The sequence below is a fragment of the Elephas maximus genome, chromosome 7 (assembly GCF_024166365.1).
Source record: "Elephas maximus indicus isolate mEleMax1 chromosome 7, mEleMax1 primary haplotype, whole genome shotgun sequence".
Lineage (NCBI taxonomy): Eukaryota > Metazoa > Chordata > Mammalia > Proboscidea > Elephantidae > Elephas > Elephas maximus.
The window spans coordinates 122,609,485-122,753,663 of NC_064825.1; the positions used below are offsets into that span (position 1 = coordinate 122,609,485).

At 40.0% G+C, this 144,179-nt stretch overlaps 3 protein-coding genes across 3 annotated transcripts; 1 reads left to right on the forward strand and 2 right to left on the reverse strand.

The window, feature by feature from the left end:
* Positions 1–9,059: 9,059 nt before the first annotated feature.
* On the reverse strand, positions 9,060–26,497 carry CBLIF (cobalamin binding intrinsic factor). The gene is made up of 9 exons (XM_049892070.1): positions 26,351–26,497; positions 25,475–25,651; positions 24,654–24,767; positions 24,053–24,193; positions 21,887–22,068; positions 14,361–14,538; positions 12,358–12,559; positions 10,072–10,190; positions 9,060–9,137 (listed from the first exon to the last, which is right to left on the reverse strand). Exons 1-9 carry the CDS (start codon positions 26,427–26,429, stop codon positions 9,076–9,078), a joined length of 1,254 nt encoding a protein of 417 aa, XP_049748027.1. The 5' UTR covers positions 26,430–26,497; the 3' UTR covers positions 9,060–9,075.
* A 7,633-nt stretch (positions 26,498–34,130) lies between these two features.
* On the reverse strand, positions 34,131–50,784 carry TCN1 (transcobalamin 1). Its single transcript, XM_049892069.1, has 9 exons — positions 50,666–50,784; positions 47,990–48,169; positions 47,675–47,815; positions 46,370–46,525; positions 44,851–45,041; positions 37,765–37,954; positions 36,595–36,775; positions 34,513–34,631; positions 34,131–34,333 (listed from the first exon to the last, which is right to left on the reverse strand). The coding sequence occupies exons 1-9, from the start codon at positions 50,742–50,744 to the stop codon at positions 34,272–34,274; spliced, it is 1,299 nt and encodes a 432-aa protein (XP_049748026.1). The 5' UTR covers positions 50,745–50,784; the 3' UTR covers positions 34,131–34,271.
* Positions 50,785–117,390: 66,606 nt separating this feature from the next.
* Positions 117,391–133,047, forward strand: OOSP1 (oocyte secreted protein 1). Its single transcript, XM_049891833.1, has 5 exons — positions 117,391–117,466; positions 121,720–121,901; positions 124,432–124,529; positions 125,899–126,039; positions 133,005–133,047. The coding sequence occupies exons 1-5, from the start codon at positions 117,391–117,393 to the stop codon at positions 133,045–133,047; spliced, it is 540 nt and encodes a 179-aa protein (XP_049747790.1).
* Positions 133,048–144,179: the final 11,132 nt, after the last annotated feature.

The window sequence follows — 144,179 nt, forward strand, 5'->3', positions numbered from 1 at the left end:
AAATCCGTGAGATAAGTAAGCCATTATACCCATTTTGCAGAAGATGATCCCGGAACTCCTAGGATTTAACTTTCTCAGGGTCACACAGCAGGAAAAAAGCACAGTCAGAAGTTGAACACAGGCCTGTGACTCCAGAGACTCCAAACCCGTCGCCGTCGAGTCGATTGCGACTCATAGCGACCCTGTAGAACAGAATAGAACTGCCCTAAAGAGTTTCCAAGGAGCACCTGGTGGACTCGAACTGCTGACCTTTTGGTTAGCAGCCTAGCTCTTAACGATTACACCACCAGGATTTCTGTTCTAGGAGTGGTTTCAAAAAACGGTCAAAACTCCCCCTTTTTGAGTTTTGAGTCCTCCAAAGGTAGGAGATATAAATGTCCTCAGGCGTTTAAAAATCTCAAGCTGAACATTGTGCGAAATTGCTTTCAGCGAAGGATACAGGGGCAATAGAATGAGTCTTTGATTCATCTCAAAGTCTTTCGGTGCCTTCGAACTTTCACCGCACCGTTTATTTTGAAAGAACTGAAAAGTGAACTCACAGTTCTACACTTAACAGTAACTATGATAGTGTCTATTGTCCTTTGCAATGAGTTGTATTAGGGACGATGGAGAATACAATGATGAACAAAACAGTGACTGTATTCTTTAGGAACTTACGTTTATGTAGGGACACTATAATGAGAATCCAAAGAGCTGCTAGTGAAATATCAGAAGAGAAGGGTAACTAAAGGGCTATGAAAAATGGAAGGCAGGACCTATAAAGGCTTCCCTGACCAATCCCATATTGAAAATAATTTTTCCCCTCCATCAGTTTCTCACAGCTGTTTATTTACACTTCTCATCTGCTATTTCAGTGGTAGTTATTTGTAGGAAGCTGAAGCTCAGAGATTAAATGATTTGCTCCACGGTAGTATGATGCAAAGTAAGGAACCTATTGTGGTCCGACTCGCTCATAGCGACCCTATAGGCAGAGCAGAACTGCCCTATAGGGTTTCCAAGGCTGTAAATCTTTACAGAAGTAGACTGCCACATCTTTATCCCTGGGAGTAGCTAGTGGGTTCAGACTGCTGACCTTTCAGTTAGCAGCTGAGTGCTTAACCACTGTACCACCCAGGCTCCTTAAAGTAGGGATAGAAACTTTAATATCCTTACTTTTGCTCTGAGGGGCTTTGCTCAACTTTCCCAGAAGCTGATCTTCAGACCACCTGCTTCAGACTCTCCTGAGTCCCTTGTTAAAAATGTTAAGTATCTCAGTTAACCCCTACCTAATGGGTCAGAATCTCTGGTGGTGGGGTTCAGGAATTTCAGTTGTTGTAACAGCGCCATAGGTGAGCCTAATGCCTAATATATAAAGTTTGAGAATCAGTGCTCTGTGAGTACTTTGAAAATGGAAAAAGTAGAATATAGGTACAAAGCATCATTTCTGCATTATCAAAGGCAGATATCCAAAGACCTATGTCCACTACAACTTATCATTTTTTCCATCTGTATCGACATTATCTAGCCACCTCAATTTTCATCTTTATTTAACAATCAAGAGATAACAGAAACCTGTGGCCTTTTCCTAGGTCTGTTTGTTGACCTAAAGGCATCTATGTAAAACCTTAAGGAGTCCCTGGGAGGCACAAATGGTTAAGCGCCCAACTGCTAGCTCTAGGGTTGGCAGTTCAAACCCACCCAGAGGTTCCTTGGAAGATCTGGGGGCCTGGCGGTCTGCTTACTCTGCACACATGGGTCACCATGAGTAGGAATGCCAGTTAACAACAACAAAAACGTGTAAAACCTTGCTCATCTCATAGTGTATCCAGTAAGTTAATGACATTAAATTTAGTGGAAGAAAGCCAGGAAGAATGGGATATTCAGTGGCATACCCCTTTAAGGGGGCTGAGGAAGGTATAAGTGGAAATAAGGTAATATAAATGGATATGAACTGGGCATTGAAGTAATGTGTGTGTGTGTGTGTATTGTCATTAGGTGCTGTCGAGTCAATTCTGACTCATGGCCACTCTATATGACAGAGTAGAACTGTCCCATGGGGTTTCCTAGGCTGTAATCTTTATGGGAAGGAGCCCTGGTGCCACAGCGGTTAAACACTTGGCTGCTAACTGAAAGGTCAGCAGTTTGAACCTACTGGCCGCTCTGAGGGAGAAACATGTGACAGTCTGCTTCTGTGAAGATTTACAAAGCAATGGGTGAGTGAGGGAATCTTTACAGGAGCAGATTGCTGGGCCTTTTCCCCAGTGGAGCTGCTGGTGTGTTCAAACCGTTGACTTCGGTTAGCATCCACACATTTAACCTCAATATAGAGTCATGTGTCGAGTATGGCCCATTCAGGCAGCATCAGACCACACATAGGTCCATGGTCCCATAACAGAGTAAACAGAAGTAGTCAAATATGTAAAAGTCTGAGAAGCCAGAATGATAGGTGGAGATTCATATTTTTTTTTTTTGGATACGCATTTTCAAATGCTGCTGAAAGGTAAAGCAATATGAAAAAATATATCTGTTACATTTACTGACATAGTGTTCCATGCATTGCTTGGCATCTGCTATTTTCTGGTCTCTCCTTTATAGTGTAAATTACCACTGAGAAGATGAGAGAAGTTGGGGTTTAGAGCGTAGGTGAAGAAACTGGTTTAAGGCGGGAGGAATTGCATCTCTTTCATTGTAACTAGAGGAAATTTATGCAATTGTTGGTTTCATGGTTTCTGAAAAGTGGAAGAGAGTTGAAAATGGAACATTTGAGGGGAGGTTTGAAATTTCCATTGAGAAATTTACAGCAGCAAGAGACAAGGGAGAAGTACCGATTTGGAAGTGAAACAAAAGGTTATTAAAGAACATGAAGGTGGAAAATCAGTGAATGCTATTGCTGGCAATTTGGGCATGTTCTCACTATGTCCTAGTTGCATCCCATCCTGTTTCACAGAACATGTGGACGTTAAGCGATTCATGATTGTATGTATGTATGGGTGTGTGCATGTGCATGTGTGTGCACTGGCTATCTATTTTAATGAACAGGTTGGGTTCTTCCTTGTCAGATCCTGATGATAGTGTCATAAATCACCATGGAATGTCTTTTATATTCATCCAAGAGAACCCCTTTGAGGAGGTGTAATGATGGATGCTCAGAGTCTGAGGGAAGACCAGTGTGTAACCAGCCAACCCTTCAAAAAAAAAAAAAAGCTGAATTCGTCTGTACCAAGGGAACTGGGATGAGAGATTGCCAGCAGTTAGGGTGGAGTGTGTGTGTGGGGGGGGGGGGGCGGGATGGGGGCTCTCCGAAGAATTCACAAAGCACGCATGAGTGAAACTATACCTGGGTTGAGGAATACTTGTATTGTTGGGTGCAAGTCAGTCATTCCCAAGGGGTCAGAAATGGAGGTGAAAGTTCAGGGGCAGGAAAGATCTTACTCATCTGGTAAAAGTGAAAAGTGAGGAAATAGAGACAATCCCCTCCCTACTGTTTTGTTAGCATCCGTCTACCTGAAGTGGGACTGAGCTGGGGAGGGAAGCAGCTTTCCCTTTAAATGGAATGCAGAGTTTTGACTATTACCTAGTACTGGACTCTCTCAGTTACCTAGTGCTGCTATAACAGAAATACTATAAGTTGGTGGCTTTAACAAACAAATTTATTTTCTCACAGTTTAGAAGCCTGAAAGTCCAAATTCAAGGCGCTAGCTCTAGGGGAAGCCTTTTTCTCTCTGTCAGCCCTGGGGGGGAGGGTCCTTATTCCTTGGCTCCTTGGTGATCTTCATGTGGCATGGTGTTTATTGTCTCCTGTTTCTGCTTGTTCCTCTGTCCTAATCTACTCCTTTTATATCTCAAAGGTGATTGGTGTAAAACACACCCTACACTGATATGGGTTCTTTAACATAACAAAGAAAACTCATTCCCAAATGGAATTACAGCCACAGGTATACTGTTGTTGTTAGGTGCCATCCAGTCAGTTCCAACTCATAATGACCCTGTGTACAGCAGAACTAAACACTGACTGGTCCTGTGCCATCCTCACAATCATTGCTATGTTTGAGCCCATTGTTGAAACCACTGTGTCAATCCATCTTGCTGATGACCTTCTCCTTTACCAAGCATGCTGTCTGTCTTAGTCATCTAGTGCTGTTATAACAGAAATACCACAAGTGGATGGCTTCAACAAAGAGAATTTTATTCTCTCACAGTCTAGTAAGCTGCAAGTCTGAATTCAGGGCACCAGCTCCAGGGGAAGACTTTCCATCTTTGTCGGCTCTGGAGGAAGGTCCTTGTGATGCATCAGTCTCCCCCTAGTCTGGGAGCATCTCCGCACAGGAACCTCAGGTCCAAAGGACATGCTCTGTTCCTGGCAGTGCTTTCTTGATGGTATGAGGTTCCCGACTCTCTGCTTGCTTCTCTTTCCTTTTATCTTAAGAGATAAAAGGTGGTGCAGGCCACACCCCAGGGAAACTCCCTTTACATTGGATCAGGGAGATGACCTGAGCAAAAGTGTTACATCCCACCCTAATCCTCTTTAATGTAAAATTATAATCACAAAATGGAGGATAACCACAGAATACTGGGAATCATGGCCTAACCAAATTGATACACACAGTTTTGGGGGGACATAATTCAATCCATGACAACGTCCTTTTCCAGGGACTGGTTCTTCCTGATAACATGTCCAAAGTACGTGAGACGAACGAAGTCTTGCCATCCTTGCTTCTAAGGAGTATTCTGGCTATACTTCTTCCAAGACAGATTTGTTCTTCTGACAGTCCATGGTATATTCAGTATTCTTTGCCAACACCATAATTCCAAGGCATCAATTCTTCTTGTCTTCCTTATTCGTTGTCCGGTTTTCCCATGCATATGAGGCAATTGAAAATACTACGGCTTGTGTCAGGTGCACCTTGGTCCTCAAAGGTGTAGGAATTAGGATTTACAACACATATTTTTGGGGGACACAATTCAATCCATAACATGGACATTTTATTGAAACGAGAATGTTTTCAATGACTAGAAGTGACCATACAACTTTTATTTTTTTTTAAATCTGAGAGTGATGAGAAAACTGAAAAAGCCAGCCTTAGAGAGTTGGTTTGGATAAACAGTAGCATGGGTAAACTAAAGGTGATTTCCGATAGCATCCTCCGAATCCTAGTTAATGTAACTTAAAAAAAAAAATTCGCAATGGTTATAGGTTAATTTTCATTTCTTTTATGACGAGTGATGTTGAACTTCCCTCATATCTTTACTTCCATATATTTTTTGTCTGTGTGCTTGTGATTTGGTTGTTTGTGTACTTTTTCAGTTATACTGTTTGTTTTTTTTCTCATTGATTCAAAACTGCTTGTTGTGTTGATGTCGCGTGCCATTGAGTTGATTTCAACTCATAACGACCCTGTAGGACAGAGTAGAACTGCTTCACAGGGTTTCCTATAACCTCTATGGGGGCAGATTGCTAGGCTTTTCTCCTGTGGAGCCATTGAGTGGGTTCAAACCACCGACCTTTTGGTTAGCAGCTGAGCATTTAACCACTGCACCAGCAGGGCTCCTCTGCTTGTTATATATTCAGTATATTAACTTCTCTTTGGTTATATATGTTTCAAATATTTGCTTTTTTTCAGTTTGTAATATGTCTTTTTTTGAGGTATGACCATTTAAATTTTATATGTAGTAAAATCTGCCAGTAGTTTTCTTAAGAGTTTTGGACTCTGGTAAATGTACTTATAAGGGCCACAAGTAGGGATCTAGCATAATTTTTTTTTCCGAATTGAAAATTCTTATTTAATGTGTGACATCATCATGTACCATATTCTCACATAATTTTTTGGTCAGTGGCTGCAACGTTGGGCACAAGCATAACAACGATTGTGAGGATGGCGCAGGACTGGGGCAGTTCTTTGTTCTGTTGTGCATAGGGCTGTTATGAGTAGCAATCCACTCAGTGGCACCTAACAACAACAATATTTGAGTTTTTATTATGTTCCGGTGTTCCCTCTGATCTGAGACCAGTGCTACATACTTTTAATTATTGTCACGTTATTACTCATTTTTATATTTGTTTGGTCAGGTTCTTCCTTTTTGTGCTCTTTTCAAAAAACCTTCTGGCTATGTTTTTGCATGTTTGTTCTTCAAGATAAAATTTAGAACTGTTTTGTTAAGTTTCATATTCTGTTCCTATTTTTACTTTCTTGGCCAGGTTTCTGGTTTCTTTCTTTTTTCTCTTTCCTCATTTTAATCTCAGAGTCGTTTGTACTTCTGAATGAGACTCATGGCTTTTGCTGTCTCAGAGTTTGTAGGAAAGGGACTAGCGGTGTCATCTGTTTAGTTCCACTTCTTTACCAGTGTGTTATCTTCAGTCAGGTACTTGCTGTAGGTTATTAATGTATCCAGTTAAAGGCAAGTACAGTTGCATACAATTTTCAAATGGGCAAAAGGATTTGCTAGCAGTCTTCCCTCCCCTTTACCCTGCATCTTTACAAAAATATTGTTGTTGTTAGGTGCCATCGAGTAGCTTCTGACTTACAGCGACCCTATGTACAGCAGAATGAAACACTGCCTGGTCCTACACCATTCTCTGATAGTTGTTATGCTTGAGCCCATTGTTGTAGCCAGTGTGTCAATCCATCTCGTTGAGGATCTTCCATTTTTTTACTGACCCTCTACTTTACCAAGCATGATGTCCTTCTCCAGGGACTGGCCCCTCCTGATAATATGTGAGACAAAGTCTCACTCTCCTTGCTTCTAAGGAAAAATAAATAAGTTTTGTATAATTGACCACTCTGCTAAAGAAAGTTTGGGCTTTACCAGCCATGACCAGTAGAGGTCACAAAAGCACTATCTTAGTTATCTAGTGCTGCTGTAACAGAAATATCACAAGGGGATGGCTTTAACAAACTGAAATTTATTCTCTCACACTCACAGTCTAGGTGGCTAAAAGCCCAAATTCAGGGTGCCAGCTCCTGGGGAAGGCTTTGTCTCTCTGTCAGCTCTGGGGGAAGGTACTTGTCATTAGTCTTCCCCTGGTCTAGAAGCTTCTCAGCAAGGGACCCTGTGTCCTCTCCTGGCTCTTCATTGTACATGGTATGAGGTCCCTTTCCTCTCTGCTGGATTCTCTCTTTTATATTGAAAAGACATTGATTCAGGACACAACCTAATGCTGTAGATTGAGTCCTGCCTCATTAACATAACTGCCTCTAATCCTGCCTCATTAACATCATAGAAGTTAGGATTTACAACACATAGGATAATCACATCAGATCCTGCTGAAAGCAGAGAATACCAGAAAGATGTTTACCTGTGTTTTATTGACTGTGCAAAGGCATTTGACTGTGTGGATCATAACAAATTATGAATAATATTGAGAAGAATGGGAATTCCAGAATACTTCATTGTGCTCACGAGGAATCTGTACATAGACCAAGAGGGAGTCCTTTGAACAGAACAAGGGATACCACGTGGTTTAAAGTCAGGAAAGGTGTGCGTCAGGGTTGCATCCTTTCACTGTACTTATTCAGTCTATGCTGAGGAAGTAATCCAAGAAGCTGGACTATATGAAGAAGAACGCGGCATTGTGATTGGAGGAAGACTCATGAACAACGTGTGATATGCAGACGACACAACCTTGTTTGCTGAAAGTGAAGAGGACTTGAAGCACTTACTGATGAAGATCAAAGACTACAGCCTTCAGTATGGATTGCATCTTAACATAAAGAAAACAAAAATCCTAACAACTGGACCAATAAACAACATCATGATAAACAGAGGAAATATTGAAGTTGTCAAGGGTTTCATTTTACTTGGGTTAACAATCAACGTACAAGGAAACAGCAGTCAAGAAATCAAATGATGTATTACATTGGGCAAATCTGCAAAAGGTCTTTTTAAAGTGTTAAAAAGCAAAGATGTCACCTTGAGGACTAAGGTGCACCTGACCCAAGCTGTCGTGTTTTCAGTTGCCTTACATGCATGTGGAAGCTGGACAATGAATAAGGAAGACCGAAGAATTGATGCCTTTGAATTGTGGTGTTGGCGAAGAATATTGACTATACCATGGACTGCCAGAAGAATGAACAAATTTGTCATGGAAGAAGCACAACCAGAATGCTCCATAGAAGCCAGGGTGGCGAGACTTTGTCTCACATACTTTGGACATGTTATCAGGAGGGGCCATTCCCTGGAGAAGGACATCATGCTTGGTAAAGCAGAAGGTCTGAGAAAAAGAGGAAGACCCTTAATGAGATAGATTGACACAGCGGTTGCAACAGTGGGCTCAAATATAGCAAGGATTGTGAGGATGGTGCAGCACTGGGCAGTGTTCTGTTGTATATAAGGTCATGATGAGTCAGAACCAACTCGATGGCACCTAACAAGAACAACATGTGTGCTGTTATGATTCTCTCTTTTGTATAAATTCCAGAATTGGGATTTTTTTTTGGTTAAAGCTAACTATATTTTAGGGCTTTTGATTAAAATTTTCAAATGTTCATATTATACTCTAAAAAGGTTATGCCAGTGTTGACTCCTTCTGGCAGAGATTAGAGTTACAACTGTCTTTGAAAGCTTAAATTTTTCTTTCAAAGATCTGTACCCCTCTTTGTCTATGTCTGTCTCTATATGTATCTCTATATCTGTTTAACTTGATTTCACCCAGCACAAACATTAGAAGGGGATAAAAAAATACTGTATGTATCTATGTCTGTTTACAGTAGGTGATTTGAAAAGGAGCGCTTGGAATAAAAAACAAAAATGAGAGATTTTTTATACATTATTTCAGTTGTAGAAATAAGGGAATATGTTGGCTTATCAGTCAAGAAGATCAGAATGATCTCCAAAAACATGAACTTGCTTTCCCCCTTTCTTCTCACCGTAGGTTTCAACGATGACTGAAGCTGAACATGTTTTTCCACGGGTCATAAATGTTGAGACTCCAGGGAAGTTTGCATCTTTTATTCAGTGTAGTGGTTTCCACTTTTTTTTTTTTAACCAGAGATATAACAGCATCGTAAATATTTTATTTTTCATAAATTTGAAATGAAGTGAAAAAAAAATCCACCCATCAGCTGGAGAGATTGGGTGGAGCCTGAGTCTACCTTCTCCCTAGTATTGTGTGAAGTTGGCTGTGATGTGCTCCTGGTTGAAGGGTACATAGTCAGCAACACCTGGATCAAACAGAAAATAACATGAGGTGATTGTGGGACACCCTTATCCCCCAAAGGATCAACACCTTCAATTTTCTGGAGGTTTAAAATTATCCAAGAGTGAAATGCGCAGCTTGATGAGTGTGGAAAGAATATGAAATTGATTCAGGTGTCCTTGTTTCTAGTGTCTAGATTACCATTTTGTGGAGTGTGTCTTTGAGTAAGCCATTTAAGTTGTGTGAGCCACACAAAACAAACCACAAAACAAAACCACAGTGAATTCATACCTGGTTGGAAACAAATATGAGGGGTAAGAATAATAGCTACTATTTATAGAGTGATGTTATCTTATCTCATACTCACCTTTCTTAGAGCACATACAACTTTTATATCTTACCTTTTTTTGCCTCTCTCACATTATCTCCTTTTTCCTCCTTCAGCCCTTAATTGCTTTCAGAAGATCAGTCCGCTTCACTTGTTCACTAAATCTTTCCCCACTGGTTCGGAATAGAGTCAGAAGTCTCGATTTCTTTCTTTCTTTTTTTAGCTACTTTTGGATAGCTATGTCTGTCTGTCTATCTACGGTTAAGTGCTTGACTATCAGCTGAAAGGGTGGGGGTTCGAACCCATCCAGAGGTGCCTCGGAAGATAGCCTGGCAGTCTTCTGAAAGATCACAGCCTTAAAAACCCTAGGGAGCAGTTCTCTTTTCTGTACACCTGGGGTCGCCACCAGCCAGAACTGACTTGTTGGCTAACAACAATCTGTCCGTCCATCTATCCATCCAGCTGTACGTACATATATAATACTGTATATCTAATCACTGTATGTACATATATAATCCTGCAATTTTAATTAATTAAATGAATGAATGAACTAAATAAAGGAATGAAAGAATTTGAAGAAAGCATTCTTCCAACTATGAAAGAAATACCCAGATTCCTTTTGTTTTCTGACCTTCATTCAAAGGTGTTTTGCCACTAAGGAACTGCCAGTATGTGTTGTGATTAACATTTTCAGCAATATTGTTGATAGAAGTGACAAGAAGGCCCCAGGATGTCATTGTGGTTTCAAATCTGTAAGAACAAAACCAGAGATGGCTAACACCTCACCTTAGATCAGGCAACAAGGGGTTCAAGGTAAAGGAACAGAGACATTCTAAATGCTTTAAAGATCAGATGAAATCATGCCCAAAAGAAGAAATGCGTATGACTAATGAATATGAAATTACTTGGAATTGAATATAATTAAAATGAATTGATAAACAGATTTTAAAACATGTAAATGCCCAATGATGGATGAATGATTAAGTAAATGATGGAATGAATATTCAGGATTGAATATTTTGCAGTTATGAAAATTACATTTCCAAATAATTTTCAGTGACCTGGGAAATACTTAGGCAATAATGTTAAATAAAAGGCAGCATACAAATCTTATATGAAATATTTATACCATGTATATGATGCATTACAACTGTGTGTAATATACATAGCAAAAACTACACAATCCTAAAAATTAACAGTGGTTGTATTAGCATGGATTGTGGATTATTTGTTTTCTTCTTTATGCCTTTTCCGCTTCAAGATTCTTATTATATACATTTATGACATTTACAATGGGAAAAAGAAAAATCAGGCAAAATGAGAGCTAACTTAGAGAAGAAATAAAGTACATTCAGAAGGGTGCTTTGAAAATTAAGTATTCTTGACATGCAATTTTAACTGAGTCAGTCTACGGAAGTTACGTAGATTATAGAGCCGGGCAGTGGGCAGCAGTCATAGAGCGCTCAACGTAGCCCCGTGGAGTAGATCCCCACGTATCACTCAATTGCCAGTTCCTTGGCTTTTGTCAGTCTTCCTCCTTGACATCTCTCTTTAGACTTTGACGCTGTGGATCACATCATCTTTCCTTTGAAAGTATCTTCTTTTTTCCCTTCCGTGACCTGGCACTTTCCCTTTACTCTTCCTAAGCTTAGACTGATCCATGTTTCTCCATGGCTTCCTGTTTTTGCAAACTATAGACATTTCACAAAGTTAAATGTTTTTCCTCTGTGATTCTGTGTTTTGCCCTTTTCTTTATAGAGAAGTGGAAAGAACGTGAGCTTCAGAGTTAGTTAAATCTGGACTTAGATCTCAGCACTATTAGTTCCATGTTGTGTGATTTTAGGAGTTTTATTTAATCTCTTTGAGCTTCAGTGGCTCTACCTGTAAAATGGGAACAATTAGACCTGTCTCACAGTTTTGTTGAGTATTGGATCTGTCACCCACTGTACAGTTTCAAAACTTCTGTCATCACCTCTATCAGATGACTATCCAATCTCTTTCTCCTTTCCTGACCTCTTTCTCTAAGTTCCGCTATCTCCAAAAGCCTTTTAATTTTTCTGTTTTCATCGCCCACAATTAAACATGCCTAGAAGGAATTAAGCCTCTTTCTCTAAAAATCCTTTCTTCCTGACACTCCTACCAATAGTTTTGAAGCTTCTTTCTCTTGACCCCCACATCCAGTGGCTCACAATCCTGTGGAGCCTTCTTTGATATGAGTCCATTTATCTTAGATGAGGTTCTCATTTATGTAGATGAGATCTTGTCACCTCACAGCTTTATTATCAAGTCATCCCCCAGCTTTTCTTCTTGTCTTCCATTCTTACAATCCACTTAACATTTTACAACATGGCTTTTCATACTCAAAAACTTGCAACGCTTCCCTCAAATATGAAGTCTGGGCTCCTTAGTCTGGCATTTAAGGTTTTTTTTTTTACAATATTACCCAGCCTACCCTTCCAGATATTACTTAATTCAGCCCTACATTTTCTCTTCTGGTCGAGGTAGTCTACTGACTGACCACAAATTCATTGCTCATTCCCGACTCAAATGCCTTGTTCTAGCCATATCTTCTTACTAGGGCCTCCCTTCCCATGTGTATTGTACCTTCCTAAATAGCATCTATTCTTTTAATGAGATCCAAAGCCATGGAGCTTCCCTTGCCTGTTCTAATCCACACGGGACTCTCTCTCCTCTGAATTCCTATTTTTATAAACTTCATCCTATATTGACTTATATGATTTAATTTTTTTCATGAAAGCTTTGCCTATTTACTAGATTGTGAGCACTTTAAGAGGCTATTAAATAAAAATCTGTTAAATTATCAGAAGGAAGGAAAATCAAATATGGAGGGAGGGAAAGAGAATGGGTATTCAGGTTAGGCCCAGGGAGAATGGCGAATGTTGCTTGGTATACTCACTTGAACATTGGGTTTTTGCGTTGTGCTTCTTCTAGGACAATAAGTAGCACTGATCCCTTCTTCACACTAACATCGATGGTCACATTGAAGAGCAGTTCCACCCCTCTCAGCTGGTTATTTATGGTGTATATGACAGTGATGTTGTATGGTGAGGTGGGGACAGTGCTAGGCTCATTGGGTAGAGTTGGTTGCACCTCATGATCTGTTAAAAGCAAAGACACCAAATTTGTCAAAGATTGTTGTTGTTAGTTGCCATTGAGTCAACTCTGACTCGTGGTAGCCCCATGCACAACAGAAGGAAATGTTGCCCAGTCCTGTACCATCTCAATGATCGTTGGCTTGCTCGAGTCCATTGTTGTGGCCAGTGTGTATTTTGAGTGCCTTCCAGCCTAGGGGGTTCATTTACCAGCACTGTATCAGACAATACTCTGTTGTGATCCATCAGGTTTTCATTGGCTAATTTTTGGAAATAGATTTCCAAGCCTTTCTTCCTAATGTGTCTTAGTCTGGAAAGTCATGGGGGTGACCCTGGTGGTATTTGAAGTATGGGTGGCATGGCTTCCAGCATCATATCAACACACAAGCCACCACAGAATGACAAACTGGCTGACAGGTGGTGGTGTCAAAGATTACAGGACTTGCATCATGGGTACAAAATCTCTGTTATTGCCAACTCATCCTGGAAAACATTTCAAGAAATGGCAGTGACTTTGTGGCCTTTCTGGATTTTTATGAAGGACTAGTGTGACCTTTGAAGCTCTTATTTACATTCTAGAGTCACTGAAGAACTCACAGCTAGCTTTACAATGGTCATTATTTTCTTAAAAGAATTTGCAGCCTAAAGGGAGGCTTGAAAGCCCCAAGGCTTGTATTATACATGATTCACCTGCTGTTCAGTTGTTGAACAAGTATCATGCATCTGGCAGTAAAGTAGTATGTTTTTAGACCACTTAAGAAAGTACTTGGACAACTAGTGTAGAAGCCTAGCAAGAACTCCATGGCCACTTTGTTAAAGCTGGAAAATCATTTGGAAGCAGCTTAAGGAGCTAGCAGAATGTAGCAGTGTTTGGTATGATTGGGGTCAGTTTGCTTAATTTTGGTCTCTGTGAATTCTGCATTGAGTTACACAAGGAGCTTATTAATTTCTGCCTGTCTTACGAGGTCCCTTTTTTTTTTTTTTTACGAAGTCCATGCAACATAAGATAAACAGTACTTCATACTAGTATTTTATTAGAGTGAAGAGTTGCAGGAATTAATAGCAAACACTAGCTATGTCTGTGGTGATAACATTTTTATGCTGGACTCTACTTTCTAAATGTGTTATTTCTGCAGTGTTTGAGTTTTGTGTATCTCTGTATTATATTTGTAATTGAATAAAATAAAGATATTTGAAGCAAAAAGGTAGCATGCCAGGTTCCTACTGCATCCCTCTGCTATGCTATGAGCACTAAGGCTTGATATTTAGATCTTTAAGGCTTGGCTGAAATGTCAGTGCTGACCTTCTCCTAAGCCTCCCAGACAGAATCAATCCTTTACCTTTGTACTGTATATGACTTCCATTTCTATTTAATAATTATTTAATTGTTCTAAGGACTGTATTGTAGTTTTTATCTGCATATCTGTCTCCTGACTTTGTAAAGAGCAGACATGATATGATACTGCACAATGTTTGGTACATTTGTCAAGTGAATGAAGTGATGTGTTATTTGATTGCTGGGACCATGGACCTCCTCCAACCCAGCATCCTACAAAATGCTTTGCCCATAGTAGGTGCTCAATAAATGCATGCTGGATGAAGTAGACATTGGGGGGGGGGATGAATTCTGAGGGCACAATGGCTAGCATACAAACTTTGAAAATTGGAAGTCAGATGCAGCTCTGCCAACATAAGTGTAATGGAGATAACAAGCTTATATGCCACTTAAAATTGATCCACGTCACATTCTTGGCACAAGTTGCCACTTTATGACATAAGGAAAGGCAGATATTTAAAAAGTGCTTACCAGGGCTACAGTTCACATGGGGCACATCTAGGTATGTCTTGCCTTTCAGAGAAGGGAGGATTTGGGCGATGGACATGGGGTTGTGGAATTTCCCCTGCTGAATCTCATTCAGTATTGTATCCATGGTCTTTTTGCAGTCCCACTCCTTGTTAGGTTGCACAGGTGTGACGGAGAGAGCCTGGGGGGATGGGAGAAAGAGAAGAGGAGGGAAAGCGAAGGGAAGGGAGTCTGATTAGGCATAGCTGAAAGTTGACCCTTATAAGCCTTTTGAGGGACAGATTTGATCGATAATCATTGTGATCACCTAGAGCCCCAAACCAAAGTTGCATGAGGTTTAGAACTACATCTGTCTTGTTCAATGCGAGTCCCCAGCACTTAGCCCAGTATTTGTCACATACTATTCACATAACAAATATCTGTGGAATGACCAGATTCAGGGAACACTTAGAGATGGTGTATTCACTAACAATTTTTGGACATAGTATGAGGGTGACTGCTGGACAAAGCAAGCTCCAGAGGGAGCTTTAGTCTCAGAGGATCTGGCCACAAGAAGGTAGTAGTCCTCTTTGCTTTGCATTATCCTGCACATCCATTGGTGAGCTTTTCCCACACTTTGTGATTGTGTCAGGAGTCACTCCAAATGAAAAACCGAACCCACTTCCATCGGATTGATTCCGACTCATACTGAGCTTACAGGATAGAGTAGAACTGCCCCATAGGATTTCCAAGGCTGTAGTCTTTATGAAGCTACAATCTTTCTCCTGTGGTGCGGCTGGTGGGTTCAAACCTCCGACATTTTGCTTAGTAGCACTTAACCACTGTGCCATCAGGGACTGTCACTCAGAGGCTCCGTAACCCTGTCCACAGGGATGGACCTATGGCCTAGGCCGGGCTGATCATAGTCCCCCATTCTCTTGGCAACAGTGGTTGGTGGGCATGTGTGCTGATCAGAGTCCTTCCCTTGTATGTGGACATTAGGAGAGAGAAGCATTTTTTTTTTTCCCTGCTGTCGTTATTCAGCCAGAACCATGTAAGTAAGCACTGAGCTGCTAGTGATCATCTTCCTCAGCCACTTTGAAGAAACCATGCAGCAAGAGAAAATGAGGGAAACAGAGCTGAGAGATGAAGAAAGAGTTTTCCCTGATAGCATGATTTGAGTTCTTTATTTTGGTGTCAATTAGTATACTAAGCAAGTCATTTAACCTTGCTCAGTCTTATATCTCACTGGTGAAGTAGAAACCATAATTCCTGCCCACCTTTGGAGGGTTCTTTGAGGTTTAGATGGGATAATGTGTAGAAGCATTTTGTAATGTGTGAAATGTAAGCCATAGTTACCACCTCCCTTCCTTTAGAATGGTACTGAGCATGGCCACCAAAACATGTTAAGGGGCTGGATTGCTTATGACTGATTCACCTGAAGTTTAGGACAGGAAGTGTGAGAAGGGGGAGGGGAGTCAGAAATGCCTCTCTCAGCTAGAGGCAGAAGTATGAGCAACCTGGCTGTTGTGACAGGCATGACCATCGCTGTTAGCCTTGGCAACCATGAACTTCGGTTCTTGCCAGAGGCTAACTTATAAGTCAGTTTGGGTTAAGGGGTATCTGGTAGGTATTCCTCAGCAGTAATATTTTGTCCACTTGCCATATTACCTCCTAAATTCCACCAAGAGAAATATATCTTGGTAACACATTGAGCTGTTAGAAGTCTTTAATAACTTTGCATGAAGAAGTGGATCAGATCCCTTTTCCCAAGTTTCTATTAGGGGAACGATGAAGGCATTGAATGTTGATGGAAGACAGAAGAAAAATTCTGGAACAGAGGAAACACCTCATGAATGCCTTAGGAAAGGGACGAGGGTGGTCTGGGCCACTTGAAGTGCACTGGCATCCAGGAAGAGGGTGAGAGAAGACTGAAAATGAAGGTTAATAGCACCACTGTTCTGCTGGGAAAGACCACGAGCAATTACTGAGCACCACATTGCATCTATGATTTTTTTTATACCACATTTCTTCTAACTTGGTTGCAACCCTGTTATCATGTGGAAATCAAATTCAGAGAAATTCAGTATTGGCCCAGGATCTAGTATTCAAACCCAAGTCATTCAAAGCCATTTGCTTTTCTATACCAGAACATTTTAGATTTGAACAAGGCTTTATATTAGACACTTGGTGATTTCAGACTTCCCACTGCCTGGGTAAACTTCAGATAACGGGCAGCGAGGGAGGTGGGGAGAGGTTATATATCCTCACTGACCTGAAATCCACATGACATATGGTATCCGGGTATGAATAATGTCTTGCCTTTTCATAGGAAAGGCTTTATTTGCAGGTACAGCTTATCAGAGTGTACCCTGCAAGTGATAAAATAACAAACAGTATTCACAAACTAAACTAGTAAAAACAAAGGCTTCTCTGTCTAGCACTAAATTAAAGATTGGTTATTTTATTTAAGACACAAACAATCCCTTCCAGATGGGCTTTGATCCTCAACAAAGCTTTCTAGAGCTGGCCCTGGGAATGCTCCTATGGGAGTGACTAAGGAGAGCAAAGTAAGTCAGCTTCTCTGTCGTCATCAATGGGATATTGCCATAAACAAAAACTATGTTTGTTTTCATGGCTGAGCATACACAGAGCATTCCCAGGGCCAGGTCTAGAAAGCCTCATGGAGGACTAAAGGCCGTTTGGAAGAGAGTGTGTTTGTGTCTCACTTAAAATAACCAACCTTGGATTTAGTGCCAGACAGAGAAGTGTTTGTTTTTGCTAGTTTGGTTTGTGAATTCTGTTTGTTTTTTTTTTTATCACTTGCTGGGTACACTCTGATAAGCTGTACCTGTGAATAAAGCTTTTCTTGTAAAAAAGGCAAGATGTCATCCATACCAAGATACCATATGTCATGTGAATTTCAGGTCAGTTGGGGTATGTTACCTCTCCCTACAGAGGATATGCGTCTGTCAGTTTGTCGAACTGTGGTGGCTTTTGTGTTGGTGTGATTCTCAAGCTATGCCACTGGTATTTCAAATACCAGCAGGGCCACCCATGGCAGACAGGTTTCAGCTGAGCCTCAAGACTAAGACAGACTAGGAAGAAGAACCTGGCAGTCTACTTCTGAAAACAAATTAGGTAGTGTAAACCTTATGAATAGCAGTGGAACGTTGTCTGATATAGTGCCACAAGCTGAGCCCCCCAGGTTGGAAGGCACTCAAAAGACAACTGGGGAAGAACTGCCTTCCCAAAGGAGAGTAGACCTTAATGATGTGGCTGGAGTCAAGCTTTCAGAACCTTCATTTGCTTATGTGGCAAGACTCGAAATGAGAATAAACAGCTGCAAACAGCCATTAATAATCAGAACATGGAACGTAGAAAGTATGAATCTAGGAAAATTGGAAATTTTCCAAAAATGCAGTGGAATGCATAAACATCGATATCTTAGGCATTAGTGTGCTGAAATGGACTGGTATTGCCATTTTGAATCAGATAATCATATGGTCTACTATGCTGGGAATGACAAATTGAAGAGGAATGGTGTTGCATTCATTGTCAAAAAGAACATTTCAAGACTTATCCTAAAGTACAACACTGTCCATGATAGGATAATATCCATACAAATACAAGGAAGACTAGTTAGTATGACTGTTATTCAAATTTACATGCCAACTACTAATGCCAAAGGTGAAGAAACTGAAGATTTTTACCAACTTCTGCAGTCTGAAATTGATCAAACATTCAATCAAGATGCATGGATAATTACTGATGATCTGGAATGTGAAAACCGGAAACAAAGAAGAGGGAACAGTGGTGGAAAATACGGCCTTGGTGGTAGAAACAATGCCGGAGTTTGCATGATAGAATTTTGCAAGACCAACGACTTCATTGCAAATACCTTTTTTCACCAACATAAACAGCAACTATACTTATGAACCTCACCAGATGGAAAACATAGGAATCAAATTGACCACATCTGTGGAGAGAGATAATGGAAAAGCTCAATATCATCAGTCAGAATAAGGCCAGGGGCTAACTGTGGAGCAGACCCTCAATTGCTCATATGCAAGTTCAAGTTAAAGCTGAAGAAAATTAGAACAAGTCAACAAGAGCCAAAGTATGACCTTGAGTATAGTCTACCTGAATTTAGAGACTACCTCAAGAATAGATTTGATGCATAGTATGCTAATGACCAAAGACCACAGGAGTTGAATGACGTCGAGGACATCATAACATGAAGAAAGCAAGAGGTCATTGAAAAGACGGGAAAGAAAGAAAAGACCAAAATAGATGTCAGAAGAGACTCTGAAGATTACTCTTGAACGCAGAATAGCTAAAGTGAAAGGAAGAAATAATGAAGTAAAAGAGCTGAACAGAAGATTTCAAAGGATGGCTTGAGAAGACAAAGTATTATAATGACATGTGGAAAGACCTAGTGATAGAAAACCAAAAGGGAAGACCATGCTCAGCATTTTTCAAGCTAAAAGAACTGAAGAAAAAATTCAAAGCCTCGAGCTGAAATATTGAAGGATTCTTTGGGGAAGATATTAAAAGATCCAGGAAGCATCAAAAGAAAATGGAAGGAAAACACAAAGTCACTATACCAAAAAGAATTGGTTGATGTTCAACCATTTCAGGAGGTACTACCAATAAGAACTGATGGTACTGAAGGAAGAAGTTCAAGCTGCACTGAAGTAGTTGGTGAAAAACAAGCCTCCAAGAATTGTCAGAATACCAACTGAGATGTTTCAACAAACGGATACAGCGATGAAAGTGCTCACATTTCTATGCAAAGAAATTTGGAAGACAGCTACTAGGCCAACCAACTGGAAGAGATCCATATTTGTGCCCATTTCGAAGAAAGGTCACTCTACAGAATGCTGAAATTATTGAGCAATGTCATTAATATCACACAAAAGTAAAATTTTGCTGAAGATCATTCAAAAGTGGCTGCAGCAGTATATTGACAGGGAACTGCCAGAAATTCAGGACAGGTTCAGAAGAGGACGTGAACCAAGGGATATCATTGCTGATGCCAGATGGATCTTGACTGAAAGCAGAGAATACCAGAAAGACATTTACATGTGTTTTATTGACTATGCTAAGGCATTAAACTATGTGGATCATGACAAATTATGGACAATATTGTGAAGAATGGGAATTCCAGAACACTTAATTTTGCTCGGGCGGAACCTGTGCTTAGACCGAGAGGCAGTCGTCCGAACAGAACAAAGGGATACTGAGTGCTTTAAAATCAGGAAAGGTGTGCATCAGGGTTGTATCTTTTTACCATACTTATTCAGTAAGTATGCTGAGAGAATAATCCGAGAAGCTGGAGTACATAAAGAAGAACATGGCATCAGAATTGGAAGACTTATTAACAACCTGTGATATGCAAATGACACAATCTTGCTTGCTGAAAGTGAAGAAGACTTGAAACACTTACTGAAGATCAAAGACCACAGCCTTCAGTATGAATTAGACCTGAACATAAAGAAAAGAAAAATCCTCACAAATGGACCAATAAGCAACATCATGGTAAATGGAGAAAATATTGAAGTTAACATTTTACTTAGATCCGTAATGAACACCCATGGAAGCAGCAGGCAAGAAATCAAATGACACATCCATCGGGCAAAGCTGCTGCAAAAGACCTCTTTAAAGTGTTAAAAAGCAAAGATGTCACTTTAAGGACTAAGGTGTGCCTGCCCCAAGCCATGGTGTTTTTAATTGCCTCATATGCATGCGAAAGCTGGACAATGAATAAGGAAGACTGAAGAAGAATTGATGCTTTTAAATTATAGTGTTGGTGAAGAATTTTGAATATACTGTGGACTGCTATAGGGTCACTATGAGTCGGAATCGACTCCACGGCACTGGATTTGGTTTTTTTTTGGTTTGCCAGAAGAGTGAATAAGTCTGTCTTGGAGGAAGTACAGTCAGAATGTTCCTTAGAAGCAAGGATGGCTAGACTTCATCTCACATACTTTGGACATGTTATCAAGAGGGAGCAGTCCCTGGAGAAGGACTTCATGCTTGGTAAGTTAGATGGTCAGGGAAAAAGAGGAAGACCTTCAACAAGATGTATTGACACAGTGCTGCAACAGTGGGCTCGAGCATATCCATGATTGTGGGTGACGCAGGACCAGGCACTATTTCATTCCATTGTACATAGGGTCACTCTTATTTGGAACCGACTTGATGGCACCTAATTTTTTTTTTTATGACACCAACACAACATACAGAGGATATTGGTGTAGGAATTTTGTATTTCCTTCTATATTTAACATGAGCTAAGTTCTAAGCTATTTATGCTTATCTCACTTTTATCCTTTAATTACACGTATGTCTTCATTCTTCTTTCTCCCCCTAAAAAAAAAAAAAAAAATTCCCCTAGGAACTGATTTATTTCAAATATTACCTGTTGCCATCAAGTTGATCCACACTATTGTGACCCTATTGGACAGAGTAGAACTGCTCCATGGGGTTTCCAAGGCTGTAATCTTTGCAGAAACAGACTGCCACATCTTTCTCTCATGGAGCATCTAGTGGGTTTGACCTGCCGACCTTTTGGTAAGTAGGTGAGCTCTTAACCATTGTGCCACCAGAGAGTTATTTAGGTTTATAGCTGGCTTCATAGCTCTGCAATTTTCTCTTTCCTGTACTTTCTGAGTTGTGGAGGTCCCATAGTGTACCCTAGTTCCATAGGATATGTTGAGGCTTTGGAGTACAACATTCTTAGTTTGGAGTAGAAGATTTGGCCACAGATGGCTCTTTAATTTCTGATTGCAGTTGGTTATCTTTGCCCACTGTCATTGGTGCATATGCCTTCCGTGGAAGGATGCTGCCCTAATGAATGAGAGTTTCTATTTAGAGCTATACCAGTCAGCATTTTAGAGAGTCCAAGCCTGGGAATCTTTGCTGGGGAAGCAGAGGGTGGAGTATGGAGTTGGCTACCAGATAGACCTCACTGGGTCACTAGGTCTATTTGTGAGGTTGAAATGAGATTGAGATTGTGAATAGGCCTGATAAATATTAAGTATCCAGTCAGATTTAGGTTATTTTCATTAATTAGTTTGAATTCAAGGCTGCCTTTTTTGGATCAAGATAAAGGTCTGGGAAAAACAACATCAACAGTACTTGGCTGACACTGAATAATGAATTGGAAAATCCAATATTTTTTTGAGGACTCACTTTATCCTTATTATTTATACATCAGACTTTGAATAGTTTGTAATTACTATTAACAAATTGACCATTATTAATAATAAACCAAAAGCGTCCTTGGATTTGTTTCTTTTCTTCCAGTGAACCAAAACTAGTTCATATAGATTTGTTTTCACACTTCACCTATGAGGTAGGGCAAAATTAACACTCACCTGTATTTTACCCATAGAGAAACTGAGGCAGAGATACCACAAGGAATCTATGTCAAGTCACACTGTAACTGGTCTTTCCCAGAGATACTAGCAGAAGCCTGGTCTTTTGATCCCATGGTCCAGGCTCACTGGTATGGACCCAACAAAGAGCATCAATGATGTGTTTACCTGCATGGCGAGGCCAGTACTGTAGATGTTTCCGATGATGCCATTGTCTTCGATCCTTGTGCTGATATCGTCCACAATATACTTTAGTACCTGACCAAACAGGTTTCTGTAACCTTCCTCTGAACCTGCGGGGATCTTGTTGTACACACAGGTCAGAGCCAAGGTTGCTATTGCTCCCGTGTCTGTGAATCACAGGGAGGGGAGATAAGACAACCACCACCACAACAAAATGAGCAGCTAACATAGATCGTGTGCTTATTGTGTGCCAAGTGTATTATCTCATTTACTCTTTGGGACAACCTGTGAAGTAAGGCCTATAGTTATCTCCGTTTAAGAGATGAGGAAACTGAGGCACAGAGAGGCTAGATAAATGGCCAAGGTTACATAGCTAATAAGTCACAGTGTCAGGACTTGAACCCAGATCTGTATGACTTTGCAGCTCATGCTTTTAATTAATATAGACTGGCAGTCATATTCAGTCTCCTTTCTCTTGTCCCAATCTCTGTCTTTTAAAATGCCACCAGTTCTCGATGGCCCAGGCATTACCACTTCTCCGTGAGGCCTTCTCTGCTCATCCCAGCACAACAGGTGCGGCCTCTCTTCTGGACTCCTTTAGCATTTGTGGTTCGTACCTGTTTCACTGTCTCGGCACTCTCTGGTGTGTCTTGCCATTATCATGCTGTGTGAGCTCTTAGTTGCCAGGAACTTTGCATCCCTTATAGTATCCAGTACAGGGCTTTTCTCATTGTTTACACATAAGAAACATGTGTGTACTCTGGCATGATGAGACCAGAACAAATGGAAGACTTGGCAGATGACATCCCTCCTTTCATAGTTTTTCCCCTGCCCAGTCTAATCTCCACCTGAAAGTTGCTTTACTTAGTTAAGGGGACAATGTTGTTGAAACACAAAAGTGAGGACATCCAAACTCTGAACTGACAGAGACGACTCTGGGAATGCTTGAGGTTCCAGATGGGAAAGAGAGGCCACTCTGTTCTCGACCTACAGGGAGAGTGCTGAATGTCTACCTGCTTGTTTGTTTGATTAAAAAAAACAAACACTGCCATGGAGTCGATTCTGACTCATAGCAACCCTATAGGACTGAGTAGAACTGCCCCACAGAGTTTCCAAGGAGCGCCTGGCGGATTCAAACAGCTGACGTTTTGGTTCACAGCCATAGCACTTAACCACTACGCCACCAGGGTTTCCGTTTGTTTGATAGGCCCTTAAATAATAGCGGTCACTGATTAGGCATATGTAAACCAAAAAACCCACTGTCATCAAGTTGATTCAAACTCACAGGAATTCTATAGGGTAGAGCAGAACTGCTCCATAGGGTTTCTGAGGCTGTAATATTTATGGAAGCAGACTGCCACATTTTTCTCCCATGGAGCAGCTGGTGGGTTTGAACCGCCAACTTTTTGGTTAGTAGCCATGAGCTTAACCGCTGCATCACCAGGGCTCCTTGAGGCATATATAAGGGAGTGAAAAGCTAAGATAATGCTATTACTTAGAGAGGGTAGAGGAGAAGAGGTGGCCAAGAATGAGGGGGGTAATGGAGGCCCTCAGAGAGGGCGTTCTACAGGGAAGGGAGCATTTGGGGTAGACAGAAGAAGGACGTGGTGTGGTAGAGGAAAGATCTTCCAGTCCCAAACGACTGCAGAGTGGAGAGATGAGATAGTCTTAATGTTTCCTTGAAGGGGGACATCATGGATTTAGGGTTCAGAGAGTAGTTGTTTACCAGAAAGAGGATACTTTCATGTTTTAAGGAGAAACATTGAGAATAGAGTGTGGAAGCATCAGTAACGAGGTGTTTTTCCGAGTGTAAAGTAGGATAGGGCCGAATCAAGACATTTAGTATTTAATTTGCCTGGGAACAATTCCTGCCTTCTGTGGAGTGTTTCTTGTTCCCAGTGAAGTTCCGTGGCTGCCAGGCATTTCAAGTGTTGTCCTGGTTTCTATGTTTTATCATCTCCCCCCCTGCATTTGTTTATTCCTTAATTCACATGTCCAACAAATATCTCTTAATTAACTCCCGTGTTCATGGTCCTCAGCCCCAATTCTGTGTAAAAATCCTCACTCCCATTTTCTCCTCCAGCAATTCAGGGCATGGTGTCCTTGGATTTCCCCAGCTCAGGGCAGCGTTTGAAGCTGTGACCTACTCACCCATATTGAAGGGAGAGAGATTGGCCATCAGGGACTTGGCAAAACGGGCTGCTATTGGTAAAGTAGCCGCTGGGTTCTTCTGGCACAGTGCCAAGATTGCCAGACCTGGTCCGTAGAAGGACAAAACTCCAGCATTGGAGCCTTGGAGTTGGAGGGGGAGAGAGACTTCATTAGACTAACATTCAACATTATGAGGTCATTTGTGAAAGAGGAAAAGCCTAATTGTTTAAATGGAAATTGCAAGAAAACCTATCTGAAAAGAAAGCCACAGTATTGGCAAAGGATAATTTCACTGTTTCTTGGGACATGCAAGATAGAGTGTCATCTGGAATTCGAATAGAATGAAAGGGATGATGTCTTCAGGCAGGTACTGAGCATGACAAGTTTGTGACCCCGGGTAGTGATCTATCAGCTTCACAACTTTGGCTTGCAAGTGAATCTCTCTCACTTGTGGGCTTGGCAGAGGGAACTGGATTGGAGGGTACATTGTTTTTCCTTGCTCACTTTCCACTTCCCGCCCCTGATTCTCTCCTTCCTGGGTTTAAAACTCTCAGGGAGGTCCATTTGCCTCACTTTCCCTTCCCTTCCAATGAGATCTTACTTGAAGGCGCCCAGTTCTCCATTTGTTTTTGTAGAAGCGATACATCATTCTCAGGGTCTCGGCAGGAGGAGTTGAGGGCCATAATGGTGAGGGCGAGCTGACCGGCAGTTAGATCTACACGGAGAGAACCAAACACTAAAACAAAGGCATGCTCAGGGGAGAGGGCACCAGGGGCCAAGGCCAAGGTCTCTGGTTCTCATCCAGATCATATGATTTTTTTATAAGGTGGTTAAAGTGTTTTTTTTTTTTTGGATGTCTTTCCTAAGGAAAAAAATATGAAAAAACATTTAAGGAATATCTTAAACTCTGTGACTTGAAGACTGTATCTGATTAAAAAAGCAATGAGAACACCCATACAAATTTGTATATGAAAGGTTTATAGTTGCAAAATAATTTTGACTTTATTATGTAACTTGCGTCTCAAGGCAACTCCTGCAAGGTAGGTGGAACAGATAATTTATTATTGTTGTTGCTATTGTTATTAGAATCAGCTGTCTTTTGTAAATGAGGAAAGTGAGGTTGGGAGGGCTCAAGGGCATGTTCATGGTCACAGAGTTAATAAGTGGCAGAGCCAGAACTGGAAGTCTGCTCTTTTTGCATCTAGTTGAGAGCTCTTTCTACTTCGTTGCCCTCCTCTGTGAATGCTCTTTCACATCTATTTGTTTCCAGGCATTTTGCAGGTATGTAGGGAAATGTGTTTGTATGATTAGGGTGTGGTCAGAGGCAGCATTGGGGCGGTGGGACAAGCCTGATTTGGCATCCAAGGGTGATGAGCAGTGTGTAGAGATTCAGGGAGCATGAGGAAGGACTCTGGGTCTCACCGTTGGTGTCACTGGCCATGAGCTCGTCAGTGAGGAGCTTCTGGGCCTCCAGGTTGTAGGCTCCAGCCAGGTTCATGGCAATGAGGATACTGGGGTTTGGGAAGTCTGATGAAGTCACTGAGCTCTCCATGAGCACTTGAATGCTGTTAACCAAGGGCTGCTGGGCAGAGGGAACAGCTGAGAAGAGAAACGGAATCTACTAAACCTCTAGTCTTCATTCCCCCTTTGCAGAAACATGTTTGCCACTTCTCCTATGCCTTTAGGAAAAGATAGTATTAGCATTGGTATGCTCAGGGATGCCTCTTTGGGGTGGTTATGAAGAGAAATAGACAAAACATTGAGATTTTCTCTTGAACCAATCAGTTCCTATAGCTTCTCAAATGCCCGTATCTTCAAGAGATATTTTTCATTTAGTAACTCCGAGGACTATGGCTCTTGGCTCATAGATATTTCACATCATTTTCATCGCGTTTCTAGAAATCACTGATTTCCTTTCATCCCATTTTTTTCCTCCTTCTTTCATGAAGGATATTAAAGACTTGGGATGTGACTTGACTTCAGCAACTACTAAAGCCAGTACCTGTAACATCGGCCATCATTCCTGCAACAGTATTTCCAACCTTTCTTAGTACAAGATGCGTAGACTCACCCTTCAAACAACTTATACTATTAAGTCAGTGAAGATGGTCTACTCACACTCACACCCTGACTTACCAATTTTGGAACTCCTATAGTGATTGAAAAAAAAAAAATTTTTTTTTTAAACTGATTGTTATTTTCAACCGTTTTCTCATCAGCAGACCTTAGTGTCTGAGGTCTCTGCCTCTCCCCAGGGAACTGCTTCCCTGACTTGCTTGGAAATAACACCATACTCACAGCATGAGCTTTGGATCTGGATACTGGTCCCAGCCATAGCCCAGAGAATGCTCAGGACATGGAGGGCAAACCAGGCCATCTTCTCCTCTCCTTTCCTGTCCACGTCTCCCCAGTTCACAGATCCCAGAGTTTGAAGTGTAGGATTTCTCTACCTTCTCCTATATATGCTTCTTTTTGTAAAACAGTTTGTCCTCCACCTCCCCCAAGCCACTCCTAACCACCTGTGCACCTCTCCCTTTCTGATATAACTATTTTCCATTTGCTTATCTAAGTTTACCAACTGTAGACCCTCCAAGGTGTCTGAAGGTGACTTCTAGGTAGCACAGTCATGTGAGGAGCTTGGGGCTGGGTATGCAGTGAAGGCAATGATAAGAAAGTGTCTTTCTCCAAAACCCTGGGCCAATGCATCTGGAGGTGTGGCTAATATGCGAGCAAAAACAAGTCTTCCTCCTTGGCCTTTTTACATCCAGACAGCCTCCTGTCTGCTTAGAGCAACCACTTCACTTAGGTTTGGGCCAGTTCCAAGGTTCCACCTTGTTTATGGTTTGAGGAACTTACTTTACAATATTCCCTTTCATGCTCTCAACAGGGATCTGCCAATTGAAGCCTGGCTGTATGTAATTAATCAAGTTGTCTTGACCTGGGTTAAGTTAACACGACTTGGGCTCTCGCCTAGGCTCTTTGAAGTTGTTTGGCTTTAGGCAAGAAATGGACCCTAGTTCCCAGAAATTGTTCTGTGTGGTTTCCTTTTCCTTATCTGGGCATGAAAGCAGTGGAACATACCCAGGACTCTCAGACCCATGTTTTTTAAAGTAAGTGATTAGAAAATATGGAATCAATTAAATATATATATATATATCCCCCAATATAGTTATATTTTGACATATAGCTGTTATAAAGCAAAGTATACCTCCCTATTACAGGGATAATATCTTGAAATTATGGAGCAGAGGGCTAATTTGTTTTTTTTCTAACTATTACATTTTAAGTTGCTACTTTTAGTGGAAAACCCCCAGTAGCTCCCCTCTCAGAATAAAAGTCAAAGTCATTTTAATGACCTATAAGGACTTATAAGATCTAACTTTTGGTTTCTTTCTGACCTCACCTCCATTTGCTTTCTGCCTTGCTCACTGTGCCTCAACCACATAGGATGTCTTCTTGTTTCTTGAACACATCAGCTGCCTTTGTACTTGCTGTCTCCTCTGCCGAGGACACTCTTCTTCCAAATATCCTTATGGCTGGCTCTACCACTTCTTTCATGTGCCCCAAGGGGAAATGGACATTGTCTGTTTTGCTCACTACTCTATCCTCAACACTTGCAGCATTGCCTGCCACACAGTAGGAATTAAATAGTTTTTGAATGAGTAAATTCATGAACGAATATAAGACATGGGCTATTGTGATGGTTAATTTTATGTGTCAACTTGGGTAGACTATGATGCCCAATTATTTGGTCAAACACTAGGCTAGATGTTGCTGTGAAGGTGTTTAGTAAATGTGATTAATATTTATAATTGATTATCTTTAAGTAAAGGAGATCATCCTCCATAATGTGGCTGAAATAAAAAACCAAACCAGTTGCCGTCGATTTCAACTCATGGGGACCCCATATGTTTCAGAGTAGAGGTGAGCCTTATACAGTTTTCAGTGGCTGTGACCTTTCGGTGACTGCAGGCCTGGATGACACCTTGATTACAGCCTCCTTGAAGACCCTGAACCAGAGAAGCCAGTTAAGCCATTTCTGGATTCCTGACCCATAGCAACTGTGAGATAATAAAGGTTGTTGGTTTAAGTCACTACGTTTTACTTTCCTTAAAGCAATAGATAACTAATATAAAGTATATGGTGGGAGATGAGACCAGAAAAGAGAGTTTTATTCTACATGAGAAGGAGGAGTCACTCTCTCCCTCATCTCACCTCTGGTCTCCGCTGTACTCCCATATGTTTTGCCTGTTGTACAGTGGTTAGGGCTTAAGGAGATTGTCTTAGGCTGGGTTCTGTAGAGAAGCAAAACCAGTAAAGTATGTATCTATATAGAGAGATTTATATCAAGGAAATGGCTCACATGATTGTAGAGGCTGGAATGTCCCAAGTCTGTGAGTCAGGCTAGAGGTTTCTCCTGATTCAAGTAGCCACAGAAGCTGGTGAACAGAAGATCAGCAAGTCAGACAGCAGGGCTCTTATTCACAGGCTATGAAGACAGATGAATTCCAAGATTGGCAGGCAAGATGGTAGGTAAGCCGCTAGCTCAAGTCTCAAGAACCGGAGATCAGATGAACAGGAGCCAGCTGTAGGATCTAGAGGGAGCAAAAGCCCGTGAGCCTTACCTGTATTAGATGCAGGCCACACCTCAAGGAAAATCCCTTTTGACAGATTGGCTGCTCACCGCAGATCCCATCATGGAGATGATCACATTATATCAAATCTCATCATGGAAGTGATAACATCATCATACAACTGCCAGACTACATCATTACTGCCAAACCACTGAGAATCACAGCCCAGTCAAGTTGACACACAACCTTAATGATCACAGAGACCCTTCTATACCTGCTATTGGGCACTAATATGACTTTAGGAAAAAAAAAAAACACGTCCATCTGGCTGTAGGGTAGATCCTAAACCTGATCACTTAATAAGTGTTTTATCTAAAGAGCACCTATTTGAGGTATTTTTGTTACTCAGTACTAGGAAACTAAGAGGCATTGTCAAACAATGATGACACTCAATTATCTCATATATGACACTGATGAAATATTATAGGAAAACAAAGACAAGCAGCATGACTTCTAAACAAAGGAAGATTTTTAATAAGATTTTTAGTAATTATGTATTTTTCTCCCTTGTTCACAATAGCCAATCTCTGAAAAGGATCAGGTGATCTTAGCGAAGGTTGCAGAAGCACAAAGGACAATTGTAAAGTCTACAGATCCTATCTGTTCCTAAGGAAAGGAAAAATCATTGTATGGATGTGGCTGGAAGTTGGGCTTTTCCTAAGGGTCTTCCGTAATGTGGGCTGTCTCTCAACTCTGTGAAAACCATTGATAAACTAAATGATATTATTAAACAAGAACATGCACATTGAATTCTCCTGGTTCAACATTACATCTTGGAAGGAACATTAAAAAATCATTTGTTTCCTAGCCACATGTGGCTATTTAAATTAAACAAAATTTAAAATTCAGTTTCTCAGTCACACTTGCCACATTTCAAGTGCTTAATAGCCACTTGTGATGAGTGGCTACTGGATTGTCTAGTACAGATATAAAAATTTCTGTCATTTGGAGAACATTCAGTTGGGCAGTGTTGGAAAGATTCGTGATTTCAAACTTGGCTGTACGTGGGAATCTCCGGGGAAGTTTTATAAGGACACAGATTCCCAGGTCTCTTACCAGACCTGCTGAAACTATTTTTGGGAAGCTAGGGCCCAGGAATATGAATATTTACAAAGCTCCTCAGGAGATTTGGGCTTTCAGGCCTGCTTAAAAATCCTGCTCTACAGGATCTCAGCCAAATGGCTGTCCATTCCATGTCTAGCACCAGCTTGAATATCTCGATTGTGGGCAATCTGTAAAGCCTTTCTTGGATTCTGTTTTGTTTTTCAGTCCTCACTTTCAGGAAAGACAGAAATAAAGGTGTGGTAGGCAGAATAATGGCTGCCTAAAGATGCCCACATTCTAATCCCCAGGGCCTGTGGTTAGGGTAGGTTACTGGCAAGGGGGAATTAAGGTTGCAGATGGAATTAGGGTTGATAGTGCGCTAAACTTAGAGTACCTAGGCTTGTCCAGGTGGGACCAATATAATTAGAAGCTCCTTTATAAGTGAAAGAGGCAGGAGAGTTCAAGTCAGAGTACAAGATGTGATGACAATGGAAGCAGAGGTTGGAGTGATGAGATTGCTGGCTGTAAAGATGGTAAGAGGCCAAGAGCTAAGGAATGCCAGAAGCTGGAAAAGGCAAGGAAACAGATTCTCCTTCAGAGCCTTCTCAAGGAATGAAGCCCTGCTGACACCTTCATTTCAACCCAGTGAGACCTGTTTTGAACATCCATCCTCCAGAACTATGAAATAATAAATTTGTGTCACTTTTTTGCCATTAATTTTCTGGTTTGGTTGTTATAGCAGCAGTAGGAAACTAATACAAGATGCTTTAGGAACACAGCTTGGTGCTAAAATTCAGTTCCAGATCCTGCTCTTGACCATCCTGAACTCATGCACACCTCCCTGGTGTGCCAGCTTTTTAAACATGTACTTCCTCATAAGCTACCATTTACACCTATGGTTGCTGCAAGACTGATTATGACACAATTGTTTTGGTTAGCCAAGAACTTCCAGAACAGGAAACACACAGGCTTAATTTCTTGACTAATATGTTTCAACAGTCCTTAGTTAAATTTTATTTACTTAGTCCTTCTTGAGAATATACACAGCAAAACATACACCAATTCAGCAGTTTCTATGTGTACAATTCAGTGACATTGATTACATTCTTCAAGTTGTACAAGCTTTCTCACCCTCCTTTTCTGAGTTGTTCTTCTCCCATCAACATAAGCTCTTAGTTGATCTTTGACTGGGCCTGTTTATTTATTATTAGTTTTTCTTGTGCCTAAGTTTTTAAAAAAAAAAGTTTTTGGTATCAAAGCACTGGTACTCTCTCTGCACATCTGTGAGGTTTATTTATGGTGATTTTTCCTGGCCGGGGTAGCAGATATATGTTTCTCCCCTCGGACTCAGCCTGGGCCTATAATATTTTTAATACTTAGGAGCCAATCATAAGGCTAGTGAGGTCAGAGCTCAGTATCCCTGGCCAATAAAAGTGTTGTGGTTGTTGTTAGGTGCCGTCGAGTCAGTTCCAATTTGTAGCCACTCTATGTACAAGAGAAGGAAATACTGCCCGGTCCTGTGCCATCCTCACAATCGTTGTTACGCTTCAGCCGGTTGTTGCAGCCCTGTGTCAGTCTATCTCGTTGAATGTCTTCCACTTTTTTGATGATGCTCTACCAAGCATGATGTCCTTCTCCAGGGACCAATCCTTCCCGGTAACATGTCCAAAGTATGTGAGACGTAGTCTTGACATCCTTGCTTCTAAGGAGAATTCTGGTTATACTTCTTCCAAGACAGATTTGTTCATTCTTTTGGCAGTCCATGGTATATTCAATATTCTTCACCAATATCACAGTTCAAAGGCATCAATTCTTCTTCGGCCTTGCTTATTCATTGTCTAGCTTTTGCATGTATATGAGGCAATTGAAAATGCCATGGCTTGGGTCAGGCACACCTTAGTCTTCAAGGTGACATCCTTGCTTTTTAGCACTTTGAAAAGGTCTTTTGCAGCAGATTAGCCCAGTGTAATGTGTCTTTTGATTTCTTCACTGTTGCTTCCATGAATGTTGATTGTGGATCCAAGTGAAATGAAATCTTTGACAACTTCAATCTTTTTCCATTTATGGTGATATTGCTGATTTGTCCAGTTGTAAGGATTTTTGTTTTATGTTGAGGTGTAATCCATACTGAAGGCTGTGGTCTTTGATCTTCATTAGTAAGTGCTTCAAGTCCTCTTCACTTTCAGCAAGCAGGGTTGTATCATCTGCATAATGCAGGTTGTTAATGAGTCTTCCTCCAATCCTGATGCCTGTTCTTCTTCATATAGTCCAGCTTCTCAGATTATTTGCTTAGCGTAGAGACTGAATTAAAAAAAAAAAAAAAATGGGTGTGGTTGAGTCGATTCCTACTTATAGTGACCCTATAGGACAGAGTAGAGCTGCTGCACAGGGTTTCTAAGGAGGGGCTGGTAGACTCAAACTGACAAAATGGTATTCCATTAACCTACATTTACGTCTCTGAGATTAAAGGCATTTCTATCAGAAAATAATGTCACTGCATTCTAGCTGGAGACCACTGGCAGCTAGAAACTTGGCTCTCTCTGTTAAAATGAGAGGTTACTAATGCTAGAGGGAGGCCTTAGAAAACATAGTGGCTCAGAGTGAGACTTGGTACATGATCCCATCAGAAGAATGAAATGAGAAATGAAAAGGGAATAATTTTTTAATCCTGTGGTTCCATATTATTTAATCAAAATAATCTCTCATACTATACTTTGGGAAAATAGATCTAGTACAAATTGGGTGCTTCACTGGTGTTGACAGAATTTTATTGAATATGAGTTAGGATCATTGAGAGAGAGAGAGTTTGGGATCTTAAAGGGACCTATTCCAACATTGTTATTGTTATTAGTTGCCACTGACCCTGTGTGTGCTCCATAGAGTTTTCAAGGCTGTGACCTTTGGGAAACATCCCAGGCCTGTCTTCTGAGGTGCCTCTGGGTGGGTTTGAATCACCAGCCTTTCAGCTAGTAGTTGAGTGCTTAATCGTTTGCACCACCCAGGGACTCATAGCATTGTTGTGATGACACTCAATTTCATTGGTCAGCTGCAGGGTCAATGTTTTCTGTCATTTTGACGTATTTGTATTTATATCTTTTGCTGACCACATGTATCAGTTTGCCCAGGATGTCTCAGTTTTTATCTGTTTTTCAAATGTGTTTATTAACAGTGTTTCCTGTCATTCTTAACAGTGTCCTGATTTGGATGGTAAATTATATGATCACACTATTTATGATGAACAGTAATGATATTTCTAATGGTTTGTGTATTTGTCACCTTAAACAAACCATTATCCTTCAATTTCACATTGATTGTGTAGTCTACAAACAGATCTGACAACTGCTGCCCCGAGCTAACAGTACCATGGAGGCCTGAAAGAGTTAACATGCCTCCCTACATCTCTAACTTAGCTTTCAAGGGGAGTCACAGACCCAAGAGGACAGATCCCTTGCTGTCTTGTCATGAGGGCTTCTAGCACACTCAGTTAATCAAGTCCAGGACAGTTGAACCGAAGGATCAGTACCAGAAAGCAGTGTGTAGATAAAGGGTTCAATCCCTGACTATGAAACACGGTCACTGGGAAAGGGAAGGAAACTCAGATTATCATGAAGAAAACAGAAGCAGTAAGGAAGGAGACTTTGCTAGAATATGTCAACTAATTCTGCTTGAAGGCATCTTTCTTTTAGAGGACATTTTAAATGGATTGCTTATGTCTTATATCAAACATCTTCTGCCCTTTGCCACCTTATAGGCACTTCTGGTTTCTGACTATCTGCAGGTAGCTCAGGTACATCATATAAAGTGCAGCCCAGCTCATGCTGCTTAGACAAGGTTCACTTTTTTAAAAATGTGAATTCTGGTGAAATGATACCAAAGGTGATTTTTTAAATATGCATTTTCATGATATAAACATCAGGGTGATTTTACAGGGAAGAAAAAGGAAGAGTAATGTTGGAGAACAACAGTTAGGACCCAAGGGAGACAGGTGAGGAAGGATGGTATTGTTTCCCAAACTTTATGGTCTGACTTTTTTGTGTATAAACTTCACATTTTCCCCTTTCTCCAGAGCAACAATTTTATCTGTCTACTCACTGCCTGTATGAGGTTAATATAAACACTTGGTTTCTCTCTTGCATCCAGGCCTTAGAGTGCTGAATCTTGCTACAGACTTTCTGCTTGGTCTTATTGGTTGCTGCTGCAGCACTAGACTTAGAACCTTATTTCCATTTTCCAAGTTGTCCAGGGTTACCTAGCTAGTTAGTGTAGGAAACCTTAAGTAAAACCCAGTTTATTAGACATGTGGTTCAGTCTCTTTTCCTTTACTTCTCTTCAAGTGACCTTCCTGCTTATAATAATCACTTTTTCAGATGAACAGATTAGAACATGCTCTTTTTGTACAGTTATTGGTTTTTTTTATTGAAGAGGCAGAGGGGGAGAAGCGGAGGTTATCGACTGTTCTATTGGGATTGAGATGAAGAGGAAGGCATGAGCTAATTTCCACTGCAAATGGATTATATCCATCCGAGAAAGGTTTGGATTTATTAGTATTTGCTCCAACGAATCATCAAATATTCTCCATCATGGACAACATAACTACCAACTCCTAAAAAGGAAGAAGAAAGATAAATGGGTCAAATCATCTGACAATCACCAAGTGATAGACCAAGGGTACTCACTGTCTCTTTCAACCCCTTGACACATTCCCCACAAAAGCTCCCACTCCCACAAGTGAATGCTTTAGGCATTTCCACCTTGTGGGACTTGTCTGCATCTCTCTCTTACCTTGGCTCAGTGGTTTGAGTCCACTCAGAATTTCCCAGTAGGTTCTGTCATTATTGTTGGCCCTTAGGCCCTGAACGGAGGTGACGTATGGGCCCCATGAAGTCTCCTCTACTGTGAAGCTGTGGGGACCAGTGGACAGGTTACAGGAAGTCAGAATTTCCAAAAGAAACCCTACCCAGGTATTTCTCAAACTTTAATGTGCCTAAGAGTTATTTGAAATGATTAGGAAAAAAAAAAAAAAATGCAGATTTTCTGGTCTTATCCCAGATATTTTAATTCTGTAGGTCTGGGTTGGGGACCAGGAATCTGTGCTTTTCATAAGCATTCCAGATTATTCTGATTCACTGTACACTCTGTGCTACATTAGACAAGCGATGCCCATGGTTTCTGCCCACCCCATCCCCCCACCATAGTAGACACTCCGCAGTCAACAGCTTCTGGCATTCTACTCCAAAACAGCAACTGTTGAAGATACTAAAACAGTAGCAGAAAGTGGCACCCACATGTCCTACAGGTACCATTTTTAGTAGCTTTTCTCTTAGGAAAGGAGAACAGAGTAATACTTCCTGTTGTGTTTATTTAAAAAGAGAATGACAGAGTCAATGCCTGCTTCATATTCCTTAGTCATATTTTTCTACCCTTCCTGGAAGCCCTTGAAAGCAGCCTTTATAATAATTTCATAAATATATTTATAAGTTTGATTTTTCCCTGTAACGTCTGATACCATGTTGTTAGGTGCACAATAGATAATTGTCAATTAGATTTAAGGAGCCAAAGTCAATATCTTAATTTCAATATTTGACCTCTCTAGACCAGGGAACTTTAACCTAGGGGTTTATGAATCTCCTGAAATTGGGGACATGGGTGAGCTTCAGGGGGCTTGTGAAACGTCAATTTAAATACCAAATTTTATGTGTATGTTCTTTTTTGGGGATGAACATCCATTGTATTTATTGAATTATCAAAAGGTCAGCAACTCAGAAATAGTTAAGAACCACTCTTCTAGACGCAGCATGTCTAGAATAGACATGTTGTCTACTAAGAGGTTCTATCTATAGAGGAAATTTTGCTGAAAGCAGATCTCTGGGATTCATTTGTCCATTCGGCAAATGTTAATTTAATTTTTTTTTGTATACTAGAGGAGTCCTGGTGGCAGTGGTTAAGAGCTTGGCTGCTAACCAAAAGGTCAAATCCACCAGCTGCTCCTTGGGGTAGTTCTACCTTGTTCTATAGGGTTGCTGTGAGTTGGAATCGACTCAATGGCAAGTATATACATATACATATATATATATATCCCCCAGTGCCTACATACACACATATATGCCAGAAGATCACTATGAGTCAGAATTGACAGCAATGGGTTTGGTTTTGGTTTTAGGTTTTAGATACTAGAAGAGGTCCCTAGGTGGCACCAATAGTTTTTGCTCAGGTGGTGTAGTGATTAAGAGCTTTGGCTGCTAACCGAAAGGTTGGCAGTTTGAATCTACTAGGCACTCCTTGGAAACCCTATGAGTTGCTATGAGTTGGAATCAACACGACAGCAATGTTTTTTTTTTTTTTATTGTTACTAACCTAAAGGTTGGTGGTTTGAACCCACCCAGCAGTGCTGCAGAAGAAAGGCCCAGTGACCTGCTTCTGTGAAGATTATAGCCGAGAAAACCCTATGGAGCAGTTCTATTCTGTAACACATGGAGTCGCCATGAGTCGGAATGACGGCAACAGTTATATGCTAGAAGATGAAAGAGCTTACCTCCTTTTTAAAATGCCTTGAGATGTAGATGAACAGCATATGTACCAGTTAAGATGTGCTTTAAATATACTTTGTATTCAGGTAATACTTGCAGATGTATTCTCACTGAGCGTTTAGAAATTCACACTAAATATCTTAAGTTATACACAACTAAACCAAAAACCCTTTGCCATCGAGTTGATTCTGACTCATAGCGACCCTATAGGACAGACTAGAACTGCCCCATAGGGTTTCCAAGGAGTGCATGGTGGATTCGAACTGCCAGCTTTTTGGTTAGCAGCTGAGCTCTTAACCACTGAGTCACCAGGACTCCAAGTTGTATACAGACTTACTCAAATACAGTCTTGTTTTGTTTCTGAGCTTCCTTCATCACATCTAGGAAGACAGATCCATTTGGCACGGTGACATTGGTGGAATATGTTTCATTGATTTGCACAGAGTAATGGACTGTGATAGCTGAGGGTGAGTTCTCAGGTGTTACAGATCCAGGCACAGGAGCAGAGACATTGAAATCTGGCAGGCAGAAAGCAGAGAGCACTATTCATAACAATAAAAGTGGTAGAGCTTGCTCACCCATCAAGCCCTACTCTTTACCCCTTTCCTTTGTGCCCAGGGTTTGATACAAGGAACAAGTGTCGTCAGTGGAGGGGCAGATCTGTCATATGGCTAAAGCAAGAATTAAAACTAGAGACTCACAGGCTTGTGAAATGCTGGTGTTCAGCTCAACTCCCAGCTGTTTGAGCAACTCAGTTGCTCTAGCTCCGATTTCTCATATAGGCTCCTGACTTTTTTTGCTTTGGTACGGTATGCAATAATGCTTGCCATTTTTTCTTCTTTATATTTTTTACGTTTATTGAAAACATATTAAGTTCCAGGCACTGTACTAGTTATTTTACATGAATTATCTCATTCAAACATTATAAAAACCTCTTAGATTCTATTATCTTTCCTGTTTTTTAACATTAGAAAACTGAGGCTTAGAGGTTAAATATTTTGGAATGAACAGAGATAGAAGAAAAGGTCTCTGTCTTGTCTGCCTTTTTGCAAAACTAGTTGCCTAAAACTAGTTCTACAATTTTCTGAGAATGCTACCATATTCCTTCCACAAAGATGTCCTATTTCCCTGAGGGCTCACTCACTGAAGATAATGGAAAGCTAGAGACAAAATATAGACCCTGTATACTTTTTTTTGGATGGGAATGATGCTCAGAACATCTTGCTGGATCCAGCAATCAAAAAGCATCCCTTTGGAGATAAATGTCATTTAAGCAAGCCTACATTGTTGATCAGTGTTTAAACCAAGAACCACGTTTACTATCCTGGTAAGCACAAATAATCAAGTTGCTATAATACCTGATGCCATATTGAGGACTGAGATCTATTTTGAAATTATTATGTTTTAGAAGTTTGTCTGGTCACTCTTGGTCTCTGAGGACATCCAGATCTTGTGTGCTTTCAGCGTTATGCCAAAAGCAAAACAGTTTGTACTTTAGTGCTTATACCTGAACCAGAGACACAAGGAGAGTCTTTGTTAACATTCAGATAGGTCTTTCCCATCAGGGCAGGTAAGATCTGGGCTGCCGCAGTTGGAGTACTGAATGCTCCCTGAGAAATTTCCTTGAGCACTGTGTCCAGAGTCTGTTTGCAATTCCATTCACTTTGTTCGTAATTATTTTTTGAGACAAAGAGGGCCTAATGAGAGAGAAAAAGAGAGACAGAGGGAGTGAGAGAGAACATGAATGAGAGAAACTTCAATTAAGTGAGAAGCCTACATCTAACTTATTATATTTTTACATAAATAACACATGTGTTATGCTAGAACGGAAACCCTGGTGGCGTAGTGGTTAAGTGCTATGGCTGCTAACCAAAGGTTCGGCAGTTCCAATCCGCCAGGCACTCCTTGGAAACCCTATGGGGCAGTTCTACTCTGTCCTATAGGGTCGCTATGAGTCGGAATTGACAGGACGGCACTGGGTTTGGTTTTGGGTTTGGTTATGCTAGAACTGTTTACTGAATTTCATCATTTCTGCGCATTATATGTGTCGGTGCATTGTTTACACGAGTGCATTTTTTATGAAAAATATGGTAGCTCAGTAAGTATTTATTGAGCACTGACTATACAGGAGGCATCTTAGGAGCCACAAAGATAACAAAGATACCTTTCCTGCCCTCAGTAAGCTTATCAACTAATTTGAGTGGGGAGAGATGGGGAATGGTTTAATAACCCAAAATGTAATAGCCCCAGTGAGAACAGATGTTTTCTGCCATGTTCACTTCTGTGTCCCCAATGTCGGAATAGTACTATGTCATTTAGGGGCCACTCACTAAGTATTTGTCGATGGACAAACGATTGTAAAAGAAGCTGTAAGATGAATGCCCTAAGGGAAACATCTAGTGATGTGGCATTTAAAAGGGGGAAGAGCTCATAGGCATGTAGTGAGGCTGAGAAAATGCTTTGTGGAGGACCCAGTACTGACTGTGTTGAACATCTTGATCTTCCTAAAGTATCTGATGTTCTTTCATGCCTTCAGTTCTTTGTCCTTGCTGCCCTCTGTCCCTGAAGGTCCTTTCACCCTGAGTTGGCCTGGCAAACACCTATTAATACTAAAGACTCAGAGAAGATATATTTTTTTTTTCTATAAACTTTATTGATCTCTTTTCATTTATACCCCTTTGAGTTGAATTGTCATTCGTGGCATATACTGGAATGACAAATTGAAGAGGAAGGGCATTGAATTCATCATCAAAAAGAACATTTCAAGATCTGTCCTAAAGTACAACACCAACAGTGATAGGATAATATCTGTACACTTGCAAGGAAGACCAGTAAAAATGACTACTATTCAAATTTATGCGCCAACCACTAAGGCAAAGATGATGAAATTGGAGATTTTTAGCAACTTCTGCAGTCTGAAATTGATTGAATATGTAATCAGGATGCATTGATAATTACTGGTGATTGGAATGCAAAAGTTGAAAACTAAAAAGAAGAATCGGTAGTTGGAAAATATGGCCTTAGTGATAGAAACAGTGCAGGAGATCGCATGATAGAATTTGCGAGACCAAGCCTTCTTCATTGCAAATACCTTTTTTCAACAACATAAATGTCAGCTATACATGTGGACCCCAGCACACGGAATACACAGGAATCAAATTGACTATATCTATGGAAAGAGATGATAGAAAAGCTCAATATCATCAGTTGGAACAAGGCCAGGGGCTGACTGTGAACACACCATCAATTGCTCATATGCAAGTTCAAGTTGAAGCTGAAGAAAATTAAAACAAGTCCATTAGAGCCAAGATACGACCTTGAATATGTCTCACCTGAATTTAGAGAGCATTTCAAGAATAGATTGGACACATTGAACACCAATGACTGAAGACCAGTATGAGTTGTAGAATGACATCAAGGACATCATACATGAAGAAAGCAAAATGTCATTAAAAAGACAGGAAAGAAAGAAAGAAAAAAAAGACCAAAATAGATGTCAGAAGAGACTCTGAAGCTTGCTCTTGAATGTAGAGTAGCTAAAGCTAACGGAAAAAATGATGAAGTAAAAGCTGAACAGAAGATTTCAAAGAGTTGCTTGAGAAAACAAAGTATTATAATCACATGTGCAAAGACCTGGAGATAGAAAACCAAACAGGAAGAACACTCTCAGCATTTCTCAAGCTGAAAGAACTGAAGAAAAAATTCAAGCCTCAAGTTGCAATAGTAAAGGATTCTATGGACAAAATACTGAACACAGGAAGCATCAAAAAAAGATGTAAGGAATACAGAGTCACTGTACCAAATATAATTGGTTAACGTTGAGTCATTTCAGAGGGTAGCATGTGACCAAGAACCCATGGTACTGAAAGGAGAAGTCCAAGCTGCACTGAAGTCATTTGCGAAAAACAAGTCTCCTAGAACTGACGGACTACCAATTGAGATGTTTCAACAAATGGATGGAGTGCTGGGGGTGCTCACTCATCTGTGCCAAGAAATTTTGGAAGACAGCTACGTGGTCAATTGACTGGAAGAGATCAATATTTATGCCTGTTCCAAAGAAAGGAGCCAACCAAATGTGGAAATTATTGAACAATATCATTAATACCACACACAAGTAAAATTTTGCTGAAGATCATTCAGAAGTGGGTGTAGCAGTACATTGACAGGGAACTGCCAGAAATTCAAGCTGGATTCAGAAGAGGACGTGGAATGAGGAATATCATTGCTGATGTCAGATGGATGTTGGTTGAAAGCAGAGAATACCAGAAAGATGTTTACCTTTGTTTTATTGACTGTGCAAAGGCATTTGACTGTGTGGATGATAACAAATTACAGATAATATTGCAAAGAATGGGAATTTCAGAGCTGTGCTCATGAGGAACCTGTACGTAGACCAAGAAGCAGTTGTTCGAACAGACCAAGGGTATGCAGTGTGGATTAAAGTCAGGAAAGGTGTGCGTCAGGGTTGTATCCTTTCACCATACTTATGCAGATGACACAGTCTTGCTTGCTGAAAGTGAAGAGGACTTGAAGCACTCACTGATGGAGGTCAAAGACTACAGCCTTCAGTATGGATTACGCTTCAATGTAAAGAAAACAAAAATCCTTGCAAATGGACCAATCAGCAACATCATAATAAATGGAGAAAAGATCGAAGTTGTCAAGGATTTCACTTTACTTAGATCCACAGTCAACACCCATGGAAGCAGCAGTCAAGAAATCAAATGGTGCATTGCATTGGGCAAATCTGCAAAGATGTCACTCAGAGGACTAAGGTGCACCTGATCCCGGCTGTGGTGTTTTCAGTCTCCTCATATGCATGTGCAAGCTGGACAATGAATAAGGAAGACCAAAGAATTGATGCTTTTGCATTACAGTGTTGGTGACAAATATTGAATATACCACGGACAGAACAAATTTGTCTTGGAAGATGTACAGCCAAATGTTCCTTAGAAACAAGGATGGTGAGATTATGCCTCACATGCTTTGGACATGTTATCAGGAGTGATCAGTCCCTGGAGAAGGACATCATGCTTGGTAAAGTGGAGGGTCAACAAAAAAGAGGAAAACCCTTAATGAGATAGATTGACACATTGGTTGCAACAGTGAACTCAGGCATAACAATGATCATGCGGATGGCGAAAGGACCGGGCAGTGTTTCATTCTGTTGTATGTAGGGTTGTTATGAGTCAGAAAGGACTCAACAGCACCTACAACAACAACAGTAGCAGCAGCAGCAGCAACAACAACAAGAGTTACATAAATCAATGCATAAAGTCCCAGACCTCAGGAAATGTATGCAGGACAGCGTAAGTACTAAGAGTGTGAATTTCAAAACCAACTGTCTGTGTCCCATCCCACCTCTGTCTGCACCACTCACTGGCTGTGTAATCTTAGGTAAGTTATTGATACTCCCATGACTCATGCTCTTATTCTAGGAAATGAAAGTAGTAATTCCTTCATCATTGGGTTGTTGTGTTCATTAATGTGTTAATAGAGTAAAATACTTAGACCCGTGCTGTTATTAAAAAAAAAAAAAACTGCTATTATTTCCACTACAATTTATTATTTCTATAACAACAATCCCCCCATGTGTCTGTCAGTTTGTCGTACTGTGGGGGCTTGTGTGTTGCTGTGATGCTGGAAGCTATGCCACTGGTATTCAGATACCAGCAGGGTCACGCATGGAGGACAGGTTTAGGTTTCAGCTGAGCTTCCACACTAAAACAGACTAGGAAGAAGGACCCGGCAGTCTACTTCTGAAAAGCATTAGCCAGTGAAAACCTTATGAATAGCAGTGGAACACTGTCTGATATAGTGCTGGAAGATGAGCCCCCCAGGTTGGAAGGCACTCAAAAGATGACTGGGGAAGAGCTGCCTCCTCAAAGTAGAGTCAGCCTTAATGACATGGATGATGTAAAGCTTTCGGGACCTTCATTTGCTGATGTAGCACCACTCAAAATGAGAAGAAACAGCTGCAAAAATCCATTAATAATCGAAACCTGGAATGTACAAACTATGAATCCAGGAAAATTGGAGATCGTCAAAAATGAAATGGAATGTATAAACATCAATAGGCATTAGTAGCTGAAATGGACTGGTATTGGCCATTTTGAATCAGACAATCATATAGTCTACTATGATGGGAATGAGTCCATGAGAGCCAAAATATGACCTTGAGTATATCTCACCTGAATTTAGAGACCATCTGAAGAATAGATTTGACACATTGAACACTAGTGACCGAAGACCAGACAAGTTGTGGAAAGACATCAAGGACATCATCCATGAAGAAAGCAAGAGGTCATTGAAAAGACAGGAAAGAAAGAAAAGACCAAGGTGGATGTCAGAGGAGACTCTGAAACTTGCTCTCAAACATCAAGCAGCTAAAGAAAAAGGAAGAATTGATGAAGTAAAAGAACTGAACAGAAGATTTCAAAGGGCCCCTCGAGAAGAAAAAGTATTATAATGACATGTGCAAAGAGCTGGAGATGGAAAACTAAAAGGGAAGAACATGCTCAGTGTTTCTTAAGCTGAAAGAACTGAAGAAAAAATTCAAGCCTTGAGTTGCAATAGTGAAGGATTCTATGGGGAAAATATTAAACAATGCAGGAAGCATCAAAAGAAGATGGAAGGAATACACAGAGTCATTATACCAAAAAGAATTAGCCGATGTTCAACCATTTCAAGAGGTGGTATAGGAGCAGGAACCAATGGTACCGAAGGAAGAAGTCCAAGCTACTCTGAAGGCATTGGGGAAAAATAAGGCTCCAGGAATTGATGGAATATCAATTGAGGTGTTTCAACAAACAGACGCAGTGCTGGAGGAGCTCACTCGTCTATGCCAAGAAATATGGAAGACAGCTTCCTGGCCAACTGACTGGAAGAGATCCATATTTATGCCTATTCCCAAGAAAGGTGATCAAACAGAATGTGGAAGTTATAGAACAATATCATTAATATCACATGAAAGCAAAATTTTGCTGAAGATCATTCAAAAGCAGCTGCAGCAGTATATCGACAGGGAACTGCCAGAAATTCAGGCCAGTTTCAAAAGAGGGCGTGGAACCAGGGATATCATTGCTGATGTCAGATGGATCTTGGCTGAAAGCAGAGAATACCAGAAGGATGTTTACCTGTGTTTTATTGACTATGCAAAGGCATTCGACTGTGTGGATCATAACAAATTATGGATAACACTGCGAAGAATGGGAATTCCAGAACACTTAATTGTGCTCATGAGAAACCTTTACATAGATCAAGAGGCAGTTGTTCGGAAAGAACAAGGGGATACTGATTGGTTTAAAGTCAGGAAAGGTGTGCATCAGGGTTGTATTCTTTCACTATACCTATTCAATCTGTATGCTGAACAAATAATACGAGAAGCTGGACTATATGAAGAAGAACGGGGCCTCAGGATTGGGGGAAGACTCATTAACAACCTGCGTTATGCAGATTACACAACCTTGCTTGCTGAAAGTGAAGAGGACTTGAAGCACTTACTATTGAAAATCAAAGACTACAGCCTTCAGTATGGACTGTACCTCAACATAAAGAAAACAAAAACCCTCACAACTGGACCAATGAGCAACATCATGATAAACGGAGAAAAGATTGAAGTTGTCAAAGATTTCATTTTACTTGGATCCAAAATCAACACCCATGGAAGCAGCAGTCAATAATCAAAAGACACATTGCATTGGGTAAATCTTCTGCGAAAGACCTGTTTAAAGTGTTGAAAAGCAAAGATATCACCTTGAAGACTAAGGTGTGCCTCACCCAAGCCATGGTATTTTCAATCGCATCATATGGATATGAAAGCTGGATAATGAATAAGGAAGACTGAAGAAGAATTGATGTCTCTGAATTGTGGTGTTGGCGAAGAATATTGAATATACCATGGACTGCCAAAAGAATGAACAAATCTGTCTTAGAAGAAGTACAGCCAGAGTGCTCCTTAGGGACAAGGATGGCGAGACTGTGTCTTACATACTTTGGACATGTTGTCAGGAGGGATCAGTCCCTGGAGAAGGACATCATGCTTGGCAGAGTACAGGGTCAGTGGAAAAGAGGTAGACCCTCAATGAGGTGGCTTGACACAGTGGCTGCAACAATGAGCTCAAGCATAACGATTGTAAGGATGGCTCAGGACCGGGCAGTGTTTCGTTCTGTTGTACGTAGGGTAGCTATGAGTCGGAACTGACTAGACAGCACCTATCAACAACAACAACAACAACGACTACAACAACATAACAACAATCTAATTTGGGAGTTAAAATAAAAGCACAAAACAATGGTATATCATCAAGTGTGAAATTGTATGTGATAAAAAATGTGATAGAACAAGATAATTTGTAGTGACTTTAAAATTGAATATCTAAAGAAGTTGTAGTTGGGAAAATGTCATATAAACATTGGATATGAAGAGGTAAAGATTGAAGGTGAGAAGGGTACATTTTAGGCAAGGGAGTGGAATCATATGAGCAAAAACACAGATGAAGCAATGAAAGTTAGTGTATGAAAGGCAGATGGATAATAACAACTAGGGAGGCCAATAAAAAACTTTGCTTTCTTCTTTTTCCCTTGGACTTACTTGCATAGCTTCTCCTGTACTATATATGTTTCCGATGAGACCGTTTTCTTTTTTTTCAGACAGAATTTTTTTTATCAGTGACTTTATATGATTATCAATAGTCACTGAAATCTTTGTATCTGCTTCAATCTTTTGTTTTTCTATACTCCTCTTCACACAGGTCAGAGCTACAACAGCCATTGCACCAGTATCTGTCAAGAAAAAAAAAGTTGGTGATAGATGACCAACCATACCAATTTTCCCTGGGCCGAAGTGCTTCCAGGACATGAGACTTCCAGTGCTAAAATGGGGATAGACCCGAATAATCTGGGATGGTTGGTCATGCTGGTTGGTCATAGGAGGGAAGGATTTCAAGATACAGCAATCATCTCTTCAGTACCAACCACCCAAATCCTTCAAGATTTGTTCCCTATGTTGAGTTGCCACATCTCCCTGACACCCTGTACTTAAATACCTCACACTTTGGTCACAGACACACATATGGATTTGTAGATGCATGCATGTAGATAGTCCTCCATTTTTACATCTTGGTTGCTCCCATTTTTTCCTCCTTGCAGCCATATTGTCAAGGAAATTAAGAAAACCCAGGGTGATACACCAAACCAAACATGTGTTTGTAAGGGTCCCAAAAGTTTGATTAGACTGATTAGAAAATAGTATTTAACAGAATTCTCCAATTAATCTCCTTAAAAGGGAGGATAAGGCAAGAATTTGGGAGAAAGGAGGATACGGGTCCTTTTTCTGGCTTGCTGCTTGGTTTCCCTGTGTCTTTTAGTCTGGCTCCTTGCCTCTACGATAGAAAAAAAGGAGTACGAGAAACCTCACACTCTTTTTACTATCTATAAATACTGAATGCTAATTTGCTTTGTGCTTCTTGGAGAAACGTAAGCTTATAAGCTTATGTATCTAGATTCATAGGGGCTGTGCACCCATACTGCCTGTCTAGAACGAACGTTTCCATTTTGGATGTGTAATCTCACTCAGTGGAAAATTTCTGGTCCCTATCCTTTGTGAATATATAATCTATTGATCAAAATATTGGACCTTGTCACTGGAGAGGTTGTTCTGTTCAAGTTAACCCACATATCCAAATAAAAAAAATTTTTTTTTGTTTTTTTTTAAAAAATTAGAGAAAGAGGCAGGGTTTAGATAAATGAATTCTACTGCATTTCTTTTCTGTAACACTTATACTTCCTGAAATGTTTTGTATGAAGAGTGTCATTATCTATTATCATTTTACAGGTGGGAAAATTAAATTTAAGGATTAACATACATTGGTTATATAATTCAAAGAAGAGCAAGAGTAGGAACTAAGTCTTTCTGTTATACCACACATCCAGAAACAGGCTTAAATCCCACCCAACACTCATTCTTCTAAAATGAAAGTTGTCTTCTGAGGGGACTAAGGGTAAAGAGAATGGAAAAAAAATTCAATTATTTAATGGCAGAAAAGCTCAAAGGCCAAGACCTACTGGTGACTGTGTCATCTCTACCAAGAAAATTGAATCCAGTGACTCACCTACTGAGAACTGGCCACTAAAATAATAGTTTTCATTTTCAGGAGTGAAGAGTTCAGCAATTTCAGTGACCGAGTAGTTTCCACTGAACAGACACAAGGCCAAAAGGCCCTGGCTGAGCTGGTAGTAGTTAGTTAGTGGATTGCCATTGTGTGCTCCTGGCAGAGAGAAAAGAAGAAATGCCTTACTCAAGGAAGTGGTATTGGAATAATACATTTTCAATTAATTTATATTTACTTTATTTGAATGTGCCTACTTTTAAGTCGAGGTGAGTAATAGAGGGGGAAAATCACCTACAGAATCAGCAAATCTGAGAAATTTAAAGGCTTTTAAGGATCACCCAATGCTCAGTGGTAAAGAGCTTGGCAGCTAACCAAAAGGTTGGCAGTTTGAATCCACCAGCCGCTCCTTGGAGACCCTATGGGGCAGTTCTGCTCTGTCCTATCGGGTTGCTATGAGTCAGAATCAACTCAGCAGCAATGGGTTATAGAATTCAACTCAACCTCTTTGTTTTATAACTGAGAATAGTAAACACTAAGAGATTAAAATACTATCCCAATGCTCAGGTGGTTACAGATCTAGGACTATAGCACAGATTTCCTACCTCCAAGCATATTGTACTTTCAAGAGGAATATGTTGAAACTGTAAGTAGAAGCATGGCTTGGAGGCCATCTCAAAAGAAGATGAGATTGAAGGAGGAAATTAATGAATCGGAAGATAAATATTTGAGTGGAAATTAAAATAAAAACAATGCAACTCACTCTAGCCAATGTAGTCAACTTATTTTTTCCAGAAATAAAGAACTTTATCTCTCTTTAGTTCTTATGACTGGCATCAGATTCTTTGGTTCTTAGAACACAGTATCTTGTATTCTTCAGCTATTTTTGGTATAATTCATTGTTTGTCTCAAAGCCATGTTTCTGGAGTACTAGAGAACTGGGCAGTATTTGGTTCTGTTGTAGATAAGGTCGCTGTGAGTTGAAACCTACTGGACAGCATCTTACAAACAACAGAGAACTGTGATACATACCCATATACCTATATGTGTATATATGTCCGTAGTGTGTATGTGTGTGTCCCTTACACCATGTATAGAATAGTGCTGGGCACAGGGTCAGTTGGACAAATTTGAGAGGAAAGTTCAAGAAGCGTGTTGAAAGAGGAAAGAAGGCAAAGTGATCTGCAATGATATAGTGGAATGAATGGAATGAAGAGGAGAAGGAAAGTGTCAAGGGAAACTATATAGTTGTAGATCAGTGGGGGAGGAGAAAAATGTGTCTAGCATATCTCAAGATTTGATTCTCACCCATATTTTTAATTTCTTCTTGGAATTTCTTTTCTAGAAGGTGGACCAGTTGAAAATCATTAGAAAAGTTTTCATTAGGGTTATGGCATGCTCCCAAAGCCATTATAGTCCAGGCAAGCTGTCCAGAACTTAAATCTGACCCTGAAAAGAAAAGTATTTGAGTTTAACAAGGTATATGTTTATGATTTTCTTGGTCCCTTGACTTCCTGTCCTTTTTTTGTGTGATTTGAGCACACAATTTTTAGAATTCGACAGAGATAATGTTTTAGATAGATGGGTCTTTTCCTAAAGCTTTCAGGGAATATTGACACTCACCTTTCCTTGACGTAGTGTTTTTGACTATTTCCATCAGTCTTTGCTCTAGGTTTTGGTTCTTGATCCTAACAAGTCTCAGAGACAGCAGAACATGGGCAGCTTGGACTTCATTGGTATATTTTGAATTGTTCATTGTGCTCAACAGAGGGTTTAGACAGGATTCGTCTTTTTTATCTACCACTGTGATGGGGGAAATAAGAAACATACACACAGAAGATATTAAAGCCAGGAGCAGGGGGGTGATATTAAAATATTTAGCAACAGGTATAGCATAGACATAGACCAATCAGTGGCTATATTGCTGGAACAATACTGACTATATTGGTGGAACAATACAGGGGTGGGATCTGGAGCTCCAGCAATGCCAGGCATTGCTCCTTTACCACCTAGCATGGAAGTATTGCAGTAGTTTAACAACTGGTACAGCTTTAACACTGTATATTGGCAGAATATCAGGCCTGCTCGGAGACCTAGAGTCATTCCCTAATTTTGAAAATGAGGCCTAAAGAGGGTGTCCCTAAAGAACTCTTGGTAATTGGAGGCTTAGTTGATATTAGAATACATGTTTTCTGAATCTTATTGTGTAGCCCTTTCTACTTTCTGGGTTCAGTTCTTTCTTTCTTCACCTCCTAACTCAATTGAGTTAATATTGAGGAGATGCAGGAAAAGCCACTATATGGCATTGGTGGTTGACCCCAAAATCACATTGTCTGCTTGCCCAACTAGCCAGGCATCAGGACATTATTTAGCAGTACACGCCCTTGAGAAAACCCTCTGGTTTTAGCTCACAACATGTCCAAATCCCAGGAGTGTGGATGGAGGGAAGTCACATTATTCTGTAGAAGTGAAAAGGGAACTCAGCGGCCCAAAGAACTGGAGGAGAATAAGAAGAGTTAGTTATCGCTAAAAACATAGAACAGTTTGTAAATACACTTTGTCCATAATTTTGAGAAGTAGCCACAAATCCTACCCTTCTCCAGATTATCTCATAGGTTAGTGGAATAGTGAGAAGAACACGAGCCCTGGAGTTAGTCAGACCTTGGCTAGATTCTGTGCTCCTCAATTTATGACAGTGGGTAAGTTATGTAACTTCCCTGATCCTCAGTTTCCTCATTTAAAATTATGGATGTTAACACCTATCTCATGGGTATTAGACAAGAAACCACTTAATAAACTGAAAAATATTGACGTTATTACCTCCAGCCCAAAATAGAGTTTGTATCACTAAGAAAATTCAGCGAATGTGGTTTCTCTTGCCTACCTTTCTTCACTTTAGAAGAAAGAGCCAATAAAATCTGAATAGGGTGATTATAGAAAGGTCGTATTTTTGCTGCAGGTACAATGGGACTACTGTGAGTCAGCTGTCTGGGGTTTTGTGGAAGCATCTAGTTCAGTAGCTTTTCTGGCACTGAAACAGACTTTTTATTTCCTGGTCAGCAATTCAAATCAGCTTCCTTGACCACTAAACCAGTCAAAAACCCATTGCCATAGAGCTGATTCCGACTCATAGCTACCCTTTAGACCACTAAAGACAAAGTTAATTATTTTATAAAATAAATTGAACTTCAGAGTCTCCATAGGGATTCCCTATTCTCAGGATACAACAGGGGAAAGGACAGGAAGAAAAATTAAAGTTGGAAGCTTCTGTGCTTTAGCCTGTATGAATACAAGTCTGTCTTTTGTAGTGTTGAAGTCTTCTTGCTGGCTATGAGTACCAGGAGGATACAGTCACAAATGGTACCACCAGTCATCTTTGGGATGGTTTATAATTTCAGGAAGAAGACTCACAGAAGAAAATTCATGGGCCTGAGAGCTACACCAGACTTCAGGAGATCATCTTCTTTAACCCCCTGCCCTTATCATCCTCAGTTTATGGATGAAGCTAAAGAAGCTCAGAAACACTGGGTCATACCATACAGCTACTAAGAGTTCAAACAAGATCTAAATCTAGTTTTCTTCTCTCCTAGTTTAGTATTCTTTAATAAGCCCAAAACCAAACCCGTTGTTGTCGAGTTGATTTCAGAGTAGAACGGCCCCATAGTTTCCAAGGATTGATGAGTGGATTCGAACTGCTGATCTTTTGGTTAGCAGCAGTAGCACTTAAGCACTGAACCACCAGGGATCGTGTAATATCTGGAGCCAACACCCAGAGGAGAGATCATGGAGATTTTACCCAGGCACCATGGGGAAGAGAGGTATGCAATTTGAGACATCTAAACTCAGTCATGACAAGAGAGCAGCTTTCAATGTTTGAAAGGAATTATTATCCTTTTTTTTTCCTGTATCGTCACAGGGATTAACCCAAAACCCATAAATTGAACTTCAGAAAACTAGATTGCAAATCGAAATCAAAAGATAACTTTCCATGATTTTGGAAAGTTTCTGGAATCATCAATTTTCTGTCATGGAAAATGAGCAAGAATAGACAGTTGCTACGAGTGCTGTGGTAGAGAGGAGCTGAGCATAGGAAGAACAGTCAGGCAAGTTAATGTCGAGTCTTTGATCCCTCTTAACACATGCATCATTGGTCTTTCCTCACCATCTTCGCATCACTCATAGCATCCAACCATAGAGCTGGATTAGGGTCTTTTTAAAAGTAATTCTAAACTGAGTCCCCTGTCAGTAGCCATCAGGAGACTGTGACACTAGAGTAATTTTAGTGCAGAGTGTACTCACCACAGATCTTGGATTGTTGGCTTGGAGTAAGGAAAAATAATAGAAGCCCCACTAGGGGCAGCTGTAATAATTGTCTCATCTCCCCAACAGTGTGCTGGAATGGTGATGACTTGCCTGGCTATTTATTGGGCAGAGAGTAATGTAAGCTCCGTCAGGTTGCCTCAGCCTCTTCACTCATGCAAATATTGGGAAATATCAGGAGGTGTGGTCAAGTGTGCTTGTCCAAGTAATATGAAAAAACCAGGAAGAACACATGAAAGGTATGGTCAGAGAGGATGAGGAAATAATTTTTGCTTTGTTTCCTCTCTCAAACCTTCAGTCCCAAGAACATAAATTAGGTAAATGACTAATGGCTACCCTATGTGTTTCACGGTAGAATTGCACTCCACAGGGTTTTCAGTGGCTATGATCTTTGGAAGTAGATCATCAGGCCTTTCTTCCAAGCTGCCTCTGGGTGGACTCAAACCACCAACTTTTTGGTTACTAGCCGAGCACTTAAAAATTTTTACCATGCAGGAACTCATCATCTAGCCTTAGGCAACTGCTGATCTACTTTCTGTCTCTATGGATTTGCGTTTTTTGACTTTTCATATAAATAGAAAAATACAATATATGGCCTTTTGTGGATGGCTTCTTCCATTCACCATAATGTTTTTGAGGTTCATCCATGTTTATAGCATGTATCGATACGATACTTCATTTCCTTTGTGTGGCTGAATAATATTCCATTGTATGGATATGCTGTTAGGTGCCATTGAGTTGGTTCCAACTCGTAGAGACCCTATGTACAACAGAACGAAACGTTGCCTGGCTCTGCGCCATCCTCACAATTGTTGCTATTTTTAAACCCATTGTAGTCACTATGTCAGTCCATCTCGTTGAAGGTCTTCCGCTTTTTCGTTGACCCTCTACTTTACCAAGCATTATCTCCTTCTCCAGGAACTGACCCCACCACATTTTACTTGTCTATGTATCAGTTGATGGATATTTAGGTTGTTTCTACTTTTTGGCTATTATCAATAATGCTGCTGTGAACATTTGCCTACAAGTTTTTTTTTTTTTTTAATTTTTATTGTGCTTTAAGTGAAAGTTTACAAATCAAGTCAGTCTCTCACACAAAAACTTATATACACCTTGCTACATACTCCCAATTGCTCTCCCCCTAATAAGACAGCCTGCTCTCTTCCTCTACTCTCTCTTTTCATGTCCATTTTGCCAGCTTCTAACCTCCTCTACCCTCTCATCTGCCCTCCAGGGAGGAGATGCCAGCATAGTCTCAAGTGTCCACCTGATCCATGAAGCTCATTCCTCACCAGCATCCCTCTCCAACCCATTGTCCAGTCCACTCCCTGTCTGAAGAGTTGGCTTTAGGAATGGTTCCTGTTCTGGGCCAACAGAAGGTCTGGGGACCATGACCACCAAGGTCGTTCTAGTCTCACTTATACCATTAAGTCTGGTCCTTTTATGAGAATTCAGGGTCTGCATCCCACTGCTCTCCTGCTCCCTCAGGGGTTCTCTGTTGTGTTCCCTGTCAGGGCAGTCATTGTTTGTAGCCGGGCACCATCTAGCTCTTCTGGTCTCAGGCTGAGGTAGTCTCTGGTTTACGTGACCCTTTCTGTCTCTTGGGCTCATAATTACTTTGTGTCCTTGGTGTTCTTCATGCTCCTTTGATCCAGGTGGGCTGAGACCAATTGATGCATCTTAGATGGCTGCTTGCTAGCGTTTAAGACCCCAGACGCCACTCTCCAAAGTGGGAAGCAGAGTGTTTTCTTAATAGATTTTATTACGCCAATTGACTTAGATGTCCCCTGAAACCATGGTCCCCAAACTCCTGCCCTTGCTGTGCTGGCCTTCGAAGCATTCAGTTTATTCAGGAAACTTCTTTGCTTTTGGTTTAGTCCAGTTGTGCTGACCTCGCCTGTATTGTGCATTGTCTTTCCTGTAACCTAAAGTAGTTCTTATCTACTATCTAATTAGTGAATGCCCCTCTCCCACCCTCCCTCCCCGCCCCCATAACCATCAGAGAGTAGTTTCTTCTCTGTTTAAGCTATTTCTCGAGTTCTTATAATAGTGGTCTTATACAATATTTGTCCTTTTGCAACTGACTAATTTCACTCAGCATGATGCCTTCCAGATTCCTCCATGTTATGAAATGTTTCACAGATTCATCACATTCTTTATCGATGCATAGTATTCCATTGTGTGAATATTCCATAATTTATTTATCCATTCATCCGTTGATGGGCATCTTGGTTGCTTCCATCTTTTTGCTATTGTAAACAGTGCCACAATGAACATGGGTGTGTATATATCTGTTCGTGTAAAGGCTCTTATTTCTCTAGGATATATTCCAAGGAGTGGGATTGCTAGATGGTATGGTAGTTCTATTTCTAGCTTTTTAAGGAAGCGCCAAATCAATTTCCAAAGTGGTTGTACCATTTTACATTCCCACCAACAATGTGTAAGTGTTCTAGTCTCTCCACAGCCTTTCCAACATTTATTGTTTTGTGTTTTTTGGATTAATGCCAGCCGTGTTGGAGTGAGATGAAATCTCATTGTAGTTTTGATCTGCATTTCTCTAATGGCTAATGATTGTGAGCATTTCCTTATGTATCTGTTAGCTACGTGAATGTCTTCTTTAGTGAAGTGTCTGTTCATATCTTTTGCCCATTTTTTAATTGGGATGTCTTTTTGTAGTTGAGTTTTTGCAGTATCATGTAGATTTTAGAGGTCAGGTGCTGATCGGTAATGTCATAGCTAAAAAATTGTCCCAGTCTGTAGGTTATCTTTTTACTCTTTTGATGAAGTCTTTAGATGAGCATAGGTGTTTCATTTTTAGGAGCTCCCAGTTATCTAGTTTTTCTTCTGCATTGTTAGTAATGTTTTGTATACTGTTTATGCCATGTATTAGGGCTCCTAACATTGTTCCTATTTTTTCTTCCATGGTCTTTATCGTTTTAGATTTTATATTTAGGTCTTTGATCCAGTTTGAGCTCATTTTTGTGCATGAAGTGAGGTATGGGTCTCATTTCATTTTTTTTTTTTTTGCAGATGGATATCCAGTTATGCCAGCACCATTTGTTCAAAAGACTGTCTTTTCCTCATTTAACTGTTTTGGGGCCTTTGCCAAATATCAACTGCTCATTGTGGTTGCATTTATGTCTAGATTCTCAATTCTGTTTCATTGGTCCATGTATCTGTTGTTGTGCCAGCACCAGGCTGTTTTGACTACTGTGGCGGATTAATAGGTTCTCAAATCAGGTAGAGTAAGGCCTCCCACTTTGTACTTCTTTTTCAGTTATGCTTTATTTATCTGGGGCCTCTTTCCCTTCCATATGAAGTTGGTGATTTGTTTCTCCATCTCACTAAAGAATGTTGTTGGAATTTGGATTGGAACTGCATTAAATCTATAGATTGCTTTTGGTAGAAAGGACATTTTCATAATGTTAGGCCTTCCTATCCATGAGCGAGGTATGTTTTTCCACTTATGTAGGTCTCTTTTGGTTTCTTGCAGAAGTGTTTTGTAGTTTTCTTTGTTTAGGTCTTTTACATCTCTGGTAGGATTTATTCCTAAGTATTTTATCTTTTGAGGGGCTACTGTAAACGGTATTGGTTTGGTGATTTCCTCTTTGATGTTCTTGTTGGTGTAGAGGAATCCAACTGATTTTGGTATGTTTATCTTGTATCCTGAAACTCTGCTGAACTCTTCTATTAGATTCAGCAGTTTTCTTGAGGATTTCTTAGGGTTTTCAGTGTATCAGATCATGTCATCTGCAAATAGAGATAATTTTACTTCTTCCTTGCCAATCTGGATGCCCTTTATTTCTTTATCTAGCCTAATTGCTCTGGCTAGGACCTCCAGCACAATGTTGAATAAGAGTGGTGATAAAGGGCATCCTTCTCTGGCTCCCATTCTCAAGGGGAGTGCTTTCAGACTCTCTCCATTTAGGTTGATGTTGGCTATTGGCTTTGTATAATGCCCTTTATTATGTTGAGGAATTTTCCTTCTATTCCTGTTTTGCTAAGAGTTTTTTTTATCATGAATGGGTGTTGGACTTTGTCAAATGCCTTTTCTGCATCAATTGATAAGATCATGTGGTTCTTGTCTTTTGTTTTATTTGTATGATGGATTACGTTGATTGGCTTTCTAGTGTTCAACCATCCCTGAATACCTGGTATGAATCCCACTTGGTCATGGTGAATTGATTTTGATATGTTGTTGAATTCCGTTGGCTAGAGTTTGTTGAGGATTTTTGCTTCTAAGTTCATGAGGGTCTGTAATTTTCTTTTTTTGTGGTCTCTTGACCTGGTTTTGGTATCAGGGATATGCTGGCTTCATAGATTGAGTTTGGGAGTATTCCATCCTTTCCTATGCTCTGACATACCTTTAGTAGTAGTGTTAACTCTTCTCTGAATGTTTGGTCGAATTTTCTAGTGAAGGCATCTGGGCCAGGGCTTTTTTTTGTTGGGCGTTTTTAAATTACCTTTTCAATCTCTTCTTTTGTTGTGGGTTTATTTAGTTGTTCTACCTCTGTGTTAGTTTAGGTGGGTACTGTGTTTCTAGAAATTCACCCATTTCTTCTAGGTTTTCAAATTTGTTAGAGTAGTTTTTCATAGTAATGTGATATGATTCCTTTAATTTCAGTTTGGTCTGTTGTGATATTGCCCATTGCATTTCTTATTCACGTTTTTGCTTCCTCTCCGGTTTTTCTTTTGTCAGTTTGGCCAATGGTTTTTCAATTTTGTTAATTTTTTCAAAGAACCAGCTTTTGGTCTTGTTAACTCTTTCAATTGTTTTTCTGTTCTCCATTTCATTTCATTTGCTCTAATTTTTATTATTTGCTTTCTTCTGGTGCCTGAGGGTTTCTTTTGTTGCTCTCTTTCTGTTTGTTCAAGTTGTAGGTATAATTCTTTGATTTTGGCCCCTTCTTCTTTTTGTATGTGTACATTTCATGATATAAATTGATCTATGTGCACTGCTTTAGCTGTGTCCCAAAGGTTCTGATAGGAAGTATTTTCATTCTCACTGGATTCTATGGGTTTCTTTATTCCATCCTTAATGTCTTTTATAACCCAGTCGTTTTTGAGCAGGGTATTGTTCAGTTTTCAAGTGTTTGATTTCTTTTCCCTGCTTTTTCTGTTATTGATTTCTACTTTTATGGCTTTATGGTCAGAGAAGATGCTTTGAATATTTTGATGTTTTGGCTTCTGTTATGGCTTGCTTTACTACCTAAGGTGTATGTGTTCTATTCTAGAGAATGTTCCATATGCATTGGAAAAGAATGTATACCTGGTTGCTGTTGGGTGGCGTGTTCTATAAATGTCTATGAGTCAAGTTGGTTGATTGTGGCATTTAGGTTTTCTGCATCTTTATTGACCTTCTTTCTTTATGTTCTGTCCTTCACTGAAAGTGGTGTGTTCAAGTCTCCTACTATTATTATGGAGCTGTCTATCTCACTTTTCAATGCTGTTAGAGTTTGTTTCATGTATCTTGAAGCACTGCCTTTGGGTGCCTAAATATTTAATATGGTAATATCCTGCTGTGATATTGTCCCTTTAATCATTGCATAATGTTCTTCCTTATCCTTTGTGGTGGATTTTACTTTAGTCTATTTTGTCAGAAAGTGATATTGCCATTCCTGTTTTTTTTTTTTTTATTGTTTTTTGATATTTTTTTCCATCTCATGGGTTTTAGTTTGTTTGTATCTTTAAGTGCAAGACATGTCTCTTGTAGCAGCACATGGACGGATCGTGTTTTTTTATCCATTCTGCCACTCTATCTCTTTATTGGTGCATTTAGTCCATTTACATTCAGCCTTAATTATGGATAGGAATCAGTTTTGTGCTATCATTTTGGTGTCTTTGTTGTGTGGTGTTGACAGTTTCTTTTTTCCACTCAATTTTTTGTGCTGAGTAGTTTTCCTTTATATATTGTCTTTTCCTTTTTCATTGTTGTTGATGTTGTTTTTGCTGAGTCTTTATGTTTTTCTTGCATTTTATTTTGATGTGTATGATTGGTAGTCTCCTTTGTGGTTACCTTTAATATTTACCCCTTTTTTCTACGTTTAAACCAAACTTTTATTTCTTTATGTAATCTTGACTTCCTCTCCATATGAAAGATATATGACATTTTTTTGTCCCTCTTTATTGACTTAATGTTGTCATCTTTTCCATTATGACTTCGCTGTTTCCCTATTTTGAGAGTTTTTTTTATCTTGATTTGTTTTTGTGATTTCCATGTATGGGTGGATATCTGGTTGCTCTGTCCTGTGTTCTAGCCTTAATTTGATATCTGATGTTATTGATTTTCTAACCAGAGAATTCCATTTAGTATTTCTTGTAGTTTTGGTTTGGGTTTTGCAAATTCCCTAAACTTCTGTTTATTTGGAAATCTCCTAATTTCGCCTTCATATTTGAGAGACAGTTTTGCTGGATATATGATTCTTGGCTGGCAGTGTTTTTCCTTCAATGTTTTGTTTATGTCATCCCATTGCCTTCTTGCCTGCATGGTTTCTGCTGAGCAGTCCAAGCTTATTCTTACTGACTCTCCTTTGTAGGTGACTTTTTGTTTATGCCTAGCCACTCTTTATCTTTAGTTTTGGCAAGTTTGATTATAATACACCTTGTTGACTTTCTTTGGGGATCTACCTTATGTGGGGTTAGATGAGCATCTTCGATAGATATCTTCTCATCCTTCACAATATCAGGGAAGTTTTTTGCCAAAATCTTCCAACAATTCTCTCTGTATTTTCTGTTCCCTGTTCCTGTTTTGTTACCTCAGTCACTTATAGGTTATTTCTCTTGATAGAGTCCCACATGATTCTTAGGGTTTCTTCATTTTTTAAAATTCTTTTATGTGATTTTCTTCTAATATTTTGGTGCCAACTGTTCTATCTTCAGTCTCACTAATTCTGACTTCCATTTCCTCAATTCCGCTCATCTGACTTTCTATTGAGTTGTCTAATTCTGAAATTTTATTGTTAATCTTCTGAACTTCTGATTGTTGCCTCTCTGTGGATTCTTGCGGCCTATTAAATTTGTCATTATGCTCTTGAATAACCTTCTTAATTTCCTCCACTGCTTTATCTGTGTGTTCCATTTGCTTGTTCTGCTTTTTGCCTGATCTCTTGAAGAGTTTTGTACATTAATCTTTTGTATTCTGCCTCTGGTAATTCCAGGAAGACCTATTCAAGTGGAAGACTCCTTGATTCTTTGTTTTAAGAGCTTATTGAAGCGATCATGGTCTGTTTCTTTATGTGATTTGCTATTGACTGTTGCCTTTGTGCCATTTATAAGTTATTGTATGAATTTATTTCATGTTTGCTCACTGTATCCTAGCTTCTTGCTTAGTTTTGTTTTGATATGCCCAAATAGGCTGTTTGAGAGAGCTATCTTGATTATTTGTGCCTTTGAAGCTCTGCTGTTCTGTCATTGGATGGCTACAGCTGTTACCAAGTATATGAGCCTAGGACTGGATTCGCTTTTCTTGTATGGATTCAGCACAGGTGTCCAGGTAGCAGGTCACAAAGTGTATGGTGCAGGCTCTGTTCTTCAGTCTTAGCGGGGTAGGGATGATTGGTGTAGGCACAGGTATCTGGTTGCAACAGGAGTAATGGTCTGAGCAAGGCTGGTGGCTGACAACCATCCCTCAAATGTGTGTGAGGAAGGATGTTCCTGTTTCCTAGAGCGCACAGGTGGGTGGCTTATGCAGCCAGACCACGGGCACCCAATGCTTTTGGTTGTAAGGGCTGGGAGGTGCCAGTTATCCTTGGACCCCTGTTGCGGGTTGTTAGGTGGCATGGGTGGAGCCAGCAGTCCTCAGCCCCCTGAGATGGGTAGGTGAGGACTGTTTTTAATAGGCAGACCAGTATCAGACATCAAAAACCCACTTCTTCACTGCACAGCTGAAAAAGTTGAAGTCAGGCCTCAGGGACATACACTGTTGCAGTCTGCCAACAAGGGCCTATTTTCCTGAAATGGGCCAACACAGATCCATGCAGGGGTGAAAGACATTCAGAGTCCACGGACCATTTGTGCTTGGACAGAAGCTGCTTCTACCCTGAGTTCATAGTTTAGGGGAGATTGCAGATTATCCTTTCCTCCAGTTGCTAATTTAATCCTTCTCCAAGGCTGGGAGAATGGCTCAGGATGCGCAGCAGAACCTATCTCAGGCCCAGGAAAACTGACAGCCACTGACGCCGGCTTGGGGCCTGGGGGCATGCTAAATTAGATGCATGTACTTAGCTTTTGCTGAGAGCACTGTTCTTTGATTTCAGAGGCGTGAGTAGACTGTGTGGCTTGATGTCTCTCTCTGAGGAAGCCACATCCTCAACACTGCCAGCCCTGCTGCAGTCGTGCCAGGGGATCATGCATGAGGGGCCCTGGTTCCTGCTGAGTCAGGTTCAGGCAATTCCTTGCTGCTTCTGAACTGTTTCTCCCTTCACCTGCCACTCAGTCTGATTTCCTAACTTTGCTTTTGTTGTTCAGGGCTCCTAACTTGTCATATATAATTGCTTCACTTGTTTTTTCAGGTGTTTGTTTTAAGAGGGATCAGTGGAAGTGTCTGACTATTCTGCCATCTTGGCTCCGCCTCTTTGTTTTATTTCTTGATTGCTCCTTTCATGGCTGTTGATTGTGGATCCAAGTAAAATGAAATCCTTGAAAACTTCAGTCTTTTCCTTGTATATCATGATGTTGCTTTTTGGTTCAGTTGTGAGGATTTTTGTTTTCTTTATGTTGAGGTATAATCCGCACTGAAGACTATGGTCTTTGATATTTATCAGTAATTGCTTCAAGTCCTCTTCACTTGCAGCAAGCAAGGTTGTGCCATCTGCATAATACAGGTTGTTAATGAATCTTCTGAAATCCTGATGCCCCATTCTTCTTCAGATAGTCCAGCTTCTTTGATTATTTGCTCAATTACAGATTGAATAAGTATGGTAAAAGAATTCAGCCCTGACGCACACCTTTCCTGACTTTAAACTACACAGTGTCCCCTTGTTCTGTTCAAATGACTGCCTCTTAATCTATGTTCAGGTTACTCATGAGCACAATTAAGTGTTCTGGAATTCCCATTCTTCACAATGTTATCCATAATTTGTTGTGATTCACATCGTTGACTGCCTTTGCATAGTCAATAAAACATAGATAAACATCTTTCTGGTATTCTTGGCTTTCACCCAGGATCATCTGACATCAGCAATAATATCCTTTGTTCCATGTCCTCTTCTGAATCCAGCTTGAATTTCTGTCAGTTCCCTGTCAGTGTACTGCTGGCAATCGCTTCTGAATGATCTTCAGCAAAATTTTACTTGTGTGTAATATTAATGATATTGTTCAATAATTTGCACATTCTTTTGGATCAGCTTTCTTTGGAATGTGTACAAATATGGATCTCTTCTAGTCAGTTGGCCAGGTAGCTGTCTGCCAAATTTATTGGCACAGATGAGTGAACACTTCCAGTGCTACATCAGTTTGTTGAAACATCCCAATTGGTATTCTGTCAATTCCTGGAGACTTTTTTTTTTTTTTGGGGGGGGGGTGTGTGTGTCTTATTTATTTGTTTATATATTATTATTGTACTGTAAATGAAGGTTTACAGAACAAACTAGCTTCTCATTAAACAATTTGTACACATACCGTTTTGTGACATTGGTTACCAACCCCATGACATGTCAACACTCTCCCTTCTCGACCTTGGGTTCCCAATCACCATCTTTTCTGTCCCCTTTTTGCCCCTGGGCTGATGTGCCTCTGTAGTCTTGTTTTGTTTTATGGGCCTATCTAATCGTTGGGTGAAGGGTAAACCTCAGAAGTAACTTCATTACTGAGCTAAAAGTGTATCTGGGGGTCGTACTCTCAGGGTTTCTCCAGTCTCTGTCAGGCCAGTAAGTCTGGCCTTTTTTTGCGAGTTAGGATTTTTTCTATATTTTTCTCCAGCTCTGTCTAGGACCCTTTGTTGTGATCCCTGTCAGAGCAGTCAGTCAGAGCCGGTATCCGAGCTCCATCTAGTTGTGCTGGACTCTGTCTGGTGGAGGCTGTGGTAGTTGTGGTCCATTAGTCCTTTGGACTAATCTTTCCCTTGTGTCTGTATGTGTTCCATTTCATTTTGGATGATTTTCAATAAAAATAATAATATAATTTTTATTATTAATGGATGTTTGCAGCAGTTTCTTCTCATTTTGAGTCATGCCACATGAGCAAATGAAGGTCCCAAAAGCTTGACTCCATCTGCATCATTAAGGTCAACTCTTCTTTGAGGAGGCAGCTCTTCCCCACTCTTTTGAGTGCCTTCCAACCTGAGGGGCTCATCCTCTGGCACTATATCAGACAGTATTCCGCTGTTATTCATAAGGTTTTCACTGGCTAATTTTTTTCAGAAGTAGACTGCCAGGTTCTTCTTAGTTTGTCTTAGTCTGGAAGCTCCACTGAAACCTGTCCACCATTGGTGACCCTTTTGATATTTGAATATCGATGACACAGCTACTAGCATCATAGCAATGCACAAGCCCCTATGGTACAACAAACTGACAGACACATTGGGGAGGAAAAGCTTAAACCTCAGTTAATAAGGATTTTTTTCCCCCTGGTTTAAATAGTGTCTGGCTATGTGATGACTCTTCAAGTTACAATCATGCTTAGAAAGAAATGCTAATTCTTTGTGTCTATATATATTCTGGAAACCATGGTTGCATAGTGGTTAAGAGCTACGACTGCTAACAAAAAAGTCGGCAGTTCGAATCCACCGGGCACTCCTTGGAAACTCTGTGGGGCAGTTCTATGCTGTCCTATAGGGTCACTGTGATATGATATATTCTGGTTTTGTTGTTAATTTACCGTCACCCTAGTTATCATGACAGATTCACTAAATCTCCAGTCTGGTGTAAACATGACCTGAGTTGATAATCAAACCATCCATTTTAAATAGTGTTTAGTCACTTGGATAAAAATTGCCAAGTGAATTACTTCCTCAACCTTTCCTTTCAATCCTTGGCAAATAGTAGATGTTGAGTATTCATTGTTAAAGTGTTAGTTAATGTTTTCTGTGTCCAGTTTGTTAGTAGCTACGTGAGCAGCTGTTCATTAACAGCTTCCTTTTTTCTCTGCAGGTAAAGTTATCCCATTGGTCACTTCTACTTAATATGCCTCAACCTTTAGTCCTTGAGAGTATAGATGTGGCTACTTTCTAGGTTACTATGTGGCAATTTTGAGAACTCTGTTGCTATAGGTTTCTTTAAATTTAAATTTTAAACAAATAACTATGTTTTTTTTAAAACTCTGAGAGGTCATATAAAAGTTAGGATTTAGATAATATCTGGTACTTCATATGCTTTTAAAAAGTGTTTGTTTTTTTAAAAAAGTGGCCATGTAGCCCTTGTATATTCTTTTATGGTAACAAGCTACCTGTATATAATTTTTATGTTGAGTTGATTTTACAAATAAAATTTTCTGTGTCTTTGTGGCTACACTCCTTGATGACTAAGAACCTTAAATAGTGCCTAAGCTGGGAGTTAGGTGTGGAAAGGTCACTGTCACCCACCCTACTGTCAATTTTGGGAAAAATAGGGATGGGGACATTTTCTTTGAGATATGAAATTGTTATAAAATTCCAGTACTTACATACTTTGAAGGTGATGCAGGAATAGACACTCAGAGTAAAGGAGCAAAAGTGAGACTTCAGCAACAGACTTAAGTATGTAATTAATTATTAGTCAATTAAAATCAGTGGGACAAAGAGGAATTATTTATGTTAAAATGGCTTGTCATTTGGAGAGAAAAAATTAGATCCTACATGACTTACTATTTAAAAAAGAAGCTTACAGATGGATCAGAGATTAAAATGTCAAGAATTAATACATAAAAATACTAGAAAACATTGTTGAGTACTTTTAGGATCTTGGGTTGGGGAAGCATTACATGAAAGGCAAAGACTAAAGGAAAAGACTAATAAATGAGATTATATAAAATTACAGTTCTACTATAAAAACCCTCTAAATTGAGTTAAAATATTAAGGACAAAATATAATTTGCAACACATTTGACTAGATTAATTAGCTCTTGGATGGATTTGAAAATAGTATAGACAAACAAAATTGAATAAAGGATTTAAACAGACAATTTTAGGAGTATAAGTGACCAATAGCCTATGAGAAAATGTTCAACTTCATCAATAATTACATAAATGAAAGATAAAAAATCCTAAGCTATCACTTTGGGTCTTTTGTATTGTCAGATCAAAAGTTTTAAAATAACTGGTTTTGTTGATGGTCCAGGAAGACAAGCAACATCACTCATGTTAGTGTTAAATGATACCACACTCGACAATACCCATTTTAAAAAGGTATATATATATAGCCATTGCCTCAGAAACTTCATATTTGCCTTTATACTATAGAAATACTTAAACTTATATGCAGCAATATACATTTAAGGATATTAATTATTGTCAGCAATAATGAAAGTTTGGAAATAGCTCAGATATTCACTAGAAGGTCACTTGTTAATAATATAATATCTATACAATGTATTGTTATGCAACTATTGAAAAGAATGGGGCAGATACTTCTTTACTGTTTCAGATTAATGGCAGTGATACATTAATTGCAAATGACAGAATAGTATGTATTGTATTTTTGTGGAGACAGCTATGTATATAAAAGAGCACATCAAACTGATAGTATGATTATTTCTGGGGGCAAATGGGATTACAGAACTGCTAGTTTGAAATTTCTTATTAATGGCCCACAAGGCCTTATGCAGTCTGCCTTTATTCTGTCTCAGGGAAGAGAGCTAGAGAATGCCTGCCAGCCCTCCTCTCCCATTCTACCCCACCCTCCTCACTCTATTTGAACTACCCGGCTTCCTTGCTATTCACTGAACAGCCCAGGTGTGCTCCTGTCTTAGGGCCTTTGCACCTTGGTGTTCCTTCCCCCTAAAGTTCTCCCACCCTGCCCCCCCCGCCCCAGTGCCTCCATGGCCAACTCCCTTAGGTCTCTGCTTAAATGTTACTTTCTCAGTGGGGTCTTCCCTGAGAAAGAGATTTAAAATTCTGTCCCTGGTACTACATTAAACCTTTCAGAGTATTTTTTTTAATGTGATAAATATTTTGCTTATTCATTTTATATAATCTGTATCCCTTCGTTACAATATCAGCCCCATGAGATATTCCCACCCCCCATACTAGCATTTCCAGTACCTAGAACAGAACCTAACATATTCCACATAATATATCCCATCCATTCTAACATGTTCATTTTTTCACATCATATGACTCGTGTGAATTTTAGAGGATTTATAATCAATGATGGATTATGATGGCCGATGCCCAGTGGTAGGTATGTTGTAGGTGTCATCGCTTGTACATCGAGAACTTGGTCTGAAACTTTCTGTTGACACCTCCTCATAAGTTCTGGGAGGACCCCCAGAAAAACATGAGAAGGGGGGTCACCAATTGGTGAGCAATTCTGGAGATCAGAGTGGAGCATTTTTTTAAGGTGATATTAAATCAGCATTGCTTGTGATGCACAAAGAATGATAAATACTTAGGAAAACAGGGACATCGACGATCTGAGTTAAGAAGTGATTTAGAAAAGTCTGACTCACTGTGAAAAAGTTTTAAGATTACTTTAACCAATTAATTTTGCAGATGGTTTCTTTTTTATGTAGCACAAGAATGATGTGATTAAAAATGTCTACAAGAGCTCTCTCTGTATAAAATGATTCTAAGACAGTGTGGTAACATGTTTCAGACTAATTAGTAGCTTCTTTAATCTTAGTGGAAACCTTGGTGCTGTAGTGGTTAAAAGCTGTGGCTGTTAACCAAAAGGTCAGCAGTTCAAATCCACCAGGTGCTCTTTGGAAACTGAATGGGGCAATTCTACTCTGTCCTATAGGTTGCTATTATGGCAGTGGGGTTTTTTTTTTTTTTTTGGTTTTAGTCTTGGTGATCAATAAAAAAGTGTCTCTGTAGATGGCATCTTAGATTCAATGAAAAAGGGGAGCAGGTGCTCAATAAATATTTGAAAGTTTACCAAGACTTTTTTTTTTTTTATTAAAAGAAGGAACTTTTGCGCCTTTTAAACCCAATCAACAGTGCCACCTGCAGGAAAGGCAGCTCGTGAAATCCGATTTGGTTGTAGATAAAATTCCCCAGACAAACCAATAATTTGTTCTTAGTGTATGTAGGTGGTATGTGTGTGTGGGAGGGGTGTGTGTGTGTGCACGTATGGGGGAATGGCTAGTCTATGCTATAAGGAGAATGAAGACGTATGAGTGTGAAGCAATGGCTCCAGCCTTGAGTGATTTTTGGTTTAGTTCAACAGACTTTCTTCCCTTCCAGCAGAGCTCTTTACCCCTAAAAACCTACTCACTAACCAAGAAAATCTTATTTTTCCTGAAATTGAAATTGTGTATCTTTTATTTCTCTTCTCTGAGTACAGGAAAAGGATATTGGCAATGGTTTTTCCTTTCTTGCCAATCTTTCCCTTCCCCAAATATTAATAAACAATATTTGAACACGTGCTCTGTGTCTGATCTAAATCCTAGGGATACACTTAGTGAACAGCACAGAGAAGCTCCTACCTTGATGGAGCTGACTTTATGGTGTAGAAGACAGATAAGAACCACATAAGCAATCAACTGATAGTTTTGCCTTGTGGCAAGTGCTATAATGTGATTGAGGGTGGTGGGCAGGAGAGGAGGATGGGTGGGGAAGCTCAGGGCTTAGAGGTAACAAGCTCTGAAATGGTCTTTCAGGGGTAATGATGTCCCAACTGAGACCTGAAGGATGAGAGTGTGCCAGTCACAGGAAGTCAGGGAAAGAGCCCTCCAGGCTAAGGTAGTACAAAATGCAAAAGACCAGATGTGGAAGAGCTTGACACCATTCAAGGAACAGAAAGGGGGTCAGTGTAGCCAGTGAAAAGTAAAGACTTGAGATCTATTTTAAAGGCACAATGGACAGTTGTTGCTGATGGACTAGATGTTGGAGTAGGAAGTAAGGAATGGCAGGATCAAAGATGTCGGAGAATTGGGTCTGGGTAGTAGGTGGATTATGATGCCATTTATCAAGAAACAGCTTTCAGGGAAAGATAAATTTTGGACAAATGATGTCAAGTAGGCAATTGAGTACACTAGTGTGGATGTTGGTTCAGAGGTCAGAACTGGAAGCAGATGAGGGCTCTCAGGTTTCTCAAGAGTGTCAGCTGAAGAGAGGAGCACTAGATCAAGCCAACAGTCCTGGCTTTCATTCCCAGTTTTGTTGCTAGGCTATGTTACCTTGGGTATCATTTCATCACTTCAACAAATATTTAATGAGCATTTAATGTATGGACCTTTCAGCTATGGATACAAATCCAAGGAAAGATTTCTTCCAGGGTGAAATTATTTCACGGAAGCAGAGTACTTGATGGATGAAAAGGAACGAGAGTATGAAGAGCTTAGTCTTTGGACCCTTCTACTTAACAGCTTCCTCCCAGGAAAAGAGGTTCACCAGAGGACCTTCTTTTTTCCCATTCTCCCTTGAAACTTCTCCAATTAGGTTTCACCTCTACCCTGCACCAAAACATCTCTTTGTTAAAGTCACCAATTACCCTTCACATTGCCAAAACTATTGGTTGCTATTTGGGCTTGTTTTTTTTTTACCTGACTAATCAGCAGCATTTTACTATTTTTACTCTTAGAATTTTAAAAACACTTCATTGACTTCTAGGCTACCACACTCTCTTCTTTCCCCCAGTATAACCTCATTGACTTCTTCTTTGCCCCTATCGTTAGTTCCTCTTCATCTTCCAGACCCTTAACATTGGGAGGCTTCTGAGCTTAGTCGTTGGACACTTCGTCCAACTTTAATTGAATTATCAATAATAATAATAGGCATCTAATAAGATAAAATAAGCTTTATTCACAGTAATTACCACATAAAAAATTAAAAATAAAGAGTGCCTTCTAAAAAGAGGTTATAAGAAGGTAACTGGCCATTTCATTAAAAAAAAATTTTTAAGTGGAAGATAGCATATTGCATAATTAGTCCCTATAGCAGGTTCCTGAAAACTTCTAAGAAGGACATCTGATATACAATCCTTAAGCAGCTGTAGAGTGAATGCTGAGTTCCTGAGTATGCAAGCGGATGGCCGAATTTTCTCTCTCATGGAAGAGAGGACACATCAATTGATGAGCATGGGAATGATCCAATGAAATATATGTATACTCCTGAAATGAGAAAAAGATGGTCAGGAAGGAGATACCGATGTGTCATTTGCTTAGGTATTTTCTCAGGGTTCCGTTGTTTTTAAGAAAAGTTGTGTGTGTATAAGTAGATCTTGAGAGAGATAATGTTCTACCCTCCAAATTCTGTCTTTAAAACAACAAATGATTCAGGTATATGTATGTATGGGATTATGGATAGTATGTAATAGAGAATTTGGCCTCAGCCCAAAGAGGTCTAGCCTTTGTCTCTAGTTCCTGGAAGGTAACTTCCAAACCATTGGAAATTTCCAAATGATGGGAGTGTCTTTGTTATTCATACCATGCTACTGAGACCACACCTGATAATTTATGCAAAGAGATGACTCAGGATGGGAGCTGGCACTGCCAGAAAAACCAACCATGTGATTAGAGGGTTAGGGCTTTGAATCATATGCTATCAGCCCAACATCAAGGCAGTGGAGACGAATGAAGATTGAGTTTAACCACATGGGCAGTGATTCCATAAATCACACCTAAGGAATGATGCACAGATAAAATCTCTGGACACTAGAGGCTTAGGGGAGCTTCCTGAGTTTGCAATAGTCCATGGACATATTGATAAACATCAATACTGAGAAGGCAATACATCCTTGAGAACCCAAACACTTTGTGTTTGGGACTCTCCTAGTCCCAGAATTTGCTCTATGCATCTTTTCCTTTGGCTGGTTCTAATTTGTATTCTTTTGCTATAATAAAACTATAATCATTAAGTATAGTGCTTCCTACAATCTGTGAGTTGATTTTAATGAATTTTCAAACCTAAGAATGGTTGTGGGAATCCCAAAATTTATAGACACCTGTCAGAAGTGAGGGTGGTCCTCGGGGCCCTCAAACTTGTGGCTGGTGTCTGAAGTGAGGGCAGTTTTTATGGAGACTGTTCCCTTAAACTTTACAGTTTAATAAACTCTGGGTAGATGGTTACGGATGTTTGGAAATTTCAAGCTATGAAGACTGTCCTAGCTATTCAAGGACCACCCTAATTTTACAGAAGGTCTGAATAGGTTTCAAATTAATATTTAAAAGAACTCAGTTTTGTCCATTCAATGAGAACAACATTTAATGATTATGCTCAATGTAGATTTTTATAATTTCTCTTCAGAATTGACTCAGTACATACACACAACAATAACAACCCAAACATTTGAATTCCAACACATATTGCTGTGCAGGCATTTAGTTCTTCCAGGGAGAGTTCTGATCATAATTTTAGGCTTCTTCTTAGTTACCCTTTACCACAGGTAACCTATATACTCAAAACCGTAATTGTAATAACTTTTTAATTTTAGGATTTAGATATCTACTGATATTAGAATTGGAAGATAATTTACCTTGTATTGATTAGTAGCGATTATAAAATTTTACACAGTTTAATGGGATAAACTCTATTTTTTAAAGTTCTTATTTAAAATGATACCAGTTGGTACTCCAGTTAATAACAACCAATTCAAACAGTAAAAATAAAAATTACCCTTTAGGAACTTGAACTTGGTAACCAAATAGGGATTTTACAAACTTGAGCAATATTAAGAAATTCCAGCTCTAACCTTTTTTTTTTTTTTTTTTTTTTTTTACCTCAGCCACGTTGTAGAATTGATCTCTTCGCCCTTTCTTTGGCCTAAGCCTGTAAAATTTTCCTTCCCTTTGGGTACCAAAGGGGTATTTCAGAAATTCTTCTTTTCTTTGGACTACTTCAGAGAGGCCTGGCTAAAATGAGAGAGAGAAAAAAAAAAAAAACCAGAGAAGCAGATGCCTTTAAGGTTCATTCAGGTTTGTACATTTTTAGACTGAACTTGGGGCTAAACCAATTTACCATTTGTAGTGTTCACGGATGTGCTGCTCAGATCCCTTGAGCAAGACTGTGTTTTGGGCTCAGTTTTCTTATCTAGAAGATAAAACTAAAGTCTGCACTTACATGGAGGAAAGACGGCTCACAGGTATATCAATTTGGTTCTCTGAGGTGGTTGAAATATATTTGATTTTAGTTTTATGTTGTAGAACATTCCCTGGGAGAATCTGAAGAGGCAAAGAGGACTTTAAAGCCATTTGTTTGTCTCAAGTCCTAACAAGGAGTCTTAAAAGTATCTATTAGGGATCAGGGGATCAGTCAAGATACCTAAAATGGACACATCGACTCTACAGTAAAAGAGATGGGACTTCTGCTTCCAAGGAACATGGGGCCAGTTTTTAGGTAGAAAGATGGATTGAAATCTGACATAGTGCTTAGAATTTGTTATCAGAATCTGAAACTATCACTGTTTCCTTTCCAACAAAATATATCTTTTTGAAAAAGTATTGCTTTAAATAGAGTTTTGAATAGTAGTAGTAGAATATGAACCATGGAATGAATCTGGGTTGGAATCCTGGGACTGACCCTACTCCCTGTGTAATCCTAGAAAAATTGCCTGACTTGCCTGAGCTTTAGTTTCTTCAACTCTGAAAAGTAATAAGCCAATATCATAGCATTGTGGAAATGAATACTAACACATTTTATCAATGCACTGTAAACACTCATTATGTGGAGTAGTTGTTATTAGAGGGGAGAGATTTAGAGAGGACAGTTTAACTATAAGGATAGTGAATGCTTTCCTAAACACATTTATCATAATACTGTCCTTATGAAGTTCTTGATCCCTGACTCCTTGAGAGGATTAGATGTGTCTAACTATGAACAATGATGTTCTAAATCAGAAGTGGGGAAACTATGGCTTGTGGGCAAATCTGGCCCACTGCCTGTTTTTGTAAATAAAGTTTTATTGGAACACAGCCGTGTTCATTCATTCATGTATTATAATGGTTGCTTTCAAGCCACAGCTATAGAGCTGAATCATTTTAAGGGAGACTCTGTGGCCCACAAAACCAAAAACATTTACTATCAGGCCTATTATAGAAAAAGGTTGCCAACACCTATTTTATTTTTTTAAATAATTTTTATTGTGCTTTAAGTGAAAGTTTATGAATCAAGTCAGTCTGTCACATATAAGCTTATATACACCTTACTACATACTCCCGTTTACTCTCTCCGTAATGAGTCAGCCCGTTCCCTTCTTCCAGTCTCTCCTTTCATGACTGTTTTGCCAGTTTCTAACCCTCTCTACCCTCCCATCTCCCCTCCAGACAGGAGATGCCAATACAGTCTCAAGTGTCCACCTGATACAAGTAGCTCACTCTTCGTCAGCATCTCTCTCCAGCCCATTGTCCAGTCCCTTCCATGTCTGATGAGTTGTCTTCAGGAATGGTTCCTGTCCTGGGCCAACAGAAGGTTTGGGGACCACGACCACAGGGATTCTTCTAGTCTCAGTCAGACCATTAAGTCTGGTCTTTTTATGAGAATTTAGGGTGTGCATCCCACTGTTCTCCTGCCCCCTCAGGAGTTCTGTGTTGTGCTCCCTGTCAGGGCAGTCATCAGTTGTGGCTGGGCACCACCAACACCTGTTTTAAATGATGCTTCTCTCTTGGAGATTTTTAGAGCTTTTAAGAAGTTTGGAAACTGGACATGAAGGATATAGAACTGTCCTGATTTTCTTCTCAGAAACTGCTGCAGTTAATCTATGGATAGATCCTCTTTGTCTTCTTTATTTTTTAAAAATATAATCTTTAACATAGTTGAAAATACCCTAATACCTGGACGTGAAAAAATCTCATTTCTTTTAACATTATATTCAGAACAGTGAAAAAATATTGTTTTATTTTAACAAAGTCAGACTTTTGGTGGTCAGTTTTTACCTGATAAAACAGAATAGAACCTGCTTTTGTGGTTCTCAACTGTAAGGGCTTGTGTGGAAAATCCTATCAAAGTCATCAGTGAAGTCCTACCATATCCACTAGAACACAAGACAAAGCATGGTGGTGCTGGTGAGGAGAGAAATGTGTTTGCTCTGCAAAGTTTCCAGGTTTAGTAGTGTACATACTGGTTCTCTACTTATGTCTGACTGAGAAGCTGACTCAATTCAACACCATGAACTGTAGTCATTAGATGGCCTATGGAATAACTTAGTTAGCCTAAAAGCTAACTGCTCTGTAGTAAAAAAGACTTTCTTTTCTACAAACTCTCAACTATTAGATTCATTCCTTCACTAGTTCAGTTTTGTATCATACATGAAACTGTACTGTCCAATATGGTAATCACTAGCCACCTGTGGCTATTTAAAGTTTAAAAATAAAATAAAAACTCAGTTTCTTAGTCACACTAGCCACATTGCAAGTGTCCAATAGCCACACGTGACTAGTGGCTACCGTATTGGAGAGTGTAGATGTAGAACACATCCATTACTGCAGGAAGTTGGGTTGGATGGTGCTGCCCTAAAGACTGGTGCATGTTAGAAGCTTCAGCTACTGACTAGCAAGTGAGAGACTTCAGCATCTCCTTATTTGTATGCTCTGTTACCTGGCAAGGAAATCATCTTAGTTTTATTACAAGGAGAAGTTCAGTGGCATCTGGTTTGTGCGGCTGATGATGAACACAAAATGGGCAGGTGATTAGATAAAGTGGCCATTTCTCTTACTGTAGTTTCAATGTCACATTGAGGAAGAATGTAGAAAAACTCATATGAATCTCCTAGCTCCTTTGTGACAGGGCATTCCTCTCCCAGAAACAGTTCATCAGGGTGTGCAAACAGTTTGTCAAATATAATTGCGTTAATCCTGACCTGGATCCACCAGGGGCCACATTGTACATGCACTATTGAGAGACAGAAAAGAGAAAGTATCAGCACCGCTGTTCCAAGGAAGGGCTCAGAGTTTCAGCATTTCTGATTAACATAATGAAGATAGTACTTCTCTTTGATAAAGCAAACTAAATATTTGAGACAGATACAAGTATGCAAAAGGTGGCCCTTCTGTGACAACCCCATCTCCTGAGGATACTCGTGAGCACATCTGTTCCCTGGAAGTGTCCAGTTTGGCCTAAAAATAGATGGCAGTCAACAAGTTCTTAGGTAATATTTGTACAAGATGACCAGAACCATATTATAGCATTCCTGCTAATAACTATAGGGTATAAAGTCTGATACATCTGTTCAAAATGAAGTCCCTCTGAAAAATTGGACATCTTCATCTTCACATCGAAAACCGCATGGAGCCTACCAAAGTATACATCAGTGTTGTGGACCTATAGAAAGCTTCCCATAGTCTCAGAACCCAGGAATCAAGCTAGGACAGAGTGTAATGACTATGGCACTCTTTGTCTATCCTCTCCTCACTTGGTAGAATTGGACACTTTTTAGTTTGGGAATGAGAAGCATTTGTAGATACAACTGGACTGGGTTCCAGTAGAAGAGAAATAGAAAGAACTAGACATGACCATTGGGCACAGGGTTGTGGGGAGCGGGAAAGAATATGACTCATTCTTTACTGAAGTTATATCGTCTCATTTGTAAAGTACCTACTGAAAATACAGAGCTTAATAGGTGCAGGATAGACCTCCCTCCTTTAACCACTTGGGAAAGGTTAACAGCAGGCCTGTGGCACACTTTCTCTCTATTGGGGATGTCCGAGGGAATGATTGACCTTGATCAGACATCAGCATCAACACTAACAATATTTACTAGTGGAATCCCTATCTAGATAGAAGAGGAGGGAGAGAGAGGGAGGGGAAGGGGAGGGAGGAGAGAAAAGTTTTAGCAGGATGAACCTGGCCTGTGCAGATTGCTTATTGTAAACAAACCTGAATTTATGGATTTATAGGGTAGTATTTTAGTTAAAGACTATTAGGCTGGGAAGCCCCCAAACCAAACCAGCTTCCAATGAGAACAGTGTTTCTGCATACATTTTTCAGAACTCATCTGTTAATCCAAAACAAAAAAAATCTCCCTTTTGTGGGAGCAAAAGCAAAACAAAAGCAGTTTTGGTAGCTGTGTTGGATGGACTGGGGGCATCTCCAGAAAGGTTACTGTATGTGTGCCACATGGTGTCATTCTCATATTCTTGGAATAAGTAGTACTGTTTGGTGTAGGGTAAGATCTATGACTTCTGTGAATCTGCTTTGAAATTTAACTCTTTGTGATGACACTAAGGAATCCTAATGGTTCAGTGGTTAAGTGCTCAGCTGCTAACAGAAAATTTGGCAGTTCGAACCCACCAGCTGCTCCTCAGGAGAAAGTGGCAGTCTGCTCCCATAAAGATTACAGCCTTGGAAACCCATGAGGCAGTTCTGCTGTGTCCTATAGGATTGCTATGAGTCAGAATCAACTTGACAGCAATGGGTGCGGGTACAGTAATGACACTGCCCTCTCTCCACACACCCCACAGGGAAAAAAGAATGTCAGGAGTCAAGATTTTGGTCCAGGGAAACACAGGGCCTAACAAGGTTCCTGTGGTTAAAGTCCAGGCGCCACACAGTAGACTGATCCAGCAGCTCTTAGAAGAAAGGCCAGCCTGTAGCTACTGGAAGGAGCAACAGCAGAGCTGGGTTTGCCCAGCCTTCCTGGAAAAATCACTGATGGCCCCACAGGCTCTCTGCTCACTGGGCATTTTCAGCCCCTGGAGAATCACAGTATGGCCACCTTCAAAGTGACATTTAAAAAGCGCTTGCACATCCACTCTCTGCCTCTGGCCTTGCAATGGCCACTTCATCCATTCAGGTAGTTATCAAGTCATTACAACATGCTATACTCTGCTCCAGGCATTAGGGATATATCAGTGAACAAAACAGATCATAGTTTCATTTATAGTCTGTTCCAGTGGGGAGACACACAATGCATAAACAACATTATAGTCTCATATCAGGCAATGACAAGGGCAGTGAAGGACAATGAAGCAAGGTGGGGCATGGAGTTTGGGGAGGTCTTCTCTAATAGAGTGTGTACTCAGAGAAGGTCCCACTCCTTAGTGACATCACATTAGCAGATCACAAGAAAAAAGCCATATAATTGCACAGATAAAGACAACTAAATGACTAATTCTTTAGCAAATATTCTAAGAAAAAGAATCAATAAACCTAATTCACTAGCAAAATAAGAATAGAAAGACATTTGGTAAAAGTCGTCTATCAAAAACTGAGCGCAAACATACTTATTAAGAGTTTATGACCATTCTATTTCAAGTCAGGAACAGGACAAAAAATGACCACTCTCACAACTTTTACTAACAATTTAATAGAGGGTCTATCCCATGGTATAAGAGGAGGAAAGAGGATAAGGATTGAAAAGCGAGAGAGAAAATTATCATTTGCAGATGACATCATGTCTACAGACCTCTACAAGTGCCTCAGACTATTAGAACTAATTTGCAACTTTGCTGAACACCACCCATTGCCATCGAGTTGATTTCGACTCATAGTGACCCTACTGGGCAGAGTAAAACTGCCCGTTAGGGTTTCCAAGACCGTGAATCTTTACCGAAGCACACTGCCACATGTTTCTGCCATGGAGTGGTTGGTGGGTTTGAACTGCCACCCTTTTGGTTAACAGCTGAGTGCTTTAACCACTGTGCCACCAGGGCATAAACATAGTAACATAGTCAATAGCCAAGTTATATATTAGTGATAAACACTTAAAAAATACAAGCCAAATCCATTGCCATCGTTAATTCTGACTCATAGCAACCCTTATGACAGGGTAGAGCTGTGCTATAGGGTTTCCAAGGAATGGGTAGTGGATTTGAACTGGTAACCTTTTGGTTAGTACCTAAGCTCTTAACCACTGCACCACCAGGGCTCCTATGAGTTGGAATTGACTCATGGCACATAACAACAGCAACAACAATTAGAAAATATGATAAAGATTCCAGTCTTAACGGCAAGGAATAAAATGGATAATTGTAGGAATAAACCTAAAAATCTGTGCCTGTTCTCTATGGAGGAAGACAAAAAATATTATTAAGGGACATAAAATAAGACCTTAATTAAAAAAAAAAAAAAGACCTTAATAGATGGAGAGAAAATAACCTTGTTCATAGATTGGAAGTTATCAATATTGTAAAGATGTCAATCCTTGCCAAATTAATCTATCAATTGAAATAGCAACAAAACCCTAAGATTTCAACATGAATATGGAAGGGCAAAAGGCAAAGTTAATCAAGATAATTTTGAAGAAAAAGATGAGAGAATTTATCCTACCAGAATATTTATAAAGCTAATAAATGTTTATAAAGCTTAAAACAATATGGTGTTCACACAGAGCTTAAACACACAAATGGAACAGGACGACAACCCAGAAAAAGACCCTTGTGTATGTGGTGACTTGTTATGATGACCGGGGTATTCAAGTCAGTGTAGAGATACAGACTTCCTAATGTATGGTACTGGAATTAGATTCCTAAGTCACATCAACCATACACAAAATACATTCTATATGGATTTAAAGATGGAATTGACAAGCAAAACCTTAAGATTTTTAGAAGAGGATATAAAAATATACAGTTTAAGTCCCTGGGTTATGAATGTCCTGTCTATGGACAACTTGTACTTGCCCTTTAATATTATATAAACTCACGCTCACCTTGAAATGATTGAACCAACCCCAACTCACAACAAAGTCTTCATCACAATCACCTTGACTTGCGGCACGTGCAGCTTTTAAATCATTGAACAGGCTTGGAGCCTTTTCTTGCACTGAAGTAAGGCTATATAAGAACTATATGCACCTGTTCCAACTTACCTACAAAGTCAACTTAAAGACACACTTAGGAATGGCTCTCGTTTATAACCTGGGGACTGCCTATATCTCTATCCTCAGGGTAGGGAAGGATTCCTTCAGCTCCCAAACAGACATTGAAATGAAAAAGATTGATACATTAAAATGAAAAATTTCTGCCCTAAAAGTTCATCATAAACACTCTTCAGAAACATGTTAACACTTCAGAAACCTACAAGGATTAGCATTCAGAATATGTAAAGAATGTTATGCAAATAAGTCAAATTCTGCTAGAAAAATGGACAAAGGCTATACACAGGCAATTTACAAAAGAGAAAATTATGATAAACTGATTAGTCATCATGAAACAGTTAATTGAAATTCAGTGACAGCTTTTTCACTTAACAGACTGGCAAAAATGAGTGTCCTGAAGCCAAGTGTTGGTGAGAATGTAGAGAAAAGGGACTCTAGAAGAAGGGTAGGCAAGTATAATAAGTTTAGAGAGTAATTTCTAAGTACCTACACAACACTTGTGTACCTAGCATACAGAAAATAGCAGATGTGTATACCCTGTATGCATATGCGCACACGTACTGGTGTGCCCCAACAATTCCCCTTCTGGGTGTATACGCTAGGGACATGCATACATACGCAGAATCATGTACAAGAATGCAAATTGCAACATTATGAAAATTAATAACTGGTACCATCTTAAATAAAGTGCTCTAAGCCTGTGGTAGTTATGGGTCAGAGTACAATGGCACAATATTGAAGTGCTCAGCTGCTAAGAGAACAGCTGGTGGTTTGAAACCACCAGAGACTTCGTGGACAAAAAGACCAGGCAATCTGCTTCCGTAAAGACTTACAGCCTAGGAATCCTATGGGGCAGTTCTACTCTGTCCTACAGGGTTGCTGTGAGTAGGAATCAACTCCAAAGCACACAACAACAATAGCCAATTTAAATGATCATTGATAAAAGGCTAGATATATAATTTGTGGTATAGTCATACATCAAAATATTAAAACCAATTATGAACAAAGATGTACAAAACAATAAAAACCCCTTGCCGTTGAGTCAATTCTGACTCATAGCGACCCTATAGAACAGGGGGAACTGCCCCATAGGGTTTCCAAGGAGCAGCTGGTGGATTCAAACCGCCAACCTTTCGGTTAGCAGCCAAGCTTTTAACAACTGTGCCGCCAGGGCTCCATACAAAAGCAATAGTATATAAAATTTATATGTGATACAATATCTGTGATACAATATGTGATACATGTGAATCTAGAAATATGTAGTAAAACTATAAAACTTAGAGAGGAATGATACACATAAAATTGAAGGCACAAATTACCTCTGGGAATGCGGGAGGGAGAAGAGAATGGGATATTCTGGTGAGCCACTTTGCTATACCTTTCTGGCCTACAGATCTAGTCCACATGGCAGAAACAACGAAAAACAGCAAGCCTGATGGGAGAGAGCCCCTCATTTTGTCAGATCCTAAGTAAAGGTCCACTCTAAAACCCAGAAGCTGCAAGAGGGGTGGGGGGATGGGCTGCCTCTTGTGTTATAATAGCTGAAGTACACTCAGATGTTGGTAATTAACCACATTTTGGATGGTATTAGAGAGTGTCCTGTTAGCTCAACTTCCAAAGACTTTGCATTTTGTGGTCGAATATTTCAGATCTGTGGGACATGTAAAATGTGTTATTTGAGGGTTTCCTAGAATGGTCTTTTCTAGGTCTGCTAAATGCCAAAACCAAACCTGTTGCTGTCTAGTCGATTTGGACTTATAGTGACCCTATAAGGCAAAGTAGAACTGTCCCATAGGGTTTCCAAGGAGCATCTGGCTGATTCGAACTGCCAACCTTCTGGTTTGCAGCCCAACGCTCAACCACTATGCCACCAGAGTTTCAAAAGTGCCTGTTAAATTGTCAGGCACAGCTCTTGATCCGGTCTTAGTGAGTTATGGAAACCGGGCTTTATTGGGTGGTTTCAGGACCACTGAGACCCAACATCACTTACTGAGCAGTGTTAATCCTCCAATTAAGGCATTGCTTTTGATTGTCTTAAGCTGTTGTGTTCCTGTCACTGTCTTCCTGTCTTCAGGTGTGGGGTGATAAGGAAAAGAACTTGGGTAAATAGGGCACCGCTGCAAAAAATTTCATTGTCTTGTGCACCTGAGAAGGCAAATCCTGAGAGCATTTAGAATTTGGAAGACTGATTTTACCTATTTACACATACCCCAACCTATCTCTATATCCTCCCCTCTCCCAATTGCCTAAGAGTCTGATTCTTCTCCTGAGAACTTGATAGAAATGCAAATTCTCAGGTCCTGCCCCCCAAGGGACTGAATTGGAAACCCTGGGGCCCTCCAGGTAAATCTGACGCTTGCCTGTAGAGCTGGGAGCAGAGAAAAAAAGAGGGTAGTAGGTATGTTGTTTTCTCTGACCCTGGCATACTGAGAAGAGACTAGCTTTCTTTAAGTACTGGAAGTATTTCAAAAACACTCTTGGACCAATTGTACCTAATCTACTTGTACTTGGATTTGACTTAGAGCTGTCATGAGAGTCATTGTTGCCCAAGTGGGAGCTGTGCTCTTAGCCTGTGGTAGTTACAGGTCAGAGTACAAAAAACAAGCCAAAAAACTGTTGCCATCCAGCTGGTTCAGACTCATGGTGACTCCAAGCGTAGGAAACCATTAATAGAGCTTTTTTCACATCAAAATTTCTAAAACAACCCTTGTCTGAGATGTAGGCAGTACCCTGGTGTTACCACAAATTGAGGGTTTGAGCCGCCTGCCACAAAGCCTAAAAATCTGTGCCTCACAACTGGACCAGTGAGACAGGAGGAGGTAAGTAGTAAGAAGGCTGTATTCAAAAGACAGAGGGGGTTAAATTTCTCCCAAATTCTGTCTGCCCTAAAGGGTTGATGAGAGGATTTTATATGGGAAAGATCAGGGTTACCTAATGTTTTGAGCACGTAGTCCACAGACGGTCTTATACATCACAAAACAACTACAAAAACTCTTTATTAAGCTGAAGATAAACATGTCAGGCACCTTGGACTCTAATCAGTGTATTTATAACAGGCTGAAAAACTCTCATAAGAATCTCTTGGCTCGTGGGGCTGTTTTGTCAAGTTTACTGTGGCTGAGATAGGAGCAAGAAAGAAAACTTTCTTGTTGGTTTGCAGGCTGAAGGCCATTTCTCAAGAGAACAGAGAAAGGAGAAGAGAGACCAAGGCCACAGGAGCTGAGATAGCTCTGCACCCCTTTGGAAGAGACCGGTGCAGCTGGTGCAATTAAAAAATGTTTAGAGATTACTTAGAGCATCATTATGGAGTTAATCATGTCAAGCTCTCAATCGCCTATTTTGAACAGGGGAAAATATGTTGTAAGGTATTAGGGTGTTTGTTATGTTTAAGAGCAGAACAGGCTGCTCAGCTATATTTTGAACAGAGCCTGCACCATTTACAGCTTATTTTATACAGCTATATTAAAACAAATGAGAAAATATATTCTCCCTAACATTAAAACACTAAAGGAAAACCATTTTCACTACTTCACTGGCACAGCATGTTGAATTCAATTTTTGTAGAAGGGGAAATTAAAGACAAATGAACTGTAGGTCTTTTGGTTGATGGAGAATAACTGTTTATTTTTTACATCAAATAGATTTTCATCATTTTCTATGAGGCAGGCAGTAGTCTAACTGCTGGGACACAGTGGTGAATAAACCCACTTGTCATTGCCCTCATGGCACTTACATTCTATTATGGGATAAAAACAATAAATAACTATACAAGTATGACATGTAGTGATAACCCATAATCCTTTGCCATCGAGTCTATTCTGACTCGTGGTGACCCCACGTGTGTTAAAGAGTAGTACTGAGCTCCGTAGAGTTTATCTGGCTGTAATCTTTATGGAAGCAGATCATGAGGGATTTCTTCCACGGAGCCACTGGGTAGGTATGAACCACCAACCTTTCAGTTAGAAGCCAAGCACAAACCGTTTGCCCCACCCAGGGACCATATGTAGTAATACCAGTTATTTAAAAAAGACAGGTGGAAATTATAGAACAATATCATTAATACCACACACAAGCAAAATTTTGATGAAGATCATTCAAAAGTGGCTGCAGCAGTATATCAACAGGGAACTGCCAGAAATTCAGGCTGGTTTCAGAAGAGGACCTAGAACCAGGGATATCATTGCTGATGTCTGATGGATCCTGGCTGAAAGCAGAGAATACCAGAAGGATGTTTACCTGTGTTTTATTGACTATGCAAAGATATTTGACTGTGTGGATCATAACAAATTATGGACAACATTGCAAAGAAAGGGAATTCCAGAACACTTAACTGTGCTCATGAGGAACCTTTACATAGATCAAGAAGCAGTTTTTGGGACAGAAACTGATTGGTTTAAAGTCAGGAAAGGTGTGCATCAGGGTTGTATTCTTTCACCATACCTATTCAATCTGTATGGTGAACAAATAATCCGAGAAGCTGGACTATATGAAGAAGAATGGATCATCAGGATTGGGGGAAGACTCATTAACAACCTGTGTTATGCAGATAATACAACCTTGCTTACTGAAAAGAACTTGAAGCACTTACTACTGAAGATCAAAGACCATAGCCTTCAGTATGGATTGCACCTACCTCAACATAAAGAAACAAAAATCCTCACAACTGGACCAATGAGCAATATCATGATAAACGGAGAAAAGATTGAAGTTCTCAAGGATTTCATCCTACTTGGATCCACAATCAACAGTCACAGAAGCAGCAGTCAAGAAATCAAACGATGCATTGCATTGGGTAAATCTGCTGCAAAGGACCTCTTTAAAGTGTTGAAGAGCAAAGATGTCACCTTGAAGACTAAGGTGCATCTGACCCAAGTCATGGTATTTTCAATTGTATCAAATGCATGTGAAAGCTGGACAATGAATAAGGAAGACTGAAGAAGTATTGACCCCTTGAATTGTGGTGTTGGTAAAGAATATTGACAATACTGTGGGCTGCCAAAAGAACGAACAAATCTGCCTTGGAAGAGGTACAACCAGGGTGCTTCTTAGAAGCAAGGATGGTGAGACTGTGCCTTACATACTTTGGACGTGTTGTCAGGTGGGATCAGTCCCTGGAGAAGGACATCATGCTTAGCAAAGTACAGGGTCAGCCGAAAAGAGGAAGACCCTCAATGAGGTGGATTGACAGTGGTTGCAACAACGAGCTCAAGCATAAGAACGATTGTAAGGATGGCTCAGGACTGGGCAGTGTTTTGTTCTGTTGTACATAGGGTCGCTATGAGTCGGAACTGACTCGATGGCACCTAACAACAGCGACAACAATGCATGTCTTAGGAGCATTAGCAGCCGGGTAGTAAAACCCTTCTCCCTTGGAAATGGCATCTGGGATGGAGAGGGGGACAGACACATGCTGTTGCTACAGTCAAATAGCTAGTAAGCGGCAGCTAGGAACCTTGGTCTTAGCCTACAGCTCCCAGTCTTTATCTTCTCTACAATACCATCAGGAAAAATTGGAGAACACTTTTAATTTTTTTCAGAGGGATAGTAGGTATGAAACCAATATTTGTTCTGCTCTGGGATATTTGACTCCATGGTGATGTAAGTGTTTAACGTGCTTGGCTGCTAACCAAAAGGTTGAAGGTTTGAGTCCACCAAGAGGTGCCTCAGAAGAAAGAAAGGTCTCGTGATTTACTTCAGAAAGATCAGCCATCGAGAACCTTGTGGAACATGGTTCTGCTCTCACACATAGTGTTGCCATGAGTAGGAGTCAACTCAATGGCAACTGGTATGGATGTTATGTTCCCTGCTCAAAAAACATTTTTTTCTCTTCTGTTCCAAAGTATTTAGATAAAAGAAAGGTAGCAAATGTATTTGCAGGACCCTGGGGTAGGACTGAGTTATTTATATCACAGTTGACAGTCCATTTCTGGAAACAGTTACCAATATTACCTAAGAAGAGGCATGCCCCCAAATTCAAGACCGTTTTTGCTTGGAGAACATTGAGAAGATTTTAGTTTAATTTTGGATTTGTTGGTGGTGTTGAACTGGTAGTCCAAAGCACCCTCATTTTGACCTAGCTATTACCACCTGCTGTGATAGTTCAGGGCAAAACTCCTCTCCACATTGGACATCAGGGACCTCATCTGTAAAGTGAGAACATTTTCCAGGTGGCTTCCATCTCTGTTCTCTCTTTGAAGCTCTATGGTATGGGCTGATATAGGCCACTTTTCACTTACAACACTAACATCGTTTATTTCCAGCAGTGCTTTAATTTATTCTGTTGCTGTTGTGGGGTGCCACTGAGTTGATTCTGACTCATAGCAACGATATGTGACAGAGGAGAACTGCCCCATAGGGTTTTCTGGTCTGTAATATTTATGGGAACAGATTGCCAGGACTTTCTCCTACTGAGCTGTTGGGCGGGTTTGAGCCTCCAACCTTTCAGATAGTACGCAAGCACTTTAACTGTTGCAATGCCAATTCATTCTAACCAGTCCCAACTAAAACCCACTGCCATGAAGTTGATCCTGACTCATGGCGACCCTTTAGGACAGTGTAGAACTGCCCCATAAGGTTTACAAGGCTGAAATCTTTATGGAAGCAGACTGCCACATCTTTCTCCCATGGAGCTGCTGGCAGGTCCAAACTGTTGACCTTTCAGTTGGCAGCTGAGCACTTTAACCACTGTGCCACCAGGACTCCTGGTAGCTGGATTTCTAGACTGTTCTATAGGGTGACTGTGAGTCAAAATCAATAGACTCGACAACAATGGGTTTGGTTTTTTTGGTTTATTCAGCATCACTATGATTAACCTTTGACAGGCGGGCACTAAAGAACTAAAGAAAACAGTGCATATGACAATTTCACAAAGTACTATGGCATTATGAAGGATTCTTGGTGGTACAGTGATTAAGGACTTGGCTGCTAACTGAAAGGTTGGCGGTTAGAACCCACCATCTGCTCCATGGGAGAAAGATGTAGCAGTCTACTTCCATAAATATTTACAGCCTTGGAAACTCTATGGGGACAATTCTAGAGTCACTATGAGTTGGAAATCGACTGGACAGCAACAGGTTTATGGCACCATGCATTATGAAATATAGACAATTGTTTAAGAAAAAACATGTTTTATTAGAATTCCTTATGAAGTTAAAAGCAGAAGTGAACTCTTCTTAAACAGGGATCATAAAACAACAAAGGGCCATTCCAATAAAAACCACAATGCATTAAATAATGTAAACAGTAAGAGAACAAGTGGGCTCCTTGGGCTTTAGGCCAGCTTCCAGTAGCACATCTATGGTACAGTCATCCTACTGTCACAGCTACAGGTCAGAAAGAGGAGCTATGTGATTTATGAAGGAATGAAACTACATAAAGCTTGTTGCTCTGCAAAGAGAAAAAAGAATCAGAAACTGTTTCAGTCAAGTTTCCTCCCTTTTGCCTCAGAGAGTCGAGTGATCCTAAATCATGGGGAGGGACATGAAAGTGACAACGTTCGAGATCATGTCATACAAAATTATATATAGGAATTGTGTATGTTTTTTTTTTTTAGGGATGTAAATATTTTGTATCTTTATCTATTAAATGCATCAGAAATATATAACCTGATTTAATATAACATCTGTAGCATCTCAAATTTTAGAAAATGCTTACACTTTTTCTAGTACACAGTTCCTTTTTGTTGTTAGGTGCAGTTGAGTCAGTTCTGACTCACAGCTACTCTCTGTACAACAGGGTGAAACACTGCCTGGTCCTGTGCCATCCTCACAATTGTTGCTGCCACTGTGTCAATCCATCTCATTGAGGATCTTCCTCTTTTTCACTGACCCTCTACTTTACCAAGCATGATGTCCTTCTACTAGACTAGTCCTTCCTGATCAAAGATGTCCAAAGTCCATGAGGCAATATCTCACCATCTTTGTTTCTAAGGAGCATTCTGGCTGTACTTCTTCCAAGACAGATGAGCCCTTTAGGGATATCTAAATCCACAATGTATAATGTATGTGTGTCTTAGTTATCTAGTGCTGCTATAACAGAAATACCACCAGTGGATGGCTTTAACGTACAAAAGTTTATTCTCTCACAGTCTATTAGGCTATAAGTCTGAATTCAGGAAAGGCAGAAGCCAGCTAGAAGCCAGCTCCAGGAAAGGCTCTCTCTCTCTGTAGGCTCTTGTCAGTCTTCCCTGCTCTAGGAGCTTCTCAGTGCAGGGATCCTAGGTCCAAAGGATGAGCTCTGCTCCTGGCACTACATTCTTGGTGGTATGAGGCCCTCCTATATCTGCTTTCTTCTGTTTTATATCTCAAAACATACCGACTCAGTACAACCTAATCTCATAGACTGAGTCCTGCCTCATTAACATAATTGCCTCTAACCCTGACTTATTAACATCATAGAGGTAGAATTTACAAAACAGGAAAATTACATCAGATGTCAAGATGGTGGACAATCACATAATACTGGAAATCATGGCCTAGCCAAACTGACATTTTAGGAGAACACAATTCAATCCATAACATAGCCACCCCAAAATTCATATCCTTGCCACATGTAAACCACATTCGCCCTGTCTTACAATAGCAAAAGTCTTAAATCAACTCCAAGTCCCAAATACCAAAATTCCTTTTCATCTGTGAAATCTAGAATACAAGTTATCTGGTGCCAAAGAATAATGATGGAAGAGGCGAAAGTGAGACATTTCCATTACAAAAGGGAGAAATTGGAGGGAAAGGAGGGATAACAGGCACCAAGCAAGTCAGCAGAACATATTTCATTAGCTTTCAAGTCTTAAAAAAAAAATCTCCAATTCTCTGAGACCATTTATGCAATGGTCCTGCTCTCTAAACTCTGGGTATTCAATACACTCTCCAGATTCTGGGTGGAGGTCCCTCAGCCTTGGGCTTCAACTCCACCTTCCTGGCCCACTGGGATGGCAATTCTGCTCCCTTGCAATTGGGTGGCTCCATTTTCCTAGTCATGGCTGCAACAATGGGTTTAAGCATAACAACAATTGTGAGGATGGTGCAGGACCAGGCAATGTTTTGTTCTGTTGTACATAGGGTCACTATGAACCAGAACCAACTCAACAGCACCTAACAACATTATCCTAGTCCATCTGAGTGGCGACTCCATCCTTTGAGACCCCAGAGGTCGTGGCCCTATCCTTTGAGACTGATGCAGCTCTGCTTCCTGTGTTCCTTGTCCCCTCAGATTCTGCTTCCAGTTCCTTGACCTCTCAGCCCTTCGGGCCTCACTGCCCATGTCTGCCCTGCTGAGGCAAGTGTTCCAGAGCTCTTTAGCTTCACTGGTAAGTGCCTGGAGGCACCCCACTCCACCAGTAAACTTTGGTTAGAAGGCACTCAGCTGCTTTGCTCTGTGGGTTGGCAAGCCTAGCTCCACCAGTAAGTGCCTGGAGGCACCCCACTCCTCCAGGAAGCCTTCTGTCAAAGGCACTCAACTCTTTTGAGTAACACATTGGAAAACTACATCAGATGACAAAATGGTGGACAATCACACAATACTGGGAATCATGGCCTAGCACACATTTTGAGAGGATAAAATTCAATCCATAACAACGTGTATATGTATATATTCAGACTTTTCCTTCGCAGTTGTCTCAGAAGGAAAAGCCACATAAATTAGGAAGTGTACTCCCTGGCAGACGGGTAGATAGGCACTTAATTCTTTTAGGGTAGGATCTGAGTTTAAGACATTTTTGAGTGCACTTTCTCATGAATTACCTACCCAACCAAAGTCCACATTCTGTGGTCCAGTATTAACTTTAAAGCATTTCTATTTAATATTCTGTGGATGTTGATTTTGGTAAAAATATTCCACTTTAGTGCCTGATCCTTCATGGTACCTGAGAGGGACAGTGTGATTCACACGGCTCCTCTGCCAGTGTCAGGCAGACAAGTAGCTGTCGTAAAGATCAACACCTGAAAAGGGAGGCGGGGCCAAGACAGTGGAATAGTCAGGTGCTTCCGGTGATCCCTCTTACAAGAAGACTGGAAAAAAAAAGTGAAGTGATTATGTATATGATGAGTTAGGAGCCCTGAATATTAAAGGCAAATTTAGGAAATTGGACTGAGCAGCAGGGGGAGGGAGAACTGGTTCAGAAACGGTAAGGAGTTGCCGGACCTGAATTGGCAGGAACCAGAGCCCCTCAGGCATGATCCCCTAGCACGACCGCAGCTGAGCTGGTGTTATTCAGGACACAGGTTCCTCAGGGAGAGACAGCAAGTTGCACAGTCTACTCACACCTCCAGAATCAGAGAAGAACAGTGTTCTTGGCAAAAGCTAAGTACGTGCATCTAATTTACCCCAGCCCCCCAAGCCGGCTTCAGTGGCTGTCAATTTCCCTGGGCCTGAGATAGGTCCTGCTGCATGCTCTGAGCCATTCTCCCTGCCTTGGAGAAGGAATAAATAATTGGGGGAAAAGATAATCTGCTGGTTCCCCCAAGCTAGGAACTCAGGGCAGAAGTGGCTTCTGTCCAGGCACAAATGGTCCATGAACTTTGAATGCCTGCATGGACCTGTGTGGGCCCATTTCAGGAGCTTTGGCCCTTGTTGGCAGACTGCAATGGTGTATGTACCTGACATCTGACTTCAACTGTTTCAGCTATGAGGAGAAGGGGTGAGTTTTTGATGTTTGACACTGCTCTGCCCATTAAACAGTGTCCTCACCTACCCACATCAGGGGCCTGAGGACTGGTAGCTCCATCCATGCCACCTATCCACCTGTGACAGGGGTCAAAGGATAAGCGGTGCCTCCCAGTCCCTGCAACCAAAAGCATTGGGTGCCCATGGTCTGACTGCAGAACCCACTCATCTATGCACTCTAGGGAACAGGGATGTGCTTTCCTCACAATTGGAGGATGTTTTTCACCCCCTGTCTTGCTCAGAGTATGACCCCCTGCTGCAACCAGATACCTGTGCCTGCACCAATCACTTCTGCCCCTCTGAGACTGTAGGACAGAGCCTGCAGCAAACGCTTGGTGGCCGAATACCTGGACACCTGTGCTAAATCCATACAAGAAAAGTGAATGGACTCCTAGGCTCATATACCTGGTAACAGCTCTAGCCATCTGGTGACAGGACATAAGACCTTCAAAGGTGCAAATAATCAAGTTAGCTCTCCCAAGCAGCCTATTTAGGTATATCAAAACAAAACAAAGCAAGAAGCTAGGATACAGTAAGCAAACATAAAATAAATACAATACGTTATAGATGGCTTGGAGACAACAGTCAATATCAAATCACATAAAAGCAGCAGACTGTGATCGCTTCAACAAGGTCTCAAAACAAAGAATCCAGGAATCTTCCAGGTGAAGATATTTTCCTGGAATTACCATAGGCAGAATACAAAAGATTAATATACAGAACTCTTCCAGAGATGAGGAATGTGATCGGGCAAAATGCAGAACAAGCCAAGGAACACAAAGACAAAGCAGTGGAGGAAATTAAGAAGGTTATTCAAGAGCATAATGAAAAATTTAATAAACTGCAATAATGCATAAGAGATAACAATCAGAAATTCAGAAGATTAACAATAAAATCTGAGTTAGACAACTCAATAGAAAGTCAGAGGAGCAGAATTGAGGAACTGAGAATTAGTGAGATTGAAGATAAAACATTTGGCATCAATATATTTGAAGATAAATCAGATAAAGGAATTAAAAAAAATGAAGAAACCCTAAGAATCATGTGAGATTCTATCAAGAGAAATAACCTACGAGAGACTGGAGTACCAGAACAGGAAGGGAGAATGGAAAATACAGAGAGAATTGTTGAAGATTTGTTGGCAGAAAACTTCCCTGGTATTGTGAAAGATGAGAAAATATCTATCCAAGATGCTTATTGAACCCCACATAAGGTAGATCCCCAAAGAAAGTCACCAAGACATGTTATAATCAAACTTGCCAAAACCAAAGGTAAAAGAATTTTAAGAGTGGCTAGGGATAAACGAAAAGTCACCTACAAAGGAGAGTCAGTAAGAATAAGCTTGGACTACTCAGCAGAAACCATGCAGGCAAGAAGGCAATGGGATGACTTATATAAAGCATTGAAGGAAAAAAAAATTGCCAGCCAAGAATCATATATCCAGCAAAACCGTTTCTCAAATATGAAGGTGAAATTAGGAGATTTCCAGATAAACAGAAGTTTAGGGAATTTGCAAAACCCAAGCCAAAACCACAAGAAATTCTAAAAGGAGTCCTCTTGTTAGAAAATCAATAATATCAGATGTCAACCTAAGACTACTACAGAGGACAGAGCAACCAGATATCAACCCATACAAGGAAATCACAAAAATAAATCAAGATAAAAAAATGCTCAAAACAGGGAAACAGCAATGTCATTATGTAAAAGATGACAACATTAAATCAACATAGAGGGACTAAGAAATGTAGTCATAGATCTTTCATATGGAGAGGAAGTCAAGGTGACATAAGAAATAAAAGTTTGGTTTAAACTTAGAAAAACAGGGGTAAATATTAATGGTAACCACAAAGGAGACTAACAATCCTACACATCAAAATAAAATACAAGAAAAACATAAAGACTCAGCAAAAACAAAATCGACAATGGTGAAAAAGACGATATATAAAGGAAAACTACTCAGCACAAAAAATTAAGTGGAAAAAAGAAATTGTCAAGAACACACAAAAAAAGACATCAAAATGACAGCACCAAACTCATACCTATCCATAATTATGCTGAATGTCAATGGACTAAATGCACCAGTAAAGAGACAGACAGTGGCAGAATGGATAAAATAGCATGATCTGCCTATATGCTGCTTACAAGAGACACACCTTAAAGACACAAACTAAATGTCAAAGAATGGAAGAAAATATGTCAAGGAAACAACAATCAAAAAAGAGCAGGAGTGGCAATATTAATTTCTGACAGAATAGACTCTAAAATAAAATCTACCACAAAGGATAAAGAAGGACTCTATACAATGATTAAAGAGACAATATACCAGGAGGATATAACCATATTAAATATTTACCCACCCAACGACAGGGCTTCAAGATACATATAACAAACTCTAACAGCATTGAAAAGTGAGATAGACAGCTCCACAATAATAGTAGGTGACTTCAACATACCACTTTCGGTGAAGGACAGAACACACAGAAAGAAGCTCAATAAAGACACAGAAGATCTAAATGCCACAACCAACCAACTTGACCTCATAAGCATGTATAGAACACTCCACCCAACAGCAGTCAAGTATACTTTCTTTTCCAGTGCCTATGGAACATTCTCTAGGATAGACCACATACTAGACCATACAGCAAGCCTTAACAGAATCCAAAACATTGGAATATTGCAAAGCATCTTCTCTGATCATAAAGGCATAAAAGTAGAAATCAATAACAGAAAAAGCAGGGAAAAGAAATCAAACACTTGGAAACTGAACAACACTTGGCTGAAAAACAAATGGGTTATAGAAGAAATTAAGGATGGAATAGAGAAATTCATAGACTTCAATGAGAATGAAAACACTTCCTATCAGAACCTTTGGGATACAGCTAAAGCAGCACTCAGAGGTCATTTTATAGCAATAAATGCACACATCCAAAAAGAAGAAAGGGCCAAAATCAAAGAATTATCCCTACAACTTGAACAAATAGAAAGAGCAACAGAAGAAACCCTCAGGTACCAGAAGAAGGCAAATACTAAAAATCAGAACAGAATTAAATGAAATAGAGAACAGAAAAACAATTGAAAGAGTTAACAAGACCAAAAGCTGGTTCTTTGAAAAAATTAACATTGATAAACCACTGGACAAACTAACAAAAAAAAAAAAGAGAGGAAGCAAACAACCTGAATAAGAAATGAGATGGGTGATATCACAACAGACTCGAATGAAATTAAAAGAATCATATTGCTTTGAAAAATTGTACTCTTAACAAATTTGAAAACCTAGAAGAAATGGACAGATTTCTAGAAACATACTACCTACCTAAACTAACACAGAGATAGAATAACTAAATAAATCCATAACCAAAGAAAAGATTGAAAAGATAACTAAAAACCTCCCAACAACAACAACAACAAAAGTCCTGGCCCTGAGGGCTTCACTGGAGAATTCTACCAAACTTTCAGAGAAGAGTTACCACCACTACTACTAAAGGTATTTCAGAGCATAGAAAATGATGGAGTACTCCCAAACTCATTCTCTGAAGCTAGCATATCCCTGATGTCAAAACTAGGGAAATACACCACACACAAAAAAATTACCGACCTATATCCCTCATGAACTTAGATGCAAAAATCCTTAACAACGATAGAATTCAACAACATATCAAAAAAGTAATTCCCCATGACCAAGCGGGATTCGTACAAGGTATGCAGGGATGGTTCAACATTAGAGAAACAATCTATGTAATCCATCATGTAAGTAAAACAAAAGACAAGAACCACATGACCTTATCAATTGATGCAGAAAAGGCATTTGACAAAGTCCAGCATCCATTCATGATAAAAACACTCAGAAATAGGACTAGAAGGGAAATTCTTCAACATAATAAAGGGTGTTTAAAACCCTGGTGGTGTAGTGGTTAAGTGCTACGGCTGCTAACCAAAGGGTCGGCAGTTCAAATCTGCCAGGCGCTCCTTGGAAACTCTGTGGGGCAGTTCTACTCTGTCCTATAGTGTTGCTATGAGTCGGAATTGACTCAACGGCACTGGGTTTTATACAAAGCCAACAGCCAACATCAACCTAAATGGAGAGTGTTTGAAAGCATTCCCCCTGAGAATGGGAACCAGACAAGGATACCCTTTATCACCACTCTTATTCAACTTTATCACCACTCTTATTCAACTTTATCACCACTCTTATTCAACTTTATCACCACTCTTATTCAACATCGTGCTGGAGATCCTAGCCAGAGCAATTAGGATAGATAGAGAAAGAAAGGGCATCCATATTGGTAAGGAAGAAGTAAAAGGATCCTTAAGAAAACTACTGAAACTAATAGAAGAGTTCAGCAGAGTATCAGGATATAAGAGAAAGATACAAAAAATCAGTAGGATTCCTCTGTACCAACAAAGAGAATATCAAAGAGGAAATCACCAAATCAATACCATTTACAGTTGCCCCCAAGAAGATAAAATACTTAGGAATAAATCTAACTAGAGTAGTAAAAGACCTATACAAAGAAAACTACAATACACTACGGCAAGAAACCAAAAAAACACCTACATAAGTGGAAAAACATACCTTGCTCATGGATAGGAATACTCAACATTGTAAAAATGGCTATCCTACCAAAAGTGATCTATAGATACAATGCAATTCTGATCCAAATTCCAATGACATTTTTTAATGAGATGGTGAAACAGATCACCAATTTCATATGCAAGGAAAGAGGCCCTGGATAAGTAAAGCATTACTGAAAAAAAAGAACAAAGTGGGAAGCCTTACACTACCTGATCTGAGAACCTATTATACTGCCACAGTAGTCAAAACAGCCTAGTACTATTACTACAACAGATACATAGACCAATGGAACAGAATTGAGAAGCCAGACGTAAATCTATCCACATATGAGCAACTTATATTTGACAAAGGTCCAAAGTCAGTTAAATGGAGAAAAGACAGTCTTTTTAACAAATGGTGCTGGCATAACTGGATATCCATCTGTGAAAAAATGAAACAAGACCCATACCTCACACCATGTGCAAAAACTAACTCAAAATGGATCAAAGACCTAAATATAAAATCTAAAATGATAAAGATCATGGAAGAAAAAATAGGGACAGCGCTAGGAGCCCTAATACTTGGCATAAACGGTATACAAAACATTACTAACAATGCACAGACACCAGAAGAAAAACTAGATAACTGGGAGCTGCTAAAAATCAAGGACTTATGCTCATCCGAAATCTTTACCAAAAGAGTGAAAGAATTACCTACAGATTGGGAAAAAATTTTGAACTATGAGAATTCCGATCAGCATCTGATCTCTAAAGTCTACACAATACTGCAAAAATTCAACAACAAAAAGACAAATAATGCGATGAAAAAATGGGCGTAGGATATGAACAGACACTTCAGTGAAGAAAACATTCAGGCAGCTAACAGATACATGAGGAAATGCTCACAATTATTAGCCATTAGAAAAATGCAAATCAAAACTACAATGGGATACCATCTCACCCCAGCAAGGCTGCCATTAATCCAAAAAACACAATATAATAAATGTTGGAGAGGCTGTGGAAAGACTGGATAGTTAAACACTGCTGGTGGGAATGTAAAATGGTGCAACCACTTTGGAAATCAATTTGGCGCATCCTTAAAAAGCTAGAAAAAGAACTACCAAATGATCCAGTGATCCCACTCCTTGGAATATATACTAGAGAAATAAAAGCCTTCACATGAGCAGATATATGCAAATCCATGTTCATTGCAGCACTGTTTAGAATAACAAAAATATGGAAGCAACCAAGGCGCCCAACAAAGGATGAATGGATAAATAAATTATGGTATATTCACACAGTGGAATACTACGCAACGATAAAGAACAATGATGAATCCGTGAAACATTTCATAACATGGAGGAATCTGGAAGGCATTATGCTGAGTGAAATTAGTTAGTTGCAAAAGGAGAAATATTGTATGAGACCTCTATTATAAGAACTCAAGAAATAGTTTAAACACAGAAGAAAATATTCTTTGATGGTTACAGGGTGTGGATGGAGGGAGAGAGGTATTCACTAATTAGATAGTAGTCAAGAACTATTTTAGGGAAGGGAAAGACAACAGACAATACGGCAGAGGTCATCACAACTGGATTAAACCAAAAGCAAAGAAGTTTCCTGACTACAATGGAACACTTTGAAGGCCAGAGTAGCAAGAGTAGGGGTCTAGGAACCATGGTTTAAGGCTCCATCTAGCTTAATTGGCATAACAAAATATATTAAGAAAACATTCTGCATCCCACTTTGGTGAGTGACATCTGGGGTCTTAAACACTAGCAAGGAATCATCTAAGATGCATCAATGGGTCTCAACCCAGAGCAAAGGAGAATGAAGAACACCAAAGACACAAGGTAATTATGAACCCAAGAGATAGAAAGGGCCACATAATCTAGAGACTACATCAGCCTGAGACCAGAAGAACTAGTTGGTGCCTGGCTAGGGAACAAAACAGAGAATCCCTAATGGGAGCAGGAGAACAGTGAAATTCAGACCTCAAATTCTCATAAAAAGACCAGACTTAATGGTCTGACTGAATCTCAGAAATCATGGTCCCTGGACTTTCTGTTAGCCCAAGACTGGAACCATTCCCAAAGCCAACTGTTCAGAGGGATTGGACTGGGGTATAAGACAGAAAATTATACTGGTGAGGAGTAAGTTTCTTGGCTCAAGCGGACACATGAGACTATGTGGGCAGCTCCTGTCTGGAGGTGAGATGAGGAGGCAGAGGGGGACAGGAGATGGCTGAATGGACATGGGGAATACAGGGTGGAGAGGAACTAGGAATACTTAGCAAGGTGTATATATGTTTCTGTATTAGAGACTGACTTGATTTGTAAACTTTCACTTAAAGCATTAAAAAAAAAAAAAAAAAAAAAAAAAGCAATGCCTGTAGTAAACAAGGGCTGCATTTACCAACCTTTCCTGAATTGGAAACATAGGGTTTTATTCAATTTCTCATAGAACTATTCTTGATTTCTGTTATAAAACATCTCTGGGACAGCATTAATCTATGTACCTTAAGTAACCTCACCTTAAGTGTCCTGTTGATTGTTTCTCCAATGTGTAAATTTGCTATTCCTGATCTTCTGTTTTGGGAGCCACTTTGCATATTTGCATCATTTACTTGGATTATTTTTATAGGGGCAGGATAGCTACAGGAAAAGGAAAAGCAGACAAGGAAAGAGGAATGGGATTAATCTATTTAGGTCCTGGTGTTTGAGATTTAGAACCTGAAGCAAAGCCCTTGATTTTTGCTTCCCTTGCCAACATCCTTTTCTGTTTGTTGTGGGAGGAGCGATATGAAGTATTACCGTCCTGTCCTCACTTTGGAAAATGAGTTATTAGTTTAATAACTAAACCTGTTGTTGTTAGGTGGCATTGAGTCGGTTTCAACTCATAGTGACCCTGTGTACAACAAAATGAAACACTGCCTGCTCCTGTGCCATCCTCCAGTCGTTGCTGTTGGCGCCCACTCTTGAACGTATAAGTTTCGAACCTCATGATTGAGCCTATAAGCTTTATGTTAAAGAAGGTTCTCTCAGATATACCACCAGATTTACTCTTAGCTGCTCAGAAGTTGTTGATTTAAAAGTTTGATGATCTTAGAGACCATCTGTAAAGAAGAGAGGCTAAATCAGCCCCAAAAATCCTCTCTCATGGATTTTGAAGACTATTAAAGGCAGTATTCTCTTTTCCTAGCACATAGGTTCACAATGATCAAATTGTCTATGCTTATCCTTTGCCAATTTAATCAACATTTTTAATATTCCCAGTTGGTCTTTCTAAGAGATAAGAAATAGAACATGTAATAAAACAAACTGCTTTCTCAGCCTAAGAGCTATTAGGTGTCCAATGAAATTAGACCTAGTAGTTTGTGGCATAGTGGTTAAGAGCTGTGGCTGCTAACCAAAGGTGGACAGTTCAAATCTACCAGGTGCTCCTTGGAAACTGTTTGAGGCACTTCTACTCTGTCCTGTAGGGTCACTATGAGTTGGAATAGACTTGATAGCAACGGGTTTTAGTTTTAAGCACAGTGTGACTGCGTTGAAGAGAATTAATTGACGTAGAATAATAATGGCACTGGCCACCATGTATGACATGCATTTTACTTGCCAGGCACTGTTCTAATCTTTTAAATTTTCCCACTTAATCCTCACCACAAATATGTGGAATAGGTACGATTATCTATACTTTACAGATGAGCAAACTGACTCACGTAGTGATTAAGTAACTTCCCCAAAGTCACACTCATACATAGCAGAGCTGGGAAATCAAGAACACAGAGTCCTCCATCACGGAGAGAGTAAGATTCTTATGAGGACTTGGTCAACCCTGTCATAAAAACAGTCTTTCAGCTTCTGCTCGCCTCTCTTCTCCTGGCCAGTTAAAGACAATATGAAACTGATTTGGCATGTTGGACTCACCGGGGGACCATACAGGCAACAGGTATTGAAGCTTCAAGATTTGAGAACAGTGACATAAAGATGATTTCAGATACAAAAAGAAGATATTCCCCTGGGAGAACCTGAAGAAACAAAGGGAATGTTTGAATTGACTTAAAGATTTTGTTAGAAATTAGTGGATCAGTCAACATCTCTAAAAACCAATCCCAATAACAACCAGTGCCGTTGAATCTATTCCGACTCATGGCAACCCCTTGTGCGTCAGAGTAGAACTTGTGCTCCATAGGGTTTTCAGTGGCTGATGTTTTGGAAGTAGATAACCAGGCCTTTCTTCTGAGGTGCCTCTGGGTAGACTTGAACCTCCAACCTTTTGCTTAGCAGCCCTCAAATGTGTCTCCACTGGGAATGGGAGGGACATTTTCTCAGTGACCAGAAGATACATCTGGTATAGGACATGGTCATAGGAGGCAGTAGTACTTGTCAGCTGAGCCTGAATAAAATTACCTGAAAACTAATATTCATTATTGTCAAGAAAGTGTTCACGACCTCTTCTTTTGAGAATCTTTTCTCTATATGCAATGAGGTCCTGAGGTATTTAGTATGGCCTTTGAAGATTAGATGAGTAGGGGATATGCCTAATTATAAAGGATATTTTGAATGGGTTTACATGTTCTTCAGAAATATATTCCTTTTAGGAAATGGAACATGTAGTATAGAGAATATCAAGTTTTGAGGAAGCACCATACTGTTTTCCATAGCAGTTGTACCATTTTACAGCCCCACCAGTAGTGGATCAGGGTTCCAATATCCCTATAACCTTGTCAGCATTTGTTGTTTTTTTTTTTTTGATCAGTGCCATTTTTACAGAAGTAAGATTGTATTTCATTGTGAAAGTATGAAGTTTTGCTAATTTCATCATCTGGAATGGCCAAAATTAATATTGGTAGATGTTCTTTAAGTTTATTTTCAATATTCATTCAGTAAGATTGAAACTCACCTATTAGGTTATCTGGCCCTGTCACAACTCTCATCAACATCCTAATATTTTATATAGGAATGTGTATACAATATTAAAATCTGTTTTAAAAAGACTCAAAGCTTTTGTTTCTGCTTTTAAATGGAACCAAAGTTAAAGGAAATTATACTTCCCTCAAGGTTTCTAACAGGAGGTTGGTTGGAATGAGATTGGTAACGTGTGAAGGTAACACCTCTAAGCTATCAATAAGGTTTTCAAATGATCCATATCCCTTTTCCAGGTTGATGTCCTCATTCTACCCATCTGGACCCCCAAACCAGGAAGAGGCACCAGCGTTTCTGGTGGGAGCTGAGAGGTAGGGAGGTGAGTCAAACAGTAAGCTCCTGTCCTTTGAAAATGCCTGGTGAGTCACCCACTCAGACTAATCTTCCATTTGACTGCTGCCAGGAATAGCTGACTGCCTTTTAAGACTATAAAGATTTAATAGGATATGAAGCTGCTTGATCAGTGTTTCAAGAACAGAACAGAGATGGGCAAAGTTCTGTTGAGGGTCAGATAGTAAATATTTTTGACTTTGTGGGCCATGCCATCTTTATCACAGATATTCAACTTTGCCCTTATATTGTAAAAGCAGCCAAAGGCAATTGATAAATGAATGGGCCTGGCTGTGTACCAATAAAACTTTGTTTATGGACATGAAACTTTGAATTTCACAATTTTTACATATCAATTAAAATGTGAAAACTATTCTTAAATCATGGGCTGTACAAAAATAGGTAGTGGGCCAGATTGGGCCTGCAGCCCATAATTTACTGACCGCTGATATATAGAGAAGGAAAAAACAAAACAAAAACCTGTACTCCCCTAAAAGTAGGGCAAGTTCCATGTCATATAGTTTTGTATTCTGTAGAGGGTGGTGCTTCTGACTGACAAGTGGAAACTTCTTTTTCATCTCCCTTCACTGCCCATGGCCTGTTTGGCAAAATCAAGTAGCTTATTACTAGGAAAAAAAATTAAAAACCATGGCGTGCAGTTTGTGAGCCTTAAGATGTCAAAGTAGATTTACTTAATTAGGAAAATACCAAATTACCTGAATCCTGATGTCGCAATCACTGGGATGGTATCTAAACTCATAAAATCCTTGCTGCACTGAGGTTACAGGACAGTGTCCTCCAAGAAACACTTCATTAGGGGCCACAGGTATATCATTATCAAATGCAGTTGGCTTAACCCTGGCCAGGAACCAAGAGGGGCTGCATCGTACGTATACTATCGAGAGACGGGAAAGAGAAAGTGTTAAATAGTACTGTGTTACCATGAATGTTTAGGGATACGGCAGATCAGTTAACAATAAAAGGTACCCTTTCCCTGCTAGAGGAAAACACATTTTAGGCAGGGATGGTTACCCAATAAGCAAGGTACGTGTGGGCTTACTCGTGCTTACTGACTCATCTGTATCACACAATGTCACGTTTTTCACTATGTCAAAAATGTGGTGGGACCCATGTGAAATTGTGCACTACAGATTAGTAAGAAAACACAATTAAGTCCGTGCATACCTTACTGGTTACTCTGCCCCTGATTTTAGAGGTGGTCTTCATATTCTTACCTTCTCCCCTAAGGCACTTATGTGTACTCCCATCCCTCAGAAGAATTCAGGTGACTCTATACATGGATGATATCTTAGGTTGGGTTCTCTAGAGAAGCAAAACCAGTGCAGAGTATAAATATATATAGAGAGAGATTTATATAAAGTAAATGGCTCACACGGCTATCGAGGTTGGAAAGTCCTAAGTTTGTGGGTCAGGCTGGAGGCTTCTCCTGATTCTCGTAGCCACAGGTGCTGGTGAATCCAAGATTAGAAGGTCAGCTAGGAGGCCTCTGGCTCACAGGCTGTGGAGGCTGATGAATCCCAAGACTGGCAGGTAAGACGGCAGGTAAGCTGCTAGCTCATCACAAGAAGTGGAGGTCAGGTGAACAGGAGCCAGTTGCAGGATCCAGAGTGAGCAAAAGCCAGTGAGCTTTGCAGGAAAGTTCACCTATGTTGGATGCAGGCCACACCCCAAGAGAACTCCCTTTCAACTGATTGGCTACTCGCAACAGATCTCATGGAGGTGACCACATTATGTCAGATCTTATTTTGGAGATGATTACATCATTAAAAAGCTGCCAAACTACATCATAACTGCAAACTGCTGAGAATCATGGCCTAGGCAAGGTGACACACAACTTTAACCATCACAAATGACAGTCAACCCAAATAAGATTTTGGATGTCTATTTTACAGTTCCAAATGGAAGATCATCACTGTTGCTGTTAGGTGCTGTTGAGCCGGTTCTGACTCATAGTGACCCTATGTACAACAGAATGGCATGCTGCCCAGTCCTGCGCCATCCTCACAATCATTGTTATGTTTGAGCCCATTGTTGCAGCCATTGTGTCATCCATCTTGTTGAGGGTCTTCTTCTTTTTTGCTGACCTCTACTTTACCAACCATGTTGTCCTTCTCCAGGGATAGTCCCTCCTGATAACATGTCCAAGGTACAAGAGATGAAATGTCACCATCCCTGCTTCTAAGCAGCATTCTGGTTGTACTTCTTCTGACAGATTTGTTCATCCTTCTAGCAGTCCATGGTGTATTCAGTATTCTTTGTCAACATCATAATTCAAAAGCATCAGTTCTTCTTCAGTCTTCCTTATTCATTGTCCAGCTTTCACATTTATATGAGGTGAATGAGAATACCATGGCTTCGGTCATTCTTATTAGTAATTATGGGCAATAGTCTGCCTACCCTCATTCCCAATTTACACTCCCTGAAAGCAAAGCCTATGTTTTAATCTTAGTAAAACCAAAAATTCCATTGGCATCAAGTTGCTTCAGACTCATAGTGACCTTCTATATTTAATCTTGGTATTTCCTGAAGCAGTACAGTTACTTGATCAAAGAAACTAAAATGAGTAACAAAGCATAATGAGCCAGGGGAAGGCAAATTCTGATTTATAATTTAAAAAGCTCATTCTGGTGGCTAGTGGTAACAGTTAACCCAGGGTTTTTTTTCCATACTTAGTTTTCTAACTACTAGTTGAGATCTAGTAATTGTGTTCTTAAGGAGACCTGGGGGTATAGTGGTTAAACACTTGGCTGCTAACCAAAAGGTTGACAGTTTGAACTCACCAGCTGCTCTGTAAAGATTATAGCCTTGGAAACCCTGTGGCCAGTCTACTGTGTCCTATAGGGTTGCTGGGAGTTGGAATTGACTGGACAGCAATGGCTTTTTTCTTTAATTTTTTTTCCTCTTTTTGCTTTGCAAGTTCAGTGAGAATGGAGACGTGTTCTTTTGTTCAGATATAGGTAAGCTGTACTACTTAGAGCCAAGAACAGTGTGTGGCCCACCATAAATGCTCAATAAACATTTGCTGACTAAATAAATGAACCATACCGTCTTTTGCTGGGGAAGAGAGAAGCATGTATGTATCCTCCCTGATCACTGGGTTATCTTTTAGGAGAACCAAGATAGAAGTACAACTTGGATTTATGATGGAGAAGGGGTCCAGGGATGGACTATCCTAGATGCTGCTGATATGGGATTAGAAAGAGCCAGTGACTTTAAGAAACAGTCAACCCCGGCAGCCTATAATCTTTTAAATTGAGGCATTAAAAGTTGCTTGAGGTCGAGAAGCAGGATGACAAAATGCAGGATCTGGCAGTTAAACCCCAGAGGCTTCTCAGACTATCAGTAACCTGGAAGTGAAGTTGGCAAGCCTGAGAAAAGTTATGTGCTCTTTTAACAAGGCAGACATATAATCACTGGCACATTAACCCATGGGGACAATGATTACCTTTTTTATGGGTGAATTGCTCACAATCTTAAAACCTTCTTTATCAGTTGCCAATGACTTGTGTCCACCTCATGGAGACTCCGATTTATGTGTGTCAGAGTAGAGCTGAATTCCATAGGGTTTTTCAGTGGCCGATTTTTCAGAAGTTGCTTGCCAGGTCTTTCTTCCAAGGTGCTTTTGGGTGGACTCGAATTACCAATCTTTTGGTTAGCAGCTGAGCACATTAACCATTTGCACCACACAGGGACTCCTAAAGTCTTTTAGCTGCTGGCAATTTTCAACCACTGGAGAATTCTGGTACTACAATCATTAAGTGACGTCACATAAGATCATTGGCCTGCCTGGTCTCCTTTTTCAGCTCATGTATGATGGATAGACTAGATATTCTCCGAATTACACAGATAGGAAAGGGGTGTCTTTGAGTCCTTAGGTTGCTTGGCATTCTAGGCAATGGGATTAGGAAATACAAAGACCTGCATTTCACCGTCCTGCTTCCTGACCTCCAGCAAACTTTAATGCCTCGATTAAAGAGATTATAGGTTGCCAGGGTTGACTATCTCTTAAGGCCACTGGCTCTTTCCAATCCTTTATCAGTAACTGGGCCCCCTCTCCGTCATAAATCCAAGTTGTACTTCTATCTTGATTCTCCTAAAACATAACCTAGTGGTTGGTGGCTTCCAGAAACAGGAGGCAAGCTTGTCTGGAGCATAATGAACCCGGGAGAGCGTGGTGTGGGGAATATAGGATCTGATCTATGATTTAATAAGCTCATCCTGGTAGGTAGGAGGGGAGTGGACGGTTGGAGTTGGAGTTAATGTTATAAGTGGAATCAGGAAATTCAGTTATAAGGGCATTCGAGTAGACCAGGAACTAGCTGTAGCTGGCTTGGATTCAAGTTGCTGCAGAAGGGATGGAGAGAACAAATGGGATTCTAAAAACCCAGTGGATACATGTGGATATGGAGCTGGGGAAGAAAAAGTGATCGTTTTAAAGGTGCTTTTCCTGAGAATCTGATTACATGGTGCTGCTATGAATGGAGATAAAGAAAACCAGAGAGAGGCAGGTTTGAGATTAAAAACAAACAAATCCTGCATTCCATTTTAGATACAATAATTTACAGATGCATATTGGACATCCGTGTTAATATGTTGACTATGTTAGATAGAAAAGCTCAAAGGAGATATTACCGCTGGTGATAAAGTCTCAGAGTATTTAGCAAATAGAAGATACTAAAGTGAGCTCATATGTGGTAGGCAAAAATTGAAGCCTCTTGCCAAATCTTCTGAGAGGTGATTTGCCCACTAAGAACATGTTCATACAGTGCCTTACATTGAGTTCCAAATTTGGTTACCATCAAGAAGTTATAAAATTTCTAGCTTTTTACTTAAATTCTTTTGCAGTGTCATGTTTAGTGCTTGTTACAAATGCAACTTGGGGGCCAAATTCTTAGAACACCAACTCATTAGTTTTAGAGCAGGGCCCAGACATCAGGTGTTCCCATCCCGAAGACAAACCAAACCTGTTGCTGTTGAGTCGATTCTGACTCGTAGTGACCCTACAGGATACAGTAGAACTACTGCAAAGAGCGGGTAGTGGATTTGAACTGCCGACCTTTTGGTTAGTGATCAAGCTCTTAGCCACTGTGTCACCAGGGCCTCTCCTGAAGACAGGAAGCCTTCAAGAGCCACTGAGGGATATGGGACTCTCAATGGTTAGAGTTCTGAATTAGTCTCTCCAGCTGTGAAAAATCATGTATTCTTCCCCTAGAAATAAGCACTAAGAATATCTGTCTGTAGGTTCTTATATGTGTATTTCCAATAACTGAATTCTGGAGGTAGACCAGACTCCGTATCTTGAAAATATACTGGGACATAACTCTCCTAGCTTTATTGTTAGAATCTGATACAAAAATTCCAATCACTTGACATCTTGCTTTACCAAGCTATGAGAAAAACAAAGGACCCGCTGAAATAGCTGAGACCCTAAAAGGGCACAAGCATTTGAAACATATACTGTAAACTTGTTTTTCTCTAAGTTTTATTGCTAAGCATCATTCTCAGCAAGATCACACTTGCATTTTAGGTATACGGAAACCTCTTCTGCCCAATCAATCAACTCCATTCTTCTTAGGGTATGATAAGCTCTCCTTAAAGGGGAAAGAGGCATTGGGGGCAAAAGAAGCTACCAGGGGATAAAGTCGTATGGAAACAAGACATTCCAACCTCAACTATCTAAAGCAGACGATTTAATGTAGGCTCTTAGCTGCTAGCAGCATACTATTAGATTGAAACATTCAGATTGAGAAAGTCAAAGGTGAAGCCTCATTATTGATCATAAATTACCCGTCATCCCTCTTATGATTCTGTAAATACCTGGCTGTTCTCCAGAACAAGTCCAAATCAGGAAACAAAGGAGATGCAGCCCTCCTATTGCCAGCAAACCCTTCATCTGACCAGAGGCCACGACAACACCCACTCAGAAGCAGGAAGTTGTGAGAGGGCCAACCGCCTTGTGTTATTATAACTGAAGCCACAGTCAGGTGTCGACAATAATCCATCACCTTGGGCAGCTTGGAGAAAGCCTTTATTCATCATAAGCAACACCTCTCAAAATGTAGTATTTTACTATTACAGACTAAAGGCCAGTGGGGTGAGTACTATGAAATGTATCATTTGAGTGTTTCTGTGGACCTCAGGACATATTGTGAATCCATTACTTTCAGGTGGCTATTCACTGAATTTCGGATTGTTGGGGAAGGGGCCCTGGTGGCGCAGTGGTTAAGTGCTTGGCAGCCAGCTGAAAGGTCAGTGGTTTGAACCCACCAGCTGCTCTGCAGGAGAAGGATGTGGCAGTCTGCTTCCATAGAGACTTACAGCCTTATAAACCCTATGGGGCAGTTCTACTCTGTCTTGTAGGGTCACTGTGAGTCAGAATCGACTCGGCAGCAGTGAGTTTGGGTTTGGTCGTTGGGGGGTAATCTGAAAATCACTGAGAGGCTGAACGCCATTGTTGCGCACTCTGAATCATCTGCCTTGGAGTTATTCTTGAATGTTTTGTTTTTTCTTTTAACATCTCTATTACTGACAGTACATATTTCTAGGTGGAGGCAGTACTGAATTGAGCATTGCATTTCCCGTACATCCTCAAAGCAGAGCTCTGAGAACAGTCGGGCCTGGAAAATCAATTTCACCTGCTTCCACATTTTGCCACTAGGCAACCTTTGTCAAACTTAATTCTTGTTAATGCACAATAGAAAATGTTGTTAGGTGCCATCCAGTCAGTTCTGACTAGTAGCGACCCTATGTACAACAGAACGAAACACTGCCCAGTTCTGTGCCATTCTCAACAATCGTTATGCGTGAGCTCGTTGTTGCAGCCACTGTGTCAGTCCATCTCACTGAGGGTCTTCCTCTTCTTCACTGACCCTCTACTTTACCAAGCATGATGTCCTTCTCCAGGGGCTCATCCCTCCTGATAACGTGTCCAAAGTACATGATGAAGTCTCACCATCCTTGCTTCTAAGGTGCTGTTAGGATTGAATTGTGTCCCCCTAAAATGTGTGTCCACTTGGCTAGTCCATGATTCCCAGTTTTGTGTGATTGTCCATTTTGTCATCTGATGTGTTTTTCCTGTGTATTGGAAATCCTACCTCTACGATGTTAATGAGGTGCAATTAGCTGCAGTTACGTTAATAGGGCAGGACTCAATCTACAAAATTATGTTTTAAGCCAATCTCTTTGGAGATATAAAAGAGTGAAACTAGCGGAGAGACAGGGGGACCTCACACCACCGAGAAAGCAGTGCTGGGAGCAGAGTGCGTCCTTCGGACACGGAGTCCCTGCACTGAGAAGCTCCTAGTCCAGGGGTAGATTGAGGAGAAGGACCTACCTGAATTCAGACACCTAGCCTAATAGACGGTGAGAGAATAAACTGTTTGTTGAAGCCGTCCACTTGTGGTATTTCTGTTATAGCAGTATTAGGTAGCTAAAACAAGTGTATTCTGGCTTTACTTCTTCCAAGACAGATTTGGGTGTTCTTCTGACAGTTCATGGTATAGAAAATACTTAGTGCTAAAATGGGATTCCTTTATTTTATCACCTGGCAATCTTAAATGATAAATTAAAAAAAAAAGCTTTCTAAGAAAACAAAAACCCAGATAATCATTTCTTCATATGTAGCTTTTTTTTTTTTTCAATATCAAATCATGTCCACACATCTGGGACCACAGTACAGTGATTTTCCAAACTGTTGCACTCTTCAGAATCACCTTAAGGATGTGTTAAAACACAGATTACTGGGTTCCGTCACTAGGGTTTCTGATTCAAGAAGTCCGTCACTAGGGTTTCTGATTCAAGAAGTCTGGGTGGGGTCCCAAAAATCTATATTAGTAAAAAGGTCCCAGGTAAAGTTGATGCTGTTGGCCCTGGGACCGTACTTTGAGAACCATGATTAAGTGTTTGGTTGAAATTAAGAAACAGAAGTCTCTCTATATAGATGAATAATGAATTTGATTGTCATTTGTGTAAAATGGACATAATTTTTAATTTTCCAGTCTATTCTGAAAATAAATGGGAGCATAAAGCCTACTTGCATGTTTGTTTTCTTTTTTTTTATAGCCCAACCAATTGTTCTCATTGGTTGCATTCACAAGGGTAGGAACGTGGTCTAGTTACCTTTACATTTATGGTGTGCAAAAAGGGATAGAGGTAAAGAAACAAATCAAAAAAGGAAAAGTATAAATTCACACTTGTTTCTAGTTTAGAGTTTTAGAAAGAAAGTAATGCACAGAGAATGACTGCCATATAAATAATTTTTATTATCACACTTCTTCAATGCTAAGAAATGCCTGATTAAAAAAATATTTCTGAAATAGGATACATCTTGCATGCCAAGTGTGTATTAATGCTTTGTTCTCAACTTCCCCAACTGCCTTTCTTATTAAGCTAGTTATTAAACTGATGTCGCTGTTGCTGTTAGCTGCGGTCAGCTCATCCCCTGACTCATAGTGCCCTCATGTGTTACAGAGCACATCTGCTCCGTAGGGTTGTCTTGGCTTTATCTTTAATGGAAACAATTCCCCAGACTTTTTCTTCCTTAGAGCTGCTGTGTGGGTTTGAGCTGCCAACATTTACATTAGCAGCCCATCGCAAACTGCTTGCACCACCCACGCTCCTACTTAAATTGGCATATCTTATACCAGTGGTGTTTTAGAATAAGAAAATTTGTTTGGGTCTCAAGTCCTCAAAATAGTGCCCTAATGAGCTGGCTGGGACTGTGGGAAGCGCTCCTTTGCTTAGATGAGGGACATCCTAAATGAAGTCCAGGACCAGTGCAGGCTGGATGGCAGGTACTTGTCTTCCCCCAGGCCCACACCCCAGTGGGAGAAATGACACCTTCCATGTGGGAGAGGAATATCTGCCCCAGATCCTGCAATACAGAGGTCAAAGGAGTTCACCTCCCCAACGCCAAATTACCTCTTCGACGTAATCTCCTATTACTCTTTGCCTTTAATGTGGACCTGGTTAAACTGGGTTCCTTGGTGCTCCTCAAATGTAGGCACTTTCTGTCTCAGGTGCTTGACCTCTACCACGTCCTCCATCTGGGTGTCCATGTGGCTCACTTCTCTCGTGTGTTGATTCAAACTTATCTTCTCCTCGAGGCCTGTCCAGGCCACTCCCTCCTAAAATTTCACACACATCACCATTTCATATCCCTCTTCACTTCTTATTTCTCCTTCTAACACTAAACACCATCTATTATACTACAGTAAAACGTGCAAAAGCCAGAAACTGTGTAAGGGGGAAACCTGTCAGAGAAGGAAAACACAAGTATTTTCCACTAAAATGAGTGATAGAAAAGTGGTGACTGTACCCTGTCAAAGGTGTTCAACTTGCCAGACCTGGAAAAACAAGGCAGTCCCATCAATTTATGGCTCTCACATGTTTCATTTCATTTGGAGTCCCTGAGTGGTACAAATAGTTAATGCGCCCAGCTGCTAATCAAAAGTTTGGAGGTTCAAGTCCACCCAGAGCCATCTTGAAAGAAAGGCCTGGCAATCTACTTCCAAAAGTCAACTAAGTTCTACCGATATACATAGGGTTACCATGAACTGGAGTCTACTTGATGACAACTGGTGGTTGCTTTTTTTTAGAATATGACTATATATTCGACTTATCTATTTTGTTTGTTTTCTTTCACTAAGGTGTAAGAAAGGAGCTCTGATTGCACAGTGGTTAAGCACCAGCTGCTAACCAAAAGGTTGGTGGTTCAAACACACCAGCAGCTCCCTGAGAAAAAAGATCTGGTCATCTACTCCCATAAAGATTATACATATAGCCCAGGAAACCCTACGAGAAAGTCCTACTCTGTCGTAAAGGGTTGCTAGGAGTCACAATTGACTGGACAACAGACAACAACAACAGATTTATTTTAGAATCTTGGCTTGTGTACATGATTTCTGCAGCTTTTGGGGGGTTTAGATTGCTCCCTGTATGGCTCTCCTTTATTAAAACATGGGTAAAAGTTGTGAACAAAAGATCACTACAAGAGAAGGTGGTGAGGGTAAAGGGGGGAAGATAGTAGGTAACCAATACTAAGCAGTGAGAAATTACAATATTACTGTTATAGAATGACCTGTTTGGAAATCAGATCTTTCTTTTGTTATGTTAATGAGGCCATACCAGTGTAGGGTGGATCCTAAACCTAATCACTTCTGAGTTATAAAAGGTCAGAATTGACGGAGTATACATGAGATGTTATAAAAGACCAGAATATACATGGGGGAAAACAGATGCCATGTGGGGATCACCTACAAGTCAAGGAATGCCCAGGGCTACTGACAAAGAAGGAATTGACACAGTTGAGACCCTGATTTGAACTTCTAGCCTGCAGAACTGTGAGAAAATAAAAACAAATTTCTGCTCTTTAAAGCCATCTACTTGTGGTATTTGTGTTACAGCAGTAATAGGTAATGAAGACAAAATGGAAGAGGCGTGTCCAAGTTAGCTGGTCAAGCATCAAGAACTCTGGCACTGGGAACATAAAGAGGGCTGGTCAGGAGGGCTCTTTATACCAGGAGCTGATTCTGCAGAACTCTGGGAAGCACCCAGTGATCTCCACTTCTGTACATGTCCACCCCGATAGAGGAAATTCAAGTGATGAGTCAGTGGAAGTAAAAATAAGACGAAACAAAACAAAACTTGTGAAATGGAAGCAACCTCATTTGTAAGGCAAAAGCGGTCACAAGAAATAAGAGAATGCAGGCTAGGAAGAGAAATGGCCAATTTCTCAATACCTGAGTCTGCAAAGGGAAGCTCGCAGAGATCTGGTCCCACCCTAGACACTAAGACCAAGAGGTCCTGTCACTGTCACCCACAACCAAGCTACTCCTTCTGAAAATGGTGGGAAGGCCTAGGGGTGGGAACATAAGAGCTTTAGACAATGGGTTTCCTTTGATTGAATTCAGGCTTATTGGACGTGCAAATCCATGGCAATGGGTTTGGGTTTGGTTTTATATTATTAATGCCTGAACATATATACTTGAGGTTTACATGGGTAAGAATCACTTGAACTCCAGGCAGTTAAGACCCTGACACAGGTCCAAGATAGAAGCTCAATGGCCAGTTTGGATTTTTGTAAAACTCCTTCCTACACGTAGGGATCTTATTGTGCCCCCTTCGCCAAGTTACATGCAAGAACATAACTGTGTTTAAATCATTCCACAGAGCATGCAATTTAGATTCCTTTGATGGTAAGATGGTTTCTAAATTTAAAATGAAGATAACATCTTGACATAAGTAAAATCTGAAAAAGTATAGGTAGATATGATTACAACTTCTAGAAGTTTCTGTGTAACTAGCCCACTTAACTCAGAATATTTGAGACCATGAACAGGAGGGTTACTGAAATTGCTCATGTTGGGAGGACATGCCATCGTATGTCTAAATGACTGATGGCGCGGCACATGGATAGACCCCAAATCCAATCCCTCGAACTTATATTACAGAATAATTTTTCAGGGGTGGTGGTGGTGGATCTAAGTAGACATCCTGTCCACCCCACCCTTCTGAGATCACTATGTTTCTGTTGTTGTTGTTAGGTGTCCTTGAGTCTGTTCCAACTCATAAGGACCCTATGCATAACAGAACAAAACACTGCTCGGTCCTTTACTATCCTCACAAGTCATTGCTATTCTTGAGCCCATCATTGCAGCCACTGTGCAGTCTAACTCGATGAGGGCCTTCCTCTCCTTTGATGACCCTCTACTTTACCAAGCATGATGTCCTTCTCCAGGTCCCTTCTGACAATATGTCCCAGGTATGTGAGATGAAGTCTTGCCACCCTCACTTCCAAGAAGCATTCTGGCTGTCCTTCCAAGACAGATTTGTTTGTTCTTCTGAAAGTTCATGGTGTATTCAGTGTTCTTTGTCAACACCATAATTCAAAGGTATCAAGTTTCAGTTTCTACTTACCCTCGTCCTACTAAGCTCCTGGCTGTGGTACTGTGTACAGCTAGGACTAATTTTCAACAGTTGGGTATTAAATAGCTACTGAAAGCAAGAATGATGATAACTTTCCCCCTGGCACCCATCTCCCCCGTAACTCTGCCCATCAGCTTAGAATGCCAAGTTAGATTACAATAAATACAGATATACACTAAAATATGACAAGTTTTATTTATGAACTTGTGGCCACATTAAAAGTTAAAAACATAGATGGCCTTTTCTGAAAGGCACCATGAAGGGGATTACAATAGATTAGAACAATTTAAAAACAAGTGAACATGTAAAGAAAATGCCACGTGACATCATATAACTGGGTTACTTCTGCACTGCTACTTGAATTCATAGTTGAGAGGATGCCTTAGAAGCGAGTCATTTTGTGGTCCATAAAAAGGCCTTGACTGTGGATAAACAAAGTTCATAAGGAGTTGATATTTGGTTCAGGGATATTGATTAAAAGGGGCGGTGGCGGGGGAGGGAAGGGGGGGACTCTCTTGGAGCTCATACCCATGGGAATGGAACTACCTAAAATATACAAGGTTAGTTTTAGGATATGATTTTCTTATAATTCTCAGATATGAGCTATATCCCAAATAGTCTTGGAATATCCAGGCTTTAAGATTGCAAGCAACAAAGATCCTGTCTCTTAAAGATTATAGAAAAAGGAAAAAAAATATCAAAAGGAGTATCATACATGTTTGAAATTTTGTCTGTAGTGGACCCAGTGGGAAAAGCCAAATCTTATAGCCTGTATATTTCGTTCAAAGACACCTTCCCACTCTTAGGATGTTTGTACTTGTCATGAAAGATAAGAAGAACAGTATTCTAAATTGGCAACCCTTGAACATACCAACCCACTCCTTCCATTATAGTCGGTCTTGGACTCAAATGTTAAGTTGTAAACTTGTTCAAGTGATACCTTGCTATCAAGGGACAAATCCTAGGGTGCGGAGAGAATTATAAGACTAATAAGTGTATGGTATTCCACATATTAATTCCAAAGATAGTGAGATATAGGGAATGAGAGAGAACACCTATTCATCCACCTCTGCTACAGGCTGAAGGAACCCTGATGGCGCAGTGGTTAAGTGCTTGGCTGCAAACTCAGAGGTCGGCAGTTTGAACCCACCAAATGCTCTGTGGAATAAATATGTGGCAATCTGCTCCCATAAAGATTATAGCCATGGAAACCCTGTGAGGCAGTTATACTGTGTTCTATAGGGTCTCTATGAGTTGGAATCAATGTGATGGCAACGGTTTTGTTTGTTTTGTTCTTGGTATTACAGCGCGGGAAACTATGGGGGTAGTTCTGCTTTGTCAATATAGGTTTGCTGTAAGTTGGAATTGACTCAACGTCACCCAGCAACAACTACTACTGAACTGAATGCCATTCAGACATTGCTGAGGATTTAGACCTTACCTGTTTTTATTTGCCCCAAAGATTTTTGGTCCTAATTGGATATAATACCTGATGGGGCCCATTTAATGATGGCACCTGTTAGTATCCTTACCCTGTTATCTCTGGTGTAGGGATGACCACATCTCACACAGAGTCTGTGCTGTACAAAGAACCAGTGTTGATCAGGAAAGAGTAGGGGGAACTTCTCCTTCAATGGTATGTTGATAGAATGCTTATCAGGTGAGACATAGGCTCTTTCAAAGGCAAAGAAAAAAAAAAAAAAAGAATTTAGAAAGCAATACAAGGATTAAAATACCTTGCTCCAGGCCCAGGTATTCGCCGGCTTTTCTCTAATAACTGTAACACCTTCCTTCCTTTCTTTCTCCTCTCTTACTCTCTCTCTGTTACACATTATCGTGTTATTCTTGTTCAACACCCTTAGCCTGTCATCAAATTTTTTACTGTAGGATAATAAATTATGAACACAGAAATTTCTCTCTGTTACATTAAGAAAAAGTATTTCAAGAAGATCTCACAGTGTGTTATAGTAATTTTTACTTGAAAATAGTCATAGGTATAAGACAGGATATTCCTATAAAACCAAACCAAACCAAACATAAAAACCAAACTGTTGTGCCGTGGAGCCTATTCTGGCTCATAGCAATCCTATAGGACATAGTAGAACTGCCCCATAGGGTTTCCAAGGAGCAGCTGGTGGAGTCAAACTGCTAACCTTTTGGTTAGCAGCCAAACACTTAACCACTGTGCCACCAGGGAGAGTCTCTCAAAATTTATTTAAAAGGGTACCAGAAAGCAAATAAAGTCAGGATCCAGTCAGGTGGGAGCTGAGAGACAAGAGCTTAAGCAGTGCTGTTCAGTAGAGCATAGTGAGGTAAAAAGTGATTCTCAGAGCCATTCTGCCTGGAATCAAATCCAGGACTTTCTAGCTGTGTGAAGTTGGCGAATCATTAAATTTCGTGTAACTTACTTGGCCTGAGTCTTGATGCCTGAATAGTGGCTTGTCTAGGAATAAATAACATGGGCAGAGAAACTCCAAAAAACTGATAAGCTACATAAAAACAGCCATAATTTTCAAGGTCTCTGGATAAACAGTGATTTATTTAAACAAAAAGCTGTTAGTATTATACCATGAGTTGACTCAGACTCATGGTGACTTCGTGTGTGTCAGAGTAGAACTGCGCTCCACAGGGTTTTCAATGGCTGATTTTGTGGATGTAGATCGCTGGGCCTTTCTTCTGAGGTGCCTCTGGGTGGACTCAAACCTCTGACCTTTTAGTTATCAGCTGAGTGAATTAACTGTTTTTTTTTTTTATTTGTAGGAGGAGCCAATTGATATTTAGGACTGACCTGGAAATGATACACTGCAAAAGAAGTTCAGCGGAAATTAATCGATTCCTTGATATATAGATAAGCCAGGAAAAAATGACAGCTCCATCAGTGAAAACCTAGTGGGAAAAGAAGCTTTTGAAATATATATTCATTTGTCACAGCATGTTTTAATATGTTCAAGTAAAAACTTGGCCACTCATTGTCTCTTAGAGACCGTGGGTATGTACAGTAACATGATTGAAGTTCTCTCTAGTAAAGCAGAAGCACCCAGCTTCGATTAGAAAATAGACACAGAAACTCATGGCATATGGTATTGAATAGAGTTGGCAACTGAGGGTCAGTTGACTCTAAAGATTTTATATCAGTCTCCTCAAATGAAAATTCAGGAAGAAAAAGTTCTCACAGCCCCTTAGAAGAAATTTACAAGGAGAAGACAAGATAATTATTGTAGAGTTTTCAAATGTTTTATATGATCTCTAGAATGAAATATACTTTCCCTTTGCCTCTGGTTTCCAAATACCTGGAAACATTAGACCAAATGGAGAACATTTAGTTAAAAGCTGTGCATTTGTGCTAACCAATTGAGTTTTCTGAACGTAAAATATATACTCATCGCAGGCAGCATTGGAAATATGTTTGGCACTCTAAAAATGGGATACAATTCCTATAGTCCAATCACCTAGGTTTAAATCCTGTAACTATTTGCATGTATTTCTACCTAACTTTTTTTAACCGTCCGTTGTTTACACCATTGAGATCATGTTATGTTTGGAGAAGAATAGTGAATATACCATGGACTGCCAGAAGAATGAACAAGTATGTCTTAGAAGAAATACAGGCAGAACACTCCTTAGAAGCAATGATGGCAAGACTTCATCTTATGTACTCTGGACATGTTGCCACGAGGGACCAGCCCCTGAAGAAGGACATCATGCTTAGCAAAGTAGAGGGTCAGCCAAAAAGAGGAAGACCCTTGATGAGATGGATTGACACAGTGGCTGCAACAATGGGCTCAAACATAACAATGATTGTGAGGATGGCACAGGACTGGCAGTGTTTCATTCTACTGTACACAGGGTCACTATGAGTTGGAACTGACTCAACAGCACCTAACAACAACAACAACGTCCTCTTTTTTCTTCTCTTTAATAGAAAGGTTCTCATGTCATTAAATTATTGTGTAATTTTATTAGCTGTATAATGTCTTGTAAGGTGGATGAATCATATGGTGTAAATTATTTGCCTGGTTCAGCTATTCAAATTGAGGGAAAGACAGAAAAATGCAAGTTAAAACATATGAAATGCCCTCACTTAGGTTGTATGGTAGTAAAGGCAGAGATTAGGCTGTTTCAATCGTAGTAATCTAAAGTGCTCAGTAAAAGGCTGTTTAGAATACAGAGGTGGAGATAAGGCGTGAGTTTAGGCCAGGGTCTCTCAACCTTAGTGATACTGCCATTTTGGGCTGGATAATTCTTATTGTGTGGGTAGTCCTAATCATTGTAGGATGTTTAGCAACATCCTTGGCCTCTACTCAGGAGATGCAAGTAGCACCCACCCCAGCCCCCGTTGTAACAACTGAAAATATTCCCACATGTTCCCTGTGGGGCAAAATTGCCCCCAGTTGATAATCACTGATATAGGCTGTTGCTGAGGGCTCTAGGAGTGACACCTGCTTTTAATCATGAAAAGTGTTTCAAAATGCTTTGATCTCTCCGTAGCAGGTGTAGCAGAGCATACCTGAGTCACTGACACCTTGCTTTTGTGGACACACAGCTGGCACGAGGCATGTTCTGGACAAACATAAACATTGGGTCTCAGACCATGATACTTGTGGGTCAGTGAAGAGGATCCACTGCAAGAGCTTCATGTCAGCATGTTGCTTGCAACTTGAAGGCCAAATTCTTGGCAGAACATATTCAGCCTCACGTTTAAAGTGGTGCAAATTAAGATGAGATGAATTGGGTATATTATACTTATCTTTGGTGTGATAGAAATATCCTATGTCAAAACTTTTCCAGATCATTCCTTACCCTGACATTGAAATAATATGGATACTGTCATGGATTGAATTGTGTCCCCTTCCAAATATCTGTCAACAGCTGGGCCATGAGTCCCAGTATTGTGTGATTGTCTACCATTTTATGTGATTTCCCTATGGGTTGTAAATCTTATCATATGATGAAATGAGATGGATTAGTGGCAGTTACACTGATGAGACATACAAGATTAGACAGTGTCTTAAGGCAATCTCTTTGAGATATGAAAGAAAGCACTGAGCAGAGAGACAGGGAAAACTCATACCACCAAGAAAGAAGCACTGGGAGCAGAGCGTGTCCTTTGGACTTGGGGTTCCTGTGAGGAGGAGCTTTTAGTCCAGGTAAAGATCGATGAGAAAGACCTTCCTTTAGAGCTGACAGAAAGAGAAAGCCTCCCCCTGGAGCTGACACCCTGGATTTTGACTTACAGCCTACTAGACTGTGAGAAAATAAACTTCTCTTTGTTAAAGCCATCCACTTGTGGTATTTCTGTTACAGCAGCACTAGATAACTAAGCCAGCTACATTTTCAATAATCTTTTGTGAGATAGAGAAGAACAAGAAGTCTACTTCTAGTTCAAGACCCTCCAGGATCATTCTCTCCTCCTAACTTTCTGGTAATTTCCTTTTTACCGTTGTTATACATACATTCTATCCTCACTTATCCCAGAGTCTTAATAGGAAAAAATAAAACACAATGAAGCAAAAAAAAGAAATTAAATAAAATAAACAAAAACCAAAGGCTTATTAGAATAGGCAATAGCAATCTTGATTTCCAGCCCTGGCGCTGCTATATATTAGTTTTATGAATTCAGTTACATCACAGGCCTTTGTACATGAATTCCTTAATCTATTTAAGTGGAATGACATGAACTGCATAGAAGTATTAGGATTAGAAAATGTGTGAAAATGTTGGATAATATATCATGCTATATAAAATAGGTGTTCTACCCTAACAGACTAAGTTTCTTGAGAGAAAGCTGTTTGAGTTCCGTATTTACTCTCATGTCCTTGACATAGCAAGTCTTTGGTATATGAGTGAAAAGGGAGAAAAATGTTCTTCATGTTGTTGCTGGTCTCCCACCCAGTCTATGGGCCCAATTAGCAGTATAAGTAGCATATTCTAATAGAAAGCGAGACTTCCAAAGACTTTACAGATGGCACTGAGTGAAATGGTTGTATTTCTTACCCGTGTTGTAATTCCACAGAGAGAGATGGGATAATCAAATACAAGTTCATCTTGTCGCACTCGGGTTGCTGGACAGCCAGTCCCCAGAAATAATTCGTCAGGGCCCACTATTTCTTCTCTACGAAATAGTGCTCTTTTAGCCACAGCACGAAAATTAAAATAGCTGCATTCCACCAACACTGTTGAAGGAGGCAAAAAAATCAGTCAGCAATTCTGTTTCAATAAACAGCTTAAAACAGTGTGAGCAGGACTAGGTAACATGCAGAAGACCATCTTCAGCTAAAAGAAATGAAGCTTGGAGATTTATATAAAAATGATTCCCTTCACAGTACTATTCCCTTCTTTCTCCCTCTCTCATAGAGCCCCTCTTCCTTTCAGGTAACTCCAAAATGGCCGGAATCAACATAAAAAGAAACTGTGGTGGCCATCTCCTTGAGCCTCCTCATTTTGCCAAGGCACAGAGGTCTATGTCTTTACTGGGGCACTCAGACTAGGTAGTAAGTTCCCTACTACCTGGCATCCCTTGAAGGTAGATCCCATGCCTTAACTTTTTATGCTTGACTGTTTGCCATGTAGTGGCCCCTTGCCATCGAGTCAATTCCAACTCATGGCAACCCCAAGTGCTAGAGAGTAGAATCGCTCCATAGGGTTTCCTTGGCTGTAATCTTAATGGAAGCAGATCACCAGGACTTTCTCCCACAGTACTGCTGGGTGAGGTTTGAACCAACCTTTAAGTTAGTAGTCAAGAGCAAACCGTTTACCCCATCTACTTTTCCTTTCGATCATTTAGAACAGCTTATACATCTGTAAGATTTAAAAATCAACAACTGCTTCCTTTCAGATGATCAAGTCTCTGTGGTCTGCATGGTCTGAATATGTTACAGAAGGTTCTGCACCAGATTCTCCCCAGGTGCCAGAGAAAGATTCTGTGCAATGCAAGTGGGCGGCGGGGGGACAAGCAGTCCGAAAGCACCTCCTGCGGTTTTTCAAGGTGCATCCAGACACGTGGGCTCTGAGAATAGATTGAGGTCAATATTCATAGGATGCCGAAGGCCAGTCTATGCGTTACCCAGGTGGCTGGAGGGAAGCACTGGAATTTTAAGGAGAGGTTTGGTCAGAGTTGTATCTTAAGAAAATTTATTCAACAATGTTCTGGAGAGAGAGAGGGGCAATCAGATAAGGGACTCGAGTTAAGAATATGTGGTTAAGTAATTCAGGCTTGAAGGGGTGAAAGGATGGATGAGGTTTCAGTAGTGGAAAGAGACATGCAGAAGAACAAATGGTTGAAGGGTGACTTTCTGGCAGGGCTTCGAACTGGTTCATTCAGGTTTGAACCCCTGCTGAGAATTTGCATTTCTGACAAGTTCCCAAGCAATGGTAATGCAACTGGTTAGGGACCAATTCTGAGAACCACTAGTGGAGCAGTGGTTCTCAAAATTTATTATACATAAGAATCAGCGGATCTTGTTAAAGTATGGATTCTGATTCAGTATATCTGAGATGGAAATGCAAATTTGCAGCAGGGGTTTGAACTGGTTCAAAGCCTTGCTTTCTGGGAAATTCCAGGAGGTACAGTGGTTAACTGCTTAGCTACTAACTGAAAGGTTGGTAGTGGAAACCCACCCAGCCACTCCATGGGAAAAAGACCTGACAATTTGCTCCTGTAAAGGTTTGACAAGTCTCTACAACAACAACAAAAATCAAACCTGTTGCCATTGAGTCAATTTCAACTTACAGGACCCTATAGAACAGAGTAGGTCTGCCCCATAGGGTGTCCAAGGCTTTGGTCCTTACGGAAGCAGACCGCCACATGTTTCTCCTGGGAGTGGCTGGTGGGTTCGAACTGCCAACTTTTTGGTTAGCAGCTGAGCGCTTTAACCACTGCACCACCAGGGCTCCATCTGTAAAGATTGCAGTCTAGTAAACCCTATGGGGCAGTTCTACTCTGTAACCTGGAGTCACTATGAGTCGAAATTGACTCGATGGCACCTAACAATGACAACCAGTAGTTGTCAAGTAGGAATAGATGGGAGGAAGAGAAATCAACTCACTTGAGAACATTCAGAGAAAGTAACAGCAACATGAGTGCAACTCCTGTTCAGCAGTATTAGCTGGGCACATGGAAAGGAAAAAGCATGGGCTAATGAAAACCATTGGGCTGTTAAGTTTTGGGAGGGGAAATTCAAGCCTAAGCTCCCAGAAGCCCCATGGCTCATGGTCATTGAGAAGCTACCCCTCAAAGCACCACCAGCCAAGGTCCACTCTTATACCTGGCTCTTGCCCAGAACATGCCCAAATCAAGGAAGCAAGTAGAAGCAGCAGTCCTCCTGACTCCACAGAGGCTTTCATTATGCTAGATCTCAGGCTGAGAATACCTCAGGCACCAAGAAGTTGAGAGGAGCTGGGAAGCCTCAAGTGGTTTTATACCTGATGCCACACTCAGATGTATTCAATTAACCCAATTCAGAGACAAGAGAAAGCCTTTCACGTATTGTCAGCTTCAGCCCCTGAAGTATGACTCTTTTCTGATCACTGGGTGTAGAAAACTTCAGTGTCGGATAAAATGGGCACAACAAAGCATTATGTGGCGCCAGTAGAATGTCAGCTTGAATAGATGTTAATCCACAGGCCACCTTTTGATACTACCTGGGATGTCACAAAGCTCTTCCTTACCTAATGATGTATTTAATCATCCACTGTTGGAGCCATTTTTTTTTTTTCCGAGTTTGTGGTATATTTTCTACAAATTTGCTTGGAATGTTAATAGGGACTATACCAGCAGCAGCAGTTGTCCAATTTTATCAACCTAGGAAGGAGAGAAGCCCACAGGACCGGAAGTCTAACCTTGACAACTTCTACATTCTATAAAAATCAGCCTGGACAGAGTCCCACATTTGGTGATTCAGACCTAAAGCAAGTGATGTAGAGCCTCCCATTGGCCTTTGAATCATCACTGAAAGAATCGCTTCCTTTATACTTAAATACCAGTTGCGGGGGAGTTGACTCTGACGCATGGCGACCCCACGTGTGTCAGAGTAGAACTGCTCTCCATAGAATTTTCAATGGCTGATTTTTTGGATGTAGATCACCAGACTTTTCTTCCGAGAAGCATCTGGGTGGATTTGAACCTCCAACCTTTTGTTTAGCATCCAATAACTTAACTGTTTGCACCACCCAGGGGCTCTAAATAATATCCATAAAAGTTGTGTGTGAATTTCAGGGCCACAGAATTCATAGTTCCAAGGGAACACTCCAATACCAAATTTGACTTTGCCTTCACTCTTGGTCTTTTGATAATTGAATAAAAAAGTTACATTTTATAAAATGAACCAATAGTAAATTTATTGCATGTGTGTGCTTTCCAAAGTGGTAATTAATTACTCCTGAGTGCTTCTTCAGCTATTTTGGTATTTAAGATGGCCTACTCCAGCCTCTTGTTTCCTGAGTGGTGGTTGGCTTCCAGTCTGGGCAGATGAAGGCATTCCTGGGGTTCAGAGGGCTGTTTCTCCCTCTTTCCTTGATGTGGACTTGTGCTGGGGACTGGTCAGGTATAATATATGACTTGGAGACCAGGAATTTCTTAACAGTGCTGAAAGAGAGGTCTTTTAATGTGGATTTTAGATTCTTCCTGTAGTTTTGATCTGGTTGAATCCTAGTAACAACTAAGGATACTTGGGGTGGGGGGTGGTCTCTTTTAGATGCATACTCTTGGGATGTTATATTTCTCCTCTTGATAACTAGCCCTGAGACTAGAGAATGCACCCTAACTTGAGAGCTTCCTTCTTTCTCCAACTCCCTCCCCTCCCTCACCTTCTTTCAACTTGGAGTGCCAGCACTGGGCCAGCACAGCCACCATCTTCACACAGGCCGAGAGTTTTCAGACTGGCAGGACCCAGATGTCACCAGGAGGAGGGAAAGGCAGGAGGCCATGGAGGGGGCTCTGGACACGTGCAGATTCTAGCTCCCCACCTCCCTCCCCTCCTCCCCTCACCCTTCTCCCCATTTTTTCCCCTTCCTCTTACCTCTCTCCCCCATCTCCCATCCCTGCCCCAGTGGAGGGATCCAGTGATGGGTTTCCTCTGCGAGTGCTTTGCAGGGTAGTTGACACAAAGAATTACCACACTGGGTGACACCAACCTTAACGATGCTGCTGGGCTTGGGGCTCAAATTCGTGACTGTGGGTTGAATGTAGGGGTGTGGGGTGGGCTGGAAGGCAGAGAAGACTTCCATGGGAGGAGTTGAGGACATCAGGACTCTGCCTGTGAATTGTAACACACAGGAAGGAAGACTTACCTAGGGCTCAGCTGTCCTTCACCTTGCTATTCATAGATCCATAGTGTTTGAGAGGGAGCAGTTTCTGTCTTCTATGTAGGGTGACCAACTGTCCCAGTTTAGCCAGGACACTTGCCTGTGTAAGCACAGAAAGCCTCCTGTTCCCAGCAAACTGGGATGATTTGTCACTCTACACATAAACTTTGGCTGTCAAAGTTTCTGAAGCTGAAATTTCAGGGTTGCAGTAAGAGTTTATATGTGTTCTTATCAAGTTACCTGTTCAATAAGAACACCTGAACCTACTGTGTGAGCACTTGTAGGGATCTTAGTGTATTTGTTATGCTTTGCTTTTATGTAAGAAATATTTAAAATAGACACTATAGGAAATAATATATCCATTACCCACTATCCACCTTTATTAAATCCTTAATAATTTGCTATATTTGTTTACATTTTATTTTCTGCTAGAAGGAAAAATTTAGGTTGAGTCAAAGCCTCTGTGGCCATCCCTGAGTATTTTATGATTTTACCACAAATTTATGTATCTATAAGTATTTTTTCAGTTTAAGTTTCATTTAAACTTTTATTTCTGTTTTGTTCTACATTTTTTTTTTCTTTCTGGTTGTTGTCTGCATTATTTAGAGATTTACATGTGTAGCACTGGTTATTTTAACTACTATGTGGTATTCCACTGAATGACTATATTACACATTGTGTATAGCCTGCTATTGACAGACATTTAGAATTTTGCACTGTTTAGCTGTTACAAGTAATGTTTGCACTTGGGCATTTTTTGCGTACCTGAGAATGGAATCCTGAGGCCACAGAGTGTACAGATCTGAAATCTGGCGAGGTTTTGCTCATTTCTTCTCTAGCATGGCTGTACCAGTATACGTTCCTTTGGGAAGTAAGATAGCTCCTCTCAATTTTGCCAACATTTGGTGTTCAGGGATGTCTTTTTGGCAACTTGAATGTGACGTAATAACTCATGTATTAAAAAAAAAAGTATGCTAATTAAAAAATTTTTAATTTGCATGTAGTTGTAAGAAATAATAAGAGAGCTCAAGTGTATCCTTTATTCAGTCTCACCCAATGATAACATCTTGCAAAGCTGTGTAGCACAATATTGCACCATATATTCTAGATACTAGTCCTTTGTCAGTTATGTCATTTTCAAATATTTTCTCCCAGTCTGCAGCTTGTCTTTTCATTTTCTTGATAGGGTCTTTCACAGAGGAAAAGTTTTAAATTTTGATAAAATCCAATTTATCAGTTTTTCCTTTTATGCATTGTACTTCTAGCATTGAGTCTAAAAACGGCTAAGCCCTACATCCTAAAGATTTTCTTCTATTTTTTTTCTAAAACATTTTGTCTATAAGTCTATTACCCATTTTGAGTTCATTTTTTATATATGCTGTAAAGTTTAGGGCAGTATATATATATATATATATTGCCTGTGGATATCTGGCTGCTCCAACACCATTTTTTGAAAAGACTATTCTTCCTCTACTGCTTTTGGAACTTTATCAAAAATCACTTGGGCACATTCATTTGAATCTATTCCTGAGTTCTGTGTTCTGTTCCACTGACCCATGTGTCTGCCTTTCCGCCAATATCACACAGTCTTAATAAAGTAGCTATAGAATAAGTCTTGAAATTGGGTATACTGATTCCTCCCACTGTATTCTTCTTTTTCAAAATTGTTTTAGCTATTCTAGTTCCTTTGCCTTTCTGTGTTAATTTTAGAATAATCTTGTCTATAGCTACAAAAAAAATCTTGCTGGATTTTGATACGAATTGCATTAAACCTGTCTGTCAGTTTGGGGAGAGTTGCAGCTTTACTATGTTGAGTATTCCAATCCATGAACACAATATGTCTCTCCGCTTACTTAAATATTTAAAAATTTTTTTTTTTTGGTATGTGTTTTGTAGTTTTCAGCATACAAGCCCTGCATATACAAGTTAGATTTACACCAAAGTTTTTTTTTTTCCAGTGATTGCAAATGGCATTGTATTTTGAATTTTGATGTCTACAAGCTTTCATTGCTATTATATAGAAATACAATTGTCTTTTATATGTTGATCATATACCCTGCTATCTTGCTGAACTCACTTTTTAGTGCTTGGGCTAAAAAGTCTAGGACTTTAATTATGGATTCCTTGGGATTTTCTATGTAGATAATCATTTCATCAGCATATAGGGACAGTTTTATGTCTTCCCAGTCCATACGCCTTTTATTTCATTTTCATACTACCTTATTGTGCTAGCTAGAACTTCCAGTATAGCAGGGGTGAGGGGAGACATCCTTACCTTGCTTTCAGTCTTAGGGGGAGAGCATTCAGTCTTTTACCATTGGGTATTATGTAAGCTGCAGTGCTTGTTTTCTTTTGTTTTTATAGATACTCTTTATCAAGTTAATGAAGTTTCCCTCTTAGTGTTCTGGGAGCTTTCATCATGAATTTTATTAAATTTTTTTCTGCATCAGTTTATATCATCATGTGATTTTTCTTCTTTTGCCTGATTTGTGAATATTATACCAACCTTAAATCCCTGGAGTAAATCTCATTTGGTCCTGGTATATAATTCTTTTTATATATTGCTGAATTCTGTTTGTGTATTCCCCAGACCTGAATTTAGACTCTTGGCTTCCTTTTCTTACTTTTTTTTTTTTTTGCTGGTGGGGGTAGTAAGAGGGTATATAGTTTCCATCTGGCTAATGTATTTTCAGTAATTCCTGAGGTCTTAGGCTCCTTCCAGTATCCCAAGAGCAACTGAGAAGGTTTACCTTTAGTGAGGTCTAGATAAATGACTACTTCACCCCCTTTTCCCTCATGCCCTACCTGATCTCATGATTTCTGGGTTGTTCTAACTGCCCCCTCCTGGAATCTAGCCTAGATAGCAGATTTTATCAGAAAATTGTTCCCTTTCTCAGATAAAAACCTTACTGTCCAGATAGTCTAGGCTAGATGGGGAAGGATAAAGTACTATAATTACTCAATTTCTATAAATACTTGGTTATAATGTTTTGATAGGTTTTAAATTTCTGGACAAGTCTTTATTGCCTCATCAACCCTCAGTGCCTACTGTTGTATATCATGAAACTGTGGCTATATAAATGGAAACAAGTCTTGCTTAGAGGAGCTTCCTGTGAACGGGGGAGATATAACAGGCTCTATAGTTCTCAGTATAAATGCTGCAATATAGCTATATTCTTCTGATGCCACTTTAGTGAATCCATATCTAAAAAGAAGACTTTGGAGAGTTGGATCATAAGATATTATTTTGTATTGTTTTTTTCCCATATGGATTTGCTAAAGCGGCTCTTCCAAGGATGGGTGTATATATGGGTATTTTCAGGGAGAAAGGCAAGAATATGGAGATAATCTTTTATAATTTAATCTTTTATAGACATGTTTTACTTGAGTAGAGGTATGACCTCTTCATTGTGTTAACTGGCTATGCTGAAATTTTCTGAGCCGATGCATGTAATAGCAACACCAATGAAAATTTCTTTTTTCTCTCTCTTAGCTATTCAAGTACAATGCACCAACTCTTGGTTCTATGCCAGGATTAAACCCACGATATTTCACAATATTTATATGGCACCTGATGAAGCATTTTTAGGAGATTACTGTGCTGTAACCCGTTTTGAACCAGAAGTTTTCTATGAGTTTCTCTACCATCTTCATGACTGTGGCATCATTATTAAAGTAAGAGGAATGACTTATTTTAGTTAAAACCTGAGTGTCTTACGGTTCCTTCAATGGGCCCACAAGCCAGAAGTTGTTAATTTTCTATTCGTATTATGGTTATACTGATTTCTCTACCAGTCATATTCAGGACAGAGGATGTTAAGAAAGGAGATGCTGAATACTTTTTCTCTTATTGGGCAGAAACAAGACAGAGTTTCTAACGTGTACCTAGTAGATATAAAGCTCAAACAATGATGGAGCAGGCTGGAGAGCTGACAGGCTTGAAAGGAGAAAAGCTTTTGCCACACATAATTTACCAAGCAGTCTCACAAATTTCTTATACATTATAATTCATGAAATTTGGTCAGCTGCGACCAGAAGGGAGTAATACCAGTCAAACATAAGAAGGCTTTTCAAAGTAAATGTTTAACACTCTACCAGCCCCAAGCCCCACTTACCAGGAATTTTCATGTGCCTTATTGGGCACACTCATAGGTCAATCATGCATACCATTGCTGAAAGTATAATTGGGGTTTTGGTTTGATTAAAAAAAATTTTTAGCAGTCAATGATACCTTGCTATAACATAACTTATTATTTTGCTCACTATTCCAAATAACGGGAGCCCTGGTGGCGCAGTGATTAAGAGTTCAGACTGCTAACCAAAAGGTCGGCAGTTCGAATCTACCAGCTGCTCCTTGGAATCCCTATGGTGCAGTTCTACTCTGTTCTGTAGGGGCCGCTATGAGCTAGAATAGATTCGATTCGATGGCAATGGGTATTCCAAATAAAATGTTAAGAAAAATAACAACTTTGTTAGGTCTAGATGAATGTCACAGTTTGGATTCCATGGGAAATAAACTTAGAGATGGGCTTTACATGTTGTTGTTATGTACCGTCGGGCCTGACTCATAGTCGCCCCATATAACAGACAGTAGCCTTTCTCCTGCAAAGCAAACTGCCAACCTTTTGGTTAGCAGCCAAGTGCTTAACCACTTGCACCACCAGGGCTCCTTGGATTTTTGCATACAAGGTGTTTTTTAAGAAGTGTCTTTGGGGGTAACACCTGTGAAAGAAAAGAGAAAGGAGAGTGGGCAAAAGGAGATGTTGAGCTGTGTTCCAAGCCCAAAGACAGCTTTGGATGACGCTGCAGGGAGCTTTACATTCCCACCTGGGTCATCCATTGGAAGTGGGCCACCCCAGGAAAAAGGTGTGATCTTGGGTAAGGCAGCTGTCTGCAGCTGAGACAGTCCCCATGGGCTGAGAGCTGAAGGCTGTTTGCTGACAGCACTTCCATCAGCTGGGGCAGCAAACCCTTTTCTGGGGAATGTGGGCAGTATGTCATAGGGTTCATCACAACAGGTATTAGGGGAGCATCATCAACTTCAATACAGATTGGGGAAAAAAGCAGGGGAGATATCCATATATTAACTGAAACAGTCTGTAGGTAGTTGTAATAGGTAAATTCCATTTTATCTATGCTTATGATAAAATCCCCAGTGATCTAAGAAGGAAGATGATCTATCTGAAGAAAATAAACACATATTTAAAATCTTATGATCGATATGAGTATCTCTGATTCATCTTATCCTGCTGTGGAATAAAGGACTATGGCCTCTATTGAGAATCATGTGCTAAACATTCTTAGGAAAACTTTTTACTATTGATTGTCTTATTTTAACTCTTTTCCCTCTGGAAACAGCTACTCATCTTTTTAGGCATTTACTATATATGCTGACAAACAGCCAGAATGTACCTTAGCAGTGAGGATGGAGAGACTTTGTCTCATGTACTTTGGACATGTGATCAGGAGGGACCAGTCCCTGGAGAAGGACATCATGCTTGGCAAAGTAGAAGGTCAGCGAAAAAGAGGAAGACCCTCAATCAGATGGATGGATGCAGTGGCTGAAACAGTGAACTCAAACAGAGCAATGGTTGTGAGGATGGCACAGGACTAGGCAGTGTTTCCTTCTGTTGTACATAGGGTTACTATGAGTCGGAACTGACTTGATAGCACCTAACAACAACGGCATATGCTGACAACTTCATCAGTATTGCTCCTTATCACCATGATTATGGTTATATATATATATATATAAATTAGAAATCAACAAACAGGCTTAGTCGTTTAAACAAAATTCCCAAGAATACTTGATGAATAGAGGCAGCTTCCAGATTCCAACCGAGGTTTATATGAGCTCAAGGCTCACAGTCTCTACACTATGCATTACTCTGTCTACAAATTTATTTCTCAAAAGGAGGTATAAACAGACACTCCTTTGAATATGAATCACAAAGATCTTTCTTCTTCCAGCTAACACACATTGCTTGCCTTTTATGTACAAGCATCATGTCAGATTTTAGTCATCCATCCATCCATTCAATTAGAAAATGGCCCTTCTTGAGAATGGATGCTGCTTATATTCATGTTAGAATGTGACCAGTTTTAGAGATCTTGGAGGATCTACAAATTCCTATGCAGATGCCTTTAAACTTCCTGAGACACTTGAGACAAACATTTGTTTAAAAGCTGTTTTTTGTCTCCTCAGATTCTCCAAGAGACTCTTCTGCTTAAAACTAAAATCATGTACGTCTCAAAACTCTCCAACAACCAAGCTGAAATGCCCTTGTCCTGTGTTGTTCGCCAGTGAGTACAGTATGTCAGACTCCTGTTCCAATTCCCAGCTTCATCTTTACCTTCCAGATAAGAAATCCAAATCTGAAAGGTTAAATGGCACAACCAAGAGTAAGGGGTGGACATCCAATCCTAATGAAAAAACAAATCTCTTGATCCCTGGCCCTGTATCCTTCAAAAGTTATTACAATTGTCTCCTAGAATATAAGAATACTGTTGTTGTTAGTTGCTGAAAAATTGATTCTAACCCATGGTGACTCCATGTGTGTCAGAATAGAACTGTACTCCACAGGGTTTTCAAGGCTGTGATCTTTCAAAAGCATATTGCCAGGCCTGTCCTCTGAGATGCCTCTGGCTGTGTTCATACTGCCGGTCTTTTGGCTAGTTGTTGATCTCAACCGTGTGCACCACCAAGGGACTTGGAATCCTGAAGAATGGGATGATGATGATGATGATTCAGTTTTTGATACAAATGTCAAGGTCACCAAAAACCTGATAGATCTTAGCCAGCTAAATTGGATTATTTTAGGTTTAAGTTAGAGCTCACATTCAAGATTCCTGAAAGAAATAAGGGACAAGGCTCAGTGAAACATCAGCTCAGCAGGGAGTCAAGCTGTGGTGACAGAGGGAACAGAATCCACAAGTTAAGAGACGATCTCTTTTTCTACGCTATTAGTTGATCCTTTTGAGAAAGTCTAAGAGATTTAGCTCAATAACAACTTTCATCAAGCCTTAGTAAAATTCTAATATACTTGGTAGGACTTTGTTTAGGAATTTTTCCATTAGCGTTTTTTTTTTTTTTTTTTTTTTGTTAAAACCTTGAGCTGAGACTTCTTTTTCCCAGTGGTTACAGAAGAGGCACATCACACGGTGCTCTTCCCAGAGACCGCAGTGGTGGTGATGATGACGATAATGGCAACTAACATATTACTCGCTTACAATATTCCTGTACTGTTCCAAGTGCTTTCTTTGTATGAAGGTATTTGTTCCTCATGACAGCTGAACGAGGTAGATGTTATTATGCCAATTTACAGATGAAGAAATTCAGGCACAGAGTAATTACTTGCCCAAGATCATTTGTTGGCAGATAGTAGAACCAGGAAGCAAAGAATCCAAAAGTTTGGAGGTTCTACAAAGTGCTAAGTCACGCTCCTTAGCATCACAAATACTGCCTTTGATGTTCTTCAAAACAAAACAAAACAAAACAGATATCAATACATCTACCAGTAATAGGGATTTTTTTTTACCAGTAATAGGGATTTGGCCTCAAGCTCATCTTGTGAACATTAAGGTCTGAATAGATCTTAAGCCCCATGTGATACTTCTGTATTTTCTCTCTTTTTTTTATTTTCTATCTTTTTTTTTTTTTTTATCATTTTAGTCATAACCCTTTTTTCAGTGAAGTTGTAGTAAGAGATGCTGACACCTACTTTGGTGATGGATGGAATATACAAGTGAGAATACGAGTTGAAAGTGCAGGCCAAAGAGGAGACACAGTATTTGCTTCTGCAGCGTGCCCATGGTAAGGACAATCAGAACTGGTATTTTAAGATTTTGCCAGGCATATCCTAGATAAGAACCAATACAGTTTGACAATGAAGCATCATGTATTTGTAATAAGGTGCGTTGTGCTTAAAGAGCTTCCATTCAGGAATGACAAATTCATGCATTCCTCTGTTTGTTGACGGTATTATTGGTCTTGGTGGTCTCATTAATTTGTCATAAACTGGCAGGAATCCCATATAAAGAGGAGTTGTCCCTCTTGGGTATCATATGAAATTCCATGATCAGTGCTAAGGAGAAACACCATCAAATTCAGTATCAATGAAGTTTTGAATCCTAAGGAACAATGAGCGTCAATCCTAAGCCTACAAAGTGTGGTGGCTTAGATGTGCTGGTGAAATAAAGTTGGAAGCATTGTAAAGCTTGGTTACAACTTCTTCCAGGAAGTACCAAATGCTTATAAGACAGTATGGTTCTTCGTTCTTGAGTCACATATGAAGAGATAGTATGAAAAAAAATCCTAATGTATGTTAATCTTCGGATATAAATGAAGGGATAAACCCATTGCAGTCAAGTTGATTCTGACTCAAAGCAACCCTATAGGACAGAGAGAACCACCCCATAGAGTTTCCAAGGAGTGTCTGGTGGATTCAAACTGCTGACCTTTTGGTTGGCAGTTGAGCTCTTATCCCTTGTGCCACCAGGGCTCCTAAAGAAGGGATAGAGCTATGTTTTAGAGAGAGTAACTAGGATAGTTCTGACGAACTTCATATCTTAAAGAGGCAAAAGTATCACTTGCTTGTACATGTATTGCATTTTAATCATTGTACACCTAAGAATATGGTCTCCAGGACAGAATGTTTCTTTTCTCAAATTCTTGCCCCCAACCTCCAACCTATCCCCCCACATCCACATACACTGCTTTGCTTATGAAAAATGGGCTCTTAGAAATGTGTTTACATTGAGACCTATTTTCGACTCTTTCATTTCAGGGAGAATATGAACATTACATTCCTTTGTTTATCAAATGATGTACCTTTTCTGTGAGAGAAGAGATTGAGTTTTCCATTCCTGTGCTCAGCGGCAACTTGGAGTCTCTGATGGGGTGGCTGCTCAGGGCTGAGGACTTGTGGTATTTTGTAGAAACCTAAGAAACTGGCAAAGACCTAATGATACCCCACATCTCTTCCATTTAAAAATAATTTAAAATTTTCAATAAAAAATGGTGCCTTGCCTTCTTATATAGTGAAACCTGTGAGAGCTGGAATTTGATGGGACTGCCTTGTTTTTCTGGGTCTTGCAAGTTTTCCTCATAAACACCCAGTGAGTGTTTTCCCTCTCTGACAGCTTTCTGTCTTTCACATTTTCCAGCTTTTGCAGGTTTTACTGTATTCTCTTTTTAAAGAGGGGCTGCCCCTGCTTTTAACTTTGTGAAGTCTCACGTATGAATAAAGTGTGTTTTATTATGTGGCTATATCGAATTATTGAAGGACTGACTTGCATGTCATTTTAAGTTTTAATGCTCAATATGAAGAGGTGTTTAAGAGCAAATTTGCGAACTCTGCTCAATGCGTGATTCATGCCCTTCAGCTAAGGCTTAGTCATAGTTGTATCTGGTAATAATGCATATACTTTCATTCTATAAACTCTGTGCTCTCATGGAGTTCACATTTTAGTTGGAGGAGACAGAGTATATACAAAACAAAAATAAGTTCTATAATTTTGGAAAAGAGGGAAAGCAGCCTTTTTTGTGGCCTTCTGACCCGCACGTGAACTGCCTACTCAGAAGCTTTGAGCCTGGAACATTCCCTGATAATGGGGGCTAGGAACTGAGCTTCCCTCTGCCCCAGTTTCTTCTTATCAGAGAAGCTCCTTCCCTGTTCTGGGTACACAGTCTGCTTACTGCTTAACTGTGTATCATATGGGACCTGGCCAACCCTATTCCTATATCTATTCTCAGCAAGGAGAGGACAGAGCCCCTTCTCTGAACATGAGGGATGTGTGTAGACTATTACCCCTGTGTTGGCTGCTAAGGGGAATGGGGAATGACCCACTGGCCATGAGGGACGATGCCCACTATTGAAGCTGATCTTGTTGTGTCTCCTCTATGTGAGTAAAGGATTATCCCATCCAACGCCTGTGTATAAGTTGCATCTTTCTTGGCAACCTGAGACCTTGGCTTGACATGTACCATGCCAGGATGGGAAACGCTGCTAAGTTTAAAAAAAAAAAAAAAAAGGCAGAGATTGGAAGTACTCAGGTAGAGGTTGGATTTTAAATATGGCTACAGGTAAGGATAAAGTAATGACTAAGTAAAGACATGAAGGAAGTAAGGGAGCGAGCTGCACAGGTCACCAAGGGAGGGTTATTTCAGAGTATGGAAACAGTTGATATAAAGTCTCTGAGGGGGACAACATGCCCTAAAACTGTTCATGGATCAAGATGACCCATGTATTTGGAGGGGAGAGTGGTAAGAAAAGAAGGTAAAAAAATAAAATGGGAGTGAAGTTGTAGATCATAACGATTTCCCAAAAGTGATGTGACAGCCTTGGCTTTTATTTGAAACAAGATGTGGAGCCATTGCAAAGTTTCAAATAGAGGAGCAACATGATGGACATGCGCTTTTAACAGGATTACTCCAGCTGCTCTGTGGAGAATAGACACAAGAGGGGCAAGGGCAGAAGTAGGGAGACTGTTTAGATCATTTATCCAGGTGAGAAGTCATTACGTATGAAGCCAGTGGCTCTTCTCCAGGGGTAATTTTATCTTCCAGAGGATGTGTCTGGAGATACTTTTGTTTGTCACAACCACTGGGAGTAGGCGATAGAGGCAAGGAATGCTGCTAAATATTCTAGAGTATACAAAACAGCCCCACAACAACAACAAAAAAATTATCTGGCCCCAAATGTTTATAGTGCTGAGGTTGAGAAACTCTGGGTTAGATGTAGCAGTGGAATTGGTAGGAAGTGGTTAGATTTTGGATATATTTTGAATGTACAGTGAGAAAGATTTATAGACAGTTGTACATGGGGTATGAGAAAGAGAAACTACAATTTTTATCCTGAGCTACTAGAAAGTAAGAAATGCTAGTTTAGGAACTCTGTTTTGAGATGCCTATTAGATCTCCAAGAGAAGATAGCAAGTGAGTAATTGAGTATATGGGTCTGGAGATCATAAGAAAGGTCCAGGCCAAATATAGAAAATTTGGTCTTATCAGCAAAAGTAATACTTAAAACCAATAAGACTGAATGAGTTAAAAGCAATAGAGATGAAAAAGGAGAGAATTGGTCTAAGGCTCGACCAGTGTTGGTATTTTCAATGTTAAATAGATGAGAAGAGGAAAAGCCTACAAATGAGCCAAAGAAAAGTCAGTAGAATAGACTGGAAGTAGAACCAGGACAAAATGAGTTCCCAGAAACTAAGTAGGGGGAGCCATAGACCACATGAATTGTTGCTGAAAGGTTAAGTAGGATGAGGACTAAGAATTAATCATGAGTCTGACAATGTGGAGGGCATTTTTTTGGTTTCGGTGGAGAGGTATAGGTGAAAGTCTGTTGGATCAGGTTTAGGAGAACCTGAAAAAGTTGCTTTTCCTAGGAGTCTGGCTGTAAATAGATGCATAGAAATGGGGTAGTTTGCAGGAGAAAGTGAAGATGGGATCAAGTATACAAGTAGAGGGAATAAAGTGGATTGATGAAATGCTGAATGTAAAGAGTGTTGCCAGTGAAAGTTAATATACATCAGGAAGTCAGGCGGAGTCTCCTAGAGCTGCTCAAGTTACCACTATGATGACTGATATCCTAAAGCAAAACAAAAACAAGAACATGCAGTGAGAAGTGCAAACAATTCCTGCCCTGTCACTACCATAGACCTAAAAGAAGACACAGATTTCTGGGCACACCTAATTTTAAGGTCTTACTTTGCCTCCAATGTTAGAACCCATGTGATCGGTAGAGGATTAGATTTTAGGAAATTGGACTGAGTATATGGTCAGGCCTGAGAAGTGGGCTATCAGTTCACGGTGGGCTATCAAGTCATGTGAGGCAGCCCAGCCTCTTCTTCTTTTCTGGTTCCTGAGAGGTGGTTGATTTGGATCCAGTATCACAAAGGCACCCTTGAAGTTAGTTCTGGGGCATCTCCTTGTTCCTTTGACTTTGGGAAAAAGACAACAAGGTTAGAGAAATTATACAAAAAGTATAAGGAAGTTTTTGTTGACATCTTGGAATGCTGCCATACTCAATTCATGTGTTAAATGAACGAACTGGATTCTTGCTTGATTTTTCTCATTCTTATTACTATGAATGTATACTAAATAGGGGGTAACTAAGAAGTTAAACTTGGACTTGACTTGGGACCAGACATTTCACTTTCATCAGCTAATATGCTGAGTTCAAAATGATGTTATTTTTACTTTTCTAAAATACTGATAAATATCAAGTATTTTCTCCTGACCTCAAGTCTACCTTTGCTCTTCTGCCAGGTCTCTTCTCCACATTTAAACCCTCACAGCAGAACAATTTTCAGCAGATCTTGCACTGGTTTATAGGGCACTAATCATCTAATCCTCATCCAGATGCTTTCCCTAAATTAATTTTCTTAGGGTGTGCATCCAAGCTACTGCTGGAGAAAGTCTAAATTCAGCATTATATCAAGAGGCCTGTAAAACTTGAATGAAACAGACTTTTCCAATTTTACCTACATGTCTTCTTGGATGTAGTAGATCAGGAAATGACAACTCAGGTTTGATACTGAGCAAAGCAACTAGAAATAAGTAACTGTTAAAACCAAAAAACCCAAACCCATTTCTGTCAGGTTGATTCTGACTCGTAGCGATGCTATAGGTCAGGGTAGAACTGCCTCATAGGGTTTCCAAGACTGTAAATCTTTTCTTCTACGGAGCAACTGGTGGATTTGAACCTCCGAGCACTTAACCACTGCACCACCAGGGCTCTTTATGTAATTGTTAGATGATCACCCAAACAAAACTCGATGCTATCAAGTTGATTCCAACTCAGAGAGTCCTTACAGGATAGAGTAGAACTACCCCATAGGGTTTCCTAGGCTAATCTTTATGGAAGCCTGTCACATCTTTCTCCCACGTAGCGGCTAGTGGGTTGGAATCTCCAACCTTTGGGTTAGCAGCCGAGCACTTAACCACTACACCACCAGGGCATATCCTAAATATAATTGTAGGAAGTTGAGTGACATCTACTTAAGTTTGGCAGGGGGGTCGAATTGCCAACCTTGTTTACATGTTTGTCCACAGTACGGGTTTGGCTGACAAGACTCTTGAGGCTATTGTTCTGAGATAATTTATAGTAGAGCTGTGTGAGTACATTTGGAATAATCCAATTTAGACTTTGGTGTTATTAGTTATGTCTGTCAGAACTTTGGTGATGATTTGCTTTTGCTTTAGATTTAATTTTTTTAAGCTGATAAGATTTTGTTGTTACGATCACTTTTCCTCTGTGTATGTTAGTGGCAGTGGGTGGCACTCATGAGATAGATGAGGTTGAAAGATTTTTAGAATTAGCTGATACCTGTTCCAGGGATGCCACAAATTTAAGTACCGTGTGACTGTGGTGTGTTTTGGACCCGAATCCTTGAGAGCTGTTGTGGATGGAATTGTGTCCCCCAAAAATGTGTGTCAACTTGGCTAGTCCATGATTTCCAGTATTGTGTGGTGATCCACCATTTTGTCATCTGATGGGATTTTCCTGTGTGTTGTAAATCTTGCCTCTATGATGTTAATGAAGTGGCATTAGTGGCAGTTATGTTAATGAGGCAGGGCTCAATCTACAAGATTAGGTTGTGTCTTAAGTCAATCTCTTTTGAGATCTAAAAGAGAGAATCAAACAGAGAGACAGGGGGACCTCCTACCACCAAGAAAGTTGTATCAGGAGCAGAGTGTGTCCTTTGGACCCAGGGTTCCTCCCCGGAGAAGCTCCTAGACCAGGGGAAGATTGATGACAAGAACCTTCCTCCAGAGCCAGCAGAGAGAAAGCCTTGCCCTGGATCTGGCACCCTGAATTTGGACTTCTAGCCTCCTAGACTTTGAGAGAACAAATTTCTCTTCATTAAAGCCATCCACTTGTATTTCTTATATAGCAGCACTAGATGACTAAGACAGGCTCCTATATTATATTTGCTGTGCCAGGTTTAATAGCTCACTCATTTCTAAAAGCAGGCTTTCTACCTGTATATTTACTTTCACCTGAAATGGCCATTTTAGGGACTTTGAAAGCGTTCTTGATTCCTATAAAAATTGATTTAAGTGTCATATGATTGGTACATCTAGTTAAAATTTATTTTTGTACCCTTAAGTTCCTATAGGGAATGTTATTTTTAGAAATCTGCTAACATTTTTCTCAAGAACATCACAAAAAACAAGTATGGATGCCTCTCTGTTGTGTTGTTTCTGTGGGTGTCAGGAAAGTCAAATCCTTGTCATACCCTGTAACCTTGTCTAGCCATCCAAGGTACTTGTGTTCAGAGAAAATATTTGAAAATGTCATCCTGGGCATCTGTCTCCAACAATAATGCCAACTTCTGTTTTAAAATCTTCCTTATACATTTTTATTGGCTCTTCAACCATTTACCTTCCAACCCTGACTAGGGCTTGACTCTTTTGATTCCTGTGTTGTTTAGTACAACAAAAAATTACCTCTGTAAATATCAGATGTTTACTATCCTAAAACAAATGTTCTGTTTTTGTTGTTAGGTGATATTGAGTTGATTCTGATTCATAGCGACCCCATGTGACAGAGTAGAATTGCCGCTTAGGGTTTTCTAGGCTGTAGTCTTTACGGGAGCAGATTACCAGGTCTTTCTCCCATGGAGCCACTGGCACAAATGGGAAGATCTTTATTCATGAACTTCTAATGTTTTCTAACATACTATTGTCTATATCGGATAAACTTCATAGTTTAATTAATATCTATATTCCATTTATAAGTTTTATATTCCATTTTGTCTCCATGTTAGGATTGACAAGTGGGTCTGCAAGAAGAAGAAGAAGAAGAAATAAAGCTTTGTGAAGATGAACTTTACTAGCGGGACAGTTGTTTTATATGCCTTCAGGACCATAAAATGAAACTCTTACAGAGTATTTGGTACTTTTGGTAACTAACTCTTTCGATAGGTCTAATTATATTGAACTCTTATATTCTAATCATTGTGTTAATCAAGTTATAACATATTGGATGTACCTGGGAAGTTGTTCTTTTTTTTTTTTTAAATATATTTATAGTGCTTTAAGTGAAAGTTTACAAATCAAGTCAGTCTCTCATACGACAACTTATATATACCTTGTTACATAACCTCTAGATGCTGTCCTCCTAATGTGACAGCACACTCCTCCTCTCCACCCTGTATTCCCCATGTCCATTCAGGCAGCTCCTGTCCCCCTCTGCCTTCTCATCTTGCCTCTAGACAGGAGCTGCCCACACAGTCTCATGTGTTTACTTGAGCCTGGGAAAGTGTTCTTGAAGCAACTTTTCCATAAAGATTTTTTTTTTTATAACTTTTATTAAGCGTCAAGTGAACGTTTACAAATCCAGTCTGTCACATATAAGTTTACATACATCTCACTCCCTACACCCACTTGCTCTCCCCCTCTTGAGTCAGCCCTTTCAGTCTCTCCTTTCTTGACAATTTTGCCGGCTTCCCTCTCTCTCTATCATCCCATCCGCCCTCCAGACAAGAGTTGCCAACACAATCTCAAGTGTCCACCTGATATAATTAGCTCACTCTTCATCAGCGTCTCTCTCCCACCCGCTGACCAGTCCCTTTCATGTCTGATGAGTTGTCTTCGGGGATGGTTCCTGTCCTGTGCCAACAGAAGGTCTGGGGAGCATGGCCGCCGGGATTCCTCTAGTCTCAGTCAGACCATTAAGTTTGTCCATAAAGATTTTAAGGCTTAAATTTTACAGTAAGTGTCTGTTGTGATATCAGAATAGCAGTAAGTCACAGTGGCCCTCTCACTTAAAAACTGAAAAAGATCTACTATTTACCAGAGAATAGTACCAATAGCTTAGCCTCAAGTCCAGTACAATTACACTAGGCCCTAAATTTATCTTTAAACTCATATTTTATCTTTTGTTCTATTTCTCATTTGTTCTCTTTTCCTCTTTAGGCGGGCCTGCATTAGGAGACTTTAAAACAAGTGACAACAAACATGCCAGTGTCAAGTTACACCTTAATGCTTAAAAGAGATTGTCCTTGTCAATTCATCAAGATGGTTGAAGTCAAGGTATTTAGAATATCAGTTTCTTAGTATTGTTCACCCCCACGTATCTGTCCGTTTGTCATACTGTGGGGGCTTGTGTGTTGCTATGATGTTGGAAGCTATGCCACCAGTATTCAAATGCCCGCAGGGTCACCCATGGTGGACAAGTTTCAGCTGAGCTTCCAGACTAAGACAGACTAGGAAGATGGACCTGGCAGTCTACTTCTGAAAAGAATTGGCCAGTGAAAACCTTCTGAATAGCAGAAGAACATTGTTTGATATAGTGCCGGAAGATGAGCCCCTTAGGTTGGAAGGCACTCAAAAGATGACTGGGGAAGAACTGCCTCCTCAAAGTAGAGTTGAACTTAATGACATGGATGGAGTCAAGCTTTCTGGACCTTCATTTGCTGATGTGGCATGACTTAAAATGAAAAGAAACAGCTGTAAACATCATTAATAATCAGAAAGTGGAATGTATGAAGTATGAATCTAGGAAAATTGGAAGTCGTCAAAAATGAAATAGAATGCATAAACATCAATATCCTAGACATTAATGAGCTAAAATAGATTGGGATTGGCCATTTTGAGTCGGGTAATCATATGGTCTACTATGCAGGGAATGACAACTTGAAGAGGAATGGCATTGCATTCATTGTCAAAAAGAACATTTCAAGATCTGTCCTGAAGTATAACGCTGTCGATGATAGGATAATATTCATACACCCACAAGGAAGACCAGTTAATACAAGTATTTTTCAAATTTATGGACCAACCACTAAGCCAAAGATGGAGAAATTGAAGATTTTTACCAACTTCTGCAGTCTGAAATTGCCTGAATATGCAATCAGGATGCATTGATAATTACTGGTGATTGGAATGTAAAAGTTGGAAACGAAGAAGGATCAGTAGTTAGAAAATATGGCCTTGGTGATAGAAAGATGCTGGAGATTGCATGATTGAATTTTGCAAGACCAATGATTGCTTCATTGCAAATACCTTTTTTCAACAACATAAATGGTGACTATACATGTGGACCTTGCCAGATGGTATACACAGGAATCAAATAGACTACATCTGTGGGAAGAGAAAATGGAAAAGCTCAGTATCATCCGTCAGAACAAGGCCAGGAGCTGACTGCGGAACAGACCATCAGTTGCTCACATGCAAATTCAAGTTGAAAGTGAAGGAAATTAGAACAAGTTGACGAGAGCCAAAGTATGACCTTGAATGTATTCCTCCTGAATTTAGAGACTATCTCAAGAATAGATTTGATGCGTATCATGGATTGAATTATGTCCCCCCCCCCCAAAAAAAAATATATCAATTTGCCTGGGCCATGATTCCTGGTATTGTGTGATTTTCCTATATATTGTAAATCCTGCCTCTGATATTAATAAGGGAGGATGGACAACAGTTGCATTGGTGAGGCAAGACTCAGTCTACAAGGTTGGATTGTATATTGAGGCAATCTCTTGAAATATAAAAGAAAGACGTGAGCAGAGAGACAGAGGGACCTCATACCACCAAGAAAGCAGTGCCAGGAGCAGAGCATGTCCTTTGGACCCAGGATCCCTGTGTGGAGAAGCTCCTAGTCCAGGGGAACATTGATGAGAAGGCTGACAGAGAAAGCCTTGCCCTGGAGCTGATGCCCTGAATTTGGACTTTTAGCCTACTTTACTGTGAAGAAATAAATTTCTCTTTGTTAAAGCCATCTACTTGTACTATTTTGTTGTAGTAGCACTAGATGACCAAGACAGAATTTGGTACCAGCAGGAGTGGGGTATTGCTCTAACATACCTAAAATGTGGAAGCAGTATTGAAACTGTGAATGACAGAGAAACAGCAGTGATAGAGGGCCAGCAGCAGCAGAAAACCTGCAGAGACAGAGAACTAGCAGCAGCAGAACCAGGAAACTAGCACCTGACAGGGCTAGAGCCAACCCATGGAGCAAGAAAGATGAGTACCTGAGTGCAGGAGGCTTCCTGGTGAAGCAGGATGCCTCCAGTCACTTATTGGGGGAGATAACAGAGCTTTGGAACACTTGTCCCAGCAGGGCAGATGGGAAGTGAGGCCCAAGGAGCCCAGAGGCTAAGAAACCAGGAAGCAGAAGCCAAAGAGACAAAGAACACAAGAAGCTGAGCTGCCTCAGTCTCAAAAGGTATGGCCTGGACCTCTCCGGTTTCAAAGGGTGGAGCCATGGCCTCTGGTGTTTCTAAGGGTGGAGTCACCACTCAGATGGACTAAGAGAATGGTATGCCTGAAGCCAAGGGGGCAGCGTTGCTGTCCCAGTGGGCCAGGAAGGCGGAGCTGAAGCCCAGGGCTGAAGAGCCTCTACTCAAAATCCAGAGATTGTGGCCAATACCTAGATTTTGGAGGGCAGGGCCATTGTGTAAATTGTCTCAGAAAACAGAGGGTTATTTTCAAAGCCTTGAGGGCTAATATAATGTGTTCTGCTGACTTGCTTGGTGCTTGTTATCCCTTCTTTTCCTCCAGTTTCTCACATTTGTAATGGAAATATCTAGCTTGTGTCAGTTCTGCCATTGTACTTTGAAAGCAGATAATTTGTATTCACAGATGAAGAGGAATTTTTGAATTTTGGACTTGGGAGTTAACACTTTTGCTATGATATGATGGGATGAATATATTTTCATGTTCCAAGGATGTGATTTGGGGGGGAGGGTCAAAGGGTGGAATTTCATGGATTGAATTATGTCCCCTCCAAAAATGTGTGTATCAGTTTGGCTGGGCCATGATTCTTGGTATTCTGTGATTTTCCTATATGTTGTAAATCCTGCCTCTATGATGATAATGAGGGAGGATGGGTGGCAGTTGTATTAGTGAGGCAAGACTCAGTCTACAAGATTAGATTGTGTCTTGAAGGAATCTCTTGAGATATAAAAGAAAGAAGTGAGCAGAGAGACGAGAGGGACCTCATACCACCAAGAAAGCAGTGCTGGGAGCAGAGTATGTCCTTTGGATCTGGGGTCCCTGCACAGAGAAGCTCCTAGTCTGGGGAAAGATTGATGAGAAGAGCGACAGAGAGGGAAAGACTTGCCTTGCTGATGCCCTGAATTTGGACTTTTAGCGTACTTTACTGTGAAGAAATAAATTTCTCTCTGTTAAAGCCATTCACTTGTGGTATTTCTGTTATAGCAGCAGTAGATGTCCAAGACAATGTGTTGAACATTAATGACTGAAGACCAGACGAGTTGTGGAATGACATCAAGAATATCATACATGAAGAAAGCAAGAGGCCATTAAAAAGACAGAAAAGAAAGAAAAGGCCAAATTGGGTGTCAGAAGAGATTTGGAAAGTTGCTCTTGAATGTCAAGCAGCTGAAGCAAAAGGAAGAGATGATGAAGTAAAAGAGTTGAACAGAAGATTTCAAAGGGCAGCTCAAGAAGACAAAGTAAAGTATTATAATGACATATGCAAAGACCTGGAGATGGAAAAACAAAAAGGAAGAATATGCTCCACATTTCCCAAGCTGAAAGAACTGAAGAAAAACTTCAAGCCCTGAGTAGCAATACTGAAGGATTCTATGGGGAAAATATTAAATGACTCAGGAAGCATCGGGAAAAAAAAAAAAAAAAAAAAAGATGGAAGGAATACACAGAGTCACTATACCAAAAAGAATTGGTTCAATCATTTCAGTAGGTACCATATGAGCAGGAACCAATGGTACTGGAGGAAGAAGTGCATGCTGCACTGAAGTCATTGGCAAAAAACAAGGCCTCAGGAATTGACAGAGTACCAACTGAGATGTTTCAACAAATGGATGCAATGCTGGAAGTACTGACTCGTCTGTGCCAAGAAATTTGGAAGACAACTACATAGCCAGTCAACTGGAAGAGATCCATATTTTTTGCCTATTCCCAAGAAAGGTGATTCCACTGAATGTGGAAATTATCAAACAATATCATTAATATCACATGAAAGTAAAATTTTACTGAAGATCATTCAAAACTGGCTACAGCAGTGTATTGATAGGAACCTGCCAGAAATTCAAGCCGGATTCAGAAGAGGACGTGGAAGCAGGGATATCATTGCTTATGTCAGGTGGATCCTAGCTGAAAGCAGAGAATACCAGAAAGATGTTCACCTGTGTTTTATCGGCTATGCTAAGACATTCGACTGTGTGGATCATAACAAATTATGGATAACATTGTGAAGAATGGGAATTTCAGAACATTTAACTGTACTCATGAGGAACCTGCACATAGATCAAGAGGCAGTTGTTTGAACAGAACAAGGGGATACTGCATGGTTTGAAGTCAGGAAAGGTGTGTGTCAGGGTTGTATCCTTTCACCAAACCTATTCAGTCTGTATGCTGTGTAAATAATCCAAGAAACTGGACTATATGAAGAAGAACAGAGCGTCAGGATTGGAGGAAGAGTCATTAACAACCTATGTTATGGAGATGACACAATCTTGTTTGTTGAAAGTGAAGAGGACTTGAAGCACTTACTGATGAAGATCAAAGATCAGTCTTCTGTATGGATTACACCTCAACATAAAGAGAACAAAAGTCCTCACAACTGGACCAATAAGTGACATTATGATAAATGGGGGAAAAAATTGAAGTTGTCATTTTACTTGGATCCACACCCATGGAAGCAGCAGTCAAGAAATCAAAAATCACATTGCATTGGGCAAATCTGCGGCAAAAGACCTCTTTAAAGTATTCAAAAGCAAAGATATCACCTTGAGGACTAAGGTGCGCCTGACTCAAGACATGGTGTTTTCAATAGCCTCCTATGCATGTGAAAACTGGACGATGAATAAAGAAGACCAAAGGAGAATTGATGCCTTTGAATTGTGGTCTTGGAGAAGAATATTGAATATACCATGGCTAATGAAAGAACGATCAAATCTGTCTTGGAAGAAGTAAAACCAGAATGCTCCTTAGAAGCAAGGATGGCAAGACTACGTCTCACATACTTTGGACACCTTGTCAGGAGGGTTCAGTCCCTGGAGAAGGACATCATCCTTGGTAAAGTAGATGGTCAGCAAAAAAAAGGAAGATCCTCAATGAGATGGATTGACGCAGTGGCTGCAACAATGGGCTTAAGCATAAAAACGATTGTGAGGATGGTGCAGGACAAGGCAGTGTTTCATTCTGTTTTACATGGGGTCGATATGAGTCAGAGGTGACTCGATGGCACTTAACAATAAGAACAATATTTTTCAAGTATGTTCTATGACAGAAAACATTAAATTTTTAAAAATTGCATAAATACCTGTTGATACAGCATGTATTTGAAGAGTGCTCAGTTCAGGAACGGAAGGCTTATGCATTGCTATGTTTGCTAGTGAACTGGTCTTCATGATTTGACAGTAGGTGGGACCCCTGTTGGTCAGGGATTCTCTTTTGGGCATCATATAGTAGATAAGGGTTGCAATTTCAGTGTGATGTGAAGTATTTGTCAACGTCACGTTCTTAGAGATCTATATATTAATGAGGAATAGTTTAGTGTTGATATCAAAGATTACCAAGCAACCAATGAATATATAAACCCAGCACTTTCTTAATCAGAGATCAATCCACTTTTTAATATGTATTTTTAAGGACCAAATACTTTCAAGGAAATTGTTTTTCACTCATGAGATTTTTCCTACTGAATGAGGAGTGAAGGTGAATTTATGAAAATTTTGTTATTGGATTAAGACATTTTAGGGCTTGATATCACTAAAGGGAAGGGGATTTGTTCTATAGGGATAACTACTTTTAAGACTAGACTTTAAGATGAAACCCTTTTCTACAGCAAATTAGAGGGTTGCCCCATATTTGATATGTAGTAGTAGAATGATGCAAAAATGCTCAATGTAAAATTTAAGCATTTACAGTATTTAAAGTATTGTGCTCTTGAGGCTGAGGGCTCAAGACTACAAATCATTTTCTCCCCTTCTTTTCCCAAATTTCCCCTCTTCCCCATCCCCCAAAGAAAAAGTTTCTTTGAACCAGGTAGCTCTGTAATTGTAACGTTGAGACTATTGTTTTACTCCTTTTCTTTTTCTTCTCCAAATGGGTAGTGCCTAACATTAGATCGCTTATGCCTTCTATGCTCCATATTCTTCTCAGTAGGAGAGAAAGTAGATTATATAATGTGATGTGTGGAGCAACTGCAGCTGCATGGGGACTGAGAAACAATATGCTTAACCAACAGAGACCTAAAGATGGCAGGGTTCTTACTGATATCCTGTGCTTTGAATTTTTAAAAATCATTACTCAATTTTTAATGAAGTGTACATTTCTATTTTTATGATTTTTTTGAGAAAGGATTTTATTAGAATCAAATTTTAAAAAGTGTTTTACTTCTGCTACTGGGAATTATACTCATTGTGTGCTCTGATATTCCTACATACTCAAATTTTCTTGCCTCAATTTCCTCATCTAACATAGGATAAAAAAAATATGTGTTACTAAAGTTGACTACAGAAGTTGACTAGGAGACAGAGTTAGGCTCTGGGATGGGCCTTGGAGCTGGTTTCAAATGTTTATTTTTCTCATTACATGTAACTTGTAGTGAGTAGTGTTGTCAGTCTCCTAAGTTTGCCGTAGACATGGGAAATGGTTTTATTTCTTCTCTTCTCTTGAAATGGTTTATGGAGAATGCAAAGAGATATTCAAATTTAGGCAGTTACCATTAGCCTACTGAAATCTGAAGGTCCTCATTTTCACTTTCTTAATATATACTTAGCTGTATAAGTTTTTGTCAAATTTTCAGTGCTGCCTACTATAAATATAGAATATTTTAAATGATATAAGATAGTCTCTAATGCTACAACACATATAAGGCTATTGGTAATATTTGGCTATGTTTTTATTTAATGTATTTGATATATTAAGTGCTTTGGAGTTTTACTAATATTACTAATTAATATATATTCTCTTTTGAGTGGTTAAAACAATCTCTTTTGCAACCTTAGAATTTTTTATTTTAAAAAAAGAACAACCACGTTTGGGTCCTCATTCTACTTCTACTTATCAAAAATAGGTGAATTCCATGAGTTTAGATCAAAAACAAACTTCATTCCCTCATAACCATCCTTCTCTTCTCACCTTTATTCTAGCTCCCAAGTCTCTGCTTTTCCCATAGCTACAAAAAAAACTTCCTGAGCTATTGAAATTTGAAGGGCCTAGAGTGGAAGTGTTGGCAGGTGCAATGGTGGTGCAGGATGTGGGTGTTAGTGTCTGGGCCCTAGCTTCATTAACTTACATGTTTAGTATATATAACTTCATGTTACTAAATTCATACTTTATATATCATAGTGTAACTTTTTTTAAACCACATTTGTGTGCTAAGGACATTTTCCATATAAAAATATATTCTTTCACCAAAGAGGATATTCATATGGCCAATAGACATGTGAAAAGTTGGTCTACATCATTATTCATCAGAGAAATGAAAACAAAAACCACAATGTGATACAGTTTCACTCAAACTATGATGGCCAATATGAAAAACAAGAACAAAAACAGAAAACAAACAAAAAACAGAAAATAAGTGTTGGAAGGGATGTGTAGAAATTGGAATCCTCATCCGTGCTGATAGGAATGCAAAATGGTACAGCCATTGTGGGAAAGTCTGGCAGTTCCTTAAAAAGCTAGAGGTAGTGGTGTAATATAACCCAGCAATTCCTCTCCTAGGTGTATACCCTAGGGATCTGATAGAAGTGACACAAGCAGACATATGCACACCTATGTTCTTTGCAGCACTATTTACAATAGCACAAAGATGGAAATAGTCTAAGACCCATCAATGGGTGAATGGATAAGTGAAATGTGGTACATGTATACAACAGAATACTACCTGGTGATAAAGAAAAATGAGTGCCCAAAACATCTTGGAACATGGATGAACTTGGAGAACATTATGTTGAGTGAAATAAGTCAAACACACACACACACATGCACACACAACAAATAATTGTATGTTTTCACTTTTATGAAATGACATGAATAAGTAAATATACAGAAAGTAATATTTATTACTGGTTATGAGGGATAGGGGAGGGAGAGAGGGGTTTACTCTCTAGCTAGTAGACACTTGTTATTTTTGGGTGATTGGAAAGGTAACACTGAATGAGGGTGAAGTGCACACAGCTTGATGAAAGTAAACAACATCACTAAAATGTGCACAGGAGAAAAGGACCTGTTGGTAATTGCTATGGCATATATAATTTTGGAACAACAGCAAAAACAACCAAAAATGATATGTATAGGTATACATGTATATATGTAGGGATATGGTTGGTATGTATATATATGCATCTATGTGACTATGTACATATATTCATACATATAAAGCACATAGGGGTTACAGTTACAGATACTTCTTAGACATCTTGCAGGACTGAATTTCTTGGTTTGAAGAATTAGGACCATAGTCTCATGGGACATCTCAGTCAATTGGCATAATATAGTTATAAAGTTATGTTCTACATCCTAGTTTGGTGAGTAGTGTTTGGGGTCTTAAAAGCTTATGAGCAGCCATCTAAGATACAACTATTGTTCTCTACTCATCTGGAGCAAAAGAGAAGGAAACCAAAGACTCAAAGAAGAAACTAGTCAACAGGACAAATATTTTACATGAACCTTTTATGGCTGCATCTACCCTGAGACCAGAAGAACTAGATGGTGCCTGACTACCACTACTGACTGTTCTAATCAGGGCCACAATAGATGGTCCCCGATAGAATGGGAGAAAAATGTGGACTAGAACCTCAAGTTCCTAAAAAGAAAAACAACAAAGATCCAGAACTACTGGACTGATTGGTTCTGGAGGACTCCCTCAGACTACTGCCCTGAGGCAATCTTCAAACCTTGAACTGACACTAACCCCTGAGCAAATTGGCTCAAAAAAAAAAAAAAGAGTATCACCCATAAGTACTATGCTCCTTAAAAAATCACCTATATGAGACCAAGTGGTCAACAATTACTTTAAAACAAAGATGACAATGTAAGGGGACATGGAAACTAGATAAATAGAGATGGAAGAATCAGAATGGAAATAATGAGAATGTTCATGCATTGTGAAGAATGCAACCAATGTCACTGAACAACCAGTGTAGAAATTATTGAATGGGAACCTAAAGGGCTGTGTAAATCTTTAGTGAAAACACAATAAAATTTTATTTAAAAAAATGTTATTTGCTGTCCATCCTGACTCATAGTGATCCCACATGTGTCAGAATAGAACTGTGCATCACAGGATTTTCAAGGCTGTGACCTTTTGAAAGCAGATTACCAGGCCTGTCTTCAAAAGTACCTCTAGGTAGATTCAAACCACCAACCTTTCAGCTAGTAGTCAAGCACCTAACCATTTGTACCATTCAAGGACTCCTAAGAATATATTATTGTTAGGTGCTGTCAATTTTCAACTCTAGTGATCCCATGTGACAGAGTAGAACTGGTCCATATGGAGTTTTCTAGGCTGTAATCTTTATGGTAGTAGATGGCCAGGTCTTTCTCCTGTGGAGCCACTGGGTTGGTTTGAACTGCCAACCTTTTAGTTAACAGCTCAGAGCTTAAATCATTGAGCCACTAGGGCTCTTAAAAATATATTAGCTAAATAATAATGTTAAATAAACCACTGCTGTCAAGTCTATTCTGACTCATAGTGACCCTACAGGACAGAGTAGAACTGCCCCACAGAGCTTCCAAGGAGCGCCTGGCAGATTCAAACTGCCAACCTTTGGGTTAGCAGCCATCGCACTTAACAACTACGCCACTAGGGTTTCCAATGTTAAATAGCTGTCTATTCTTCTTCATAGAAGGACAAGGTAGTCCCACTCATGTGTCTGACAATTGGTGCTGGCTGTGAACTTGACCCTTAGTTTTTCTGCACTTGCCCTCTCATCTTCCTGTGAGTTAAATGAACTTGCTTGTAATCTCAAGACTGCATCCCAAGAGGGTGAAGGCAGAAG

What these genes read in the sequence shown, in the direction of transcription:
- CBLIF (XM_049892070.1), bottom strand. Translation starts at nt 26,429, where the DNA reads ATGGCCTGGTTTGCCCTCCATGTCCTGAGCATTCTCTGGGCTATGGCT. An exon ending in CATGGCCAGTGACACCAACG is followed by an intron (nt 24,768 to 25,474) that starts GTGAGACCCAGA and finishes CTCTCCGTGTAG; the next exon opens with ATCTAACTGCCGGTCAGCTC. An exon ending in CCATGTGAACTGTAGCCCTG is followed by an intron (nt 12,560 to 14,360) that starts GTAAGCACTTTT and finishes TGCTTTTAACAG; the next exon opens with ATCATGAGGTGCAACCAACT.
- OOSP1 (XM_049891833.1), top strand. Translation starts at nt 117,391, where the DNA reads ATGAAGGCATTCCTGGGGTTCAGAGGGCTGTTTCTCCCTCTTTCCTTG. An exon ending in ACTGTGGCATCATTATTAAA is followed by an intron (nt 121,902 to 124,431) that starts GTAAGAGGAATG and finishes TTGTCTCCTCAG; the next exon opens with ATTCTCCAAGAGACTCTTCT. An exon ending in GCTTCTGCAGCGTGCCCATG is followed by an intron (nt 126,040 to 133,004) that starts GTAAGGACAATC and finishes TCTCCATGTTAG; the next exon opens with GATTGACAAGTGGGTCTGCA.
- TCN1 (XM_049892069.1), bottom strand. Translation starts at nt 50,744, where the DNA reads ATGAGACAATTATTACAGCTGCCCCTAGTGGGGCTTCTATTATTTTTC. An exon ending in CAAAACAAGACTGTATTTGA is followed by an intron (nt 34,632 to 36,594) that starts GTAAGTCTGTAT and finishes TGGTCCCCACAG; the next exon opens with CTTCACAGTAGAGGAGACTT. An exon ending in ACTCAAACCACTGAGCCAAG is followed by an intron (nt 34,334 to 34,512) that starts GTAAGAGAGAGA and finishes CTTCCTTTTTAG; the next exon opens with GAGTTGGTAGTTATGTTGTC.